At 54.5% G+C, this 108,950-nt stretch overlaps 5 protein-coding genes across 7 annotated transcripts; 2 read left to right on the plus strand and 3 right to left on the minus strand.

Annotated features, from left to right (window-relative positions):
- Positions 1–6,945: 6,945 nt before the first annotated feature.
- On the minus strand, positions 6,946–22,619 carry Fgd2 (FYVE, RhoGEF and PH domain containing 2). Its single transcript, XM_048347844.1, has 16 exons — positions 22,471–22,619; positions 17,926–18,145; positions 16,916–16,996; positions 15,974–16,122; positions 13,925–14,081; positions 13,700–13,838; positions 13,390–13,448; positions 13,150–13,296; positions 12,703–12,795; positions 10,787–10,866; positions 10,651–10,681; positions 10,215–10,307; positions 9,397–9,522; positions 7,634–7,777; positions 7,323–7,469; positions 6,946–7,229 (listed from the first exon to the last, which is right to left on the minus strand). The coding sequence occupies exons 1-16, from the start codon at positions 22,536–22,538 to the stop codon at positions 7,014–7,016; spliced, it is 1,950 nt and encodes a 649-aa protein (XP_048203801.1). The 5' UTR covers positions 22,539–22,619; the 3' UTR covers positions 6,946–7,013.
- Positions 22,620–29,891: 7,272 nt separating this feature from the next.
- Mtch1 (mitochondrial carrier 1) lies at positions 29,892–46,256 on the plus strand. Its single transcript, XM_048347845.1, is given in 13 exon segments — positions 29,892–30,004; positions 30,006–30,224; positions 33,845–33,929; positions 36,371–36,477; positions 36,667–36,744; positions 37,056–37,113; positions 37,462–37,513; positions 38,684–38,743; positions 41,673–41,817; positions 43,367–43,414; positions 43,545–43,612; positions 43,703–43,778; positions 45,350–46,256. Coding segments are annotated over 13 exon segments (1,170 nt in total). The 5' UTR covers positions 29,892–29,902; the 3' UTR covers positions 45,422–46,256.
- Positions 46,257–46,933: 677 nt separating this feature from the next.
- Positions 46,934–55,276, minus strand: Pi16 (peptidase inhibitor 16). The gene is made up of 6 exons (XM_048347846.1): positions 54,889–55,276; positions 51,684–51,905; positions 49,401–49,510; positions 49,044–49,144; positions 47,918–48,577; positions 46,934–47,735 (listed from the first exon to the last, which is right to left on the minus strand). Exons 1-6 carry the CDS (start codon positions 55,045–55,047, stop codon positions 47,644–47,646), a joined length of 1,344 nt encoding a protein of 447 aa, XP_048203803.1. The 5' UTR covers positions 55,048–55,276; the 3' UTR covers positions 46,934–47,643.
- Positions 55,277–62,249: 6,973 nt separating this feature from the next.
- On the minus strand, positions 62,250–88,265 carry C6H6orf89 (chromosome 6 C6orf89 homolog). 3 transcript variants are annotated; one of them, XM_048347847.1, is made up of 9 exons: positions 88,144–88,265; positions 82,477–82,565; positions 78,878–79,085; positions 77,987–78,200; positions 71,996–72,156; positions 71,758–71,897; positions 70,029–70,158; positions 66,301–66,424; positions 62,250–62,975 (listed from the first exon to the last, which is right to left on the minus strand). In XM_048347847.1, the coding sequence occupies exons 3-9, from the start codon at positions 79,064–79,066 to the stop codon at positions 62,881–62,883; spliced, it is 1,053 nt and encodes a 350-aa protein (XP_048203804.1). In that variant the 5' UTR covers positions 79,067–79,085; positions 82,477–82,565; positions 88,144–88,265; the 3' UTR covers positions 62,250–62,880. The 3 variants fall into 3 exon arrangements, with proteins under 3 accessions (XP_048203804.1, XP_048203805.1, XP_048203806.1); XM_048347848.1 differs by lacking the exon at positions 88,144–88,265 and adding an exon at positions 87,761–87,946; XM_048347849.1 differs by lacking the exon at positions 88,144–88,265 and adding an exon at positions 87,315–87,715.
- A 2,887-nt stretch (positions 88,266–91,152) lies between these two features.
- Ppil1 (peptidylprolyl isomerase like 1) lies at positions 91,153–103,411 on the plus strand. The gene is made up of 4 exons (XM_048347853.1): positions 91,153–91,291; positions 94,053–94,207; positions 101,801–101,869; positions 102,390–103,411. The coding sequence occupies exons 1-4, from the start codon at positions 91,236–91,238 to the stop codon at positions 102,608–102,610; spliced, it is 501 nt and encodes a 166-aa protein (XP_048203810.1). The 5' UTR covers positions 91,153–91,235; the 3' UTR covers positions 102,611–103,411.
- The last annotated feature ends 5,539 nt before the right edge of the window (positions 103,412–108,950 follow it).

Genomic DNA, 108,950 nt, shown 5'->3' on the forward strand with positions numbered 1-108,950 from the left:
CAGGTGCCTCAGTGCCTCCCTGAGGGGCAGGCACGAGCTGGATGCCCAAGCCTGAAAGGGGGGCTCCATCCATTTGTTTGGGGGTTTGAACTCCGCACTGGGCACTGCCCCTGAGCCGCTTTGTGCCCGAGGCCAGCGCTGTACCAACTGAGCCACAGCTCCCCTTCCCGGCCATCCACTGGGGGTCTGGGTGCAGACTGGGTAGAGGGTTGGTGGGCATTGGCTGGAAATGCCAGGGGCAGGGGCTGATCCCCACAGAGGAGGCAGCAGCAGGAACGAGGAGCAGTGCCTGGTGTTAGGTTACCTAACACCTGGCAGCTTCCCAGTGACTCTGCCCAGGGCTTCCATGAAGCCTGTGACTTGGACAATGGTCGCCCCCCCCCCCCCCCCGCCCCTGCTGCGGTTTTCCCCAGCAGCGCCCTGGCAGGGGCTTCCGAGAAATCCCGCCTGACTTCCTGTCCGGGCAAGCCCCAGTTCCTCCTGGGGAGGAAGGGGAAGTGCTGGAGTTTCTCCTCAGGGCTTTCAGTTTCTTTCTAAGAAGCTAGAATGTCCCAATCCAGGGCCCTGGGCCAAGGAAGAGAAGTTCCATTCTGGGGGACCGGGAAAGGGGATCTAGCCCACGTCCAACTGAAGCTGATGCTGGGGTCTGGGATGGGCATTGCAGAAGAGGAAGGGAGCGGAACCCCCCACCCCACCCCCACCCCTCAGGCTCCTTCCCACCCTCTGCACCCCTCCACACGTGCAGGAAGCGTGGCCTGACCGCCCCCTGCCGGGGGCGCCCCCCCCACCTTCAAGTTCCTCTGAGTGCTTCTTCCTGGGGCTCCGCAGGCTCCGCGTCAAATTTCCACAAAGAACTCACAGGAGGCAATAGCTCAGGAAGATTCTGGAGCAGGTGCCACTGTCAGAGACCCAGATCTCCCCCGCCCCCCCCCCCCGCCTGCCCCCCAAAAAAGCATGGATGCCCGGAGGACGTGAAGCATTCTGGGTGCAGAGGACATGAACTCGTCCTCAGGACAAGAAGGGCTGGGTGCCAGGCCCTTCGTTGTTTGTTCTCTCTGAGGATCTTCATAGCGATCACAAGCAGGGGATCTGATCCTGACCCCCCGAGTGGGCCCCCTGCCCAGGGCCACCGGCCGGCCTGACCTTCGTCCTTCATCCTGCGAAGGAGGCTGCTCCCTGGGAGGAAGATCAGCTTCCAGCGCCCGGGGTTCCCAGGACCTGCGGCTGGGGGGCTGTTGGGCCCTCGGGCCGTGGGAAAGTTTGGTCTCCACAGTCCCGAAGTGGCTGGGGCTGCCCCAAGGCATTTTCAATTCGTGTCACCTTTTCTGTTTTCCTCCCATGACAGTGCTGTGGGTCTCTGCCGTCCCATCACGCATGTTTTGGGGACCGTGGGGGATTCCCCTGAACCATGATGCTATTCTGCTCAAAACTGTTTGCTTCAGAGTCCACGGGGCGTGACTCACGCGGCTGAGGTGGCAGGAAAACCACGGTTGGGGGTGGGGGGTGGGACCGAGTCAGGGGAGACCCGAGGAGAGGGGACACTCCCAGGGTGGCTTAGCTCTGAGCAAAGAACTGGATAAATGGGGGGACCTGGTGCTGTCTACCAGGCCTGGCGGCTGACGGCCCACGCGCCACAGGCCCAGGCATCCACGTGTGCACGTGTGTGACGCCGGCTGTGGCATTCCAGAGGGGGTGTGTGTGTGTGTGCATACACACGGACAAGGGTGTATTGCCACACCCAGCTGGCTTGTTGATCGAGGGGAGGGAGAGTTCTAGAGGCGGAAAAGGTCCCAGCAACCCCGTGTTGTGCTCCTGGCTGTGCAGTAACAACAGGAGTGGGGTGAGCTGGGGTCAAGAGGAGGCGCAGGAGAGGAAAGGGACTTCGCCCCCACTCCACCTTCACCCTGCAGACGCGGGCGGAGGCTGTCCCCCACTGGGCAAGGTTTCCCGGCCACCCTGAGGGGCCGGCGGGGCAGCGGGGAGCTCACTAGGCTGCCAGCCCGCCGGGGCCCAGGCTCCAGAGGGTGGCAGGCGCTGGCGTCCCGGCGTGTGGGTGGCGAACCAGGCAGGCGGCAGTGCCGTGGGGATCCGGGTCAGGGGGGGTTATTGGCCAATGCTGGGGTTTGCTCACTCCCGTGGTGTGACTGCTCCCACCGGGGCCAGTTTCAAAAGAAGCAGGTCCTGCCGGCCAGCCCGGCCTGGGGAGGGAGAGGCGGCCAGCGGCAGGGCAGAGGCGCAGGGCAGGGTCACGGCCCGGGGCAAAGCGAGCGGCAACGCGGTAGGACCTCAGCCCTGTTCTCTCCTCTCTGACCTCTGGTCACCTCTGCAGGAGAGGAAGGACACCTGCGGGGGGAGGCTGGGAGATGTGCAGTGAATCAGACCACACTGAACTGATAGAGAGAGAGAGAGAGAGAGAGAGAGAGAGAGAGAGAGAGAGAGAGAGAGAGAGAGTCAGCCTTGGGGCTCTAGAGCCATAGCTCTACTTGCAGCTCTCCGGTGGCTAATTGGAGATAAGAGTCTCATGCACTTTTCTGCCCCAGTTGGCTTCGAACTGCCATCCTCAGACCTCAGCCTCCTGTGTCGCTTGAACCACAGGTATAAGCCGCCAGTATCCAGCTCAGATGGACTTTTAAACACGATGCCTCTGGAGGATTGGGAGTCAGCCAGAGGAGAGAGTTTCAGCATTACAAGGAATTGGGAGTGAAGAACATGGACTAATTCATGTAATTAGGCAGTTCTCAGAAGAAGTGCAAATGTCTAATAGATACATAAAGCAGCATTCAACATCCTCAGCCATAAAGGAAATGCAAACCCGAATGACATCAAGATTTCATCTCAGTCCAGTCAGAATCACAGCTGTCAAGAAAGGAAGGATGGGGCTGGGGATATGGCCTAGTGGCAAGAGTGCTTGCCTCGTATACATGAGGCCCTGGGTTCAATTCCCCAGCACCACATATACAGAAAACAGCCAGAGGTGGCGCTGTGGCTCAAGTGGCAGAGTGCTAGCCTTGAGCAAAAAGAAGCCAGGGACAGTGCTCAGGCCCTGAGTCCAAGCTCCAGAACTGGCCAAAAAAAAAGGAAGGGAAGGAGGGAGGAAGGAAGGGAAGGAGGAAAGAAGGAAGAAAGGAAATAAGAAATGAAGGAAGGAAGGAAGAAAGGAAGGAAGAAAGAAGTGCTGGCAAGGATACGGGAAAAAATGAACACTAATACACTGTGGTGAGAATGTAAATTAGTGTAGTCACTATGGAAATCAGTTTAGAGGTTCCTCAAAAAATAAAACTAAAAATAAACTAAAAATAGGGAGACACATGACCGGCCGTCCCGCTGTGGGGCACGCAGCCAAAGTAATGTGAGGCAGTCTGTAGACATCTCCCGCCCTGCACACTGCACCGAGCTAGGGAGCCAGCCCAGGAGTCCAGCAACTGACCAACAGCAAGTACCACACACACACACACACCCTATAAAGCGATTATTCTCTTATAAAGAAGAACCAGGCATCAGCGGCTCACACTCGTAATCTTGAAGCCAGCTTGGTCAGACAAATCTGAGAGACTTTTTTTTTTTTTTTTTTGGTACCAATCCTGGCGCTTGAACTTGGGGTCTGAATCTATCCCTGAGCTTTTGTGCTCAAGGCTAGCGCTCGACCACTTGAGCCACAGCCTCTACTTCCAGCTGTTTGTTTTTTTTTCTTTTTAATGGAGATAAGAGTCTCACAGACTTTCCTGCTCCGGCTGGCTTTGAACTGTGATCCTCGGATCTCAGCCTCCCGAGTAGCTACGATCACAGGTGTGAGCAGCTCTGTACTGAAGAGAGGCTGGGGGAATGGCTCAAGTGGTAGAATGCCTGCCTAGCAAGTGGGAGGTTTAATCTCCAATACTACAAAACCATCCATCCATCCACCTACCTACCTACCTAATAAAACAATAAAAAGAATCGCACGTAGTGACCAGCAGGGGGCGCACGGTGGACAGCTAAGCTCTAACAATGACTTGTCAGCGGCGAGAGCAGCTCAGGGCCAGGCGGCAGTGAGCGTAAGTAGGGGGTGAGGTATGAGGGGGTGGGGGGTGGGCTCCCCGGAATATGGAATATGTGCGCGCCGGCATGGAAGGCACCGCCTCCCCCCTCCCCGGCTGGAAGGAGTTATCCCAGGAATGTAGGAATGCCGGAAAGTCCTGGCGAGACGCTCTTGAACTCTCCTGCTGGCGTGTGGGCTGTGTGGGCCGGGCCCTGGCCTGCATTGCCTTGTTTGGTCTCCACGCAGAGCCCTGTACGGAGGCTCTGCTGGGTCACTTTACCGGGAGCGGGAGTGGGGGGCGTGGGGAGGGGGTGCCCCAGCATGTCTGCTGCAGAGTGCACGGTGCACCCACCCTGGGAGCCCCACGGTCCTGGGGTGTGGGAAGTTTTAGGTACTAACACACAGGAGATGTGCCAGTGATTGCCATTTGCAGTAGGGTTAACTCTGAAAAGTTCTTTTTTCTTTATTGTTGTTGTTGGTGGTGGTGATCACGGGACTTGAACTCAGGGTCTGAGCACTGTCCCTGAGCTTCTTTTTGCTCAAGGCTAGCGCTCTACCACTTGAGCCACAGCGCTGCTTCCGGCTTTTTCTGTTGATGTGGTGCTGAGGAATCGAACCCAGGGCTTCATGCATGGTAGGCCACATTCCCAGCCCCTGTTGGCTGGTTTGTTTGGTTTTCTTTTTTGAGACCAGTCTCCCACATAACCCAGGCTAGCCTCAAACTCACACCCTTCTTCCTCGGAAGCTTTGTAGTTTTAAATAAAGGTAATCATGCATTCACTGTATAACCCGGTGACCCAATTCCATGAGAGAAGCACGCACCCACACACACCAGTAACATTTGTACCTCAAGCAGCATTATTCACACACATACCCCAAAGGATGTTACCCCCAAATCAGCCAGCACCCTTCAGCAGGCCTGTGGGGAGACATCCACGGGGCCCTGGGAGCCCCAGGGTCTCGGGGAGCACTGGAGGGGTGGGTGGGGGGAACTGTACCAGGCAGCCTGGCGCCAACCTGGCTCCATTCATAGACATCTGGAAAGACCAAATTAGAGTTGAGAAACCAGGTCAAAGGTTGCCGGAGGCAGGGGCGCGCCCGGACGGCCTTCTGTGGCCGCTGCCTCTGTCGGCCTCTGCCCAAAATGCAGACGGCAGAGGGTAGATTTCTTTTTGTAAATCTTCTTTTGGTGATATCGTGGTGTAAACGAAGGGCTTCACACTTGTGAGGCGGTGACTCTGCCCCTTGAGCCTCACCTCTCGCCTTCTATGCTCCGGTTCTTTTTGAGCCTGGCTTTTTACCTAGACCCTCAAACACTCCTATTGATGCTTCCTACCTAGTCAGAATGACAGCACGTGGCTGCGCTGTTCTGAGTGCTAGACACCTGTTCTTGGTCCTCCAGAAATCCTGAATCTTGCCAGTCCCCGCCTGGCTGGGCTGCTAACCACTGTGAGGTGCTGCCCCCTAGTGCCGGCAGGGGCCAATTGCAGGAGTCAGTGGGGCCTGGGTGCCCTCGGAGAGGCAAGGCAGTCCAGGGTGGAGGGGTGTTACTTAAGGGTACAGCATTGTCCAGCATGCACAGGGCCCCCTGAGCTTGGTCCCCAGAACCCCCACAAAAATGGGAGGAAGAGAAAAAGGGAGAAGGTTGACTGAGGAGGAAAGAGGGCGACAGGTGATCAGGGCAGAGCAAACGCTCACTTCACCGCGGACTGGTGGATTTGGGAAGAAAAAAGTGCCTGACCCTGAGGTTTTCTGCAGGAGCCTTGAGCACAGCCCAGCCACCCAGAGAGAAACCTCACCTCAAAAACAAACAAACAAGCCACTGGTAGCTCACGCCTGTCATCCTAGCTACTTAGGAGGCTGAGATCTGAGGATCGCGGTTCAAAGCCAGCCTGGGCAGGAAAGTCAGTGAGACTCTTATCACCAATAAACTACTCAGAAAAAAAGGCTGGAAGCGGCGCTGTGGCTCAAGTGGTAGAGCGCTAGCCTTGGGCAAAAAGCAGCTCAGAGGGGCTGGGGATATGGCCTAATGGCAAGAATGCTTCTTGCCTCATATACATGAAAGCCCTGGGTTCAATTCCCCTGCACCACATATATAGAAAACGGCTAGAAGTGGCGCTGTGGCTCAAGTGGTAGAGTGCTAGCCTTGAGCAAAAGGAAACAGGGACAGTGCTAATGGCCTGAGTCCAAGCCCCTGGACTGGCCAAAAAAAAGAAGCTCAGAGACAGCACCCAGGCCCTGAGTTCAAGCTCCATGACCACTACCACCAACAAAAAGACCCCCATCCCAGCACCTGGCTCAAAGTTCTCAGTACCAGAACTGGGCGGGGGGGGGGGCTCATCAAGGAGCGGGGGACCTTCCTGCTTTCTTCTCCATCTCACTCCAAAACAGAAAAAGAGCCTGTCCTGTAACAAGTAAATAAGAGAAATCGTGGCGGTGGACAGAGACATGGGCATGGATTAATTTCAAGCTTCATTTATGTGGAATTTGGAGGGGGGTACTGCGGAATCGAATCCAGGGCTTCATGAATGCTCCGTAAGCACCCCACCACCAAGCCACCTTCCCAGCCCATATGTGGAATTTTTTCACCAGTATTTTTTCCCCCAGTTTTCTGGAGTGATTGTAACCAGCAGTCCTGGCTTCCTGGGATCCCCGCCCTCCCACCCCCCAGGTTTAGCACTGACTGTCCCTGTGCCCCAGCAAGGGGACACTTGGCTGCACCCCAACCAAAGAAAGGACCACAACTTCCCTCCCTCCCTCCCTTCCTTCCTTTTTTGTGCAAGTATCCAGGTTCAAACTCAAGGTCTCCCACTCTTCTTGGCTTTTATCACTAGAGGCTGCAGCTCTCAGCCTCCTGAGCAGCTGGGATGACCCTCGGTGGGCCTCACACTGCCTAAGGCTGGGTGTTGTTCGAGTACAGCTGGGGCGGATGCCTGAGGCTGCAGGGTCAGATCGATCTCCGCGTGGAAGAGGTGGGGAGGGGGCCGCTAGCCGTGGCTCAGTCTGACAGGTCCCCGTCCTCGGGCTCCCCGGGGGTCCAGCCACTGGCCGCCCGCCCGATGGCCTCCACCCAGTGGCTCCTCAGCTCCTCCGTCTCGGCCCTGAAGGTGTAGAGTTGGCCCGACTGCTGCAGCTGGAAGCCGCGGGGGTCCCCGTGGGGCCCAGGAGTCACCTGGTAGCCCAGCAGGGGGATGGAGGTGTGGGCTCGCATGTCCTAGGGGAGGGGAGAGCAGTGGGCCGCGGTCCCCACCGCACCGTCCCGCGAGGAGGGCAGGGCCGGGCCAGGGCAGGGTGGCGGCGGCTTTACCTGCGGGGCGGCGTAGACGTAGAGAACCAGGGGGTCGTCCCGGGGGATCACACACCAGCCCCGGGGGCCGGGCCCCCTCCCCTTGTCCCTGCTCAGCTGCAGGAAGCCGCAGATCACGCTCTGCTCAGGCCCCGCCGAGGCCCCCTTCTAGAAGCAGGAAGAGGGGCGGTCAGGGGCCACCCACGAACCACCAGAAACCAGGAGCGGTGCTGCGGCTCAAAGCGGTAGCGCGCCGGCCTCGAGTGGAAGGAAGCTCGGGGACGCGGCGCCCAGGCCCTGGGTTCAAGCCCCAGGACCGGGGAGCCCCTGACCTCCAGGATGCCCGGCCTCCGCTCCTTGTCCGCGGGGAACACGCTTCCGGTGAGGACGGCGTAGCAGGAGGCGCACACCCGGTTGGGCCTGTTGCCGTCGTATTTCAGCTGGGCGCGGTAGTCGGAGCAGCGGGCACACACCACCTGCGAGCACGGGAGGGCGTGGCTGTGTGGGCCCGCGGGGGCCAGGACAGACCCCGCCCACAGAGAGACCCCGCCCCCTACAGAGACCCCGCCCCCACACTCCACCCACTCACAGACCCCGCCCATGCACAGACCCCGCCCCCACGCAGAGACACCGCCCACACAGACCCCGCCCACAGAGAGACCCCGCCCCCACACAGACCCCCGCCCATGCACACCGCCCCCACACAGACCCCGCCCATGCACAGACCACGCCCACCCACAGGCCCCGCCCCACAAGATACCCCGCCCACACAGGCCCGCCTGCACAGAGACCCAGAGGGGGCTGGGCTCCGGCACCCGCTCCATCACAACCCCAGAGCATCTGAGCAGCTAGGTGAGGGGCTGTTTTTTTTTGTTTTATTTAGTTTTTTTTTGCCAGTCCTGGGCCTTGGACTCAGGGCCTGAGCACTGTCCCTGGCTTCTTCCCGCTCAAGGCTAGCAGCTACCCTTCTGGCCGTTTTCCATTTTTGTGGTGCTGGGGAATCGAACCAAGAGCTTCATGTGTAGGAGGCAAGCAGTCTTGCTGTTTTTGCCAGAAAGACCTGCTGGAAGTGAGGGGGAGGTCCCAAGCCTGGGGGGGGGGCATGTTAGTGGATCCTGCTGGGGAGATGGTAAGCCATGGGGAGCCACAGAGGAGGAGGGGTGGAGGGGGAAGGGCTGGGAATGTGGATTAGCGGTAGAGTGCTTGCCTAGCATGCATGAAGCCCTGGGTTCGATTCCCCAGCACCACAGAACCAGAAAAAGCCGGAAGTGGCGCTGTGGCTCACGTGGCAGAGTGCTAGCCTTGAGCTAAAAGAAGCCAGGGACAGTGCTCAGGCCCTGAGTTTGAGCCCCAGGACTGGCAAAATAGAAAGAATGTGGGGTGCTGCAAGTTGTCACAGGTAGATGGGAAACACCCGAGAGGAGCGAGGCGTGGTCGAGTACCAAACCCAGGGACTCCGTGGCGTGCTGCCCTACCCTCACGCTGCCCGCCCCTGCCCCCCCATGCCCGCCACGCCCTCACCCTACCCTCCCAGGGCGAGGGCCTGTGGGTGGGGCCGACCGAAACTGGCCCCTGGGCGAATGAGGGTGAGTCACCCTCCCTCCCCAGCGCACCGACGCCGGGCGAGGCCGGCACCACCCCGACGACACCACCCGGAGACCTGCGGAGACGGTGGGGCTTGAACCCAGGGCCTGGCCGCTGGCCCTGAGCTTCGTGCTCAGGCTGCTCACTGCTCTGCACTTGAGCCGCAGCTCCACTTGGGCCATTTTTCTTTTGTTGGTAGTTAATTGGAGATAAGGGCCTCCCAGATGTTCCTGCCGGGCTGGCTTTGAACTAGGTACTTAGGATTCCAGGCACGAAGCACCAGCCCTCAGCGTATTGTTTTTTTATTAAGCAAGTTAATTGGTTTACTGTCATTCGTCAATATATTTTGGGGGGCTTGAACTCAGGGCATTGTGTTCCCACGGGGCTCCCCCTGACCACCATCTCCGGGCGCTAAGCGTGGGGTGTCCTGGGGGGGGCGTGGCGTGCGTGGGGGAAGGCCGCGGCCTGGGTGGGTCCCCGTGTCGTGGACAGTGCTGGGCTTGGTACTCACATAGCCGCAGGCCCGGCAGTGGTGGCGCCGGCGGGTCAGGGCGTTGAAGGGCTCCTGGCAGCGCATGCACATGGTGGCCATCTTGTCCCGGATCCACTGCGGGGCGCGCAGGCCCAGCTGCTCGCTCTGCAGCTGGAGAAGGGGCGGGTGGGCCTGGGGTGGGGGGTGGGCTGCCCGCCGCCCCTCAGGGAAGCCTGGGTGCTAATTTTTTTTTTTTAATTGTGATCATAAAGGTGAGTTGCAGAGTTCCTTCCTTCCTCTCACTTTTGGGGGTCCATCGTGGGGCTTGAACTCAGGGCCTGGCCACTGTCCCTGAGCTTTGTGGCTCAAGGCTAGTGCTCTACCACTTGAGCCACAGCCCCACCTCGGGGTTCGGGGTGGTTCAATGGAGCTGAGAGTCTCACAGGCTGGGCGGGCTTTCAGCGGCCATCCTCAGGCCCCCGCTAAGGTCCTTGTTTTAGAGTTAAGGAAGCAGATCCAGGCCCAGAGAGGTCAAGAAATGCAGCTAGGCTGCCCAGCAAGCCCCAATCCAGCTGAGACTTGAACTCAAATATCTGAACTCCAGCTGTTCTGCCCACCCCACCCCACAGCACACACACACACACCCCTTTCCAACCTCCCGGTCTCACCTCCGGGGCACCGTGCCAGGGGGCACTGTGTGGCCCCACAGCCCCCTCCCTGCTGCAGGGGGCATTGGAAGGAAAGGATCCTCCCCTTCCCCTCCTCCTGCTTGGGTGCTGCGGTTCTCGAGGGAACGTCCCTGCCCCCGCCCCGGGGCGCAGAGACCAGGCAGAACCAGCGTGCGGCTCCCTTCCTACCTCCCGCTCCTTTGCGTCTCCCTCCCAGCCCTGCGCCACGGCCTTGAAGCTTTCATTCCGCTTCTCAATCTGGTCGATGGCAGCCTGGCAGGCCTGGGTCAGAGGTTGGGGAAGGTGGGAGGGAGGGCTTCTTAGTGATGCTCCACGGACGTGCTACACACGCACACACACATGCGCACGCGCGCACACACGTCTCCCTCAGCCCAGGATTTCAGATGTCCAAGTTGGAGGCTCAGAGAGGTTGAGTCTCTGGCCCCAGGCCGCCCAGGTAGGCAGTTGATTTGAACCCAGGACAGATACCACACTCGCTGAGTGCAGGGAGCAGCTAGACACATCCAGGCGTGGGATGTCCACACCGAACCCACTCCCTCCCTCCCTCCCTCCCTCTCCTGCTCCAATCCCCCTGGGGTCCTGGAGTCCCCCCCCCCCCCAATACCTCAATCCAGAAAACCATCTCCTCCTGGGACCTGTAGGAAGCAATGCAACAGCAGGGCTAGGAGCTGCCCTTCCCCACCTGCCCGCCCACCCCCGGCTGCCCGCCCACCCCACCCGCCCCAGGTCCCTTGGCCCACCTGGCCTGCAGCTCCAGTGTGCGCTGCCTCCCCGACACCAGGAACGCGTGTGGGAACTCCGCGTCGCTCAGCTCCCGCACCTGCCGGGGAGGAAGGACGGGGGGCCCCCGCTTCAGCCCGCCCTGCCTGGCGCGCGGTGTCCGGCGCAGTGACCCTCGCTCCGGGGACAGGACCCAAGCTGTCCTCCACTTCCCCAGTCCCGTAGCTAGGTCAGCCCAGGGTGAGCCGACAGCCGGTTCCTGGCAAAAGCGTCCCTGGGAGGCCCAGTGCTGGTGCCACTCAGGACACTGAGACCCGAGGGTCGAGGTTCAAAGCCGGCCTGGGTGTGAAAGTCCGCGCAACTCTTATTTCCAATTCACCTCCAAAATGCCAAGAGTGGAGCCGTGGCTCAAGCACTAGCCTTGAGCAAAAAAAAAAAAAAGCTCAGGGTCAGCACTTAGGCCCTGCAGTCAAGCCCTGGGACCAGCACACAGAGAAAAAAGAAGAAGGGAAATCGGGAAAAGATCGGAAGTTGATCTCTAAGACTAAATTAGTATATTCAGATCGTGGTGTTATTTTTCTTGACTTTAAAGTGTCCATAATGGGCTGGGAATATGGCCTAGTGGCAAGAGCGCTTGCCTCGTATACATGAGGCCCTGGGTTCGATTCCTCAGCACCACATATACAGAAAATGGCCAGAAGTGGCGCTGTGGCTCAAGTGGCAGAGTGCTAGCCTTGAGCAAAAAAGAAGCCAGGGACAGTGCTCAGGCCCTGAGTTCATGGCCTAGGACTGGCCAAAAAAACAAAACAAAACAATAAAGTGTCCATAATAACAAGGTAATAATAGCTGGGCATGCTAGCGGATGCCTATAGTCTCAGCACTCAGGAGGCTGAGGCAGGAGAACCCCCAAATCTGAGACCAGCCTGCACTGCATACATACATACACACACACATACATACATACATACATACATACATACATACATGAGGCTGCGGGAGGCTCAGAGGGGGCTAGAGGCGTGCTGGAGGTCACTCAGCTTTTAAAAGGCGATGGAAACCCCGGGATTTCAGTCCCTAAGGCTAAGGCATAAGAAAGCTTTGAGTGGGGTCAGAGGTCACACGGAGACTCCCACGGCAGGAATGGCTGCAGAGACACGGGGCCAGGCCCAGCCCTGCCCGCGCCATGTCTGTGCTGTCCAGGAGAGGGCGCTGTGTGGCCGCTAGCTGAGAATCACAGCTCAAAGCCAGCCTGGCCAAGAGAGTCTGTGAGACTTATTCTCAACCACGGAAAAAGCGAGAAGGAGAGCTGTGTGTGGCTCACGTGGTAGAGCGCTAGCCCTGAGCAGAAAGCTCAGGGACAGCACCCAGGCCCTGAGGTCAAGCCCCGGGACTGGCAAGAAAGGAAAGAATAAAGAGGATCCTGAGGATCCTGAGTTCAAGGCCAGCCAGGGCTGTAGAGGGGGACAGTCTGGCTATCTGGGGTGAGGGTGGGCAGGCACTGGTGCTCACACCTGTAATCTTAGCTACTCGGGAGGCTGAGAGCTGAGGATCAGGGTTCGGAGTTAGCCAGGGCAGGTGGATCTGACAGGCTCTCCTCTCCAGTGAGCACAGCAAAAAAGCCAGAACTGGGACGCGTGGCTCAGGTGGCTGAGCGCCGGCCTGGTACACACGAGACCCTAATACAGCAGAGAAAACCCTAAGCCAGCTCCCGGCCCCTGTCTCCTGCAGGGCACAGAAGAGTAGCCCAGGCCGAGGGGAGCAAAAAGCCCCAGGGCACAGCTCCATCCGGAACTTTCCATCACCACCCTGCCTGGCCTGGCGGGGCTTCTGCTCTCCCATGGAGAACCTGCTCTGCCTCTCTTGCTATTGCCCACCCCTGCATTCCCACCCCCCCACACCGGGGTAGGGAAGCCCAGCGGACACCCGAGGACCTTACCTTCATGCCAGCCACATCGATGCGGGTTCGCACCTGGAAGTGGGCACCCACCTGGATGACCCTGGGCACACAGTACAGGAGCATGTTGTTGAACTGCAGGGGACACAGGTTGTGAGCGTGGAGCAGTGGCAGCCAGGATGGGGGTTGGAGGCCTCCCAGGCTGGGCTGGGGCTGGCCACCACTGTTGCCTTCCTCTCCAACCACATTCTGAACTTCTCTCACAGGGCCTCCCAGGGAATGGGGAAGGGGTGGGGGAGAGGCCGCCTGGCCCTCACCCCTGGCAAGGTGGGAGCTGAAGGGTCACCCTGCCTGCGGGCATCCAGGGACCAAAGTGAGCCTCCTCCGGAAAGCTCCGGGCTGGGTGGGAGGTGTAGACCTGCGGGTGAACTCCCAGTCCCTCCCTGTTGTTCTCCGCCCCCGAGGCTGGGGGTGGGGGGGGGGCCCTACCAGGAACAGGTAGCGCTCCATGGGGTCGCTGCGTCGGAAGGAGATCTTGAACACGGGGCCCTCGCGGAGCAGCGTGTTGGAGGGGTCCACGAGGCTGGCCTCGAGGCCCAGGCGCTGGTACACGTCCCACAGGTCCTGCAGCCGCTCCTGGGGGCGGGGTGGGGGGGTGGGGGGAGGGAGGCCTCAGCACCCGCCCGGCCCGCGCGGGAGGGAGGGCGGCCAGGGCCGGGCGCCGCTCACCATCTCCGTGATGGCCGCGTTCGAGTGCTGAGCGGCCGAGAAGATGAGCTCCAGGGCTTCTGTCCACGAGGCAGGGCCGGCGTGAGGCGGGGGGGGGGGGACGGGGGGGGCTGGCGCCAGGCCTCCGGGCGTGATCAGGCAGCCCCAGGGGCCCCTGGCTGGAGCTCCCTGGGCCCCACTCGTGTCCTGGGTGGCCCGTGGCCCCTAGCCACAGGCCGATGGTGGCCACGGACACTTGTGGAGGTGGTAAATGAAGTCACGGTGTGGCTCAGCCCCCCCCCCCGTCCCCCCCTCCGAGGGGCGTCCTCACTCTGGGCATCAGCCCGGTCTGGGGCCTGGGCCGGAAGCTTCTGGATGTATTCCCTGAGCAGCAGCTCGTAGCGGGGAATGCGCTGCACCGGCTCCAGCATGTGGTGCTGCAGGGTCAGGCTGCCCGAGGCCTCGCTGCTCTGGGGGGGGGGAACGGGAGAATGAGGGGGGCACTGGAGGGGTCCCCGACGGCCTGGGGAAGCGGGGCAGCGGAGCGGGGGCTCACCTGGACGCGGGCGATCACCTCCTGGAAGGGGGGACACTTGTCGGTCCAGGCGGCCAGCAGCTCCGCGGCCCGCGCGAAGTTCTTCACGTACTCGCTGTACATCTTCAGGAACGGGGCCAGCTTCTGGATCACGTCCCCGATGCGAGGCGTGGCCGCCCTGCGTGGGCCCCCCCGCGTGAGGCCGGCCCACCCCCGCCCCCGCCTGGCCTTTCCCGTCCTCTCGGGCGTGGGGCGGGGTGTGCGTCCAGCCTTACACCGGGAGCCCCGCACGCTGCCCTGTCCGCTGCCCGCCTCCCCCGCCGGGCCCAGCGCTGCCCGGCCACGGCCGGTGACAACCCGGTGCGGGACTCGGTGGCCATCACCAGGGCCGGAGCTGACCCAGCCAAGCCTTCTTCTGAGACACACCAGGTGCCTGAGCGGCGTGTCCTCCGCCAAGCCACTAGGCCTCTCTGGGCTCTGTTCATTGATTCCTGAGTCACGCTCTCTAGCTGGCCTGGAACTGGTGATCTTTCTGTCTCTGCCTCCCCCCAAAGGCTGGGGTCGCAAGCATCTACAACCCTACCCAGCCTGTGCCCCAATTTTCTACTTTGAAAAAAACTGGGAATGACAGGGCTGGGAATATGGCCTAGTGGTAAAGTCCTCGCCTTGTATACATGAAGCCCTGGGTTCGATTCCCCAGCACCACATATATAGAAAAAGCCAGACATGGTGCTCTGGCTCAAGAGGCAGAGTGCTAGCCTTGAGCAAAAAGAAGCCAGGGACAGTGATCAGGCCCTGAGTTCAAGCCCCAGGACTGGCAACAAAAAAAAAAAAAAATGGGAATGACAGTAGGTAATCTCAAATGACTCTTTCCCTCTTAAAAATAATTATGAAACATTTCAAGCAGTTATAAAAAAATAAAAATAAGATATCCGCGAACCGCTCTGTATCCTTCGTGTGTGTGTGTTTGTGTGTGTGTAGCAGTCAGGATTTGAACTCAGGGCTTTGCACTCTGACTGTGGGTCTGGCTTAGCTTTACTTGCTCAAGGCTGAGTGGTCTACCACTTGGACCATGCTTGCAGTCCAACTTTTAGCTGGCTAATTAGACACCAGAGTCTCTTGGATTTGTCTGCCAGGTCTGGCTTTGAACCTCAGTCCTCCGATCCCAGCCTCCTGAGTAGCTAGGATGACAGGCGTGAGCCACAGGCGCCCGGTCTACCACGAGCTCTAACAATAGCCGATGTTCTTCCTCGCCGCAGACTGCCAAGCACGCCTGCTCATAACGTGGCAGCTCATGCCAATGTGCAGAAAGCAAATCCTTCCATGGCTACCTGCTTCAGTGGTCACCTCTGCAAGCACAGGGAGGCCTGTGGGACCCCAGGTGTAACTGTGCACAGAGAGGTGCAAAGGTCAGGATCCTGGAAGGTCAGCGTTGGCACTTTCTGCTGCTTCTCAGGTCATTTGGTCTAGAAAGAACCTGGCCGCCTCCTCTTCTGAACAGACACCTGTCTCTCTGTCTCTCTGCCAAAAGGACCCATCTCCGAGGAGGAGCCTGTCATGGCTGGCAGGTTCTGTCCAGCAGATACCAGGGTGATGGATAAAGAAATGCTCAAGCCAGGCACTGATGGCTCATAATCCTTGCTACTCAGGAGGCTGAGATCTGAGGGTCACAGTTCTGAGGCAGCCCAGCGGGGAGAGTCCCTGAGACTCGTATCTCCAGTTAACCACCAGAAAACCGAAGTGGCACTATGGCTCACAAAGTGGTAGAGCACTAGCTATCTTTGTGTAAAAAAGCTCAGGGACAGTGCCTAGGCACGGGGAGTTCAAGACCCGTCACACACACACACACACGCACGCACACCCATGCAGTGACAGCTCATACACACTCAGCCTCACAGTCACTCAACCTGGGCTCTTCCTTTGGGGTCACACATCCTCCATGCACTCAGCCAGAGTTCCTGTGGGGCCCTAGGGCTCCATGATGGCCACGCACACAGCCCGGGCCGGGACCCACCGGGCGACCCCCGGCCCCAGGGCCGGCCCCCTGCCCTCAGCCAGGTCAGGCCTCACCAGCTGTCCAGGCGCCGCTGCAGCTCTGGGAGGAAGAACTGGGCATGGAACTGGTGGATGGAGGAGATGTTGGAGAAGACCAGCCTGACCACGTCCTCGGGGAAGGCCTTGCTGCTGCGGGCCTCGCTCAGGAGCTCCCGGAAGAACACCTGCGGCCGCCAGCGCGGGGTCACGCGCCGGCCCGGGGGAGACAGCACCGCCCCAGGAGCGGGGGGCCTCCTCACCCCCCCCCATCCTTGCAATCCCAGGGAGAGGCAGGCCAGGAAGACGGGGCGCCGGTGACGGGCAAGGCCCCAACACCGAGACTTGGCCAAAGGCTGACCGCTGAGCCGGCCATCCTGGCGCTGTGGAGGGTTTTGCTTTTGTCTGTTTGCCAGTCCTGGGGCTTGAACTCAGGGCCTGGGCACTGTTTCTGGGCTTTTATTGCTCAAGGTTAGCACTCTTATCACTCTGAGCCACAGATCCACTTCCGGTTTGGGGGTGGTCCATTAGAGATAAGAGTCTTGTGGACCTTCCTGCCCAGGCTGGCTTTGAACCCTGGTCCTCAAATCTCAGCCCCTTGAGTAGCTGGGATGACAGGCGTGAGCCGCCAGCGCCCAGCTCTGTGGAGCTTTTGAACTTCCCCAGCTGAAGGGTAATGCTGTAGCCCTCCAGCTTTAGGGCTCCTCAAATGAAGGGTTCAGGTGGCGGGGGGGAGAGGCCCAAAGGCCTGGCCGTGTACCTCCTGTGCCCATAGCTGAGGCTAGTCAAGCACCAGAGAGCCGGAGGGCTAAAGCCTCATTCCGCCTCAACTCCAGCCTCAGGATGGTGGCCTGAGGCTCTGGAGCCAAACTCAGGGGTCCTGGGCTCAGCGGCAGGAGGGCGGCAGAGCAGGGGGTGGGAGGAGCCGGGGGCGGGGCCGGGAGGGGGCGGGGCCGGGAGGGGGAGGGGCTGGCCACTGGCCTGGTCCAGCAGGTGCAGCCTTGCCACATAGGCCCGCTCCGTTTCCAGCAGCTCCTGGACGATCCTCTTCTCCTCGGGCTCCTGCGGGGGGGAGGAGGGGAGGGCAGAGGACAGCATTGGGCTCCTCTGGGGGGGACCCTGAACACCCGTGGATTCCCACCTTCCCCCAGAGTGTCTAGACTGGCCCGGGGGCAGAGCAAGGTTGGCCAGTTCTGAGGCTAAGTCTGGAAGCTTCTACCTGGGCTCTCTCAGGGGCTGGCCACCCTCCCTGGTGGAGGGCACCAGGTGCACAGCTGAAGTCTGCTCTGAGCTATGTATTATTTTTCTTTTTGCCAGTTCTGGGTCTTGGCTCTTGAGCTCAGGGCTTTGTGCTTTCCCTTATCCTTTCTTTTCTGGCCAGTCCCAGGGCTTGAACTCTGGGCCCGGGCCCTGTCTCTGAGCTCCTTTTACTCGAGTCTAGCACCCTATCACTTGAGTTGCAGCTCCACTTAATCACAGAAGAAGCGACTCGTTGGAGATAAAGAGTCTCACGGGCTTCCTGCCCAGGCTGGCTTTGAACCACAATCTTCACATCTCAGCCTCCTGAGTAGCGGGGTGTATAGATAGGAGCCACCAGCTGCTCAAGGCTGGTGCTCTACCACTTGAGCCACACCTCCACGTCTGGCTTTTTGTTGGCTAACTGGAGAGAAGAGTCTTACAGACTTTCCTGCCCTGGCAGTATCTCAGCCTCCTGAGTTGGCTAGGGTGACAGACATGAACCACTTGTGCCCGGCTCCCACTGTGTAGCTTTGAATACGTTCCAGAGGGTTCGGAAGGGTCCCCACGGTGAGGGAAATGATAGGGCTGACCAGGGTGACAGAGAATTCAAGAAACGCATCTCAAGGGGAAACTGTGCTTTGCTTCTAGCAGCCCGAGTGACCCCACGGGACCCCCCACATGGACGCCCCAGGTGCTGGCTTGGGGCGGGGGGGGGGGGGCGAAGAGGAGGGTGGAGAGGGCCCAGCTCCCACCTGCGCCCCTGGCCCGCGACACACAGCGGGCTGGCAGGACTTCCTCCAGGCCCCACTGGACAGCTTGTTCTTCAGGGAGCTCAGGTACTGCCTGCTGACCGTCCTGGGGCCTGGCCCCAGGGCCTCCCCCAGGTGGGGTGACCCCCATGGCCCCAGGGCCGGCTCAGGGGGGTGATATGTGTCCTCCGGTGTGTGGGCTTTGGCCGCTGCTCCCGGAGTCCTGGGAACAGAGCAGACCTGAAGGTCCCGCGCGGGTGTGCGGCAGGAGGGAGAAGTGGCATGGGGGAAGTGACTCCCGGCTGGGCCCACTGCCCCTACATTTCCATTTCTTCCCTCCACACCTTCCGCGAGGGGGCAGGGTTCAAAATGAGTCAGCGTGGACTACATTTCATCCACACGGAGGAACTGCAGACTTCCCTGTTTACAATGTTTCTTTTTATTAATATTTGAAATGTTAAAATACACTATGTTGGGGCTGGAAATGTGGCTTAGTGGTAGAGTGCTTGCCTAGCATGCATGAAGCCCTGGGTTCGATTCCTCAGCACCACATACACAGAATAAGCCAGAAGTGGCGCTGTGGCTCAAGTGGTAGAGTGCTAGCCTTGAGCCAAAGAAGCCAGGGACAGTGCTCAGGCCCTGAGTTCAAGCCCCAGGACTGGCAAAAAAATAAATAAATAAAATATACTATGTTGAAAATGATCTATGGAACTTGTGGGCAGGGATAGGAGGGGAAACTGGGTGGAGGGGTGGTGAAGGAAGAGGTAATAGTATCCAGAAAAAGAAATATACGCATTACCTGACTTATGAAATGATAACTGTCCTGTATAACAACTTAGTAACAATAAAATTATGTATCTGAAGAACAGAAAATGTAGCTGGGCACTGGTTGCTCACGCCTGTAATCCTAGCTATTCAGGAGACTGAGATCTGAGGATTGGGATTTGAAGCCAACCTGGGCAGAAAAGTCCCTGTGAGACACTTATGTCCAATTAACCACTCAAAAACCAGAAGTGGCGCTGTGGCTCAAGTGGCAGAGTGCTAGCCTTGAGCACCAAGAGGCTCAGGGACAATGCTCAGGCCCTGAGTTCAAGCCCCACAACCAACAAAAAGAACAGAACAGAAAAGAAAGAAAATGTTAAAATACCAAAAATTAAGTGGAAGCTGGGCATCAGTGGTTCATACCTGTAATTCTAGCTCCTCAGGAGACTGAAATCTGAGAATCACAGCTCAAAGCCAGCCAGGGCAGGAAAGCCCATAACATTTTATCTCAATTAATTACAAAAAAGCCAGAAATAGAGTGGTAACTCCAGTGATAGAGGACCAGCCTGAAGGGAAAAGCTCAGGGACAGCGCCCAGGATGTGAATCCCAGCTCCAAGGCCAGCGCCCACATGCACGTGCACACACACACACACACACAACCTTAAAATGAAAGATAAGCTGAGCACCAGAGGCTCATAGCTACATATCCCGGAGGCCGAGGTCTAGAAGACCAGGATTCAAAGCCAGTCTGTGTAGAAAAGCCTGCCAGATTCCATTTCCAAAATCACCAAGAAAAAGCTGGACTGGAGGCATGTTTCTTGTTTGTTTGTTTGTTTACCAGTCCTGGGGCTTGAACTCAGGGCCTAGCACTGTCCCTGAGCCTCTTTGCGCTCAAGGCTAGCACTCTGCCACTTGAGCCCCAGTGCCACGTCTGGCGTTTTGGGAGTGGTTTATTGGAGATAAGAGCCTCACAGACTTTCCTGCCCAGGCTGGCTTCCCACTGCACTCCTCAGATCTCAGCCTCCTAAGGAGCGAGGATGACAGGCGTGAGCCACCGGGGCCCAGCTGGACCCATCTTTTTAAAAGGCTGGGGGTGTGACTCAGGTGGTAGAGCATCAGCTGTGAGCAAGCCCAACAAGCATGAGGCCCTGACTTCAAACCCCAGCACCAGGAAATTATATATACATATATATACGATGCAGTCACCGGCAGGGAACCCCTCCATCTGAAGACTGAGGTCAAGCAAATGTCCCGAGCCGCACAGCTGGTTTGTGCTGCACCAAGCCCTGGGGCCCAGCTCCCATCTTCTATGGTGGGGCTGTCCCCAGCCCTGATAACCCAAATATGGTTCCTCGGCCCACACATCTGCAGCCCCTGGGGGGAGCTGAGTCTCTGCTTTCTGTTCTACATTTGGCTTCAGCTTCTGCAAATTTCCCCCCTGCTTCTGTTTCCTTAGTGGCCCTCGGTTTCACATCAGCGAAGGCACTGGAGCCTTCCAGAGCCCCACGCACGTGTGGGCTCCGTGCCAGGTGTGCGGGTGCCCCCCCCCCCCCGCGCCCCTCCCCTCCACCGTGGTGCAGGCAGGTGGCCGCAGGGAGCTGTCCGTGGTGCTGAATGGGAGAGGCACGGTAGCAACCCTGCCTTGCCCTATTGGCTGAGCACACAAGCTCACGCCTGTCATCCTAGCTACTCAGGAGGCTGAGATGTGAGGATCACAGTTCAAAGGCAGCCGGGAGGCCTGTGGGACTCTTATTACCAATGAGCCAGCACAAAGCCGGTAGAGGGGCTGTGTCCTGCCGAGTCTGTGTTCCAGCGGGGGCTGTGCTGGGCTGCTCCCAGGCACAGGTGCTGGCTGGCCTCCCCCAGAGCTGGATGGCCTGAGGAGCTGTCAGGCTATTGCCAGAGTCCTCCTTGGGGAACTGCTCTCTGTGGGAGAGCTGCCTTACCCAACTCTAACCATCTGTCCCTGAGGTGCAAACACCGGGCCTGGGAACCACTGGGTATAGCTGAACTGAATCCAGACCAGCACCCCCGGACACAAAGAGGCTCAGCTCCTCTGTTCCACCCGGCTTCTCTCTCCCACAAGCGTTCCCCATAAACCACCTGGGGCGCATCTCCACCTCAAAGGCCATTTCCAGAGCCTCCTCCCAGCGGGCCAGAACACCCTTTAACATATACCATATCCCAAGCCCAGCTTTTCCCTTCTTTGAATGCCCCCCTTTCCATCTTCTTACAGGAAAGGAATAGAAGACAACTGTAGTGGCTCACGCCTGTAATCCTACCACTCAGGAGGCAGATATGGGAGGATTGTGTTCTGAAACAGCCCAAACACAAAGTTTGTGACACACTCATCTCAAACTATACAAGCTGGGCATGACGGTGCAAACCTGTCATCCCAGCTAGGGGGGAAACATAGGTAGGAGGTTCATGAGCCAAACCAGCCTGGACAAAACTTGAGATCCTTCCTGGAAAACTAGCTGAAGTCAACAAGGGCTAACCTGGGCACCTGGAGAGAACTAAACCTACTAGAGCACCTGCCTAGCAAAGTACAAGATCCTGAGTTCAAACCTCAATAACACGGGAAAGGAAGGAAGGAAAGAAGGAGGGGGGAAGGGAGGGAAGGAAGAGAGAGCGAGGTGTATAAAATAAGGAATAAAAAGAACCCAGGACTTGTCTCTCCTCCATAAGTGACCACAGTCCTGCTTGGCCCAACAGAGACCCAGCTTTACCTATGCACCCCGATTTATTTTATTATTTACTTTGGGGGGGGTTATGGGGCTTGGGCAATGTCCCTGAGCTCTTTTGATCAAGGCTAGCACACTACCACTTTGAGCCGCAGTGTCACTTTGGGTTTTCTGGTGATTAATTGGATATAAGAGTCTCATGAAGTTTCCTGCCCAGGCTGGTTTTGAACCCCAATGCTCAGCTCTCAGCCTCTTGAGTAGCTAGGATTACAGGCATGAACCACTGACACCTGGCTCCCATTTTATTGTAATGACATCTGCTTTAGGCTCTGACCGTGTCAGGGTGTGACCGATAAAATCACACATTTCTCCGACTTAAGGGTTGGATGCTCTCTGGGTGTCATTTCTGCTCAGTGTTGGGGAAGTCCTGCACCCCACCCTGCTTTCCCCCCCACCCCTGCCCACCCAAACCACACCACTGGGCCACAGCACCTCTCCTCCTCCTCTCTCACCCTGCCAAAGTTTGCACCTCAGCCCCCCGTGCTCCATGGAGCCCGCCATGCAGGGATGTGGGAATTGTCCAGCGGGAGAAGGTACCTGTTAGGTCCACCCAGGAAAACATGGGCCCTTCCCCACTGTTCTTCCTGGGTGCGCACGTGGCCCCTTCCCCAGAAGCCTCTGCCCAGCTTCTGTAAGCCAGGTAACTGGTGCACCTGGGGGCAGTGGGTGGTTCCTCCAGGCTCCGAGGCCGTGGACACGCCTCCTCCCTGCCTCCTCCCCATATACCAGCTTCCATCATTAGTTCTGCCCCGTTTTTTGCCCCTGGCCTCCTAGAAGCTTTTCCCTTCCCCCTAGCCTCCCCCCTTTCCCTTCCCCTGCATCCCCTCCATCTTGTGCAGGCCAGCCCTATGCTCTGCCCTCCGTAAATTCTTTTCTGCCTGGGCCATGTGGCCAGCTCCTTTCAGCTGAACCTTACAGCACCCAGTTCAGGACCCAGAGAACGCTGCGCTCGACGGGGAGCCCTAGGAGTTCTGGGGTCTCAGCCTAGGGGAACAGGTGGCAGAGGGGCTGGGTGACCATTCCCGCCCAGCTGCCCCATACCTGCAGTTCTCAAACACAGCCACCAGGCTGCTCACAGAGGCCAGGGGCTCCTCAGGTGTCGGCTCCATCCTGCAGGGCTGCCGGGGGCTCTCACTGCCCCTGAAGCCAGGAGGGAGGCGGCCAGCCAGCACCCAGACACCTGGGCTCGGAAGACCCACTCTTTGCTGCAGAGAGAAGAAAGAGGAAGCAGTCCCAGGGGCCAGTCCCCCACCCCACCCCCGTGGGTGGAACTTGCACAGCCACGCCCACCAGCGTGAGGCTGTTCCTGGAGACCCCCCTCCCCCCACCCACTTCCAATAGCTACCTGTCTGGACCAAGAGTCTGGAGCAGAAACCTTGACTGGTGGAAAGCTAGAAACCCTCTCAGGGCCCAGGGCGTCTTTAAGGTCCTTTTTCTGGCATCTTCCCTCCTGGATTTGGTCCTGCTCACTGCTGAAAGGAAACAATTTCTTTTATTAAAAATGATCATGAAGGGCTGGGAATATGGCCTAGTGGCAAGAGTGTTTTCCTCGTATACATGAAGCCCTGGGTTCGATTCCCCAGCACCACATGTATAGAAAAAGCCAGAAGTGGTGCTGTGGCTCAAGTGGCAGAGTGCTAGCCTTGAGCAAAAACAAGCCGGAGACAGTGCTCAGGCCCTGAGTCCAAGGCCCAGGACTGGCAAAAAAAAAGTCATGAAGCCAGGTGATGGTGGCTTCTAATCCTAATCCTAGCTACTCAGAAGGCTGAGATTTGAGGGGCATGGCTCAAAGCCAACCAGGGCAGGAAAATCCAGGAGACTCTTGTCTCCAATTAACCATCACAAAACTGGAAGTGCAGCTATGGCTCAAAGTGGTAGAGCCCTAGTCTTGAGTAAAAGAGCTCAAGGATAGCGCCCAGGCCTTGAGTTCAAGCCCCACCACCAAGAAATCAATCAATCAAACAATCAATCATGGACCCCTGAAAGTCCAACAGCGGGAGGCACTGTGACCACTACCTCATCTGGTGCCCTTATCCAAGTGGTTGCTGCCTTGACCTCCCATCCACAGAGGGCCACTTCCTCTCAGGAGTGGAGGCCACAGCCAAAGCACACACCGTGTCCTGCATTTAGGAGTTCTTTCTTGCTTCCTGCCCATTTATCACAAGAGGAAACTGGGGGTCAGAGCGGTGAAGTAACTGCTGCTGGTACCTAGGCTTGAACTCAGGTGATTTACTGCTCACAGCTGGCCCTCTGACCACCTGCACCATGACTCCAGCCCAACTCTTTCTGGTTATTTTCAGGACATAGTCTCATGGACGTTCCTGTCCAGCTGGCTTCGCATGGCGCTCCTCAGATCTCAGCTTCCCGCGTAGCTAGGACTCCAGGCGTGAGCCACTGGAGCAGGCTCACTTCGTTCTTTTTGTTTTGTCTTTCCCATCCTGTGGCTGATGAGGACGGGGTTCCTGGTGCCCTGGGTTCCATGGCCCACACTGTGTGCATTGCAGTGCCGTCCATGATGATGAGATCCAAAGCTGGACCGAGTCACCCTGAAGGGCTCTTCTTCCCAGATGCCCCGGGATGTCTGGAGGAGCCCCCTCCCTCCCCCTTGCTTCCCCTCTCCACTCGTCTGTGTCCCACCAGCCTGGTCCCTGGGCACTTGTCTTTCCTGCCTTTGCCCCTGACCCCATTCCGGGCCTCAGCCTAGAACTCTGCACCCATGCTGAGGGCTTCCTGGCTGGTAACAGGCAGACCTGTGAGGAGCGACCCTTGCAGAGGCGTGGCTCTAGGAAGACCCGCCCCCACCTGAATGAAACCTGCAATCCACACCGCCCCCTCCACCTCACCCATCTTTGGGAGGCTCTGGTGAGGGGTGCTATCTGGGTGGTCATGTGCTGGGCAGAGGATCTGTGGCGGGGGTGGGGGTGGGGAGTAGATACTGCCACTCCCTGGCTTTCAGGAGGAAGCTATGGGGCAAGCCAGCCTTTCTGAGATGGTCTTGCCTGTCCCTACCCCCAAGCAGCCAGAATTTGTCTTCTCTGTCCCTCCTCCAGAAAACGTTGGGGTTTCCATCTGGGAGGGTTTTGAGCTACTGGCCTGCCCTACTGCTATGAGACCCTGCCGTGTGTGTGTGTGTGTGTGTGTGTGTGTGTGTGTGTGTGCGTGCGTGCGTGCTCATGTGCACTGGTCCTAGGGCTTGAACTCAGGGCCTGGGCACAGTCCCTTAATTTTTCCATTCAAGGCAGGTGCTCTACCACTTGAGCCACAGCTTCATTTGGCTTGGTTAATTGGAGATGAAGAGTCACATGTACTTTCCTGCCCGGGCTGTTTTTGAACCTCCATCCTTAGCTCTCAGCCTCCTGAGCTAGGGTTACAGGTATGAGCCACAGGCACCAGCCAACCCTCGCTCTTTGTGGCCTGCACAGTCCTATATTTTCTTACCAGTCAAGGGGTGTCCTTATTCAGAGATGGTTAGCACTATGAAGATTCTAGGGTACCTGTCCCCACTCAGGGCACCCATCCTGTTGCCCAGGTGTGCTTGCTCTGAGGCCACAAAGATGGCACGAAGCCAGACCACAAGTGTGTGGCCATTCTGATGTGGGCAGCTGGATGACATCAGTGACAGCCTTTCCCTTCAGCGTGTGAACTCTCTGGTTCCCCAGCCGGCACTGGCAGGGACTGGGCCGGGCAGGGCCAGCCTCGAAACCCTCCCCTGGGTCAGAAGAGACTCAAGGTCACCAGAGGCAGCGATTGGCAGGGACACCAGGAAAGAAACAGCAACAGGGCCAGGCCTGGCACAATACGCAGCCCCAGGGGCACCGCCTCCGCCCGGCCTGAGGCACAAGAAGGGAGACTAGGAGGCCTGGGAGGTGCCAGGCTGTGCGTGGAAAGGTTCCAGAGCTAGAGTGCACAGCCAGCACGTGGGACGGGGCCCTTCCAGCCCTGGGCAGGATCCTTTCGTTTCCCAGTGCAGCTCCAGGAGAAACTTGAGCAGCATGAAGAGCGGCGCCAGGCTTTTAAGTGGACAAAGGGAACAAACTGTTCCCGCAGGCCCGTGCCCTGCCTGCTGTTGACCTGAGCTGCCCGCCACCTGCCTTTGCATACAATAGCTCTGTCTCCCTAGTTAGCTCTGGGCAGTACGGCCATAGCCTCCCCCTTTGTGTGGGAAAGGTGTTGCTACTGGGATTTGAACTCGGGGCCTTGCATTTGCTACTTTCTTACTCCTAGCCTGCACTCTACCCTCCAATTATGCTTCCAACCCTGCTTTCCTGCTGGTTTATTTGGAGATGAACTCTCATGGATGTTTCTGCCCAGGCTGGCCTCAAACCATCATCCTTTAGATCTCAGCCTCCTGAGTGGCTAGGATTACAGGTGTCAGCCACTGACACCGGGCTAAGGTCCCCTTTTTGTTACCAAGTCGTTCCTTCGCAGTCTTCAGGGAGAGCAGTTACATAAGCAGGGACACTGACCCTGCCAGATGACCTGGCTGAAGGGGACAGGAAGTGGGTGAGGAAGGGGCTGGGTTCTCTTTCTCCCACTTCCTGCTCCAACCTTGTCTTTCACCTTCAAGGTCCCAGCCAGCTTCTTTCTTCTCCCCAGCCAGGTGGCCTCTCCCTCAGGGCTTGCAAATGCTCCTGTTTTCGCCCCATTTCAGTGACCTGTGCTCCCCTGTCATACAGTCCCTTGGAGGGCAGAGGGGGACTAGAGCTATCCTCTACCTTGCCTCAGTTTCCCTTTCAAGGGTCTCAGCTCCTGATATGTCAAGGACATGCCATAGCCAATGGCCTACAGGGCCCAGGTCCTTCACCTCACTTGCCTACTTTCTCTCTCTCTCTCTCTCTCTCTCACTGATCTCTTCTGTCTTTGCCCTCTTACCTACCCAACTCCTATTTCAGGGCCTTCACACTGATTACTCCAATCTAGAATTTTCTTCTTCCAAATATCTGCATGGTTTCCCCTCATCCTATCCCTCCTTCATGGTTGATTAAACCTCACCTTGTCACCAAAATCTTTCTTTATGTCCCAGACCTCCCAGTGACCACAGCATCATCCACATCCAGGGTTCTCAGCACTAAAACAGAGCCCCACGAGGGCTGCACTTCCGCATGGCTATTGCTATGTCCCCAGCATCGACGGGGGTACCTGGTGGCCAAAGGTGCTTAGGAAACACTAATGCAAGGAAGTGGGGATTTCTGCTTCCTGTTCCACCTGAGTGCCCCTTCCCCGCCCTCCCAAGGCACAAGTTCTAAAACTTCAGCTTTATTTAAAGCTGAGAATTGTTCTTCTGCTTCTGGCCCCTGCTGGGATCCCAGGCCTGAGTCTCCTAGACAAGGTGTAGCTTCCGGTCACCTAGTACCAAGAAGGTTTGAGTCCTAGCTTGGCCTGAGGGAGGGAAGACAAATTTCAAAATGGCTGCTAGCTGGACATGGTAGCTCATGCCTGTAATCTCAGCACTCAGGAAACAAAAGCAGGAAGATTTTGAGTTTGAGACCAGCCTAGGGAAAGTTAGTGAGATCCTCTCCCAGAAATAAGAAATAAATAAAGGGGCTAGAAGTATAGCTCGAATGGCAGAGTGTGTGTCTATTTAAGCACAGGGCCCTGGGTTCAAGCCCCAGGACTGCTGATTTCTTTTTGAAAGCAGTAAAATTCAGGCCAGTCTCTTGCTGTCCTGCTCTGAGCACTACCTCTCCAGCTGGGCCAAGGGTTCTCCACCTGTCTACCCTAACCACCACCTGCAGGGATTCTGTAGAACATTCTGTCTCTAGGTCCCACCCTAGAGGTTCCCAGTCAATTCTGTAGATAAAGGGTAGAGCTTTAAGTTGTTGTTTTCCTGTGTGTGTTGGTTTTGGGGCTTGAACTCAGGGCCTTGAGCTCTTGATTACAGCTGGTGCTCTACCATTTGAGCCATGCGTCCACTTCTGGCTTTTTGCCTATTAATTGGATATCAGGGTTTCCTGGATTTGTCTGCCTGACTCCTAGCCACAATCCTCAGATCTCAGCCTCTAGAGTAGCTAGGATCACACCTGCAAGAATCTGAGAATCCACAGGGGGAAGCTTTTAGTCTGGACCAAGAGAAATTGTCCCCAAGATAAGTTCATAAAACAACCATTTCCAGTGTTATATACGGTGTGTTCATGGCTTGCTGAGCCCAGTTACACAGTTACGGTCCTCAAGGCTGGGCCCTCTCACAGTGGGTCCTATACCCTAGCATCTCTGTAGGGTGGGTCAGTTTGTAGGCATATACTACCTAAGAGCTGCTCCCCTAGGGCTGCCCCCGAACCTCTGAGACCCAATCCTTCCCAGCCCAGGCAAGCTGGTGGGCAGCAAGCAGCAAAGAGAAGGTTTTTCACAGAGCTGTGAGCAGTCTCACATGGGAGGCCTGAACTGCCTGACCCATACCACAATCAGATTCCCTCTGACCTTAGTCCAAGGGCAACTTAGTTGCAACGGTGAACACTTATTATTTTTCTTCTTTTCTCATTGCAACATTGCTCTCCTACAGAATGCAAGGGACCTAAGATGCTCTGAATAGACTTTCAGTTCCCAAGGCCTTGTTCATTTTCTTTCTTTCTTTTTTTTTTTTTTTTTTTTGCCAGTCCTGGGGCTTGGACTCAGGACCTGAGCACTGTCGCTGGCTTCTTTTTTTTTTTTTTTGGCCAGTCCTGGGGCTTGGACTCAGGGCCTGAGCACTGTCCCTGGCTTCTCTTTGCTCAAGGCTAGCACTCTGCCACTTGAGCCACAGCGCCACTTCTGGCCGTTTTCTGTATATGTGGTGCTGGGGAATTGAACCCAGGGCCTCATGTACACGAGGCAAGCACTCTTGCCACTAGGCCATATCCCCAGCCCCTACGCTGGCTTCTTTTTGCTCAAGGCTAGCACTCTACCACGTGAGCCACAGAACCACTTCTGGCTGTTTTCTACATATGTGGTGCTGGGGAATCAAACCCAGGGCTTTATGTATACAAGGCAAGCACTCTTGCCACTAGGCCATATTCCCAGCCGCCTTGTTCATTTTCTGCTGTTTGTTTTTCTTTACCTGCTTCAGGCCTGTAGGGGGTCTTCCTAACGGAAGTGATGATTCATAAGTAACTTTATTATTATTATTTATTACTTTACTAGGGTTTGAAATGGTTTCTTGTTTTGTAGACAGGTATTCTATTGCGTGAAGTACATTTCCGGTATATATTGTAAAAGTGTGTGTGTGTGTGTGTGTGTGTGTGTGTGTGTGTGTGTGCTGGTACTGGGGCTTGAACTCGAGGCCTGGGCATTGATCCTGAGCTTTGTTTCTTCAAGGCTAGCATGCTACCACTTGAGCCACAGCTCCATTTTCAGCTTTTTGGTGGTTAATTGGAGGTAAGGGTCTCACAGCCTTTTGTTTTGCCCCAGAGGGCTTTGAACCTCAGATCTCAGGCCTCCCGAGTAGCTAGGATAACAGGTATGAGCCACCGGCGCCTGGCTTGAGGCTGCCACGTTTTAAACATGGAAATGTGTAGTGTCTGTTGTCAGGCATGGCTAGGAGAGACTGGCTAGGAAGGGGTAAGGAAGATGGAGTCTTCTGGGACTGGATCCCCCAGTGCTGCCATTGCAGACTCCAGGGTCCATGGAACAGAAACGATTGCTGTGGGCCTCCTGTCTACCTGACAGGTGTTGTGGGTGCTGCAGGGGGTGTAGGGCACTGGCGGGAGTATTTCCCTTGCCGGGTTCTGGTGAGGAGTGTATCAGACATATAGTAAATGCAATGTGAGGACAAGGTCCTCATTTGCTTTTTGCATTAGCGAGGAGCCCTCCCACGGGGCCTGCCTGCGGCTCTTCCACGGAAAGATGAGTAAAGTCTTCCCGTTCCAGAGGCAGATGCACCACTTCAGGGCAAAGGCATTTCCCACGCCGGGCTTCGGTGCCCAGGCTCCGCCGGGGAGCGCGGGCCCCGGGGGCGCTGCCCGTCACGGAGGGAGCTCGAGGCGGGCCCTTGGAAGGGAGGCCCCGGCTTCGCAGCCGCAGCAGGCCCGGGATCGCGCGGGGTGACCCGGATCTGGGCCGCAAAGGGGCGGGCCCAGAGCTGCTGCGGAGAAAGCCGAAGCGCCGAGGGGCCCAGAGCTGCTGCGGAGAAAGCCGAAGCGCCGAGGGGCCCCGGACGCCCCGGACCAGCCAGGGAGCGTCTGGCTGCCAGGGCTGCCGAGCCCCGCCCCCGCCGCTCTCTGGGGCTCCCCGGAGGGGGAGCCTGCGGGCCTGCGACGCCTCCCGCAGCCCGGGGTCCCGCGACCCCGGCCGTCCACGACCACGGACTGGCCCTGTCCTGAGTCCTATATTCCACTGGGCTCCGTCCCGCCCGCAGGCCACGTCCGGCGTGTCCGGCCGCCGCGCCGCGCTCCCGTGCTCCCCCGCGGCTGGGAATGGTACAGCCCGGCCCCGCCTCCTGACGCGCGCGGGGGGCGTGGCCGCGGCCACGTGACGGGGAGTGACCTCGCCGCCGGGCGCCATGGGGGCTTCGGACCCGGAAGTGGCGCCCTGGGCTCCCGGCGGTGCCGCGGGGATGGCGGGAGCCGGAGCAGGAGCCGGAGCTCGCGGCGGCGCGGCGGCGGGGGGTCGAGGCCCGGGCTCGCGATCCGCCGCCCGCGCATCGCGCACACCCGCGCCACCCTCGGCCTGCAGCGCAGCCCTCGGCCCGCAGGATGGACGGCGGGTCGGGGGGCCTGGGCGCGGGGGACAACGCCCCGACCACCGAGGCCCTCTTCGTGGCGCTGGGCGCGGGCGTGACGGCGCTCAGCCACCCGCTGCTCTACGTGAAGCTGCTCATCCAGGTGCGGGCCCGGGGCGCCTCGGGGGGCCGCCGGGGAGGGGGGCGCCTCGGGGGGGGGACGCTGCCGGGGAGGGGGGCGCCTCGTGGGGGGGACGCCGCCGGGGAGGGGGGGCCGGGGAGGGGGAGGTCCGGCGGGGGGGGGGGGACGCCGGGGAGCGGACGGGCCCCGGACGAGGCCTGCGTGCAGCAGCCGCACTGGGGCCCCGGAGCCGGCGGGACGGATTCGGGGGGAGAGGAGGGGACGACGTGGCGGCGTAGGGTTTGGGGGTGCAGGAGAGCGCGCGAAGGGGCCTGAGTGACAGGTTGGGGAACGAAGCTCGGGATTTGCGGGGGGGTGCGCCGGAAATGGGGTTGGCAGGCTTGGGAGATAAAGGAAATGGAGGCGGTGGGCCGGGGGTTGGGTTCGGAGCGAGAACTTGGGGAGGGGCTGGAAGTCGGGGCGGCCGGCTCGAGTGGAGGGTGGGCGTCCGGGCGGCGTCTGGAAGGCGGGGAGCGGGGCTTTGGAACGCTAGGGATGGAGTTAAAGGCAGCCTGCGGGGACAAAGGGGTGGGCGCCAGGGGCAGAAATTCAGGGGAGAAAGAAAAGGCCTGGGGTGGGGGTTCAGGGCGAAGGCCGGGGATTCATCCCGGGAGAGCTATCGGTTTACCCGAGAGGGGGGCTCTGGATTTCATGCTGACGACAGACTTGGGTGGGAGGAGGGGGTGAGGGGAGGGAAACCTGGAGGCTCCGGGAGGAAGGAGATGACGCACTTGGAGGAGAAAATGGAGGTGCAGCTCTTGCGTCTGGGGGGCGGGGGTCTTGGGATCGGGCAGAAGGGGCAGTGGTGACACGACGTGCCGGGTGAAAAGTTGAGAGCCACGTCCGGATGCCTCTGGGTTCCACGGACACTGGCTTGGGCACCTGACACATTTGGTGAAGTGGAGGTGAGGTGTAGTGATCGGAGTAGAGGCTGGGCTGGAAGGGGCGCTTGTGGAGGTGCACTCCGGCCCCGTGAGGGGGGCGTGGCGGAGGTACGACCCGTTCTGATAGGCATGGTTCTGGACAGGCCAGGCCGATACCTGAAGACAGATGTAGGCTAGCATTTTCCAGTTCAGCAGAGTGGAGAGGGGTGTGTGAAAATTGGAGATGGAGACCCAGTGGATTTGAGGTTTGAGTGGAGTTAAGGGAAGTGGGTGTCAGATTGTTGCTGTCTTTGTAATTGAGCTGGGGGGGGGGGAATGCCAGGTAGGTTTGGAACAAGGGCTTTAACAAGAGAAGTAATTCAAATCGGGGGTGTGAGGGATGGGGGTAATATGACAGGGGATGAGAAGATGCCATGTGGTATTGAGGTGTCTGGCTAGAATCTCACAGTGGTTGAAAATTGGAAATGGTTCGTCAGGGAAGACTGACACTTGGTTGGGGTTTGGGGCAGAATTAGCATTTACAGCTGCAATAGAGAATAGCTTTTGGAGATGCCTGAGTTGAGAAATTAGGGTGCTGGGAGCTGATGGGATGTGACTAGATGAGGCCAGACTTTTATGAGTGACAGGTGGAGGAGTTGAGAGGCTGCTAGAGAACTAGGGGAGGTGGGCTCCACAGGAAGATGATGTAAAAAGTGGCTTCATTGCTGGGTTTTCAGGCTTGGAGAAAAAATAAAAAAGAAATAAAAATGTTTTGGGAGCTGGGCGCCTGTAATCCTAGCTGCTCAGGAGGCTGAGATCTGAGGATTGCAGCTCAAAGCCAACCTGGGCAGAAAAGTCCCCATGATACTCTCATCTCCAATACACTATGCAAAAAAAAAAAAAGTTTTAGAAAAGGAACCTGGGAATGAGGGAGCCCCAAGATTGAGGGGACCTGGATGGCAAGCAAGTAAGGACAAGTGAGCCAAGACTGGGGAGGGGGTCTGAGGCCAGCATCCTGCAGGGTGCAGCTCGGGAGTCACAGTGACATCATTCAAAAAGGCAGGTTACCATTTGGGGGAGCAGGAGGGAGTGCCGGGCTGAGGGTGCTCTACGTTGAGTAAGATCCTAGAGCCTTGGATCTGGGCCCATAGGTGTTAGGATTGGACAGTAGAGCTTTGAAGATGGTGGGTTGGCTCTGCCAGTATCTGCCACATAGTGGCTATGGTCAGGACTGGGTTAAAAGATTTAAGGGTGCAATTAGTGACCACGACTTGGCAACAAAGAGTTAAAACTGGGAGGTGAGAAAAATGGGGACCAATGTTCCTTTGAAGACCTCACACATTTGGAAGCTCTGAGGATGTGGGGTGGAGGGAATCCCCAGCCCTGGTGACTGGATTGGTGAGGCTGTGGAAGAGCAGAAGCCAAAGCTGAGAGGTGGGGCTTAGGAAGAATGCCACCTTTATTAGAGAGGACACAGGCTCAGCTCTAAGCCCAGAAGGGGAAAGGCTTGGAAGGGAGGGCTAGCCACCTGACGCTTGTTCCTGCTCAGCTCCCGAGGCAGGGAAGTAGTTTTTTAAAGACAGTCCTAGTAATTCAGCAATAGGTAGTTAAATTTACAGTCAAAAGTACATTGTATGGGCTGGGAATATAGCCTAGTGGTAAGAGTGCTCGCCTCGTATACATGAAGCCCTTGGTTCGATTCCTCAGCACCACATAAACAGAAAAAGCCAGAAGTGGCGCTGTGGCTCAAGTGGCAGAGTGCTAGCCTTGAGCAAAAAGAAGCCAGGGACAGTGCTCAGACCCTGGGTCCAAGGCCCAGGACTGGCAAAAGAATACATTGTATATCAGAATCACATCCACATAGGGCAGCTTGGTTTTCAAAAGGTAGTCAATTGTCCTAACGCAAAGAAAAACAAAGAACTTGAGCCAGAAAGATGCTCCGAGCCTAGCTAATGCACTTTGCAAGGTGGGACTCCCCAACCTGTGGTTTGCAGGCTTTGTCTCCTGCCACCTCTGGGGGCTGGCATGCCCTGAGGGCACATGGTTGGCACCTAGATCCCCTGCCAAGGGAGGTGGGTCTTCCCATACTCTGCCTGGACCCTGGTCTCCCACCTGGCACCAGAGAATCTCCCCTCTAATTGGCTCTGTCCTTCACCCACCTGTGGGTTTGACACATTCGGTATGCCTGTATTCTCCATCACCCCTGCTGTGGGGTGATGAAGATTAGAACATAGTTGAGCGCATGTTTGAGGAGCAAGTAGATTTGTGGGAACAGTCAAGACGCCTGGGACTGAGAGGTCTGAGTGGGGAGGTGTCTGCCGTAGGCTCCGCAAGACATTGGAGAGCGGGTGACTTAGCAGAGGACTGAGACCTGACTGTGGTCTGCGTTGGCATTGCTGCACCTGGCATGAGGTTGCCGTGACGTCTGCACTGGGGATGAGAATGCACAGATGTGTTCTGGGAGGAGAGTGGAGTTTGGAGTACTTGGGAGTAGGCGTTGGGGCCTGGGACTTGGGGTGAGGGCTCTGGAGAGGCTGTGGCCGGGAGCTGGGACCGGACCTCGCCGTTCCTAGGGAGAGCAGGCTGCCGACTCGGGTGGTCACCACCCTGGGGGCTGGAAGAGGGAGCAGAGCAGCCTTCAGATCGGAGGGAGAAGAGTTCTAAGAGAGAAGGGGGAGAGAAGGACTCGGCCACTGCGTGACCAGCGGACCCTTCCTTTTGTCTCTGTTCATCCTGAAGGTGGGTCATGAGCCGATGCCCCCCACCCTTGGGACCAATGTACTGGGAAGGAAGGTCCTCTATCTGCCGAGCTTCTTCACCTACGGTGAGTGTGCTCCCAGGCGGAAAGCCCGTCCCCACCCGCCTCGGAAGGGTGAGCCTGGGAGGGAAACAGATGGGTCAGAGGTGGTAGGGTGGCAGGTGGGAATAGGCGAACCTGATAGCTGTGGTCCAGTGTCTCTGCCTGCAAGCTGCCAGCCACCAACCCAGCCAGCAAGGGACAGGTGTCAGACAGGTGTCTGAGAGAGAAGTCAGTCCAGGCCGCTGGTCCCCACCATCCCTTCCACCCCCAGTTCTCCCTTCTTTTATGTTAACTAGCAGGAGGTCTAGCAGGCCCCGCAGGCAGGCATCTTGCTTTCATGCCCATGGCTGTCCTGTTCCCCTGTGTTCCCCAGGCTAGACACCTTCCATGCCCGTCAGGGAGCTGTGCGAGAGTCCCAGCCTGGCCGCTGTGTCCTTGTCTGGAGGCGCAAGCTTGGGTGGGCCGGCAGATCCCTGTCTGCAAAGGAATGTCAACTGCCCTCCAAGTGCCCAGCGTAGCGCTTGCCCCGCTGGGGCGTCTGGCCGCCTCACTGCTCTTCCCTGGCACGTAGCTACCAGCTGGCCCTTGTAGCTGCCCCTCTCCTTGCCCCCATCCTCGTCAGGTGACCGAGATGGGGCCTTCTTTGAAAGTACTATCTTTCTCATGTTCACAGCTAGAGCTCCCTTGTGGATGTCACCTCGTGTTTTCCTGCCTCGGCTCTTACCACCCATTTGGCCAGTCCAGAATGTTTTCTGGCATGCCTGTCACCTTTTCACTGTACACACTGTTTGTTGGCAGAATCAATGTCTTTTGAGCTCCCCAATGGTTGAGGGCAGAGTTGGGCCAGGCAAAAGGTGCCATTTCCTGGAGAAATATGCCTTTGCTTGTTGGACCCCTGTAGAGTGAAGCTGTTACACAAAGATAAACACTAGGCATGGGGTGTGGGCCGGGGTGCCCACCTGCACAGACTGTGGTTGATGGAGACTTGGGGTTGGGCCCCTGATTATTTGTATTCAGGTCACAGCCCTTCCAGAGGCCTCCAAATGGCTCCCCTTTACCCAGATGAGCCGGGTTTACATGCCCCTCCCCCCACACAGGTTTATGTAGACGTCATTGCAGTCTGGACGTGGTAGGCAGATGTCCACTGGGCACTTGTAGACACCGCACCTGCTCAGGGAGACGGGGCCGGGTGTCTGGGAGGCTAGACAGTCTGGCTGTCTGGATTGCTCGCTCCTCCCCCGCGCCCTGGTGAAGCCCCACAGCTGTCGTGTCATTCTGTGGTGAGAGAGCAAGACTTCCTTCGTGGGTATCCAGGTTCTTCAGGACTGGGGAGCGACGGGGCCCCGCACCCCTCCCCAGCTCCCCTGTCCATAAACTCTGTGAAACCAGACAAGTAGGGGTCCTTGCTCCGCGGGGGTGGTTTGTCCAAGAGCACTTACCGTGTCTCGTGGCTCGGTGGTCACGTGGCCCGGCATCCCCTCCCCTCTCCTCCCCTCTCAGGAAGCCACGTGTGCAGGTAGCAGGTGTGCCTGGGCCGCCCTGCGGAAGGAAGCCCTTGCTGGGCTGGCAGGCATGTTGCCAGGAGAAAAGGGCGCGTTTGCCTGTGGCTGCCTCTGTGGGGTGCTAGAGAGCTAATGACACCTGAAAGGGGTGGGGGAGCACCTGGCCTAAGAGAATGCGCTGTTAGCCTCCAGATATGCATTTATAACAATCCATCGCCTTTTCCAGCTTGATGCAGTGTGCCGAACACCTTTTTCTTTTTCTTTTTTTTTTTTTTTTTTTTGGCCAGTCCTGGGCCTTGGACTCAGGGCCTGAGCACTGTCCCTGGCTTCTTCCCGCTCAAGGCTAGCACTCCGCCACTTGAGCCACAGCGCCGCTTCTGGCCGTTTTCTGTATATGTGGTGCTGGGGAATTGAACCTAGGGCCTCGTGTATCCGAGGCAGGCACTCTTGCCACTAGGCTATATCCCCAGCCTTTTTTCTTTACTGCCACATGCCAGGTGGTGGCCTGGGTGTGGCTGTCCTGGCTGTGTGGTGGGGGCAGTCTCAGAGCCCCCCCTCGTCTGCTCCCCCCCCCCCCCCGGATCGCAGAGGTCATCATGTCCGGGCCATTTTCCCTTTTTCCTTTTCTGGGAGAAAAGACTTCCTAAGCTACAGAGACTGGCTTTGAGGTTTTGGGTTGAGAACGCATAGCTCAGCCTGCCAAGTAGAGTTTCCAGAAAAAGGGAAGGGAAAGATAGGAGCTTGTGTGTCAGAGGAGACGTTTTGAAGGTTTTTCAGAAAGCAGCAGGGCAGGTGACACTCGGGTGGGACTGGAACGCGAGCACTTCCCGGTCGCGTTAGATGTTTCCTCTGAGCTAGTCAGCAGCAGCAGGAGGAGGAGGGATGCACTGCGGCTGATCTGACCCAGCAGGGGGCGTCCCTGCCTCAGGTGGGGGTGACACCGCCACGTCTGCTTTCTTACAGCCAAGTACATTGTGCAGGTGGATGGGAAGATAGGGCTGTTCCGGGGCCTGAGCCCCCGCCTGATGTCCAATGCCCTCTCCACTGTGACCCGGGGCAGCATGAAGAAGGTGAGCCCCCCGACACTGCCAGCGGTGGCCTGGCCCTGCCTCCCCGTGTGCCCAGGCTCCAGACCCCGGTAGCCAGTCCCCTGCTCTGGTGCCCGGGAGGAGCTCCAGGCTGGGAGGCACGCGAGCTTGCCCAGGGAACGGCCGTCGCAGGCTCCGGGGCGCTTCCTGACTACCGGGCTTGGTCTGCAGGTGTTCCCTCCGGATGAGATCGAGCAGGTGTCCAACAAGGACGACATGAAGACGTCACTGAAGAAAGTCGTGAAGGAGGTGGGTGTGTTAGAGCGGCAGCGGCCCTTGGGTGGGGTGTGATTAGTTCTCATTTTAGTGGGGTGTCCCCCATGCTCGCCTAGCTGGGCCCTGTGTGGGAGGAGCCCCAGAGGGACACTGGCGGATCTGCCTGGTGCCCCAGTTCCGGGCCTGGCTGGGACCAGCAGCACGCCCGGGAACAAGAGGGGTGAGGGGTGGGCTGCCTCCTGGGTAGACTGGCTCCCCAGGCCCCCCATGAGGCTTGCTCTTCCCACGAGTGACAGTTCTGAGACAGGCCTGATGGCGTGTCCCCTCCCCGTGCTCTCTTGCAGACGTCCTACGAGATGATGATGCAGTGCGTGTCCCGCATGCTCGCGCACCCGCTGCACGGTGAGCCCCCCGCCTCCGGGACCCCACGCCCAGTGTGGGCCGCCGGGCCCCGGGGCGGCCCTCGCAGGCTGTGGAGACACTGTGGTTGAACCACGGGTTGGTGGCTGGGGGGTGTGGGCTCCCACGGGAGCCCCGCAGGGGAAAGACTCGCCAGCAGACGCAGTCTTCCGTTCCTCAAAGCAGCCGGCATTCTTCACGGGAGAGGCGGGAGGCAGCGGGAGGCTGAGTGCCACCTCTGTCGCACATTTATTCAGGCCAGCGTGCCGTGGTCACTCCGCCTAGGACAGCCATGGCCAGGGTCATGACTTGGTGTCACCAAGTCGCCTCTGTGTTTTTTCCCCCCCGCAGTCATCTCAATGCGCTGCATGGTCCAGTTTGTGGGACGGGAGGCCAAGTACAGGTGGGTAATTCTTGGGACTGGCCAAGGACATGCAGGGCTCCACTGTGACGGCTTGGTCCTCACTTGAGAGCACTGTGGGAGAGGTGTCGTGTCTGCACCCAGGGACGTTTCCGGGCTGCCCTAGGGGGGCCGGATGCTTACAGAGGGCCACTGGAGCCTCCATGCCAAGCACCGATGGGGACGGAGTCTGTTGGATTAGACGTTCAAGTTCCAGAGCTGACTCTGTCGTTTATGACTAAACCGGGATCTTATGTCCTGATCGTTCTTCTGAGCTCTCAGATGTTGGCTCTCCGTTCTTTTCCTCCTCTGCTAAGAAGCTGTCCACCCTGTGGGCTCGGGTCTCAGCTCGGCTGTGTGGCCGGCTCCGGGCAGGACAGGAGGCAGGTCTACAAGTCACATGACACACCTAGCCCCTCCCTCCTCTCTTTCATTTCCTGGGGTCAGTGTTGGCAGCTGTCTGGGGCTCCTCACTCCAGGAAGCCCAGCAGCTGTGGCCCCTCATTGTGGGCTCACTCGTGGGAAATGGCCCGTTCCCCAAGCCCAAAGTGTGGGGCTGGCAAGTGGCACCACGGGGAATAATTTGGCTGGTGCCACCGTGGTGGTGTGAGTAGTGGGGGGGGGGGGGCGAGTGCCCCAGGACCCCACTAGCCAGGGCGCAGGCTCTCGTAGCCTTCCCCTCTGCTGGGCCTCGCCAGCTGTCCTTCCCAGCCACGAGCCATGGTTACTGAGTCTCCCTTTTGTGTCCCATGTGACACTACACCCTGTCCCCTCATCTCTCCGGGGCTGCAGCGGCAGGGTGCTACTCCTCAAGCCCGAAGCTAGGGAGGCCCAGATGCCCTCTCCCAGTTGATCCAGGGGTCTCCGCCGCAGGGCCCCTTCCCAGCCATAGATAAGCCCCGGGGCCTTAGGCAGCTGCATGGGAGTCCACGTGGATGAACGCTGCTAACTGCCGAGTCCCACGGTTCCCAGTGGCGGCAGAGGGCTGGCTGCCAGATCATTGGGTTTCCAGTCTCTATGAACTGTGTAAGTTTTCCTCTCCCTTTGGGGTCTTTGTGGCCGCAGGTTGTCACCCTGCTCCTGGCTGGGACTGGCCGGGTCTGAGGGGCTGTGGGTGGGCTTCCGCCGAGTGACCCGGGGATCTATAGCGCCATCCTCTTGCCTTCCTCGCAGCGGCGTGCTCAGCTCCATCGGGAAGATTTTCAAGGAGGAAGGGCTCTTGGGATTCTTCGTGTACGTGAGTTTACCCACCACCCCATAACCAGCCCTGGCCAGCGGTACTAACAGGCACGTTCTCCAGCTCCCGGTCAGGGAGAGCCTTCAGACAGAGCCTGAAGAGCTGTGCGGAGCCCAGCCCCGTGTTGCTTCATAGCCTGTCTGCTTATCAGGACCACACTGCTGATGCCCTGCAAGCCATGGCTTCTGTAGAAATGGAAACCATCAGCCGGGGGCTGGTGGCTCATGCCCAGCTACTCAGGAGGCTGAGATCTGAGGATCGCGGTCAAAGCCAGCCAGGGCAGGAAAGTCCATGAGACTCTTACCTTTAATTAAACATCAGATAAACCGTGAGCTGAAGAGCTCAGGGACAGCGCCTAGGCCCAGAGTTCAAGCCCCATGACCTACCAAAAAAACAAATGGAAGTGATCAGAGGGTGTGACTCAGAGTACAGGCGCGTTCAGTATACCCAAAACCCTGGGTTTCACCCCAGCACCACACACCCAAAAATGAACTGTCCTACTCACTGGGCACACAGATGGACCCACCCATCCCTTGCCTCGGGGCTCCAGGTGGTGGTGGAGTCTGGTCTTCAGGAATGGGGCACTCCTGAGTTACCACCTCACTGCCCCAAATCACAGAAACCGGCTGGGTACTGGTGGCTCACCCCTGTTATCCTAGCTACTCAACAGGCTGAGGTTGTGAGACTCCAATTAACCAGCAAAAAAAAAAAAGCCAAGCTAGAGCATGTGGCCCTGAGCTCAAGCTCTAGTCCTGGCATAAACAGCAGACAAAATCACAGACATCAGTGACTGGCAAGCAAGGCTGACTCCCATGGTTTCTGTTCTAACAAATCAGTTAACATTTAACAGTTTCAGCGGGTGCCACTGGCTCACACCTATCATCCTAGCTACTCAAGAGCCTGAGATCTGAGGATCCTGGTTCAAAGCCAGCCTGGGCAGGAAAGCCCCTGAGACTCTTCTCCAATTAACCACTTGAAAACCGGAAATGACACTGTGGCTCAAGTGGCAGAGTGCTAGCGTTGAGCTGAAGAGCCCAGGGACAGTGCCCCGGCCCAGAGTTCAAGCCCCACAACCGACCAAAAAATTTTTTTAAAAATAAATCTCTATTTGTTGCTTCTGAGGAGAAGTCAGAACATTTGGGCTGGCAGAGCAGCTGGTAGCTGAGCCCAGGGTGTGGCATCTGAGGCGGGACACTTGGGGTCCCTGCCCTCTGTGCGGCCGCATGCTCAGCACCCCTCAGCTGTGAGGAGCACTCATACTGAAGACCCCGCAGAGAGAGGAAGCCACAGACAGAACCCGGAAGTCTTTGGAAGGTCACTAGTAGGACGTGGCTGGGCGTGGGTTCTGTTGGCAGCTCTGTGTTGTGCTTTCCCAGTGTGCCCAGTGGTGGGACTTAACCATCCTGCTTTAACCAAAAGATGACGGTGAGCGGAGGGGGCGTGTATGCATGCGTGCTGCTTGTGTGCCAGTGGGTGAGCACGTGTGTGCCAGTATGAGCAAGCACAGCGTGTGTGTGTGTGTGTGTGTGTGTTCACGTCTCCACGGAAGGTGGTGTCGCTCCCCAGGGAACACTGCCCATGTGTGGGGCAGTTTGTGGTTTTAGTCACCAGAGTCCAGGGACACTGCTAAACATCTGCCACAGAAGACGGCTCACACAAAGAATTACTCAGCTCCCGGTGTCCATAGCTGCCCCTGCCCCCTGGTGCTGGAGAGATGGTGCGTGCACGGGTTTATCACTAGCCCTCACGACACGGTTTATATATATGCAATGTGTATGTGGCATGTATATTCATGGAGCTTTCAGATACTTACTTCATAGTAAGATTTTTTTTTTTTTTTTTTTTTTTTTTTGGCCAGTCCTGGGGCTTGGACTCAGGGCCTGAGCACTGTCCCTGGCTTCTTTTTGCTCAAGGCTAGCACCCTACCACTTGAGCCACAGCGCCACTTCTGGCCATTTTCTATATATGTGGTGCTGGGGAATTGAACCCAGGGCCTCATGTATACGAGACAAGCACTCTTTCCACTAGGCCATATCCCCAGCCCAAGATTTTTTTTTAATACTACTAAAGCAGTTATTCAGTCAGATGCTGGTGGCTCACACCTTAATCCTAGATACTCAGGAGGCTGAGATCTGAGGATCAAGGCTCAAAGCCAGCCCAGGCAGGAAAACCATTGAGACTTTTTAATTTCCATTTAACTACTTGGAAAAATCCAGAAGTGGCGCTGTTGCTCAGAGTGGTAGAGCGGCTAGCCTTGAGCAAAAGAAGCTCAGGGACAGTGCTCAGGCTCTGAGTTCAAGTCCCAGGACTGGCAAAAAAAAAAAAGTTGTGCTTCCCTTGCAGAGGGGCAGCGAGGGGGGCCGCCTGGGGCTTTGTGTACCTGCAGGGCACATGCATCCTGGGGGAGCCCAGGAACTCACCGCGGGCACGGGCTGTGGCCCCAGCTCCGTTTCGGGGGACTTTGCCACAGGCCGCAGGCTGTCCCTTCAAGGTGGCTCGCCTTGCAAACACCGTTCAAGAGTGGAAGAGAACAGGTGTGCTGAGCAGAGCTTCAGAGGCTTGGTGAGAGCAGAGACAGTGCTGCTGACGCCAACACTTCTGTAGGGTCTAGATGGACGGTGTGGTGGGGCACACCTGTGATCCTAGCACCTGGGAGACAGGTAGGATTGTGAGTTTGGGGCCAGCCTAGGCTACATAGTAAGGTCGAGACCCTGTCTCAAAGGAGAAAGCTAATATGGAAATCACACCACATTGGCGTCGTGATGTGGGACTTGGCTGTTTAAGGCTCGTGACGTTGCTAACTGACCCGACATCTTCCCGAGGCTGGGCATCGGGCTTGGAGCAGCCCTCCCTCCGGCTTCCTGAGCGGGGCGCCAGGAGCGGCTCCCCTCCGCCCCGCTCATCTCTGCTCACCTTGTTTTTTAGCGGCTTAATCCCTCACCTCCTGGGCGATGTGGTTTTCTTGTGGGGCTGTAACCTGCTGGCCCACTTCATCAATGCCTACCTGGTGGACGACAGCGTGAGTGACACCCCAGGGGGGCTGGGGAACGACCAGAATCCAGGTTCCCAGGTTGGTTGGAACAAGGACTTACCCTTCTTTCCGTGCTCTCCTGACGCCCAGGGGATGGGACAGGCTGGAGGACTCGGGGGCACTCGTGCCCATGTGTCTCTGCAGCCATTGGTAGAGATGAGGTTACACTGAACCCTAACGTGGGAGGAAATGATGCAGTGCTTGCCTCTGGCAGCTATAGAAACGCCCAGGACTGGGAAGGGGGCTTAGTGGAAGAGTGCTTGCTTAGCATGCACCAAGCCCGAGGTTCAATTCCTCAGTACCACATAAGTAGAGAAAGCCGGTAATGGCGCTGTGGCTCAAGTGGTAGAGTGGTAGCCTTGAGCAAAAGAAGCTCAGGGACAGTGCCCAGGCCCTGAGTTCAAGCCCAGGGCTGAAAAAAGAAAAAGACAATGTCCCAGTTTACCTGGGATATCTTGAGGCAGAGGCCCAACTAGGACTCGGGAAATCAGCTGATAATCATTGTCCTTTAACCTTCACTTCATATTTTATGCTTTTAACACCTGTATGTGGCCGGGTGTGGTGGGGTACACCTGTAATCTCAGCACCTAGGGTATTGAGGTAGGAGACATGGGAACTCAAGGCCAGCCTGGGATACATAGCAAGACCCAGACTCCAAAACCTTAAAGAAGGGAGGCAGGCAGGCAGGCAAGCACTGACATCTGTGTGAACAGCACACCCCTGATCTTACCAGCACTGATGGCTGGGGACAGGACAGGACAGGACCAGCAGAGCGTCCTGCTTGTGGATAATGGGAATCAGGGCCGGGAGATGGAATGGGCCTCCAGAATCGCTGCTCCCGTCGGCGGGGTGGGGACCAGGTCTTTCCCTGTGTCAGGCTGAGGCCTGCCGCTTGGGTTTTCCTCGCTGAGCTGGCTCAGTGTGTGTGGGCCGCAGAGGTCTGCGCAGTGTGCAGTGTGCAGCCCAGGGACAGCAGAGGTGGGCGTTAGGGGCAGGTGAGGGCCCTGGGGCCCCGTCTGCCAGCATCCCCTGGGGGTCCTCATGCCCCCACCCCACGAGGCCTCTGTACTGGAGGTGGCAGCCCCGGGACTGGGTAGGTGGGTCTTAGTTGGTCCGTCAGTGTCCACAAATTAAGATGGCCTCCTAGAGATGCCTTCCCATCCGCAGTTAACGCGGCCCGTGTCTGCAGCTTGCCCCGCCCCGCCTTGTGGAAGGGGGACCTGTAGTCACCAGGGTGTCTTGGTGTGCTCGGGTCCAAGTGGCAGCCCCTCGTCGGGACCCGCTGCCCGGCCACCTCACCAACCCCGAGGCTGAGCTGCCCTCAGGGCCCCACCATCGCCTTGCCTTGCTAGGGGCCACTGGCTGAGCAGAGTTGGGGGGCCCGGAGTATTCATCCATTCAGGAATCCCCCACTAAGCCATGGCCGCACCGAGCCACGGTGGTCAGGTGCCCCCCAGCTCTCCTGGGCGTGACCGAGCCCACGGGAGCCGGAGCGGGGGGGGGGGGGGAGAGGGAGAGGGGGAGGGGAGGCGAGGGCTGCGGAGCCGTGCTCCTGGGGTGCTCAGTCTTGCCGCCTTTGTCTCCCCAGTTCAGCCAGGCCCTGGCCATCCGGAGCTACACCAAGTTCGTGATGGGGGTGAGTCAGCCCCGCGGCCCCGCCCTGGGGGCCGGGGTGGGCTTGGGAGGCCGTCCCTGTGGGGGTGGGACGTGTCCGTGCCTGCATTGGGGTGCAGTGGGGGGGTTGGCACTCAGGCTGTGTCTTTTAGATTGCAGTGAGCATGCTGACCTACCCCTTCCTGCTGGTTGGAGACCTCATGGCTGTGAACAACTGCGGGTACGTGCGCACCCCTCCATTTCGTGCTGCTCGGCTGGGAGCCAGGGCCCCGCGCCCCTGCCCCGCGGCTCACACAGACTTCTCCCACAGGCTGCAGGCTGGGCTCCCCCCGTACTCCCCGGTGTTCAAATCCTGGATCCACTGCTGGAAGTACCTGAGCACACAGGTGAGCAAGCTCGGCACAGGGAGCTCGCGCTGTTCCTTGCCTGTGGGTGGGATCAGCTGATGGGGGGGACTCTGCTGCGGGGCTTAGGGTGAGGGCTGCGAGGCCCTGGGGAGCAAGTCAGGCTGATGACGAGAGCACACATAGTTGGTTTGAAGCATTTCACTGTCCATTTGCCAGATTTCTTTTTGCTTTTTTCTTTGTCAGTCCTGGGGCTTGAACTCAGGGCCTGGGCTCTGTCTCTGGCTTCTTTCTGCCCAAGGCTAGCACTCTACCTCTTGAGCCACAGCGCCACTTCTGGCTTCTTCCGTGTATGTGGTGTTGAGGAGTCGAACCCACAGCTTCATGCATGCTAGGCAAGCGCTCTGCCGCTAAGCCACATTCAACAACAGTAGAGGTGTTTAAAGTCAAGAGGCTTGAACTCAGAGCCCAGGCCCTGACCCTGAGCTTCGCTCAAGGCTAGTGCTTTGACACTTTGAGCTGCAGCTCCACTTTCAGTTTTCCGGTCGTGATAAAAGTCTCACGAGCTGTCCTGCCCGGGCTGGCTTCAAACCGCAGTCCTTAGGTCTCAGTCTTCTGGGTGGCTAAGATTACAGGCACGAGCCACCAGTGCCTCGCCACTTGCCACGTATCTGAAGGAGTTGAAGTGGCACAGTCTGGACTTCCTTAAAAATGACCAGTCAGACTCAGTTCCTGACACTGAAAAAAGAAATCTCCACCGAGAGGTGCAGTGGTGCCCACCTGCAGTCCCAGCTACTCCAGAGGGGACGCGGGGAGGACCACGTGTGCCAGGAGCTCGGGGCCGGCCTGAGCCCTTTATTAATACAGTGATAAGCCAAAATTAGATATGAGACAAGGCTCCCTTTCTTACTTAGTAAGGTGGGCTTTGAAACCATCCTGCTGCGGTCCCGAGTTGTCAGGATGGCACTGGGACCTTCTGTAGGGTCCCCTGAGCCCCACACGCCTGGATTTTGCCAGGCGAGGTGGGGAACCTGAACTAGAGCTGCCTAACGTCCTGGGGTCTGCTGGCTCTCCTGCTTCTTTTTTTTTGGGGGGGGGGGTGCCAGAACTTGGGCTTGAACTCAGGGCCAGGCTATTCTCCCTTACCTTCTTCCACTCAAGGGTGGTGCTCTACCACTAGAGCCACAGCTCCACTTCGGGCTTTTTGCTGATTAACTGGAGGTCAGCGTTTCACAGACTTCCCTTCCCTGGCTGGCTTTGAGCCTCCGTCCTCAGATCTTAGCTTCTGAGTAGCTAGGATGACCCGAGTGAGCTGCCAGTGCCCCGCGTGGCCTGAAGGTCTTGGGCCCGGTGGTCAGGAGCCAGGCTTCTGGTCCCTCCCTTATTCCTTGCCTTGGCTTGTGCCGAGTGGCCCCTGGGTGAGGAGGAGGATAGATGGGAGAAGGAAGTCAAGGAAGACGGGGACCAAGGTCTCCCCAGCACCTCTGGTCAGGTGACTTGCGTCTCGTCTTTTCTCGGGACCCGGCAGCCAGCCAGCCGTGCTCGCCCACGCACACGGGTGCTCCCCGCGCTTCACCCTGCCCCTCCTTGCTCCTCTCCCTGGTCCCGTCCAGGGCCAGCTCTTCCGCGGCTCCAGCCTGCTGTTCCGCCGGGTGTCATCGGGATCGTGCTTCGCCCTGGAGTAGCCCGCGTCACGGCGCCTGGCCCGATTCCCAGCATCCCCGGCCCCGGGGGAAGCTCCGCTCATCTCGGCTGCCCGCAGGGCGCCGCCAACCCAGCCACACCGTCACGTGCTCCAGCCCGGCCGGGCCTCAGTTTCCATATCGCCATGTGTCTGTCCAGGTGTGGGGGCGGGGTGGGGGGCTGCGCTCAGTAGAGGGGTCACCAGGTAGCCCTGGGAAGGTGGAGGGGGGCTGGTTTATATTTGTAGCGCTGGGATAGACGGATAGCAGAACCCAGGGCCGTGCACATGCCCGGAAAGTGCTCTGCCACCAAGTGACGCCCCCTAACCCTGGGGGTGGAGAATTGGGGTGCAGTCCGCTTCCCAGGTTTGCTGAGTCTCCCTGTGCAAGGCCCTGGGAGTGAGGACCAGCTGTTGGGGTCAGGTCCACCCCCCCCCCACCCCCCGGCTGCCCACCCAGCCCTCATCTGTGGCTTGGCTGGGAGTCGCTCCTCCTGCTTTGTAAATAGGGCGCGCTCCCCCACCAGAGGCCGCCTTCCGATCTAGAAAGCCCACCCCGGGCTCTGCCTGGTGTTCTCAACACTACTTTCTGATGCGGGGGGGGGGGGGGGGGGGGGGGCGTAGCTAGCTCCGACTGGCAATCATGTGACTCCCCCGAACGTGACCCCTCCCGCCTGTCTGTTTAACGGTGACGCTGCATGGGCGGGGTCCGGTCTCCTGCACACTTGTGAATCGCAGAAGTTAGGCAGATCGGTGTCTCTCCGTCCTCCCCATTCTAAAGCCCGTGGTAAGATTGGACCTCATCTCCCTCGAATAAATGTACTGGTGGTGATTTGGAATTTCATGGGGAGTCTCATCTTTGTGGGGTCTTGGTCACCCCCTCATGTGGGTGTGGCTGGGTCAGAAGGCAGCTGGACCTTGAGCCGAGCATTTGGGGGTGGGGAGGGAACGGGACATCGCGGGGGGCAAGGCCCCATGTCACAGAGTCATGCCGGTGCTTGGGCCTTTCTCAGGGCCGCAGGCCGTCCAGCCTGCCCTTCCCCCCCCCGCCCCTGCCACCCCTTCACCTACGTGCTCCCCCATCTCCCAACACACTTGGCCTTTGCTGGCCCCCAGCGCTGCTCGCCCCTGCTCTGCCCTCGCCCCTGCTCTGCCCTGGGGGGGCGTCTGGGGCCCCGGGCCTTGCTCGGGACTCCTCCCAGCCCAGGCGCCGGCGGGGCCCTCTGCGAGGCATGTTTCTCCTCTGTGTCCTGGATGAGCCTGGGCGGCGGCTCCCCTGCACAACGCCGGCAGTCGCGCCTTGAGCGGGAGCCCGAGGCCGCCCTGCTGGCTCCTGGGGCCGAGCGAGCCAGCCGTGCCCCGGCGTCCCCGTGCCCCCTCCCCTGCCGCCACAGCCCCCGGTGGCTTGGGTAGAGGGGGGCGGCACCAGAAGAGAGTGCTTTCGGGGAGGGAGTGCGGGTGCGGTGGGGGGCCCTGGCCCCCAGCAAGCATGGAGACTCGGCTCTGGGTAGGCTTTATTCGGGAGGTCATTCAGGGAGCCCCAGCCCCCATCTCTACTCTCCACTCGTGGAACCCCACTGGGTGGCTTGTTCCTCCTCCGTCCCTTGCGGCCCCTCCTGGCTGAGCGCAGGCTCTGACGCTGCCCCAGCAGAGCGCCCAGGGCGAGCCTGTGCAGTCCCGGGCGGGGGGGGGGGGGCGTGGAGGGGCAGGGGGCGCCCCGTCACGGCAGCGGCCCCTGGCTGGCAGCCAGCAGGTGCCACGAGGGACACCGCGCGTGGGAGTCTTGTCCTTCCAGAGGCTGATAGCCAGGACATGCCTCACGCAGGGGCTAGGATCAACACGGGGGTACGTGGCAGTTGGGCAGCTGATCCCGTGGCCCCAGGAGGGCAGGAGGCCCTCGGGGACAGCCCTGCTGGGCGCAGGTAGCTGAAAGAAGAGGCCGGGAGCTCCTGGCGAGCCCGAGATCGTCCAGCCCCGGGAGAGCCGCGGGGGCCACGCACGGCGCTGCAGGTGACAACAGGTGGCCGTGCCAGAGGCGCCCTGCGGAAGCCCCTAAGGGGACAGGCGTGCTGGCCTGGAATCTGTCCAGAAGATCGGGTGAGGGGGGGCTGCTGGGCCACAGAGCAGGACCTGCCTAGGAAGCTGCGGCCTGTCATTCGGAGGACGGCGATCCGGAGCGGCGGCGAGGCCCTGTTCCTCTGCCAGGCGTTGCCTCCAGTGTCCCGTTCAGAAGACGGAAGCCAACAGCAGGGGAAGCAGCAGCAGCACCAGGAGAGGGCCCGGGCTGTGGCTGGAGTTCCCACTCGGGTCCTCTGTCCCTGCGGGAAGGAAGGAGCCAGGCCTCAGCCCGGGGACAGCCTGGCCTCTCGCACGCGCGGCTCACCATGCAAGGGGGCGGCAGCAGCCAGGGAGGAAGCGTCTTCTCAGAGGGAGCATGCGCCGCCTGTGCTGGGACCGGTGCCGCCATTCTGGAGCCGGGAGGGAACATCACGGGCCTTACCTGGCAGGGATGACTGCAGGGCCAGGGTCCGCCCGCCCACGGCATTAGCCAGGGCCGAGGCGTTGGGGGGCTTGGGCAGGGACTTGGAGGAGTTGGGCCCCGGGTGGTCCACTGTGACCTGCAGTTCACCTGGGTTGTCCTGGGCTGGAAACACTGAGGCCAGGACCTCACCGGAAGGAGGCAGCTCAGCCTGGGCCTCCTTGGGGGAGGGAGGGAGGGGCGCTCCTGCCCCTGGAGGGAACATCTCGGGGTACAGAGACATCTTTGGGCTCGTGGAGGGTACGCTTGTCTGGCCGGTTCCTTTGTCCACAGATGTGGGGACAGGAACCTGGGTGGACTGGGGGAAGATAACTAGTCTCTCGTCGGAGGAAAGCGGTCTCTGGGTGGCAAAAACAGCCGGGACCTCAGGGGCCTGGGACGGCTGACCCTCTGTTGCCATGGAGAATGGCTCCGATGTTGCTAAGGAAGATGTTGCTAAAGCAGATGGGACTTCAGATGCTGGGGAGCCTGAGACGTCTGTCACCGAGAAGGATGGAATCTCTGTGGCTACTGTTGTAATACCGGGTTTCTTAGAGCCTGAGACTTCTGTTGCCAGAGTGGACCGAGCCTCAGTTTCCAGGTGAGGCAAGTCCTTCTTCTCTTCTGGACCCTTCGTGGGTTCTAATAGGCAAGGCCTGGCATTAGTGCTGCAAACGGAACCCCCCCCCCCATTCTTCATCCCGCCCTGACCTAGACAAGGCAACTAATGTCTTCTGGCGGGTCTGTGATGGCAACTGTTACTTCTTAATGGATCCAACTGCTCTGCTTCCGGCTTCCCAGGAGCTTCTCTGTACCTGCTCCCTTAGGCCTTTTCTGCTTCAAGCGGGCAGGACACGCCCACTGTGCCGCAGGCCCCGCCCAATGGCAGCAGACCACGCCCATTTGCAGGGCACCCCTTGGTGCTCCAGAGCTCAGCAACTGCTCCATATTGGCAACAGGTTGAAATCTGGTAGCTTGCGATGACAAGGAGTGTGGAAGAAGCCTCTGAGGGCCCCCTAATACATGCACAGTGGGGGGGGGGGGTCCAGAGAACCCCAGACCTCCCAGTCGGCCTCGCACCGCCCAACCCCAGCACCCGAGCTCTCACCAGCCAAGTTCATGCAGAGCGAGTTCTTGCAGTCATAGCCAGCGGGGCACTGGGAGCACGGAGTCCCCTCCTCATAGGGCCTCTGCCCTTTCACGTTCCCCCTGCATGGGTGGGGGGGTGAGGCGTCAGTCCCTTTCAACCCGGTCCCCAGTCCCAGGCACCTGAACAGACCCCAGGTCTGCTCCCTCCCGCTCATAACTTGTTGGGCCGCCCTGGGGCCCTGGCTAGTGAGATCAGACCCCCGGCCAGTACCCTCACAGCTCACTAGAGGGTACAGACCCCAGATCACCCCATCCACACACATACACCCCTGCTTAAACGGTGTCCAGTCCTGCCCTCCCCCCCCCCAGCACTTACGGGGGCACATAGTTGCACACCAGTAAATGGATGTTAGTCTCCTCCACTCCCTGGAGTGTCTCACAGAAGTGGGAACCACAGCCGATCCTCTCTGTCTTGCTCCAGACCACCTGAGGGAGGGCAAACCCAGGGGCTGGAGCCAGAGCTGGTGGCTCCCCGCTTTCCAGGCTTCCCATCCCACCAGGCCTGTGATAAACCTCCAGGACTTTCCTGCGGGCTTGTCCTGCAGGCCTTGCATTTTAAACAAGGGGCATATGCGACGCAATAAACCGCAAATGGTAGAATCTTAAACATAAACTGAAGGACAAGTCCAAGAAAGCCAGCAAAGGAAGTTAGTTAGAAAATGAAATCTACTCGATACCACAAGTCTGCCTGTTTCTAGGTATGGGTCTCCTAGCTGCTAAAATAAACACTTAAGAATCAAAGTCAGGGCTGGGATGTGGCTTCGTGGTACAGTGCTTGCCTAGCATGTATGAAGCCTTGGGTTCAATTCCTCAGTACCACATAACAGAAAAAGCTGGAAGGGGCGCTGTGACTCAAGAGGTAGAACCCTGGGTTCAAGCCCCACGATTAGCAAAAAGAAACTCAAACCTTTATGTACTGCCAGCCTCCCATCACTGTTTCCAGGCAGAGTTTGCCCAGGAGTCGTGCTATTGAAATCAGTGGACTACCTCTGACCCTACCATACACAATGGACTTGTCCCTTGAATAGCTGGGGACAGGCCCTTCTGATGGAGCTATACTGGCAGGGACAGAGGGCAGGGTGGGGGGGGGGCAGGGGGGGAGAGGGAGGAGAGGGAGGAGATCCCAGTAGGAAGTGGGTAGGGAGGGTGCTGTAAGATTAGCACTAAAAATACCAACCAGAAAAGCTTGGAAAAGTGGAATGAGGCTGTGAAGTGGCAAAGTGATCGCTTTCTTTTTGTTGTGTTAATGTTTGCACAATTAGGAAGAGGGGGGAAAAATCAATTGGCACAGTTAACTGATCTACACACACACACACACACACACACACACACACAGAGTTTTAAAATGCAGCGAGAACCCAGAGAAAAGCCAAAGGCACTGAGACAGGAAATGCTATCCAAAGACCCCCAAAACATTAATTTGGTGACAAATCATTGTTCACTTACCCATCACTTTTTATTAAGCCATTAAGTGGGTATGGGTAGCCCGTGCCTGTGATATTAGCTACTCGGGAGGCTGAGATCTGAGGATTGAAGTTTAAAGCTAGCTCAGGCAGGAAAGTCTGTGAGTCTTGTCTCTAGTGAATCACCCAAAGGCCAGAACTGAAGCTGTGGCTCAAGTGGTAGATTACCGGCCTTACGTGAAAAAGCTGAGCTCAAGCCCCAGTACAGACACAAAACAAAAACCTCACGAGATCTGCTTGCGTTATCAGTCCCAGATTAGGAGCAACAAATTAGACTGGGCATGGCGGTACACTCCTGGTACAGCCAGCGGCAGTGCGGGAGGCATGGGTACTAGGATCTAGTCTGAGGCCAGCCAGGCAAAAATGCAAGACTCTACCTGAAAAACGGCTGGGGACGTGGCTCAAGCGACAGAATACCTGCCTAGCGTGGCAAGAGTCGCTCTCAAATCCTAACCTCCCGAAACCCCGAAGCAGCAAATTGGACCTCGTGATAAGTATCGAAAGAGCATCTGTGAGAAGACAAAGTACAGACAGCCGCTGGTGAGCCACTGGCGTGGAAAACAGGTGTGTGTGTGGGGGGGGTGGGGTGGTCAGGACTGCGTGCAGCCCCTGCGGTGTGTCTAGCATGGTAACAAGGCTCCAGCGGCCTCCTCAGCATCCGAAGGCCGAGGGGGAGGGTTAGGTTTTCTAAAGCTGGTCCTTTGCTTTCTTCCTTCAGAGTGATGCGAATGCAGACCTCCTGGAGGTCTTGTGCTACCTAACACTCGTTTCATGTGTGCGCGCCTGTAATCCTAGCTGCTCCAGAGGCTGACATCTGAAGTTCAAAGCCAGCCTGGGCAGGAAAGTCCATGAGACGCTGATCTCCATTTAACCACCGAAAAGCCGGACGTGGCGCCGGGGCTCACGTGGTAGAGCACTGGAGCCTTGAGCAGAATAAGTTCAAGAACAGCATTCGGGCTGGGAACTGGAGCGCATGCGCGCGTGCACACACACACACGTGCACACGCACACACACACACAGTTTCATAAAGGATATAAGCAGGCAGGCTGAGGAGCACAGACCCCCCCCCCCCCACCGCTTCGGGAAGCTGGGGCGTGCTGAGGGCCGCCCCCGCCCCCTCCCGCCCCCTCCGCACCTGCGTGTAGTGGCCGCACACCTGGCCCGGCTCGCAGGCGGCGGCGCTGAGGTTGTAGTGCTGGCGCTCCTGGTGCCACTCCTCCACGGCCAGCGGCACGTCCAGGCCCTCGTCGGTGATGGCGAACAGGTTCTCCCCGCGCCGCCCGCGCTCCTTGTTGTGGCCCCAGATGCATTTCTGCGCGTAGGCCTTGGCGAAGGCGGCTAGCTCCTCGTCCCATCTCTGCGGGGCGGGGGGCGGGGTGTGAGTAGAAGCGCCCACCATCTGTGGGGGGTCAGAGTGGAAGGCCCAGGGGACCCCGGCCTCCCGGCAGCCCTGGAGGAGGGGACTCCTGGCCACACCGGGTCTCTTGCGCCCCGAGGGCACCAGCCCAGGCCAAGGAGTTTGTCAACCCCAGCAAGGCACTGGGAAGGCTGTGTGCGTTATTAACACGACGGAAACCGGGGGTGATGATGCACCTCACACTCCCCAGTGACATAGGCAAGTCCGGGGTGGTTTATTCAGTCCGTTTCCCTCCTCCTACCAGCAGTCTAACTTGGGGCTCGCACCCACCGCCCCTGCCTGGCGGTTGTCCTTCCTAAGTGCTCTTAGGTTGTCTGTCCCACAACCCCATTCCCAAGAAAACGGATTGGCCAGGTGCTAGTGGCTCCTGCCTGTAATCCCGCCACTTAAGACTGAGCTCTGACTGCCTACCACCTGGGCAGAAAAGTCGCTGAGGTTCTCATCTCCAGTTAACGACCATTCAGCCGGAAGTGAGAGTATGGCTCAAATGGTGGAGGGCCAACCTTGAGGGAAAATAGCACGTAAGAGTGTGAAGCCCTGAGTTCAAAAAAGGAAAAAAAAGCATTTGGTAAAAATAGAAATGACAGCAGAGGGCTGGGAATAGGGCCTAGTGGTAAGATGCTTGGCTCATATACATGAAGCCCTGGGTTTGATTCCTCAGCACCACATATATCGAAAAAGCCAGAAGTGGCGCTGTGGCTCACATGGTAGAGTGCTAGCCTTGAGCAAAAAGAAGCCAGGGACAGTGCTCAGGCCCTGAGTCCAAGGCCCAGGACTGGCAAAAAAAAAAAGAAAGAAAGAAATGACAGCAGAGAAAACCTAGGAAACGAAGTAGTCTCTGCGTGTGACATTTAACTTGCTGCCTGTGATCGGGGAGTCTTGGTAACCCGACGCTGTCAAGCCGCCCATGGCGATTTCCCTGGGGCCCGCAGATGGGACCCTGGGAGGGAGCATGTTGTGTTCGAGGGCCTCTGAGGCTCTGTGTCCCTGGCGGGGAGACAGACAGACAGACAGACCAAGTGTGGGTGGGAAGACAATGAATGAGGCATCTGACCCGAAGGACTGAGGCGAGGCCTGGATCCCATTAAACCTTGTCTTTGGCCTCTCCTGGAATGGCTGCCGCACAGCCCTCGCCCCACCCTGTGGCTCCGAGAGCCAGACGGGCCGTCAAGCAGCGGGTTTGGATGACCCTGGGGGAGGGGGAGGGTGCAGCCACACCCACCCGTGGTTCTCGGGGACAGCTGCGGGAGCACTGGGCTCCGACAGCCCCCGCTGGGGCCTCACAAGCCCCTTCCCTCCGGGCATTCGTGTCCCCCGCCACTGGAGGAAGGCAGGTGGGAGGGCGGAGGGGGCTGGGGTTGAGGATGGGACAGGGAGGGCGGCCTGCAGGGCTCCAGGCTAGCCTGTAAACTCCTCGGAGGCGGGGAGGAATGGGTGCCTGACATTTGTCAAATCCCCAATGACCGAGACAAGCCCCTGCTTCCCCGCGGCCTTCCTGTCGTAATTTCTCTTCTCCCCGGAGGCTTGGCGTCCGCTATTCCTCCTGGCGTGTTCGCGCGCTCCTCCGTGGGTGGTCCAGGGCCACGGACCCACGCTGGCCACACGGTCACCATCTGGAGGGAAGCCCAGCTGGGCTCCGTGGCGAGTGCAGGACTGAGGGGCACGGGGGAGGAGGAGCCCCTGAACCAGGGTTAGAGGCTGAGCCAGTAGCCGGACAGAGGTAGGACCAAGCCGAAAGCACCCACGGCCAAAGGCACGGGCGGGAGGGCAGCAGGGACCGGCAGGTAGGGAAACTGAGGCCCCGCCGTCTGTCCCAGGCCTCCGTGATGGAGCTGGTGGCGGCGCTCCTAGCAGCACCCAGGTCTCCTGATTTGTCATCGGCAGTTGCTGGTTGCCAGGACCAGCGGGGGGGGGTGCGGGGGGGGGCTGAGTGCCCCGCCCGTCACCCTGTTTGGCCCACTGGGCAGGAGGGGTTGAGCCCAACTTGCAGTCTAGACGCAGAGCTCCTGGGAAGACCAGGGGCCCGGCCGGGGTCACAGAGCCACAGAGCTGAGCTTCGAACTGGGGGCCTCATGCTGTCTCCCCGGCGGGACGCTGCTGTGACAGGTTCCTGGGCCACTGCCCCCCAACCTCTCGGGCCCCCCCTGAGGAGTGGCTGGGGGCAGGGGCCACTCATACCCACGGGACGACAGGCAGGGAGGGAAGCCTCACTTTATCTCCGTTACTTCCGAGCTCAGACATCCTGCCTCGACCCGAGCATCAAGTAGCAATCTCTTCCTGGCAGACGCCCCCCTCCGCCCTGCCTCCTGTCCTCTGCATGAGCGGGGGGGGGGGGGGCGGGGGGGGGCGGGGGGCGTCTCGCCCGCTGAGAAATAGCACATCTGTACTCCTGTCTTGAGGTCTCATCAGCCCTGCACACTATTAGGTGTGCAAGAGTGAACTGGAGCTGATGCACAGGAAGCCTTCCCCATTCTGCACGGGAGCAGCTGAGTCCGCAGCGTGGCAGGACGAACCCCCAGACCACTGGCCTCACCGGTCATGGAGGCAGAAGTGGAATTGCGGGGGTCCAGAGCCCTCTCTGCTTCTGATTCGGGCTCTCCCCCACCCCATCCATCGCCCCTCTTTCTCTCTCATCTTGGGGGGGGGGGAACCCTCGGAAAGGCCATCTTCACACACTCCCGCCCTTCCCAGGCCCCCCTGTGTTTCAGGACGTGCGGGTGTCCTTAGAAAGAATCCTGTGCCGGCTCGTGAGCTTGCGTGAGTCCGTCTGGGCCTCAGTTTCCTCATCTGGGTAATGGGGCTGCTTACAGAGCCCTGCGAATCACCACCTGTCGCTGGCCAGACACGGGGGTCTGCGGGAGCATGGGCATGGAGGAGTGGGGGGAGGCTGGGGTGGCCCTGCCCAGCCCCCCAGCCCACTCACCATCAGCCGCATGTTGGAGGCGGGCGGGGCCACCTGGGCGCGGTAGAGGTTGTGCAGCTCCACCATGGCCAGCTTCTCGTCGTCCCTCAGGGCCACAGTGGCCCCCAGCAGCAGCAGCAGCAGCGGCGGCAGGGCCCGGAGGCTGCCGGAGGCGAGCATGGCGGCCAGCCCTCTCTGCCTCTCCTGTCAGGGGGTCTGGCAGCAGGATTTAAACGCCTTCCCCCACAAGCGCCACCCTGGCTGGGGTGGGGTGCAGGGGCCGAGTCTGGAGGCCCTGCCCGGTTCACACAATGTCTCAGGGCGGGCTGGGTGCCTTGGGTCCCGACCAGAGCTGAATCCACCCGCCTGGAGCCCTTGGCAACGGCCGCCGTTCTCTCAGGAAGAGGGGTTCAGGCCAAGAGCTGTGCGCGCCCCCGGTCCCTCGGGGCTGTGCAGAGACTCGGGGGCAGGATGACAGGCGTCTGGGGAGCCGGGGCCGGGGCTGGCACCTGCGAGCAATGAGCGCAGGAAAGGCAGCGGCAGATGAGGGAGCGCTTGGTGGTTTCCGAATGACAGGAAGACCCGGTGGCTTTGGCTGAAAGTTGGACCAGGTCTGAAGCCCGGCGCTGCCTGCGGCTGCCCGGGTTTCTGGGGGAACCAAGTCAGTGGTGGTGACAGACCCCACCCACCTCATGGGGCCCCCCAGGGAGGGCATAGATCTCCCCTGACGGCGCCTTGTGAACACACTCGCTCCAGGCATTCATGGGAAGTGGGGTGCTCTGAATATGCTATCTTCGTCCCCCCTCCCTCTCCTCTCGCAGCAGGGCAGCTTTGAACTTGAGATCCTCCTGCCTCTGCTTCCCCAGGGCTGGGATTACAAGTGTGAATCACAGCACTACCCCCCGGGGGACTGAAGGCTTTGTCTTGAGGACTCCATGTGTGGATTTGAAGGCACCGACTGCAAGCACTGTCCCCGGCTCCTTTTTGCTCAAGGCTAGCACTCTGCCACTTGAGCCACAGCGCCACTTCTGGCTTTTTCCTGTGTATGTGGTGCTGAGGAATCAAACCCAGGGCTTCATGCCTGCAAGGCAAGCGCTCTACCACTAAGCCACCTTCCTAGCCCCCCAACACTTCTTGTGAGCCCGCTGAACACAGGAGGTGACAGGTGATCTGGGAAACACTTTCTGCCCTGCCACCGCACTGCGGGGGAGGGGGGCATTTCTGGCAAGGGTGCGTGCCACGGTGAGGGGGTGCAAAAGACAGAAATACCAAAAACCGCAAAATATTGCCAAAAAGAAACGAGACACAAACATCTAAGAAGACCCCCTTCCCGGCTGGGCAGATCGTTCGCCATGTGCAAAATCTGAGTTGTTGGGGTGAGCCAATAAGCCAGTGTCCCAGGACCCGATAAGTGGTCGCTGATTTGAACAGGGGGTGTCCAGCCCATCAGAGAAGATAGAATGGGGTCTGCTGCCCTTCGGGTTTGGGGTTCGTGGCTCCTGAATAAGATGGCGGATGGACTCTGGGGACAGAGCACCAAGGGATGCCTCCCAAGGAAAGCCGAGCCCTCAGGAGCCCCTGGGTCTTCAAGCGAGGGTGCGTGGAGGGTCCTCCCTTTGCCAGATTCAGCCACAGCCGCAGCGGGGCTGGCAGGAGCCCAGCCCGGGCAGCGCGTGTGACTCTCCTGGCTTCACAGTCGCCTGTCAGCCTGGGTGGGAAGCGGTGTCCACCAAGACAGTGACGGGGGTCGGCCGAGGGGCAGGGCGCGGAGGGTCAGCGTTCCCAGCAGGCCCTCTTCCCGTCTCCCAGACAAGAGGGACGCTGGGCCTTCTGTGTTTATTCTTGTGAGGGTGCGTGCATGGATACTGTCTGTACTGTTTTTTTATTTTGTCAGTCGTGGGGCTTGAACTCCAGGCCTAAGTGCTGTCCCTGAGCTCTTTTGCTCAAGGCTAGCGCTCTATCACTTTGAGCCACAGCACCACTTGCAGTTTTCTTGTTTTTAAATGGAGATAAGAGTCTCACAGGGTTTTTTTCTGCCCGGGCTGGCACTGAACTGAGATCCTCAGATCTCAGCTTCCTGAGTAGCTAGGATGACAGGCGTGAAGCACTAGCACCTGGCTAGGATTTGTTTTGTTTTTGTTGCCAGCCCTGGGGTGTGGACTCAGGGCCTGAGCACTGTCCCTGGCTTCTTTTTGCTCGAGGGCTTGTACTCCACCTCTTGAGCCACAGCACCACTTCCGGCTTTTATCTATATATGTGGTGCTGGGGAATCGAACTCAGGGCTTCATGTATACGAGGTGAGCACTTTACCACTAGGCCATATTCCCAGCCCAGGATCTATTTATCTATTTATTTATTTATTTATTTTGGCCAGTCCTGGGGCTTTGACTCAGGGCCTGAGCACTGTCCCTGGCTTCTTTTTGCTCAAGGCTAGCACTCTGCCACATGAGCCACAGTGCCACTTCTGGCCATTTTCTGTATATGTGGTGCTGGGGAATCGAACCCAGGGCCTCATGTATATGAAGCAGGCACTCTTGCCACTAGGCCATATCCCCAGCCCCCAGGATTTTTTTTTTTTTTGCCAGTCCTGGGCCTTGGACTCAGGGCCTGAGCACTGTCCCTGGCTTCCCGCTCAAGGCTAGCACTCTGCCGCTTGAGCCACAGCACCACTTCTGGCGGTTTTCTGTATATGTGGTGCTGGGGAATCGAACCTAGGGCCTCGTGTATCCGAGGCAGGCACTCTTGCCACTAGGCCATATCCCCAGCCCAAGGATTTTTTTTTTTAAAGAAGATAAAAAATAGGGCTGGGAATATGGCCTAGTGGCAAGAGTGCTTGCCTCATATACATGAGGCCCTGGGTTCGATTCCTCAGCACCACATATACAGAAAACGGCCAGAAGTGGCGCTGTGGCTCAAGTGGCAGAGTGATAGCCTTGAGCAAAAAAGAAGCCAGAGACAGTGCTCAGGCCCTGAGTTCACGGCCTAGGACTGGCAAAAAAAAAAAAAAAAAAAGATAAAAAATAGGAAGTTCTGAAAACACTAGTTCTTGAGTAGGATGGGTGGAGGGTGTGCAAACTCAAGGTCAGATGGGGGAGGAGAGACCTCATTGATGACCACACAAATGATGTGAGCCAGGCACTGGTAGTTTAGGCCTGTAATCAGGAGGCTGAGATCTGCGGATCACAGTTCAAGGCCAGTGGAGGCAGGAAAGTCTGTGAGACTTTTATCTCTAATTAACCACCAGAAACCAGGAAGTGGCACTGTGGCTCAAAGTGGTAGAGTGCTAGCCTTGATAGAAAGAGCTCAGGGACAGCTCCCAAGCCCTGAGTTCAAGCCCTAGGACAGGCAAAAAAAAAAGGCAAATAGGAAACAATCCCACTTACATAGTTATATAAAACTGTGAGTATATGTAAAAGAAACTGTAAAGAATAACTATGAGGGACTGGGAATGTGGCTTAGTGGTAGAGTGTTTGCTTAGCATGCATGAGGCCCTGGGTTCCATTCCTTGGTACCACATAAACAAAAAAATTAAAAAAAAAACTATGAACATACAAAAAATGACTTCGCTCAAGTCCACGTTGGTTAAATGGCCTGTGGTTGGGTGGCATCTGTAGGGGAGGCACCCGGGGCCTGCAGTTCTCCACCGGGCCTGGGGGGGCGCCACGCTGAGGGCCAGCTGATGAGAAGGACGAAGGAATCCCGGGTCTCTGAATTCTGGGCTCAGTGTATGGCTGGGCTGGGTGTTAGCAGGAGGACTGAGATTTGGGAACTGGTGGGAAGAAGAGGTGAACACAGTCAGAGGCAGGCTGTCCCGGGTGCGAGGTGGGCGGCAGAGCCTGGGCTCTTGGCGAGCGGGGCCCGTGAGCAGCTTGCCTTACGAGAGGGAAAGAGGGCGCCGGCGGCTCGCGCCCGTCATCGTCGCCACTCAGGAGGCTGAGACCTGAGAATCCCAGTTCCGAGTCCGCCTGGCCACCCTGAATACAGACGCCTGCCCAGCCCAGCCCGTGCCCAGCTCTGCGGCTTGAAGCGCAGTCCCAGCTGGGGTCCGTCCACTGCACGGGGCCGGCCGCTGGGACCCGACGGAGAGCCCGGCCACGGATGCCGGCCCCCGCTGGTTATATAACAGTGCTTTGTCTGAAAAAAGTCTGGACATTTCCTGGTCTCCAGAGAGGGGGGATGACAGATGGATTTAGTTCTAATGCTTAAATTATGCAGGGCAGGGAAGCCAGACACAGGGGGGGCTGGACGGCAGACAAGCTGGCCGGAGGGTTCCCCCGCAGGCCAACCGACGCCACACAGCGCCCGGGAGAGCAGCCATCCATCGTGCTTTGGTGGAAGACGCCGTGGCGATCTGGAGGCCGGAGGGAGGAGGACGGGGATGCAAGGCTGCTGGAGGCTCGACACATTCCCAGAGCTCGCCTCTTCCCGTGGGCTTGTCTCCACGGGCGTCCTCACCTCCCTCATCTCCCTACCTGACCCGGGTCGGCTCCCAAGTCCCGAGCACAGGGACCATGGCGGCCTGCGGGCCGCTGGGGAAGCACACCGCAGCCTCTCGCTCCCCTCCGCCGGTCTGGCTCACCCGCGTGGAGCTCGCACTCCGCCACCACAGGAGCTTACAAGTCTAACACGCAGCCAGGCGCGGTGGCTCACGCCTGTCATCCTAGCTACCCAAGAGGCTGAGATCTGAGGATGGCGGTTCAAAGCCAGCCCAGGCAGGAAGGTTGGGAGGCGCCTATCTGCAACGAACCGGAAGTGGGGCTGTGGCTCACTGTGGTAGAGCGCTAGCCTTGTGTGAAGGAGCTCAGGGACAGCGCCCAGGCCGAGTTCAGCCCCCTCCCCAAATCTAAAATGCCCCTTTATTGATGGCGTGCCTCCCCCCAACCCCAGGGAGATAAAATCAGCCCTCCCTCCCTACACGCACAAGTGCGGGGTCCCCCCCAGCCCCTGCAGCCCGGCAGCCCCTCTGGCCACGAAGCTTTAGGATTCGTGCATTCATCATGGAAGTGACGGGGGAATGAGCTAACTCATTCCAGACGGCATTAAAATGACTGAGGTCAGCACCTGTGGTGAAGGAATTCCAGATCTGATTGTAAAATAATTGTTCCTACGCTGAGGCCTATGCTGGAGTTTTTGGAAGAAGGGAACAGAAAACTTGAGAACTGAAAAACAAGTGATGTAACTCCAAGGGGACTCACCACTGGAATTGGGCAGAGCCCCTCCCTGGTCACACATCTGGAGCGGCGGCGACGGGACGGTGGTGGGGCACAGTTGTGTCCCACTCCCACTCATCAAGTCTTCAGATGGGGAGGGGTCAAGGGAGGGGATTTTTATGAAAATCATATGGCTAAGACTCCTCTCCATTTCTGTCCGGGGAGGTTTGAAAACAAACCCCACAAAGCTCCTCGCTGTGGCCCCCAGCCCTAGGCTCCCCACCCCCCTTGCCCCCCCCCCCGCCATGCCGTTCGCGGCTCTGCTCCTGGGCCTGCTTGCCTACCATTTGAGTTACTTGCTCTACACTTCAGCTTCCTGGAGACCTGCATCTATACTGGGGAAGGCAGAGGGGACCCCGATTGGGGGGCTCTGGGAGCTAAAGTGGAGTGGGGCCAACTTGCCACCAAGATGACCAGCCGGAACCTGCCCATTTCACAGATGGCCTGGCATTGCACACAAGAGCTGCATTTCTGTTCTCCAAATGCCTAGCTTGGGCCTTCCTTTCCTACGGAAATCGAGGGCGGGGTAGGGACACACTGCCTTTCCATACAGCAGGGCGGGTGTGTCACACATCTGACACTTGCACACACCTGCCTCCCCAGGAGCGCATCTGGGGACACAGGGCTTTGTGCTCCTGGCCTCAAGGTGGCCTAAGCCACGTGTGGGCCACCATGCCACCCCGAGTCACTTCACCAACTTGGGAATGGGCCCCGAGGCTGGCACGCGGGGCGGGGCGGTGGGGGTTGGGTAGGTGGTCCTGCCATCTCTCCCACTGCCCTCCTTCCTCGCCTGGGCATTCAGGCCTTTAGCTGCTTCTGTGTCCAGATCAAATGCTGGCTCTCCTGACGCGAAGGCAAAGGCTAACAAGGAAGGCACTGGCTGGCAGCCCTGGCCATCCTACAGGACCAGTGGCCAGGAGATTCTGCCCAGCGGAACCGCCATGGGAAAAGGTGGGGTTACGTCTAGACATCGGGTCATTAAGAGCAGAAGCCCTCGGCGTGGAGAATTTCTCTTTAACACCAGTCTGCGTTCACAAAAGCCTCAGCGAGGACCCTCCAAGGCTACCACACGCAGGGGTCCCCCGTGCTCCTGACTGCCATGTGGAGATGTCTGAGGCAGAAGTAAATGGGGGAGGACACCAGGCGTTTCACAGGTCCCGAGAACGGCTGCCTGGCCCCCGCTTCTGTTCGCAGGACCTCCCGCAGCTGAGCACGGAACCTGCCGGTGTACAGATGTTGAGGTCGCACACCGCTGGCCTCGAAGGGATCCTCCGACTTAAAACCTCTTCAATCATGACCGCTCAGCGGTGTGACTTTTATATGTACACGTTTTGTTTTTCCCTACTGAGCCGCACAAGGGGCTGATTCTTTGAAGGAAAGATTCCCTCAGGTACAGTCGTCTGAGTTTCGTGTAAGCCCACAGAGGAAGGAGGCTGAGTATTTCCGCTCTGAGCCGTGGCCTCTGCTGTCCCCGACAAAGCCACACACAGGCCATTCAGGGGTCCAACAGCCCCCAACCGCGTCCAGAGACACCCAGGGAGAGAGGGCCGCGAGGAGGGCGCGCGCGGGGCACAGCTCCCTTTGTCACCAGTGGCTGCCTTGGGTTCTCACCTTGCGTGCACACGTGCACATACACACACGCACACCTACCTTTGCAGTCAGAGGCCACAATGTGGCTTATTTTCTCCTCTTTTTGCAGGGATGGCCACTAGCGGTGTCAATAAAGGGACAGTAAGGGTGGAAGGAAACTCATTAGTAAGCGTCATTAACACACCATTAACACGTGGCACTTGGGGGAGACAATGAGAGCAGCAGGTATCCAATCGGAGCACAGCTTTATGTCACTACAAAAGTAACACCTCACTTTGTCCCCCAGGACCAAGGGGAAGAAGCATTTTAGGACGGAGGATCACAGATGACAGTGGACACAGCCTCGCTGGGTCTGGAGCTCTTCCCCCAGCCACATTACAACGCAAAACAGCCTCCCTCACAGTCAGACCCAACACCCAAGCCGGGGAGGCCCCGACCCCCGGCCAGTGCGAGCTTGCCCCCTCTGGAGACCTGGGGTAGAAGTAGGATGGGGGCCGCTGCCCCAGCAGCGAGGGCCGCCCAGCCAAGGGAGGGGACTGAGCTGAGGTTCTGGGAGTGGGGTTATAAACCTGGAGAGAAATGTCAGCTTAACAATTATATTAAAGTTATAATCACACTCCAGCCTGGCACTGCCGACTCCCAGAGCTATGGGCATGAGGAAAGAGGGTTTTTAGAACTTTTGTTTTGCACTCTGCCGTGCTGGGTGGGACCCAGGGCCTCACACATTTAACTGCAATGCAACTGATTTGGTCTTTTATCCATTCGGCTCTGCTGGACAAAGTGCTGCGACTCCTTTTGTTGCTGGCCGTGCGTTTCCAATGGGGTGGAGGGTGAGCCGCAGGGAGCAGGTCCATCCGCTACGGGGCGGGTGGCTGCCACGCAGGACCCGCTGGCTGCCACCTGCATGGCCAGGGAGCCGGCGGAGGGGCCCACGGCCTCTCGGGTGGAGGAGGGCACCCGGTGGATTTCCAGCCGCGGTGCCCAGAGGCTGGATGGGCCCTGTCTCTCCCAGACGGGTGCTGCCCAAGTCCCGGTGAAGCAGCCGGGCCGCCATCCTTCCGGAGCCTTCTGGGGGAGGAGCGGCTGGCTGGCACATGCATGCCAAGGGCGGGTGACTAAGGAACCAGCCCCTCAACGTGGTTCATCCTTTTTATTTCTTCCCTTTCAACTTGGTGGTCAGCTCGCCAAGCTGTTCCTTACGTAGTTCTGTTTCCTATGGTTCTGAGAGAGTGGTTCCATCACAGACGACCAAAGGCTGGGTCCCTCTGGCTACAATGTAGGCCTTCCAGTGGGGGGGGCTGGCGTAGCCTTGAAGGGAAACAGCAACAGGAGGCAGGTAAGTGTTGGGCGGGGCAGGCAGAGCCCTGGGCAGAGCTTACTCTGGGGATGTAAGTATCCCTCCTTACGCCCGGTGCTGTCCAACCTGACATCCAACAGGCCCAGCAGGCTCTACTCTGAACCCAAGGCCCCCGCCCCCAGCCCTGGGCAGCTGTCACTCGCTACCAGTCTCAAAGATCGGCTCTGGCTGCAGTTCTCAGGCTGATCTCCAGCTCATGCGTGTGCGTGTGTGTACGCATGCGCAGGTGCATGCACATGCACCTACACATGTATTTTGAGACAGGGTCTGCATAGCCCCCAGGCTGGCCTCAAACTTGGAATCCTCCTGCCTCACCACCTTAAGCACTGGGGTTACTGTGCACCCCCACGCCTGGCTTAATCTCAAGCTTTTTGTGTTTTTGTTTTTGTTGGATGGACAGTTCCGAGGGGGAGCAGGATCCCTGAGCCAATTCTTCTGAGGTTATCTACTCTATAGTTTCATTAGCACATCTAGATTAACCCAAACCAGCATTTCCCAAACTGGGTGCTGCCAGCAATAATGTTCTGTAAGATGCCACAAAGAAAAGAGGTTCCATGGTCCAGGAAGTTTGCGGCACATGAGGTTTCTCCAAGGCTGTCTGGGGTGGCTGACACACTGTCCGTGGTGCCAGCACTTTCAAAGTCCCCGTATGCAAGAGCCTCCTGTTCCCACCCGCGGGGCCATGAAACACAGCCCTGGATCCCCTGAGTGGCTAACAAGGGGGACTTAACTTTCACGCTTTCATAATCAGATGCTGCTGGGCCTCACTGGGCTCTAGGGCAACAATACTGTTACACACTTAAATGTTCTGCTAGATCACCAAGGTGTGGTGAGGCAGGAGGATCCTGTGTTCAAGGCTAGCCTCAACTACATAGAGAGTTCCAGGCCAGTCTGAGTTACAAAGTGAGACTCCATCTCCAAAATAAAATACAATAAAATTATATATATATATGAATAAAAAGAGTTTAATATCAGGTCATTTCTCTCTCTCACGCCAGTCTTGGGGCCCTGAGCACTGTCCCTGAGCTTCTTTTGCCCAAGGCCAACGCTCTACCACTTGAGCCACAGCACCACTTCTGACTTTTTCTGTGTATGTGGTGCTGAGGAATCGAAGCCAGGGCCTCGTGCATGCTAGGCAAGCAGTCTACCACTAGGCTATATTCCCATCCCCTCAAGTTTTTCTTTTAATCACAACACAACCATAGTTAAAAAAACCCCAATAACTCAGGGCTGGGAATGCGGCTTAGTAGTTGGATCACAGCTCGGGCCACCACCCCTGGCTTTCCCATCCATCTTCACAATGAGAGCAGCAAACAGCATTTAACCTTTACTTGGTAGTTCAAGGTCACCGCAAGCACTGTCTGTACAGTAGTGGTGGCAGATGCTGTATCCTGCTGTATCCGGCCTGTGCCATCCTTACAAACATGGTAACCAATCCCTCCCTTCCCCCTCTGCTGGACTGGCTTGGCACTGTCACCACCCTGAGCCACTGAGCAGTTGTTCACTGTCAGGGTCTAACCCCTCTCCTCCTGTCCAGTCACTTCTGATCCTCCTAGGGCTTTGGGCACCCACTGCAATCTCCTCAATCTTCCCAGGCCTGCTCTCCTCTCCTCACCTCTCCCCTCCTCTCCTCTCTGGCCTCCCATCCCTTCTCTATGCCCCTGTCCTGGCTGGTCTTAAGATGCTGCCAACCACAGGACTCCTTTCCTTCTGCTCAGCAAACCAGACAGTGACATTTGAGGCAGGCCTATGCCAGCGTCTGAGGCTCAAAGTTTCTTCAATCACTGCCAGACATCCTCATATTCTTTTAAAATTTACAGATGCCATTCTGGATGCGCGTGGGAGTGGGGAATCTGGAATGTGAGTAAGCTGTGTCTCTACAGTTGTCTGCACTACTAGACAGAGCCTGTGCAACAAGCAACCACAGCCCTGAACCCCAACGAGCATAGACGTCTGCAGTGGTCATCCTCAAGTGCACGGGCCACTCCGCTGCAGGAAAGCACTTCAGCTCGATTTTGATTCAAGAATCTTCTTTTTCATAGGCATTGCCTAAGGGCCAGGCCAGCTGTGCTCCATTATTAGTTAATGCTTAATTGGTACATTGTTTTTATTTTCCATTTCTGAATTGAAATCGAGGTTATATAACTTGGATTCAAATTTAGCACAGCCAGGCGCCGATGGCTCACGCCTGTGATCCTAGCTACTCAGGAGGCTGAGATCTGAGGGCTGCAGTTTGAACTGGCCTGGGCAGGAAAGTCCCATGAGACTCTTATCTCCAGTTACCCACCAGAAAACGGGAAGTGGTTCTGTGACTCAACTGGTAGAGTGTTAGCCTTGAACACAAAGAGGCTGGGGACAATGCCCAGGCCTCGAGTTCAAGCTCCACAACTGACAAAACAAAGCAAAAAAACTTCGCACAGTTTGCAGTCTGTTCCACACATGCCCCTAAATGAGCTGAGAGGATTCAGGACTCTGGGGTCTTCTGAATGAGCCCCCCAGGGGCCTCACCGGGGTGGTGGGGCAGGAAACAGAGCGGCCAGTTGTGACGCTGCGGGTACACCTGCTTCTGCCAGGAACACTGCTGTCAAAGCGATCGCTACTGACAGTGGTTAACGCAAACCGGCCTGCCCTCTGGAGTCATCTTTTAAGAAATGAGGCACAGGATGATTTTCAGCCGGGAAAACATGCAGGCAGAATCAAGAGTGAGTCATGCCTGTGGAGTCAGGCGGGAGGGAACAGTGCCCTGTGTAACCCTTGCCCCGACACAACACATTTAACTCATTAATCTGCAAAATCCTTTTGTTGTGGCAGCACTGGGGCTTGAATTCAGGGCTTCGTACTCTTGCATGGCTTTTTCACTCAAGGCGGGTGCTCTACTATTTGAGCCACACCTCCCATTTGTGGCATTTTGTTGGTTAACTAGAGATGGGGAGGGAGGTCTCACAGAATTTCTTGCCTGGGTTGGCTTTGAACCACAGTCCTCTGTGTCTCAGCTATCCAAATAGTTAGAATTACCAGCACTTAGCTTCTAACTTGAAGTTTCTATGACCAATAAAATAAGTGTACATGCTGTCTGTAGGGGCCATTTCTCTCTGCCTCAGTAGCGTTCCTAAGCATATATATATATATATACTGTCCCCATTAATAAAAGAATGATGTTCTTTATTCTACTTAATAGAACCATGGTGAAAGTAGATTTGGTACTTAGGGATACTTCCCGAGTTGGAAATGAGAGGGAGGCCTCAGCTGACCCTGTGCTGCCGGGAGCCGACATACCGATGTCTCCGGACTCTATGGGCATGGCCACCGTCTGACAGTGCGTTCGGCACTGGAAGGGAGGGATGAGCTGCAACATGGCCTCGCCACTGCCAAGGGTAAATAGGTCATGCATCTTATGCATCTGGAAGAAAGAACAAGGGGAAGGGGAGGGAAGGAAAAGAAGACAAATAAAACGTGGGCAACCAGGAGACAAAAATCCTGACACACAGCTTCAGTTTCCTCACAGTCTCAACAAAGAAAAACTGAACCATAACAAAATTCATAATTAGGCCCAAAAGACAAAACAAACTAGTCTTTCTGAAACATGGCATCTCCCGGTACTGAGACTAGGGTAAACATCTCTTCTACGTACTGCTTTTTTTTTTTTTTTTTGCCAGTCCTAGGGCCTCAGGGCCTGGGCACTGTCCCTGAGGGTCTTTGTGCTCAAGGCTAGCCTTCTGCCACTTGAGCCACCGTGCCACTTCTGGCCTTTTCTATTTGTGGTGCTAAGGAATCGAACCCAGGGCTTCATGCTAGGCAAGCACTCTACCACTAAGCCACATTCCCAGCCCTATTCTATGTATTTCTCTAAAGAGATGCTAAATCATTTACTGGGCGATGTTAGCAATGAAAACCCGAAAGCAGATGCTGATGAACTCTGTCATTCATAACTGTTTTGAGGCAGTTTTGCAGCTGGCCCTGGAGAAGGCCACTGTGATTTCCTCTTTACCTGTTCCACCTTTAGCTATCCCCCCAACTCCTCTCACTGAATTTGACCGAGTGCTAAGTCCTGGCAGGGCCAACACGTGGTGGGTCAAGCATACAATCTTCCCAGCATTTGGTTTGACCCAGAATTTTAGATAAACAGTTGGTCTGCATACCTGCTGGGCACTCTCCATAGGATATCATTTCTCACTCCTATGGCTCTGTGTTACATGGCAGCAAGCTCAAGGCTTCACCCTGGCATATCGGAGCCATCTTACTAAAGCAAATCAGTCCCAGTAGGTGTGGCCTCTGATGCTGAGGTCCACAATGACAGGCAGGCAGGATGTGGGCCTGCACAGGGGAATGCCGCCAGCAGCTGAGAGCGGGACAAAGGGAGAGAGGGGCCTTGCTCAGGCCTTTTCCCCAACTCCAAGCAAGAAAACCCCTAGGGCCTCCTTCCCCTCTATACCTCCTCACTCCTGACTCAGGAAACCTGGCCCTACAAAGCAGAGGTCACAGGCTTTGGCTTCCTGGGCTGAGTTCAGCTTTTTCCTCTCTACTCTAGTCCTTCAAGACTTAGGTTTTGGCTTCATCTTCCCCTGTGCCCAACACTGGCAATACCTGTGGCAATAGTGAGCGTCATTTCACTGGCTACCATGATGACAGGAGGTGACCTGGACCCTTGAGCTGGCCTGTGGCTGGCTGATGCTAGTACTGGCAGAATCCCTGGTGGCAACAGTCCTGAGAAAAATCCCAGAAGACCAAGACCAAGTGCTGTGTCCTCTTTTGGAGGCCAGAGGGGCACAGGGCCACACTCTCCCATCCAGGGTGCAAAAAACAGGACGAGGTGCAGGCCGGCCCTCGGCAGCACTGGGCCCTTCCCCCAGTGCCTTTTAATGAGAGAAGACCCACCTCATCTTCTACCACCAGGCTGCCCCATGGTTCTGGGACCACACACTTGACACAAGGGCCTAGCGATGGGGCTGTGGACAGCAGTATGGAGAAAGGAGAGCACAGGCCGGGGTGGGGAACAGCTGCTCTTAGAAACCAGACTCTCAGGATTGTGTCTTTGGAGCCACTCCCCTTCTCAAAACATCCTTAAGAACCATAACAAGATGACCTTGGTAAGCACTTCAGTCGCTGCTTTAGCTCCCTTGGCTTGGTTCCCTGGTGTTGAGCAGGCTGGTGACTTTAACTTCAATATTCACGAGGGAAAACTGAGATAAAGATGAAGGCCCTCGCCCAGAATTATATCATAATTATGAAGATGAAATCACATCGGGGCCCTGAGTTCTAGCCGAAGACGTCCAGAGCCTGCACCTCCCGACTGCTGGCAGACAGGCGATCTTACTCCTAGACAAAGTGATTGTTTTTATAAGCTTTGAAATCCTCCAACACGATTCAGCAGATTTGAAGCCAAATAACAGCATCAGGAGGTCGAAGACACAACCCAGAGTTAGCAGAAGATCACAGATTGGGAAATTCAATTTTTTTTTGTACAAAGAAAATCCAATTCTTTCAAACCATCCAAGGTTCAAAAACCTCCCTCAGAAATGGGAACCAACAAAGGAACAATGAGAGAAAAGAAAACAGACAGTAAAAAAGCAGATACAGAAGAGCTTCTCTGAGTCCACTGGCCTGAAACCCGTGATGGGAACTGGGGGTGGGGGTGGGGGTGCACCTCAGCGGGGCTGCCCCCCTCCCTCTGCACCTCAGCGGGGCTGCCCCCCTCCCTCTGCACCTCAGCGGGGCTGCCCCCCTCCCTCTGCACCTCAGCCGGGCAGCCCCCTCCCTCTGCACCTCAGCGGGGCTGCCCCCCTCCCTCTGCACCTCAGCGGGGCTGCCCCCCTCCCTCTGCACCTCAGCGGGGCTGCCCCCCTCCCTCTGCACCTCAGCCGGGCAGCCCCCTCCCTCTGTACCTCAGCGGGGCAGCCCCCTCCCTCTGTACCTCAGCGGGGCTGCCCCCCTCCCTCTGTACCTCAGCGGGGCAGCCCCCTCCCTCTGTACCTCAGCGGGGCAGCCCCCTCCCTCTGCACCTCAGCGGGGCAGCCCCCTCCCTCTGCACCTCAGCGGGGCTGCCCCCCTCCCTCTGCACCTCAGCCGGGCAGCCCCCTCCCTCTGCACCTCAGCGGGGCAGCCCCCTCCCTCTGTACCAGCAAGTCCTCCATGCCCGCAAGCCTTTGACTTCCAAGCCTTCTATTGAAGGGGGGCTGGGGATTCCTATTAACACCACTCTGTGTCCTTGGGGAGATCATTTCATCTCTCTAGGGTTCCATTTCCCTACCTACAAAGTGAGAAAGTTGGAGGGAATCTGGAGGAAAGCAAAGTGAGAGGTGACATTGTCCTAAAATGAAATGTACTCATTACCTGGCTTATGCAAAGGTAAGCCCCCTGTACAATACCTTAATAACAATAAAATTGTATCTATTTGTTGTTGGTGGTGGTGGGCCTAGGTGCTGTCTCTCAGCTCTTTTGCTCAGGTCTAGTGCTCTGCCACTTGGAGCCATAGACAGCTCCACTTCCTTTTTTCCTGGTGGTTAATTGGAGGAAAGGATCTCACAGATTTTCCATCTTGACTGGCTTTCAACTGTGATCCACAGATCTCAGCTTCCCGAGTAGCTAGGATTCTAGGTGTGAGCCACCGGCGCCCGGCTGAAATTGTATTTTAAAGAATGAAGAAGTGGGACTATTCAGTTACGTACTACCTCTTGGGGCCAGTCTAGTTTTCAATCTGAGATGGAGAAGTAAGGCTAACTGCCACTCAAGCCCGCTCATCTTGTCGGATTCCACTCCCTTGGCTAGGGAAGAGTGGCTCGTCCTAGGTGTTATAGGCAGGACAGGAAACAGGTCTGTAAGGTAAGGAGACTTTCTGGGAAGCTGCCTCCATAACTTGGCACTAAGGCTCCTGGTGACCAGCAGGAGGGGGGAACTTTTCGGCTCACTTTCTAAGTTGATTTGCAAGGAAGGCCTTGATTACAACATCAATCCAGGTCCCCGAGGAGGAAAATCCTAGGTCCAGGTCATCTAAAAAGAAGTCCTACCTTACTTCCCACAACAGGTTCTGGGTGGAGATGGAAGCACTTTTTTAAGGATGCATCTTTTGGAAACGGCAGGTGGTTAAAAACAGGAAAGAGTTCCTGTAAAATTTGTGATCTGTTCAGAGGTCTTCTCCTGTAAAGGTTGAGCAGAGAAAAAGACACTAGTCGGGGTCAGCCAGCCTTTGTGCAGGACAAACAGAGCTGAGCAGCGGTGGAGCACACAGAGGAGAGCAAAACAGCAAGCAGCGTGATGTCCTGAGTGTCAGGGGCACAAAGAACAGTGTGTGCAGCAGATGGGTGATAAATGAGCACACGCACAAGGACACACGTGTGCTCTACTGTCATCATTTGTATGTGTGGGTGGAGTATTTACAAAATCCAGCTAAAACAACATAGAAGGGGAGGAAAGAATCTACTCTTTCTGTCTTGGGAAAGAGGCTTAAGGGCAAGGAAAGGGAAGAGAGAAGAGAGGCTGGAGGAGATAAAAAGCAAAATACTTTGTGGGGGGCAAAGTGGGGCAGGGGGGGCCCAATCAGCTTATTAACTTAGACATTCTACCACACAAATAAGTGGCAAGTTTGAAGGAAGGTGGAGGACCAGGGGTCTGTGGCTCATGCCTGTAATCGTAGCTACCAAGGCTGCAATCTTAGGATGGTGGTTGGAAGCTAACCTGGGTAGGAAAGTCTATGAGACATTTATTTCCAATTAACCACCAAAAATGCCAGAAATGGAACAGTGGCTCAAGTGATAGAGCACTACTAGCCTTGATCAAAAAAAGCTTAGGGATAGCACCCAGGCCCAGAGTTCAAGCCCCAGGACCAGGACAAAAGAATGAACAAACAAACAAATGGAGCAAGGATGAATGGTGGAGGCCTTAAGATATTATCTGAAGAAGCAATTTCAGTGCTCTGAAAGGATTCTACATGGAAGTGGGCTTTCCTTTTCTTGTCAGAGGGCAGCCTTCACTCCAAGGAATGGACCATGTGTCGTAGACACAGTGAGGAACAGGAAACAGGGTCCAATGCTGCCTCAGTAAGCTGCGGGTGAAGGACTCTTTTTTTTTGTTTGTTTTTGCCAGTTCTGGAGCTTGAACTCAGAGCCTGAGCACTGTCCCTGGCTTCCTTTTGCTCAAGGCTAGCACTCTGCCACTTGAGCCACAGCGCCACTTCTAGCCGTTTTCTATGTATGTGGTGCTGGGGAATCAAACCCAGGGCTTCGTGTATACTAGGCAAGCACTCTTTCCACTAGGCCATATTCCCAGCCCGTGAAGGACTCTTAATTCCTGCTTTTTGGTCTGAAAAATAACAAGGATAATTTGTTTCCTGAACTCTGCCGAGCATCACTGAGGAACAACAGACCTGAGCAGCAGGACGCACTGGCCTGCAGAGTCAGGTGCCAGGAAAGGCCGTCCTCCTCCATGCTTCCTCTCTCTCCAGCCCCCCGTGTCCAGGACCCATGCTCCAGAAACAGAAGTGCTAAACACATGCCTGGAAACACACCGCAAACTTGCTAGGCCATCAGGTGCTTCCCATGGTGCACCCCTTCTTTTTGCACACCCGTTTCCCTTCATGTCACAGCTGCTTTGTCTATGAGCTCCTCTCTCGTGACGGGAAGCTGGGAGATGCCTACTGGGTGCTGGCAGGTGCCTCACCCACGGGACTTGGTGGCTCTTGCTGCTTGGACAGGTGGCCTGCGCCTTTTCTACACACAAACATAGTGCGTTCATACTCACCACGGGTAAGGGAATGGGAACCACCGCTCAGGGAAGCAGCGCCACCACTTGGTGAAAACCCCTTCTGTGAAGCCTTCTGTCACCTCGGGGTACTGGCACAGGAAGTGCTGCATGTCCTCGGATGTCAGAGGCTGGCCCGTCTTGGCAAGGAGGAAGGGAAACAAGAACAAGTTTATGTTGGTCAATTTTGGGAGGCCTGGAGTGGGAGCCAGTCCTGCAGAGAAGCAGCTCTGCTCACCTTGATCACCAGAGGATGGAGGCTGTCCAAGTTCTTCGGGGCGTCCTCCACAAGCACCACCTTGAGCGGCAGCTTCTGAGCACAGCTGGTACAGTTGGCAGGGATGGTCTCCGACCGGTTCTGTTCACAGTTGTTGGACCAAAGCTGAGAGAAGTCAAAATCTAAGGGGGAGAGGGGGACAGGTGGAGGAAGCATTCAGCAACTCAGTCCAAGAGTTTTCAAATCTGGGGTCAGGCGTCTGGAATGTCTAGAGCACACCAGGAGTGGCAGTCCTGGTGGTCCCACATCACCAACATGCTCTGACACTTGTTGCCTTGAACACTCTGGTTTACACACCCACTGGTGGGGGCCAGGACAACTCTCAGAAGGTGTGAGGAAAGGGTTGGGGGAGCTAGAGTCTGCTGTTCATGGCATCTTTGATGTATAGCGAATGGCCTATGCCCAGACGACAGTGTCCAGAAGGGGTGGGACTACTACTAATCACTGCCCTGAACTCCATTAACTGATCAATGACTCGGAAGGCTGATTAGAAGGAAGACCCGCTCCCACTTTTGATACAGTACTAGCCAGTTAGCTGCCTGACACTGTCTGAGTGCCTGGGGATCTTGTTTTCACAGCTTTCCCCAGTTTCTCTCGGTTCCTATCCCGTCTGTATCCTGTTCAGAAAGCTATTCATTATTTCTTGTTTACTTTCTGATCCGCTTTGGATTTCAGCTGTGTTCTTCAAGAGCTGTGTTTGTTTTAAACTCTTAAGTTGAATCCAAAATGTTTCACAAGATGGTTCTGATTAAAACCTAGTAGAAACCAATCAGGGGAGCGCCTAAAACAAAAGGCAACAGACAACCCAACAGGGCCAAAACACCACAATCGATTTTTAACATTAATAAACACACTTGGGAATTATCTGTTAATCACAAAACTTTCCAGTCAGCGACAGTGAACATTTTGTTTTCTTTTCCCCCCATGTTTTTTATTTGGCATCAATTAGTTGCCCAGGGTTTTAAAATTTTTTAACCTTTCCATGTGTGCATACAATGAACCTTGATTAGAGTCACCACCTCTGTCCCTCCCTTCACTGGCTTCCGGCTTCCCAGACCGATCTCCAAAGGCTTCACCGTGTCAGTGTTCCTGCGGAGCACTGGTATCATATTCACCCTGCACCTTTGCCATTTGCCTACCTCTTCTCATCAGTACCCATGCCTGAGACAGGGACTGTCTTCAATTCTTGGTATACTTTTCTTAAATTATGTTAACTGTTCAAAGGGGTCTCACCTGGGTATTTCATACATGGGTATACAATACTTCAATCAGACAGTCCCCGTTACTTCTTTTCTTTAAGGCAGGGAAATTCTCCTGGGGAAGGGCTGTGATTGTTCTCTGGGGTCTCCTGCCCACAGCCTCCGGGTTTCCTGGAGGCGGCGGCCCCTTCTCAGCCAGTCCAGGTGGATTTCCACCTGTGTGGCACTCCTCTTGGGCTCCTCTCCCAATGGGCTCCCCAGGGGCCTCCAAGGCCAGCCAAAACTATGCCACTTCTTTACTACATTGGCACTGTAATTTTTTTTTCCCTTCTCGAATATTTTCAAATGTTCCTTATGAGGGGTCAAATATAAATCCTTGCAAAATACAAGGACTCTGGGTAATGGACACCCAACGTGTTTGAAAAGCAGAGAAACTGCATGGGAGAGCCATGGCTCATGTTCCCAATCCTCACACTGATTTGGAATCATTTCAGTTTGAAATGTCAAAAAACAGTTCTTCAGCCCAAACCTAGCCTTGCCTGGAAGTCTTGGTGGTGTAACCTCTCACTCCTCCCCACGAGTTGGGTACAATGCCGAAAAGTGGGTGGGCAGAGAGCTGACTTTCTAGAGGCTTCCTGATAACAGAGAGTTTACAAAGAGTTACTCAGAGGGCTCACTATGCACAGCAGGGCACACTCTGAAATTCCCCGTGGGGAGGACCCGTTCACAGATTATTAACCTGAAAACATTGTTTTAAAAGATTTCTTTCTAAGACAAAAACTCCAGTCTGTAAAAAGAATAGGGAAGAAAGAATGGTGGTGGAGGGAAGTGGAGTTGTGGTTTACGTGGTAGAGCTCAAGCCTGGAGCAAAAAGCATAGTGAGAGTGTGCATGAGGCCCTAAGTTCAAGCCCCCATACCAGCATAAAAGGAAGGAAGGAAGGAAGGAAGGAAAGGGGGAGGAGAGGGAAGAGAGAGAGCAGGACATAGCTAGTTCAACAAGAACAAAGGGTGGTCTGTGTTTGTTGTTCAATGCTTGTGGAGAACAGTGCCTGGTAGGTCTCACCAAGAAGAAATGATGTGGAATCTCCCCGGACTTTTTGGAATCTTTAGCAATAGGACTAAGTGAATGGGAAGAAAAACTAGATAGATGGGCAGCATGAATTCACAGGAATCTCAAAATAAAGCTGAAGTGAATGATCCCTCCTTTTAGGTTAGGGCGCCCATAGAAACCTGCAAAGCTCCCAGCAAAGGTCCCCTGCTTGCACTGGCATGTGCTCTTTAATCAGACCCCTCCTCCAGGCTTGTGTCCCACAGCACTTCTTCTAACATCCTGGCCTTTGCCAGGTCCCCTGTATGGGGGGCAAAGTGCCCAGTGCCCTTTCAAACACACAGGAGCAGAGGAGCTCAAGAAAAAGAAGTCATTTCACCAGCAATCATGCTTCCAGGAACCTCCCAACGCGCACAGTCCTGTCTTCCTGAGTCCTCACTGGTAAAATTTTTTCCCTCCAAATGCCATGCAAAGCAGATTCCCACAAAGGAAAACAGGGCGCACTCAGACCCACGTTTACAAGAAAATGGCGCTGTGCTGAACCACCATTGGAGAGCTAAAACCACACCATGTTCCCCGTAAGACTGAGCACCAGGACTCACTCACTTCCATCTGAAGGCAAAATATTGTTTTCTTTGGTTTTGGGTTTTTTGTGTTGTTTTTTTTTGCCAGTCCTGGGGCTTAAACTCAGGGCCTGAGCACTGTCCCTGGCTTCTTTTTGCTCAAGGCTAGCACTCTGCCACTTGAGCCACAATGCCACTTCCAGCTTTTTCTATATACATGGGGCTGAGGAATCGAACCCAGGGCTTCATGTATACGAGATGAGCACTTTACCATTAGGCCACATTCCCAGCCCCTGAAGGCAAAATATATATATATATATATATATATATATATAATTTTTTTTTTTTTGCCAGTCCTGGGCCTTGAACTCAGGGTCTGAGCACTGTCCCTGACTCTTTTTTGCTCAAGGCTAGCACTCTGCCACTTGAGCCACAGCGCCACTTCTGGCCGTTTTCTGTATATGTGGTGCTGGGGAATTGAACCCAAGGCTTCATGTATATGAGGCAAACACTCTTGCCACTAGGCCATATTCCCAGCCCATGAAGGCAGAATATTAACTCAAAGCAGACTGAGTTATCCAGATTACTGATGAGACATTCGAGTTTCTTACACTTTAAAAGATGACCTAAAGCAGGAGCAATCACAGTCCCTTGATGATTCTAAATTTTTTCACTACAGAGCTCATGGAACAAAGTAAATGCCATCAGCTGGCTCCTGCAGGTTTCATCCCTGGGACAAAGAGCGGAAGCTGCTGAGGGCAGGGAAGACAGCCAGGAAGGGCTGGAATAGACAGCACAGCTGGCCTCACTGATAAGGCTCTCTGGCTCTTTTTTCCAGATGCCCTAAACTTGGCTGCCGGAAATGTCACTTTTTTTTTTTTTTTTTGCCAGTCCTGGGGCTTGGACTCAGGGCCTGAGCACTGTCTCTGGCTTCTCTTTGCTCAAAACTAGCACTCTGCCACTTGAGCCACAGCGCCACTTCCAGCCTTTTCTATATATGTGGTGCTGAGGAATTGAACCCAGGGCTTCATGTATGTGAGGCAAGCACTCTACCACTAGGCCATATTCCCAGCCCCATGTTACTGTTTTTGATTGTACAGGGGAATGAACTAGGGGCCTTTCACTTGCTTGCCTTGTTTGCTCTGCTGGTGCTCTACCATTTGAGCCATGAGTGCCTCCAATTTTGCTGTTTGTTGGTTATTTTGGAGATGGAAGCTAGTGGAGTTTTCTGCCTGAGGTGGTTTCAAACTGTGATTCTCCAGGTCTCAGCCTCCTGAATGCTAGGATGACAGGTGTGAGCCACTGGTAGCTAGCTGGACACTTCATTTTTTTTTAAGCTCTGCTGACATTTCACAATCTCCTAATAAATACAGGAACATTCCATCTGAAATTAAGACTAAATATATGAGCTGTTGGTTCATTAAAACTAAAAACCTCATTGACTTTGGGTTCTTATTGTACAATGTTCCCTTCTTCTTGGTTTTAATATAATTCTGGAAATCTTTTCACGACTTCCTTAAGTGTACAAAAACAGCTTGCAGGGGTTGGAGGTATGGTTCACTTGGTAGAGTACTAGTCAATAGGAAGGCATCAGGCACCAAGTTTGAGTTCTGGTCTCGGACCTAAAAGGAAAAAGTAACTTTCAAAGGAGACCCATTCCAAGACATGGTCTCTATGACTGATAAAACCTTGCTTAAAGAATGATGTTATGGACTGGGAAGGTGGCCTAGTGGTAGAGTGCTTGCCTAGCATGCATGAAGCCCTGGTTTGATTCCTCAGTACCACATAAACAGAAAAAGCCAGCAGTGGTGCTGTGGCTCAAGAGGTAGAGTGCTAGCCTTGAGCAAAGAGAAGCCAGGGACAGTGCTCAGGCCCTGAGTCCAAGCCCCAGGACTGGCAAAAAAAAGAATGATGTTGGGCTGGGAATATGGCCTAGTGGCAAGAGTGCTCACCTTGTGCTCACCAGTGCTCAGGCCCTGAGTTTAAGGCCTAGGACTGCCCCCACCTCCAAAAAAAAAAAAGAAAAAGAATGATGTTATGACTACAAGAGCCTAGCTGAAACTAGTCCTTTTGTTTTCTCCTGAAAACATACTTTCTAAGTTATCATGGATCCAAAAGGTTCCAGAATAGGGTTACGCAAAATAATTCTATAATTCATTTGTGACATGAATGTATATGTCCCTCCACGTGAATAAAACTAATGCCACCAAAGGTGCTGGTGGGCACTTCCCTAGGATACAGCAGGCTCAGGGATCAATCCTCAGCACCAAAACAAGAAAAGTGAAGAACTTTCCTTCAAGTTCCCCAAACAATGTCTCTATTCTTTCTGAAAAAGTAAATCTCAAGTCTTATCATGTTATTCTCAAAAGGAAAGGAACTGTCAAATTAGGAACTCCCTGACATTGACGTACGGTTGCTAAATTTAAATGTTTCTTAAATGTAACTTCCTGGCAAAACTGATATACTTTGGAGCACTAAATTAAGTCAACTGTGGTAGAAAGAGCAAGCTGAAAGTATAGGAGACACCTAAACAAAAAACTCATAGGGTAAGTTCAGGACTGCCAGAGGACCTGGCTAAAAACAGGTGCTTTCAGCACACTGCTAGCTCTATTAACCACCCACCATGCACAGGGATCAAGGAGAGTCAAATCTATGCAAAGGACTTATATCCCTAATGTGTTCTTGAACAGGTTTGTATTTGGCTCCATCCAATGGGTTTTTCTGACATATGTCTTTATTTCCCTGGGCCTCAATTTCCCTATCTATAAAATATAGATAATAAAACCCAATCCCAAGGAGTTTTAATAAGAACTGAATTAAATAAAACAAAACAATACAAAGAATATGTAGCAATAAATGTTATTCCCCTGGGCTGGGAATGTAGTTTAGTGGTAGAGTGCTTGCCTAGCATGCATGAAGCCGTGGGTTTCATTCCTCAGTATTACATACACAGAAAAAGCTAGAAGTGGCACTGTGGCTCAAATGGTAGAGCACTAGCCCTGAGCATAGAGAGGTTCAGGGACAGTGCCCAGGCCCTGAGTTCAAGCCCCAGGACTGGCAAAAAAAAAAAAAATGTTATTCCCTTTCCCATCAAACACCGTGAAGAGAATGATCTCACAGGAAGAAAGTGCGGCACACTACCTGGAAAGGGTCTGTCTTGATTGGTGACTTGTGGAGGAGCCCCTTTATTTTCTGGCATATACTTCTTGGTAATGGGCAATGACATCAGCCGAATGTGATGGATGAGCGAGCGCCAGGTGTGAGCTCCCGAAAGCCCAGGTTCAGGCGCTAACGGGCTGAATGGCTGAATCACAAGATAGGCAGAGAGCAAAACGAAGCCCAGAGTTACAAGGACCTACCAGGAAAGACGGGGAATGGATTAGTAATTGTCCTAGGGAACAAAATACCTTCATGACAGGAAAAACAAAACAAAGCCAGACCTCTTCTATTCCCAGTGCCTTAAGAACTAACTTATTTTCAAAATTAAACCATTTATTTCCACTTCTAAAGGCATTCAAAGTTGAGAACTAAGGACTTCAAGGTTCACCAAGCTTCTGTTACACAATTGGAGGTTATGACACCACTTAAAACACACACAGCTGGGCACTGGTGGCTCACACCAGTAATCCTAGTTACTCAGGAGGCTGAGATCTGAGGATCATGGTTCGAAGCCAGCCCAGGCAGAAAAGTCTGTGAGACTCATCTCCAATTAACCACCACAAAACTGAAATAGAGCTGTGGCTCAATGTGGTAGAACACTAACTGTGAACAAAAGAGCTCAGGAACAGTACCCTGGCCCTGAGTTTAAGACCCAGAACCAACAAACACACACACACACATATTCACACATTCCAATTAATTCTAAACACACAGCTTTCACTTATGCTCTGCTTATCAACAACAGTCAGATTTCCTAGTAGCACATAGTAATAGGGCAAAGGCTGATTTATACACAGAAAACCCAGGTTCTGTGGTGGAATGTCAATAGTAACATGTAGAATGCTACTGGAGTTTGTGCTATAAGTGCTTTACCTTATACACAGCGATCAGAAGAGGATACTGGGGTGGTCCCCGCTGAGGCTCATTCTTTTCCAGTAGCTGTCTGATAAATTTTTCAATGGCTTTCTCAGACATACCACATTGATGGCCTGTCTGTCTCACCAAATCAACAGTCTCTGAAAGTTTGTCATAAATGCTGATTTCATTAGCAGCAAGATCCATGTCTTCCAACACACGATTCCTGAGAGAGAAGACAAATGAAAAGAGAAAGCTGATTTCTTTAGAGTACTTCCTCCCCAAAGCTACTTCCTTTATAGCAAGGTCTCTCTACCTCCTCAGGGAAGAATCAATTTTTGTTTTCCATAGTCCATTGCAAACCCAGTGGGTACATTGAGAGAATATAGAACTGCTATATGTACAGATTTATTATTATTATTATTATTATTTGTGTGGGGTTTTTTTTTTTTTTTGGCCAGTCCTGGGGCTTGGACTCAGGGCCTGAGCACTGTCCCTGGCTTCTTCTTGCTCAAGGCTAGCACTCTGCCACTTGAGCCACAGCGCCACTTCTGGCCATTTTCTGTATATGTGGTGCTGGGGAACTGAACCCAGGGCTTCATGTATAGGAGGCAAGCACTCTTGCCACTAGGCCATATCCCCAGCCCTATTATTATTATTATTATTGTGTGTGTGTGTATGTGTGTGTGTGTAGTTGAGATGGTGTTTCATTATGTTGTCCAGAATGATCTCAACCTCCAGAGCTTAAATAATCCTCCTGCCTCAGCCTCCAGAGCAGGTGGGACTACAAGAATGCACCACCATGCCCAACTTATGTATACATTTTTAAATGTTACTAAACAGTGTATTAGAAGCAGGTTACACATGGGCACTGGCCCATGTGTAACACTTTGAGGAGCTCTAGTCTGGTGCATAATAAATGCCTGAGATTCTGAAGCACTAATGGCATCCCCAAAGCTTTCTAATGCCAATAAGAGGAGATCTGCTATTGGTCCTTTACTAAAGGAAAAATGAATGAACTGTAGATAATGATACTGACCAATTAATTCTTTGCAATTAGACCAGATATCTTTCAGTTACACAGAAAGAAAAACTGATCAGGGAAGGTAAGATTTACTGTGAGGAACACGCCAGAAGCTTTGCTTCTGGCCAGAGCAAGGACTTCAGACAATGCAAAGCTCTTCACGTGGACCTTGAAGCTTGTAGCCCTAGCACCTTTCCACAATTTTAGACAATAAAGGGCACTTCATTTGTATTTAAAGGAGCCAAGATCTACATTAATCTCATTATTCAATTTGTGAAATGAAATATTTTTTTTAGTTAATGAAGACTGATTCTCAGTGGCCTCAGATAAAAGGATTAAACTTAAGTAGCAAAGTAGAGTTCTCCCAGTATCATTTGTACAATGAAATTAGATAATGATTTTTTTCATGAGGAGAAATGGTTCTTCCTGAGGAGGAAGAAATAAGCCTAGCTTGGTGCTGGTGGCTCAGGCCTGTAAGCCTAGTGACTCAGGAGACTGAGATCCAAGGATTGTAGTTTGAAGCCAGCTGAGGTAGGAAAATCCAGGAAATTCTTTTTTTTTTTTTTTTTTTTTCCCCAGAGCTGGGGACCGAACTCGGGACCTTGCGCTTGCCAGGGAAGCACTTTTTCACTGAGCCAGATCCCCAGCCCTCAGGAAATTCTTATCTCCAATTAACTACCAAACAGCTGGAAGTGGATCTTTGGCTCAAGTGGTAGAGTGCTAACCTAGAGCAAAAAATTTCAGTCCCAAGGCCTTGAGTGCAAGCCCAGGCCCTGCACAAGAAAACAAAACAAAACAAAACATACGGTTGACATTGTCCTCTACTGGACCGTTTTGTTTATTTGCCCTGGTGGTACTGGGGGTTGAAGTCTAGCCCTTCTCTTTGTTTTCCCTCTCTTCCTGAAGGTCCTCTTATATATACTTCATTCCAAAAGTGCTTCTAAACCTTCCTAAGCACTAAGTGGTAGCTGGGTGTTCTTTCAGTAAGATGCTGCCACCTGTAGGGTAGAGATGACAATCGTGTGGCTCCGGCAGAAAAAAGGAAGCCCCAAGCTGTCACACACAGGAGCAGGCCTCATGTCCCAGCAAATCACTCTCCAAACTCCTTTTGCTCTTACTTAAGAGTGTTTTGTTGTTGTTACTGTTGTTTTTTAAGTCTGCATGGTCCTCATTTCAGAGTTCAAATAAAATTTGGAACCTTCATTTCAGGTTCAGAATGTGGTGAAAATTCCCTTAAAAAAATATGTATCCTAGGTTAAGGGTACAGTTCAGTGGTAGAGCTCTTGCCTAGCATGTACAAGGTCCTGGGTTCAACCCCCAGTATAGGAAGGAAGGAAGGGAGGGAGGGAGGGAGAGAGTGAGGGAGGGAGGGAGAGAGTGAGGGAGGGAGGGAGGGAGGGAGGAAGGAGAGAAAGAGAAAGAAAGGAAGAAAAGAGGAAAGGAAAAAGAAAAAAGGTAAAATGACAGACATAGAATGGGAGAAAATATTTGCATAGATCTTATAAGGGAAATATTCAGAATATGAAAATAATTCTTAGATAACCCAATGCAACTCAATACTGCCTGTTGGTCTACCATTAAAAACAGCAATTCTGAAAACTGGTGTGGGCAGGTGTAAACATTCATTAAAGGCTCTCTAGGTGACTAATGTGCAGCTGAGTCAAGAACCAGTGACCTGTTTATAGAGACATAAAGAGGAGCAAAAATCTCACAATCTTTCTTTTTTTTCCATCCTTCCTTCCTTCCTTTCTTTCCTTCCTTCCTTCCTTCCTTCCTTCCTCCCTCCCTCCCTCCCCTCTTTCTCTCTTTCTTTCTCCATACTGGGGCTTAAACTCAGGGTCCCATGCATTCACTAGGCAATACTGGCTCACAGCTGGCACTCTACTACTTGAGTCATGCCTCCACTTTCAGCTTTCTGCTGGTTAATTGGAGATTAGAGTCTCATGAACTTTTCTGCTTTGAACCACAAGGCATGAGCCACCGGTGCGCAGTCCGTGGTCTGAAGGACCATCGCTGGATGCAAACGCAGTCAGATGTGCAGCAATGGATGTCCATGGTGCACCGTGCTATGCCCCTAAGTGATTCCAGCAAGAAGGGCAGAATGAGAACTTGTGACAATAATTCTCACAAAGCAGGGTGCCAGTGGCTCACGCCTATAATCCTAGCTACTCAGGAGGCTGAAATCTGAGGACCATGGTTCAAAGCTAGCCCAGGCAAGAAAGTCTTATCTCCAGTGTGCTGTGGTTCAAAGTAGTAGAACACTAGCCTTGAGTGCAAAAGCTCAGTAACAGTGCCCAGACCCTGATTTCAAGTACCAGCAACAACAAAAATAAAATAAACAAATAAAAATCTCACAAACTGCTTTTGCAATCAGAGACTCCAGAGACAGCATTTTCCTGTGGAAACTGGAGAACTTTTTAGGATAGAGGAAATCTACTGGCATGATACTACAAACTGAATGCAATGCTAATTAAATAACCAAAACAAAAAAGCTTGCCCCTTAAAAAAAAAAATCAACCATAAAGTCATGGCTAAGCGTCAAGCATAAGGGGACTAAGGAGGACCATCTGAGTCTTGATGGTGATCCACTTACCTCCAAAAAGAAGGTCCAACTCGGGAAGACGTCAGCTTAGTCACAGGAAACTCTGAACAGTAAGCACGACTCTTAATGGTAGTTTAAACCTGCAAAGGCACAAGCAAGATTATCAGTGCAGTTATTAAATTCAAGGTACCATGCACCAGCCTGGACATCCAAGCATTCCCCCCCACATCCATGGGGTATAAACCTCAAGACCCCCAGTGGATGCTGAAACCACAGTTAGTACTGAACTTAAGTGTGCCATGCTTTTTATAAACACCCATAGCTCAGATAAAATGGAATCCTAAATTAAGCACGGTAACAGTATACTATGAACAGTATGAACAGAAAAAGCTGTGTGGATCTAGCCATCCATTCCTTTCCCCATGGTGGTGTGAGATGTTAAGTGCCCATGTAAGATGCTGTGGGGTGAATGATGGACATGAGCATTGTAGTATTGTGACAATCCCTAATATAGATGGCTACTAAGTGTCAAATGGGTTGGTAATGTTATAAATACACTCCCAGAATCACTGGAGTCACAATCATAGACACCCAAATAAAGGTTGTCTCAGTAAGACAAACTACTTCTGCAGAAGGGTATGCCATCAGCCAAAACTCTGGCAAGCAAGCATATACAGCAGGCAGGCTGCTCCCTTATTTATCCCTAACACAGCAGGTCCTGCTCCTCTGCTCCGAATGGTGGAGCAGCTCAGGTTTACAACCTGCTAATTGGCTAGTTTGAAGAGGATAAACTGTATTTACATAGGGCGACTTAGAAATGCAATTACCAGTACACAAGTAATCTCAACATATACCTGCATCCCCTGCTATTTCTTGAACAATCTGAGGTATGTCTTAAGTCCATCTTAAGGAAACCGGTTTAAAACAAATCCTCACTTTTCAAAAGATCCTTCCTTATCCTAAATTTTCCTCTTTTCCTTACCAAGAGCCAAGCCAGGAGGCCAAAGAAGAAACTTTTAAGAAATACATTTTGGTAAAAAAAAAAGAAAGAAAGAAAAAGACAGTTTTTCTCACAGTAGCCTGAGCTATACACAGCTGGACACACTGAACAAGGATGGTGCATGTCACCAGCAGGTCAGCCTGAGATTTGGTCATGCAACTCAAAATGGCACTGGACACTCACTGCTGAAAAGCATGCTCCGTCGATGAGACACTGCTTTAGAACGCTACTTCCCAATGACATGTCACTTTGCTTTTCAGGAGCATCCGGTGATGTCTAAAGGTACTTTTGACTGGTAATTAGAGGAGCCCTGGCAGCTAGTGGGCAAAGAATGAACATGCAGAAGGCAGCCCTCACAACAAAGAACTGTCTTGCTCAAAATGTTTAAGGAGCTGAGGTGGAGAAAGCTAGATTTTAGGAGAGGCCTATGGGAGGTGAGCCAGGGAGCTGATTCACCTCTGAAGGAGTACTTCCAGGAATGAGGACTGGCAGCTCCCCAAGTCCTTCTCAGTCTGTCTACAGGGAACAGGGTAGGATGGTGCTAACACCATGAACCCTGAAATGTTTGTCTAAAGGCAGGCACCAATGTCTCACATCTGTAATTCTAGTTAATCAGGAGGCTCAGATGTGAGGATCATGGTTCAAAGCCAGAGAAGAAAGTCTGAGAGACTATTACCTCCAATTAGCCACTAAAAAACTGGAAGTGGACCTGCAGCTTAAGTGTTAGAGCACTAGCTTTGAGTACAAAAGCTCAGGGACACTGCCCAGGCCTTGAGTTCAAGCCCTAGAACCGGCACCAAAAAACACAATATTTTTTTTCACTTAATTATCATTTAAATCAAATGGTCCTCTTTCTAGACACATTTGCCTATAAGACTTTGAGGACCTCCATCACTGTCTGAAAATATGCCCCTTCCTAATTCAAACTTATACAAAACCAGTAAGTATGATGGACATCTAATGCATCCTTCACTTCAAGTGTTGATTGACATTTGTATCTGCTTTCTGTTTTTATCAAAATCACTCAAAAGTTAGTTGCAACACATCATGAAATCACTTCTAAATATTTCAGCATACATTTCCTATTAAGGACATTTCTATTAATTATGAGCATTATTACTGTCATTAAAATAACTCTATTTCCTAATATTCAGCCCATAGTCAAAATTTCCATTATATATGTGAGTATATGCACACATACAAACACACACAAAATATGCATTTTTGGGCTGGGAATGTGGCTTAGTGGTACAGTGTTTGCCTGGAATACATGAAGCCCTGGGTTCAATTTCTCAGCACCACATATATAGAAAAAGCCAGAAGTGGCGCTGTGGCTCAAGTGGTAGAGTGCTAGCCTTGAGCAAAAAGAAGCCAGGGACAGTGATCAGGCCCTGAGTTCATGCCCCAGGACTGAACAACAACAACAAAACCCCACATTTTTAAAAATCAAAGATCTACAAAAGTACAATAAATGCATGTTTCAAAATACTACAACGAAACCCCTCACAGTGTACCGTTAATACGCACTAACAAAAATGTGAGGGGGGAAAAAAACTCCAAGATTTAACTACTAACCATATATTGCATTTAACTATTGTCTCTTTCATCTACTCGATATGGATGTCCTGGCTTTATTTCCTCTTTTTATTTTTGCCAGTCCTGGGGCAAGAATTCAGTGCTTCAAGCATGCTAGGCAAGCATTCTACCACTAAGCCACATTCCCAGCCCAGGACACTTCACTTTTTACCCTATCTGATCCCTCTGCAACAGCTGCCTATCTTCTCCAAGTGTTCTCAAACCCTGGCAGGTCTGTCCTGTTCTCCAGTCAAGAGACTAGCTTTTGGCATAGTTGTCCTTGACCTTCTCATTTCCTCTACATTTTAACCACAGGCTGTTAATGATTTCCAAATCTCTTCAGTCTAGAGGTCTCTTGGTTTTTTATTTGTTTTTTTGCCAGTCCTGGGGCTTGGGACTCAGGGCCTGAGCACTGCCCCGGCTTCTTTTTGCTCAAGGCTAGCACTCTGCAACTTGAGCCACAGCGCCACTTCTGGCTTTTTCTGTTTATGTGGTGCTGAGGAATTAAACCCATGGCTTTTTGCATGCTAGGCAAGCACTCCACCACTGAGTCACATTCCCAGCCCTAGCATTCTCTTAAGGGCCTGAAATCCATCTACTTATTTAGACCCAACGTTCCCATAGTTTCTTTTCTATTTATAAAATGCTCATAATTAAACTATCCCCCCTTCAATCCATTTCTTTTATAGTCTTTAAGAAGAGAAAAGGAGTCAGCTGCTGTGGCTCACACCTGTAATCCTAGTAAAGAAGGCTGAGAGCTGAGGATCATGGTTCCATGCCAGCCCAAGCAGGGAAGTCTATGGACTCTGTTCCCCAATTAACTACCAAACAAAAGCTGAAAGTGGAGTTGTGGCTCAAGTGGTAGAGTACTAGCCTTGAGGAAAAAAACAACTCAGCCAAATCGGGAGGTGATGGCTCGCGCCTGTACTCCTAGCTGCTCAGAAGGCTGAGATCTGATGATCGCGGTTCAAAGCCATCCCAGGCAGGAAAGTCCTTGAGACTCTCATCTCTAATTAACTACCAGGAAATCGGAAGTGGTGCTGTGGCTCAAGTGGTAGAGCGCTAGCCTTGTGCTGAAGAGCTCAGGGACAGCACCCAGGCTGAGTTCAAGCCCCAGGACCAAAGAATAAAAAAATAAAAAATAAAAAAAGCTCAGAACCAGTGCCTAGGCCCTGAGTTCAAGGCCTAGGACCTGCACAGGCACGCACGCGCACAAAGATATACAGCTACGGGTGTTTATTCACACATGTATGGTCACTGCCTACCTGTTCAGTCGCATCCTCTTTCATTCCTGCCTCATCTTCTACATGTTTGCTCATCGTTCTGCTTTTATTTAAATAATTTCCTCTGCCTACAATGCCAAGCCTCCCATGCTCTGTCCAATAAGTGAGCTCTTGTAAGAGCTTGGATTTTGACCTTGGAACCTCATTCAACTCTACCACCTTACTATTTTTTCTCTCTTCCTCCCCCCCTTTCCTTCTCCTCCCTCATCCTCTTTTCTCTCTATTCCCCCCCTCCCTCCCTGTTGTTTTTAAGATAGGGTCTCATTCATTAGGTAGCCCAGGTGAGTGCTAGGATTACCAGGGTGTGCCACCAAGCCCAGTAAAATGATGAGTTCCTTGAAAGCAGACATAAATGGAGAAAATAACACAAGAAACTAACAGTGGACATAGAAATTCACTTCACATATGGAACCTATTCAATGTTGAACAATTTTATGGAAAGGACCTAACTACTGATCAATCATTTTGTTACCTAGCAATTGGTCCACATTCAGCATTGCCCAAGGGTCCCTACTCTGCTCCGATCACCTCAGCCTGATGAGAGTTTAGGTGAGCAGGTTAGGAACAAGTTGTTTTTGTTTTGTACAGTAAGTGTGGAGGAAAGAGCAACTGTGTCTTGAAAACTCAGTACAGGACAGAAAAAAAATCTGAGAGGGCAAGTTGTACATTTCAGTCAAAATTGCAGATTGACAAAGGTGAACTTAATTTTTGTTTTCTTTTAGGTGGAAGAGGAAGGGATTCATGTGTTTCCTAAAGGGAAATTGTGACAACTCAAATTCAAGTACACAAATCTATCACAGGAGAGATGTGCATACTAAGGGAGAAATCAAGGGAGGAAATTCACCATGAAAACTACAAATGAGCCATCAGAAAGGTTAGAATAGTAAGTACATAGGAGACTGATGACTAATTTGTAATCACATTCCCCTTTGGCCAGGGGATGGTGGCTCATGCCTGTAATCCTAGCTTCACAGATATGGAGGATTGATGCTCCAATTTAGCCTAGGCAGAAATGTCTCATGATATCCCACCTCCAATTAGCCAGCAAACTGCTGGAGATGTAGCTCAAGTGAGTAGAGTACTAGCTCTGAATGAAAATGCTGAGTGACAGCTCCGGGCCGAGGTCAAGCCCAATACTGACACACATGCACACTATCAGTACAAATCTATGCAGATTTGGACCAGGGGAAAAAAAAAGTGAAATCTGCAGGGCTAAGTCTTAAAGTACTATAGAAGAGTAGGCAGGAGGAATTTCCTTGTGGCAAGGCATTCTTTTCTGAAATCTAAGTCAGGAGGCTCACGCTCTGCTTTCGCGATGCAGAGCTGAGCTTCGAACTGGGGGCCTGGCGCTGTAAGGCAGGTGCTCTTAACACTTGACCCATGCTTCCAGTCATTCACAAGCCCGTCACTTTTAAATAAACATTTTCCCCTTTAGTAAATAACTAGGAAAAAAAAAAAAAAAAGAAAGCCACAGCACCTGTTTCGGCTGGGGGGGGGGGGGGAACTGGATTTTCTATATCCCGGGGCGTCTACCGAAAGGCGCTGTGGAAGGGCGGTGGGAGGCCGTGGCCGGCGCCATGGCTCGGGGTTGGGGCGGGGGGGGGGCTCTGCTGGGACGCCCGCGGACCCCACTCTAGCGGGTGACCTCGTCCTCCCCTCCCCGGCACGAGCCCGGGAGAGAGAGGGAGCTGGGGGTGGGGGGGAGAGGGTGTCAGGAGCTCCAGAAACGCTCGGCGGGGGTCAAGATGCGGCGCTGCGCTGGCGGGGGGGGGTGTCCGGGGCCCGCACGGCGGCGAGGCTGCCCGGCAGCCTCCTCCTCTCCCCCACCCCCCGCTCCCGGCTCGGGTCCCACTCACTCACATGCAGGCCCGCGCCCCCCCGGGCTCCTCCCGCCTCGGCGACCCCAGCCGCCCACGGGAGAGGGCTGGGCTGACAACTTCCGGCTTCCGGAAGCGCAACCCCGGAAGTAGCTCCGGGACCCACAGCCCAGGCCTCGCGCCCAGTGGTAGCTCCGCCTTCCCGCCATGCGCTTCCGGCCAAAACAGAACGCACGCGAGGTCGTGGCGCGCTGGGTGAGGAACTCTCGCGATATCTGAGGAGCTGGGGTGTCTGGCTCCCCCTGGTGTCCCATCAAGAGAGACTTTTTTTTTTTCTCCCCAATTCTGCTAAATTCTCTGTAATTCTTGCAAGGCCTCATCTTTTCTATCCGCACGGACACAGATTATGTGGCAGGAGCACACCCCACAGGAAGCAGCGAGCCCTGCAGCCTATCTTCAGGACGAAGAGGTGAAGTGTAGCTCTGCATAGAGGAAAACTGAGGTGGGGAGGGGTATCAGAATGTGGCCTGGTTCTGAGAAGGGCTCTGAGGGAGGGTAACACCTTCTCACTCCCTGTCATCACGTGTGGGGAGTGACTATTCTGTGAGTCTTCCCATGAACTGATTTCTCTTGCTCCAGGGTGCAGCCTCACCATTATACACACGTTCATATGCATATAGATAGATAGATATACATATGTGTATATATATATATGTATGTAATTGTACTTATTTACAAGGCTCTGCTGATCGCTTCCTTGTGGATAGTTTCATTTCTCATTATAAAGATGTTATTGACCAGTCCTGTCCTATCTGGAACCCAAAGGGATTTCGGAGGAGACACATGCAAAATGGAGGCAGGAATGCCAAGCTTTTAGCTCACTCCAATACTTGGTAGAGGGTAACGGCACATGTCTATAATCCTAGCACCCAGGATGCTAAAGCACAGAGACCACAAGTTCCAGGACAGCTGAAGCTTCATAGTGAGACCTTGAATAGAACAAAAACAAAAGCATACGTGAGGCACACTTGTTAGAGGCACAATTTAAAAACACCCCAAGGGGCTGAGGATATGGCCTAGTGGCAAGAGTGCTTGCCTCCTATACATGAAACCTTGGGTTCAATTCCCCAGCACCACATATACAGAAAACGGCCAGAAGTGGCGCTGTGGCTCAAGTGGCAGAGTGCTAGCCTTGAGCAAAAAGAAGCCAGGGACAGTGCTCAGGCCCTGAGTCCAAGCCCAGGACTGGCAAAAACAAACAAACAAACAAACAAAAACACCCCAAGGGCTGGGAATGTGGCTTAGTGGTAGAGTGCTTGCCTAGTATGGACAAAGCTCTGGGTTCAATTCCTCAGCACCACATAAACAGAAAAAGCTGGAAATGGCGCTGTGGCTCAAGAGGTAGAGTGGTAGCCATGAGCAAAAAGAAGACAGGGCAAAAAAAAAAAATCACAAAAATCCATTAATAGAATGTGTTCAAATTGCAGTGTTTTCAAGTAGCAGAATACAATGATGCACAGAAAAATTAAAAATGTCCATTAGGTATAGTAACTATGCATATATTTAATGAGTATAATGTTAGGTAAGAGAATGCAAAATACCTTATGACTTTATGTAAAATTCAACCAGGAAATCAACCTATGATATTAGAAGGTAGAAAGTGATTACCTTTGGAAAGGCTAGTGCAAGTGTTTGAGGACCTGGAAATTTACTTATCTTTGTACCAGTACTAGGGCTTGACCTCAGGACCTTGAGCTCTTGCTTAGCTTTTATTTTCATACAGAGTAGATGCTTTATCACTTAAACCACACCTCCACCCTCTGCTGCTGGCTTTTGCTGGTTAACCAAAGATAGCAGTCTCTCCAATTTGTCTGCCTTAACTGGCTTTGAACTGAGATTTCAGGTATAAGCCACCTGCTTGACATTTTATTTCTTGATTTGATGCCTGCTACACAGCTGGGTTTATTGTGCAAAAGTTAATTGAACCAGTATACTTAGGATCTGTGCACTTTTCTAAATGTCCATCATACGTCAATTTAACTTTTATTACAGAGGATCCAGATGAAGAATAGGGCTAGGTCGATTAGTAAGCAGTCTACCACTGCTCCCACATACTCTTGGGGCGTGAGGGAAGAGTTGTGGAGGATTCATTACATAGATATGATTGACTAAATCATTGACCCCTGCTGACAAATGTGACCTTCAGCCTCTTACTCTTCCTTTAAAGTTGCTGTTGGGAATCCCAACCCTCTATCACACCTGGGTTGTTGTATTACCAGTCCTCGGCCTGAAGCTACCCCAGATCTGTAAGCCATCAATCACTGGTATAGCTGGTGGTCCAAGCCTGTAACTCTAGCTACTAGGGAGGCTGAGATTTGAGGATCAAGGTTCCAAGCCCAACCCAGGCAGGAATGTCCTGGAGACTAATCTCCAATTAACCTGAAAGAACTGAAAGTGGAGGTGTGGCTCAGGTGATAGAGTGCTAGCTTTGAGTAAAAAAGCAAAGGGAGACAGCGCCTAAGTCCTGAGTTCAAGCCCCAGGACCAGCACCTGGCACCCACACTCATCCACACCCACCCCTTACTGCCCCCGACAGTCCAAGAACTTTAGTTGTATGCAGGAGACAGAGGGAAGGGAGGGGACTGTTTGCAGAGGTGAAGAGAAGTTTTTTTTTTTTTTCTAAAGAAACTGGGGTAAAGGAAAGAATGGCCTTTCTAGTATTCCTGGCACTTCCATTCCAACACAAAGTGTGGGGCTCAATTCAATTGGCCCTCCCTCCAATCAGAATGAAGATTTGGTGGCTGGTCCCGCCTCCTTCCCTTAAACGAACCAATCATATCGCTCGGGACTTGGCGCCGAAACCCCTCTCCGAGATCGGACGCTTTTCACGGTCCGAGGGCCGAGTTGCTTCTAGTCTCGCACCCCACTTCCCGGCCTTAGAGGAAAGGTCCTTCCACTTCCTAGCCTACTTCCTCCCCCTGCTCCCCTCTTCTCCCCCCACCCTACCCCCGCCAATCCTGAAATCCGAAGGGCTGAAAGGCGGACGGCGGGGACCGGAAGTGTGCGCTGCGGAGGCGGGTCCCCAGCGAGCCGGCGCCGGAAGTGGCCGGTGGCTGACGGAGCTGCGGCCTGGTCATGGCGGCGGTTCCCCCCGACACCTGGCAGCCGCCCACCGTGTACTTGGAGACCAGGTGAGCGGGGGTCGGGCTTCGGGCAGAGCCAGCGGAGCGATGCGGAGCCTGGGCCTCGCCGCGGGCCGGGCTCCCCCGCGCGCTACGGGCCTGCACGTGGAGGGGCGCGGGCGGCGGTCGAGGAGACCCCACGGCCCGCATCCTTCCTCCATTCATTCATTCGTTCGTTCACTCGCCCCGCAGGCGGGTATGGAGTCCGTACGTAGTCCGGCTGTGTGAACCAGCTACTGTGCAGATAGAGGACGAGCCGGGCGCCGGCGGCTCACGCCTGTAATCCCAGCTACTCAAAAGAGACTGAGATCTGACGATCGCGGTTCGAAGCCAGCGGGGCAGGAAAGTCCCTGAGACCCTTATTTCCCATCTAGCCAATAAATAAACCTCCCTCTGGTTTTAGCAGAAGTGTCACATTGTAAGGATTAACCGCCTGACCCAGGCTACACGGCCCGGTTTAAGGGGAGGGAACTCTGTTTGGAGTCGCCTCTGCCTGACGCACGTGCTGTGACTTTAGCCTCGTCCATTCCCTTGCTCCTTCGAAAGAAGCCCAAAGTGATCCTTCTCGAAGAAAGGCCAAGGGATCCCGTTCAAAAAGCCTTAATAATTTCTTGGTGCTATACACAGAATAAAGTTTGTAGGCTGACTAGTGATTGCCCCCCAACTTGGCCCTTGCTGTTACCCCCATCTGCCGCCAGGGGCCAGCCAAGGCCTCTGCCTGGTTTTCTCTTCTTGATCTTTATGCTTTTAACCTGAGGCCTAGTTCCCCAGTCCTGTCTTTAGTTGCTCCTGTTCTTGCTCCTGGGCTTCCTTAGCAAGAGTCTACTTTAGACTCCAACTTTGAATTCCTTCATTTTTTCTTGAATTCCAAAACAAATTGGAAGTTAAATCAAGGCAGAAGTACATAGTGTGGGAAAGCCCTTCTCCCTGAAAACATTCGAATGACTTATTGATGACTGGCCACATTTTTCTTCCTTGTACATGTAAATAAATATCTCTCTTTGATTTCTTGCGTTTTATCTCTTAGCTAAATTGAGATCACAGGGTATATACTTTTCTGTGATTTGCCTCCACACAAGTAATTTGTTGCATCCTGTAATACAGGTAGTTTGTATTCTAATTTCCTAATTTTTTTTCTTGGTCCAAGACCAGAATTTGAACTTGGTACTTGCTTTTTGCTCATTTGGCTAGCACTCTATTAACTGAGCCACACCTTTTTTCTTTTTCAAGGACATATAAATTGCTTCTGGTTTTTCTTTTAATTTTTAAATTTTTATTGTCAAACTGATGTACAGAGAGGTTACAGTTTCATATGGTAGGCATTGGATACATTTCTTGTACTGTTTGTTACTGCCTCCCTCATTCCCCCCTACCCCTCCCGCTTCTGGTTTTTTCGCCTTAACAAATACTAGAATGAATACTGTGGCATACACGTGTTATGTCTTAAAGTGTGTATGTACCAGTCCTAGGGCTTGAACTCAGGGCCTGGGTGTTGTCCCTTAGCTTTTTTGCTCAAAACTAGTGCCCTGTCACTTGAGCACAGCTCCACTTCTGGCTTTTTGTTGCCTAGGCTGGCTTCGATGTGATCTTCAAATCTCAGCCTCCTGAGTAGCTAGGGTTACAAGCACAAGCCACCAGCATCCGGCTCTTTAAGCACTTTTTAAAGAGTTCTTACATACTTCAAAGTTGAAACTGCTCAGGTGTTCACATTTCAGAATTATATGTGTACTTGCTGATTGTCATTACAAAGGGTTATTTTCTATATATTTAATGTATTTCCTATATATTAAATATATATGTATTTCTGTATATCAAATATATATATATTCAATATGTTTTTTAAAAATACCCACCAGAATGCAAAAAGCACCTTGATTCAAGCTTCATACTGAGTAATGATTAACCTAGGAGAAATGATTGCAGAGTGGAGGAAGCATTGCAGCTAGAAAGGCTTGTAGGAAGTTTGGCACTAGTGGCTCACACCTGTAATTCCACTTGTTAGAAGACAGAGATTGGGAAGATTGTGGTAAGGTTATGCCAGGCCAAAAAAAAAAGTAAGACCCATCTTAACAAATAAACTAGTTTGCATCTTTAATTCCAGGTCCACAGGAAGTGTAATTAGGTAGGGTCACAGTCTAAGGCCCTGGGCAAAATATGTGAGACCCTACCCAAAAAATAATAAAGCAAAAAACAAATGAAAAGAAAAAGCTGGAGAGCTGGGAATGTGGCTCAGTTGTAGAGTGTTTGCCTAGCATGCATGAAGCTCTGAGTTCGATTCCTCGGTACCACAAAAGCTGGAAGTGGCGCTGTGGCTCAAGTGGTAGAGTGCTAACCCTGAGTACAGAGAGGCTCAGGACAGAGCCCAGGCCCTGAGTTCAAGCCCCAAGACTGGCAAAAAAAAAAAAAAGCTCAAAGTGTGGGTGGAGTGGTAGAGTCCCTGCCTAGCAAAGGAGAGGCTCTGAGTTCAAAACTATACCAACAAGAAAAAATATATTAACAAGTAAAAATCAAGTGTAGGAACCTTTTCCCTAGTGTAGCGATTGGTTCAAGTAATCAGTGATGTATATATAAGGTATTCGAGTTTTGTGTTGTCCAGTTACTCTGATTAGAAGAAGTACCAGAACTGTGTGGTTTGAGTTTGAAATACAGTGTTTCTTACAATCTCATGACTTGTAAGGTCAAGAGTCATGAGTCCTAGAGCAGTCGCATTGTGTTCCTGTCCATCATCTTGCTCTTGACCTCTTGCCCTCCTGCTGTCCCGCCCCTGCAGCATGGGGATCATTGTGCTGGAACTCTACTGGAAACACGCCCCGAAGACCTGCAAGAACTTTGCCGAGCTGGCGCGCCGAGGCTACTACAATGGCACCAAGTTCCACAGAATCATCAAGGACTTCATGATCCAGGGAGGGGACCCAACAGGGACAGGTACAGTTGAGCAGGACCGAGATTTCCGAAGTCCCACTTGGCACTCCTGGGTGATCCCTGTCACCTAACCAGCACGGTTGGGGGATTCTGCGACAGTTCCTGCCTTCCTCAAACACCTGGAGTTCACCATTTGCTAATCCTCCTTCCTCTAGTTTCCCATAGCTTTCATGCTACTCAGCACGAGCAAGCTATTTCCCTGACCTGTAGTGATGCGGAGTGATCTGAACAACCAGAAGTAAAAAGGCATCTTAAGGATAAATAAGTGGGTCCCTTTATCAGCTTGCCCACTGAGCAGCGTCGAACACCAACTTTGGGTCAGCTACTTTTCTAATCTGTAGGGTTTTACCTGTGAACAAGGAAATAATTCCTGCTTGATAAAGCAGGGAAACGGTGGGCATGTGGAGCAGAGATGTGAATGCGGAAAGAAAATGAGCCTTGAAACTGGGGGAAGCCTTCAGGACGATGGACTGGAGAGCAAACACAGGGCCCGGAGGCTGGAGTAGGCATGGACCCAGCCCTGTGCAGCAGAGAAGGGCGTGCTTATTCTCAGTTGAGACAGCCACTGGAGGGAGTTGGTAACGGAGTGAGTGGTGTGCTCTATCTTGGTTTTAGAGCAATCACTGGCAGTTTGGAGAATCCATGTGTAGGCCGATGTGCTCAGGCAGGGCTGCTGTAGAGAAGAAGGTGCTGCAGGTGACCGGATGCAGGTTCTCGTTGGGACTTGCTGGTAGATTGGATGGGTGTTCTAAAGTAGGCTGGGCAAGGATGCGTCTAAGTTCCTGATGCTGGGCAGATCAGGAATTTGATGTGGGACATGTTATATTTGAAATACCTGATCTTGGGCTGGGGATATGGCCTAGTGGCAAGAGTGCCTGCCTCATATACATGAGGCCCTGGGTTCGATTCCCCAGCACCACATATACAGAAAATGGCCAGAAGTGGCACTGTGGCTCAAGTGGCAGAGTGCTAGCCTTGAGCAAAAAAGAAGCCAAGGACAGTGCTCAGGCCCTGAGTCCAAGCCCCAGGACTGGCCAAAAAAAACCCTGATCTTTACGCAGATAGGTGAGGTAATTGGTTGGGAGTATGGAATCCAGGAAAGATCTGGCGTGGAGACATGAATTTGGAGGGACTGGCAGTTAGTGAAACTATTAGAATGTTGCTTCTTCCAAGAACCCTCACCTTTCACTTTGCCCTTTCTCTGCTCAGTCCTGCTCTTTCACCTTTAAAATAAGCTTGGTTTTTCTCTGTGGCAGAACCTTGGGTTCTTTGACATTCTCAATTGTTCTTGATGACCAGAAGCATTCAATTTTGTGTTTTTCTAATACAGGAATATTTTAGAACACTAAGCATACAGTAAAGTATATAAAGAGGGTTGTAAAGATGTCTAGCCTCCATCCCCCCATATCCTGCCTCAAAAATGAGCAGTGTTGTTGTTGTTGTTGTTTTTTTGCCAGTCCTGGGCCTTGGACTCAGGGCCTGAGCACTGTCCCTGGCTTCTTCCCGCTCAAGGCTAGCACTCTGCCACTTGAGCCACAGCGCCGCTTCTGGCCGTTTTCTGTATATGTGGTGCTGGGGAATCGAACCTAGGGCCTCGTGTATCCGAGGCAGGCACTCTTGCCACTAGGCTATATCCCCAGCCCAAAAATGAGCAGTGTTAACTTTTTGGTTGCCATCGTTCCACACATTCTTCTTTCCACATATCTAGTCAAAGGACGGATAGCTAGCTAAATGGAAGTGATTTCAAAAGAATAATGTAAGATGTATATGCTTTTTATTTTAAAGACAAAAAGTATTATATTTGACTGGTTTTGTTTGTTTGTTTGTTTTTGTTGATTGTGGGACTTGAACTCTGGGCCTGGGCACTGTCCCTGAGCTCTTCAGCTCAAGGCTAGCACTCTACCACTTGAGCCATAGCACCACTTCTGGCTTTTTCTACATATGTGGTGCTGAGGAATCAAATCCAGGGCTTCATGTATGCGAGGCAAGCACTCTACCACTAGTCCATATTCCCAGCCCTTGACTGTGTATTTTTGTTGTTGTTTGTTTTGTTTTGGCCAGTCCTGGGGCTTGGACTCAGGGCCTGAGCACTGTCCCTGGCTTCTTTTTGCTCAAAGCTAGCACCCTACCACTTGAGCCACAGCGCCACTTCCGGCTTTTTCTATATATATGTGGTGCTGAGGAATCAAACCCAGGGTTTCATGTATACAAGGTGAGCACTTTACCACTAGGCCATATTCCCAGCCCCTTGACTGCATATTTTTAACAGAAAAACTGACTGCTATGAAACATATCATTATTTTTCTACCTGTTCTTATTCCCCAACTCTTTTGTTAATTTTATTGCTTAAAAATACTATCTTTAAGTAGTTTAGAGGAATTTTCATTCAAGGAAGTAGTTTTATTGCTTTGTGCTCTAGGCCTAGAACCCAGCTCCACTTGAGGGTCTGCTTTCCCCGGGTTAGTTGCTCACCGTGTGCTGACCTTCAGGGCAGGGCTTCTCATCTGTTGGTCTTATTGCAAAGGCTGGAGGGTGTTTTATCTCCTTATTTGTTCCTGTCGCTTTTGTGTTGGAAAGAGCCTGGCTGGCTATCAGTGTTCTTGGCCACCTTCCTTCCTTCATATCTGTCACCCTCTGGCTTTGAATATGGTTCAAAGCCTTTGTAAGGTGCTGAGGCAGATTGACTGGATCCTTCTTCAATTGAGAGAAGTTTTTGAAATTTTCTGTTTCTGAGTATTTTGTCCAGTGATACTTATTGAATTTCTATTTCAGGAAAATAGAAAATGCTGTTTGGTGACCTGTGATGTCCATACCTATCATATTTCCTTTGATTGAGTGAAGTGATTTTTGCTTTCCCTGCCTCCACTGAGTCTCTTCACTCTGCCTTGTTCGATTTTCAGTTGTGTTTCCTGTTCTTTTCTGCCTTAATTTCTTCATTGTCTCTTTATTGCTGTCATTTGGACTTCAATTTGTGTCCTTAGCTCTGTGATCTCTCACCTTATTCTGTGATTTCTTATCCGGTCTTTGAGCTTTGTTTTATGAGAGCCTCACTTCCACTGAGGCCCCCCCCCTCCCCGTTTTGTCTGTCATGGGGCTAGAACTCAGGGCCTGGGCACTGTCCCTGAGTTCTTTTGCTTAAGGCTAGCGCTCTACCGCTTTGAGTCACAACTCTACTTCCTGTTGTTGAGTGGTTAATTGTAGATCATATCTGTCCGGGCTGACTTGGAACAGTGATCCTCCTATTTCAGCCTCGGTGAGTAGCTAGGATTAATGGTATGAGCTACCGGTGCTGTGCCGTCTCTGTCTTGACAGCCACAGAAGCCCTGTCCTGGGTTGTGCCATGCAGGCCCTCTCCCAGCTGTTCCTTGTTGTTTGTAGTTGGTTTGCAGTCCTTCCTAATGTTACTTTTTCGTGGTATACTTTAATGAAATTGAGGCACCAGATTTCAGTCTTGAGTGAATGCTTGGGCAGCTGGCTGGCGGGACTGTGCAGACGGCAAACAAGGGGCAGGAGCTCCTGGGTCCCTAGGGGATGCCTCTCCCTGACCCGGTGGCCTAGTTTTTGCTGGACAGCTGAGGTGGGCAGGTGTAGGCCCTGGGTTCTTTGAAGTTGGTGAACCATTCTCCCCGTGTTGTCCTCTGATGTGTCTGCCAGATGCTTTCTCCACTCAGGTTCCTTCCACTTCCTGCCTCACTTCCATCTCCCCTGTGAAAGCCCCTCGGCGTCAGCTTTCCCTCGCTCTCCGTGTGCTTTTTCTCTGTTCCCGTGGGCCTCTTCCTCCTCCCAGTATCCTCTACTCCCAATGTCTAGGGTGTCAGTTCTTCCTGCAGGTCTTCCGAATGCTCTGTGCCTGGCCCCACACCCCAGGGCTCCCCAGCTGCTGGGATCTGATGATTAATCAAAGCTGATTATTCCACTTGTCACTCTTGCTCTGATTTCATTTCTCTTCTTGGTAGCCCCAGGAGCACCTGAAATTTGTTGTGATGAACACAATCTCCTTGTTAATTGTATTCATTTTATGCGTCTTCGCCGCGGGTCTGCTGGGTATCTGCCTCGTCCAAGGCCTATGAGGGGGACTTGGCAATAGAAGTCTGGGCGGTGGTTTCCTTTGCAGCGCTCCCAGCCTTGCGGGAAGCAGGCTGTTCACTAGAAGAGAGAACTGAGAGTGGCAGTGTGCGGGCAGTGTGCGTACAGTGTGCAGGTGTCTGCTGGCACGGCATGGGTTGTGGGGGGACGGGTTGCAGTATTCATCATCAGGGACCAGTGCAGAGGAGAGGCTGGAATGGCAAGGAGGAGCACCGTGTAGTGGGCCTGGGGGGACCTGAAGAGTTCTGACTCCTGGGCAGTGGAAGGAAGGGCATTTGGGACGTAGAAAGATGAGTGAGTGCTGGGTGTCATTGCTTAGGCCTATGATCTGAGCTACTCAGGACCCAGCCCAGGTAGCAAAGACCAGGAGACACTGATCTCTTTAACAAGATTTGGAAGATGTAGTGGTGCTGAGGCCCCCACGGAGCCCTGAGGAGCTCTGGCCTCCCAAGAGCTGTTGTGCTCCTGTCAGGGGACAGCAGCGTGGTTGTTGCAGCACCTTGACAGTCGCAGGCAGGAGTGTTACCCGGTGCCTGTGTCCAGCACAAAAAAAAATGGGAAGACTACTGCCCAGGCCAGCCAGAGACAGACTAGACAGAGCTCACCAACAGGGAGCTAGAAAGCTAACAGCGCAAGGACGAATAAAATGCAAACTGTTATATAAAGTTAAAGCATTCAGGAGAGCAAAGCAGATTGTTTAAGGATCTAAGCGTGCGCAGGGAAATGACGAACTCCTACTGAGAATAGTTGTCAAGGTCAGCTTTCGAGAAGGGAGGGGAGGGGTGGAATGCATTCGATGTGGGTGTGGTCTTAACTGCATTTGCCCTACTTTATTTCTCAGTGAAGACGTTATTCTTTGTGTATTGTATTTTATGTCCAACATGATATTGGATAGATGTGGGGTTCTTTCTTTATCTTTTTTTTTTTTCCTTTTAAATGAGTTAATCTCAAGATGATACAGAATGGACGAGTAGAGCAGAGAGCAGACTCTGGCAGGAATTAAGGCTGGGGTTACTTTAAATACAGCTGAGGCCCTGCCGAAGCTTGGGGCTGCACTTGGCTCCCTTAATGGTGAAACGTGGTCCCATGTGGTAATAAAGACGCTTTGCCCTAAAAATAAATACATACATACATACATACAGCTGAGGGTGCTGGGAATGTGGCCTAGTGGTAAGAGAGCTTGCTTCACATACATGAAACCCTGGGTTCAATTCCCCAGCACCACATATACAGAAAACGGCCAGAAGTGGCACTGTGGCTCAAGTGGCAGAGTGCTAGCCTTGAGCAAAAAGAAGCCAGGGACAGTGCTCAGGCCCTGAGGCCAAGTCCCAGGACTGGCAAAACAAAAAAGAAAGGAGAGAAAAAAATACAGCTGAGGTAGGAATAGCTGACACAATGACTGACAAACTAGAGACTGAGCCACTGTAGGATTTTTTTTTTTTTTTTTTTTTTTTTTTGGCCAGTCCTGGGGCTTGGACTCAGGGTCTGAGCACTGTCCCTGGCTTCTTTTTGCTCAAGGCTAGCACTCTGCCACTTGAGCCACAGCGCCACTTCTGGCCGTTTTCTGTATATGTGGTGCTGGGGAATCGAACCCAGGGCCTCATGTATACGAGGCAAGCTCTCTTGCCACTAGGCCATATCCCCAGCCCCAGGATTTTTTTTTTAAATAATACTTTTACTTATTTATTTATTATCAGTCATGGGGCTTAAACTCAGGACCCAAGCACTTTCCATGGCTTCTTTTTGCTCAAGGCTACTAGCATTCTACCACTTGAGCCACAGTGCCACTTCCTGCCTTTTCTGTATATGTGGTGCTGAGGAATTGAACCCAGGGTTTCATGCATAGGAGGCAAGCACTCTTTCCACTAGGCCATATTCCCAGCCCGGATTTTTTTTTTTTTTTTTAAAGGTTCTTAATGCTTAGAGTCCTAGGCAAAACTTCATTGTACCTATAGGTGGCAGAGATGTTACAATGCAGATGTTTAATGGGAATGGAGTCAAGGGTCACCATCATCTCAGGGAAAAGGAACAGCTTACTTTTTGCTAGATTTCTTAATTCCACCGTGGCCAGGGACCCTTCCTTGCAGCCTTGGCTTTCAGTTCCCCAAGTTTCTTCTGCTCCTCTTTCTGTGTCTGCTTGAAGGCCTTGTCCTCAACCATCTCCGTGGCCTGCTTTTTGTGATGCTTTAGGGGCTTCTTGCCACCTTTGCGGCCGGACACGATGCCAGCTACACCTTCTTCCAGATTCTTGTTATCTTTTTTGCTGGTCCTGGGGCTTGAACTCAGGGCCTGGGTATTTTTGTGCTCAAGGCTAGCGCTTTAGTACTTGAGGCACAGCCCTGCTCCTGGCTTTTTTGGTGGTTAATTAGAGATAATAGTTTCATGGATTTTCCTTCCCAAGCTGACTTTGAACTATGATCCTCAGATCTCAGCCTCCTAAGTAGCTAGGATTACAGGTGAAAGCTACTGGTTCCTGACTAGATCAATGTTTGAGGACTGACGAGAAGGAATGTGGAAATTAGGAGCTAGGAAGGCAGGTGTGTGCCAGGGTAGGTGTAGACCAGACAACTGTCTGGTCTAACGCCCAGATGCCCGGCTAGCAAAGCTGTAGGTTGTTGGCTTTCTGCTCACCATTGGTGTCTGTGCCGCAGGCCCTATGTATTCCTGCCCACCCCAGCCATCTCTGCCCTGCAACCCATGTCCGAAGGTATGTCCTCAGGGGAATTGTTTGCTGCTGGGTTGAATTGGCTTTGGGGAAAAGAATGTATCCTTATACAAGGTGCTGGCTGCAGGCCACACCAGCCCCTTTGGTCTTGTGATTGCTTGAAGTCCCCAGCCTCGTGTGGCTCCCTTCAATGCCTACATGTTTGTGGGGACGTTTGTGTGATGCTCTCCAGGTCCGAGAGGGCAGAGCCGGGCGGTCCATGCCCGCAGCTTGCTCCCTGAGGACCGCCGGGGGCCTCAGCCCTCTTGCTCTGGTCTGCTGTAGCACCAGGACTGCCGCAACCACAGGCATAAGCCCACTCCAGAGGCGGCCAGCGGGCAGTGGGCAGGGAGTGCCTCCTCTGCGCCCTTTACATCGGTGCCTAGAGCCCGGGGCCGGCGGGGGTGGGGCGGACGGGAGCCCAGCAGGGCAGCGCGCGCAACCGCTGTGGCCCTCCCGCTCCAGTGCACATAAACTGGAGCAGTCAAACATCTCCTAACATGTCAGATTGTGGATGGGTTTTCACAAGATGGTTAGACTGCAGGGGACTTGCGTGTCTTTTGATAATGTTCTGTGTTGTCTGCACTTTTGGCAGTGCACGCATATTGGCTTAATAAGCAGGGAAGCACTGTTATTTCGAAAAGACATGTTACCTGAGTGAAAGCAGTGATTTGCTTTTCTCCGTCGGTGTAGTGTCTCCAGCAGGCCCCACCTGCTCCCTGCTCGTCCTTTGACCCGGCCTGTGGACCTGGCCCTGCGCTGTGGGGCTGGCCACGTCATTTCACGCGTGTCTTCTCTTTGGACAGGCCGGGGAGGCGCATCTATCTACGGCAAACAGTTTGAGGATGAGCTCCACCCAGACCTGAAGTTCACCGGTAAGTGGGGTCGGCTGGCCGGGCGGCAGGGAGGGGGGATTTGAGAGCTCGCCCTTCTGGCTGTGAGTCAAGGCGAGCGCCCAACACCGTGGCACGATGCCAGGTAGCTGCCCTGCCATGGCGCCACCGAGAACCCTGGCAGACGGAGGACGCAGAGCCTCTGAAGAGCGCTCAGCAGCTCCAAGTGCCGGCATGAGTGCTCTACACCACTGCTTTTGAGTGGCAGAAACTAAAGAGCGTCGAAAGCTCACCAGAATCCCGAGGCCCTGCTGGGGCTCCTGGGGGGATCGGTCATAGCCAGCAGGGGCTGAAGCTGAGGAGTGAGTGGGAATGGGGGGCCAGGCCGTCAGAGCTGTGCTTGGTGGCCCCCGGACGAGGGCACCCTGAGGAAGAAGGGGTCTGGGGCGGCAGTGCTGACAGCAGCCAGAAGTGCCCTGGCCTCTTGCACCCTGGGGGCTGCGTCGTCACCCTGTGAGCACTGGCAGCATTCGTACTCATTCCTCGTTTTCCTTTCTCCCAGGAGCTGGAATTCTCGCCATGGCCAATGCAGGCCCAGATACCAATGGCAGCCAGTTCTTTGTGACCCTTGCCCCCACCCAGTGGCTCGATGGCAAACACACTATCTTTGGCCGAGTGTGCCAGGGTATAGGAATGGTGAATCGAGTGGGCATGGTGGAGACAAACTCCCAGGACCGGCCTGTGGACGACGTGAAGATCATTAAGGCCTACCCCTCCGGATAGCCTTGCGACTCCTTGTGGGCACCCCCAGAGCCACAAGGCGGCCCCAGCAGCCGCTTCCAGGGGCCCAGAGGACCTGTAACTCTGAACTCCGTTTTGGCCAGGCATCTGGAGCTATGCAAGCCTCGGGTTTGGGGTGAGTTAGTGAAGGAGGCGACTTTATGGCACACTTCCCTTCTCCGGGGGCTCTGGCTGACAGGACATTTGCAGAAATGCTGTGTTTATCCACTGCCTCCTGCTCGCCACTGCAGCCTCGCAGTTCTCCATCTCCTTCATCTTCCTGCCGCGTCTGCGCTGACACACTTGGAACAAAATGAAGCTGGCTGGGTCAGATTACAGTTCTCAACAAACTTGTTCCTGGGAGATTTATATTCTGGCCCGCACTGCAGTCTGGTGGCTGACTGCCGCCGAATTCCAAAGCAAGTTGTGTGTCAGGCTTCTGAACTGTGCACCCCTGTTTCAAGTCCCTTGTTGGTTTTCCCAGGGACCATGTGTTTCTTCCTAAGGCCCTACCAGCACTGCTGTTGTCCACACTCAAGCAGCCCACGCGACGCTACCCTGAAACATGGGAAGGTGTCAAGTGGGGGCGCTGACGTGTGGTGATGGGGATGGGTGAGAGGAAGTCTCTCCCTTCCCAAGGGAGGCACTGCTTAGGCGTTTTAACCAAGAGTGGGGAAATTGGAGGGTTTTATACATTACTTTTTATATCTATTTCTGGATTTAGGGACTATAGAAGTGAAGAAGTTAATGTCTATGTAATACATAGAAACTTCCAAAATAAAATGCCATTAATGATTGAAATTACTGCTGTCTAAATACTATATGATGAACCCTCTCCTCTCTCTTTTCTCTGTCCTCTCTTTCTCTGGCAGTCCTGGGGTTTGAACTTGCCTTTGCTTTCTACAAGTAGAATGGCAAGGTTTCACATTACTTTGTGGGTCTCCAGAAGAATCCCCCATTCAGGACCAAAGAAGTTTCCTGATGTCCCTCAGTGTTCATGAGGGAGAGGTGAGCAGAGAGAACCTGCGGTAGATGTGCTGTTGCCCTTGCTTCCATCCTGGTCACTGTCAGTTTGGGAAATGCTTGCTTTTTGAAATGACCAGTCGCTCAACACTCTACTGTACTCTCCTCAGCTTTGAACTTGGTGATGGTCCTAACCACATAGTGCCGTGGTCTCATCCCTGCCTATTCCAAAGGTGAGCGGCTGGCCTCTGCTCACCTCCGTCCCCCTGCTCTGACCTCCGGTGAGCTGTGTCTTCTGTGCGTCTTCCCTGCACCTGTGCAATGCTTTGAGCTCACTGCCAGATGCATAGAGTGCAATGCTCTATCTGTTGGCAGAACGAGCTGTATCCCAGGCCCGGGCTCTGGCTCTTCCACTCAGCCCTCTGGAAGGCCTCAGCTGCTTTATTTTTAAACTGTGTCCAGGATATGTCAAAATAGCTTTTCTAACACCAGACACCCAGATCCTCTAAGCCAGTCTGGCCCTCGCCAGGACTGGGTTTGGCTCTGCGCAGTACCCGGGAGAAGAGGTGCAGAAAGCACAGTTGTTCCTGTTGGGAGCCAGTTATCTGCAGAATGGGCTATTACTTTTATGTAAATAATGACAGAATGTTCAAGAAGCTAGACAGATAGGAGCAGAATGCATGGGAAGAAAATAGGGCAGGGTCTCCCTCTTAAGGTTGGCCGGGACCTGAGGAATTGTTCTGAACTGCTGAGTAATGTGAAAGCCCTGCCTGAAACAGGTGGCTAGCTGTTGGTGAAGTTTGTGCACTGAATGTGAGGCCTTGGTGTGACCCTGGGGAGTCATCTGACCTCTGAAATTTGGTGTCATTTGCCAAGCCAAGACTTGAGCCAAACCCTTTTAGCCCTAAGCCTGAATCTGGGTCAATCTGAGAAAGTTCCATTAGCTGCCAAATTCCCATTTCTCATGCTGTTTTGCACGTGTGCCACTAGAGGCCACTGCGAACACAGTTTAGCCTTGCAGCGTCTTCAGCAGGCACAGGCCTGCCAACGCCTTGCAGCGTTTTACTAAACCTTGCCTGCCGCCCCTTCGAACGGAAAGCCAGCGACTGCTCAGCTTGTGAGAGACTGGGATTGGGATGTTAGCCTGGCACAGAAGGAGCCTGTGGAAACTGGCGGCCTAGCTGAGTAACCCTGTTCTCTGTCTAGCAGACCAGGTGGAGGAGAAGCCCTCCGTGTGGTAAGGTTGGCAGAAACCTTGAGCCCAGGGCCTAGTTCCGCATCACGCCTTGTCCCAAGGAGCCAGCTTCCTCCTGAACACCTAACGCCCCTCCCTGTGGCTGAGCTCATTGGCTCAGTGGTAATTTGGAGCCTCCCTCGCAGCCAGCACTAGCTGCGCCAGAGGGACGCTTAGAAGAAAGCAGTCATTGTCCCTTTCGTATGGTCTAAGGATGCTCTTGTTTCTTGAAGTCGGCTGTAGGGCCTAAGCTTGGGGCCTGGTCGCTGTCGCTGAGCTCTTTTGCTCAAGGCTAGCACTCTCACTTTGAGCCACAGCTCCACTTCAGGTTTTTAATGATTAACTGGAGATAGGAGCCTCAAGGCCGTGGGCCTTTCTGCCTGTGCTGACTTCGAACTGAAATCCTCAGGTCTCAGCCTCCTGGGTAGGATTACAGGTGGGAACCACTGGCTCATTCCCCCTCATCAACCTCTGAGGCTGGTATTGTTAAGCGTGTTTCTGGGAATGACCAAGGGCAGGAAGGACCGAGTCTGGTAAGGATGAAGGCAAGGAGTTACAGTCTTGGGGCCTGCATGAGCAAGACTTGAACTTGATGATTTCTGGTCTTAAATCGAGCTGTTTCTCTGACATCCCCACCTTTGATACACAGAGGGAAGATGACAAAAAATAACCTGGTACATGTAGGGCGGGAGTTCGTGCCTTGGTGTGCCTGGTAGACTGGAGTGTCCACCCTGGCCGCCCTCCCAGGGGACCCTGGGGCAGTCTGGATGGGGCCTGGGAGGCCTAAGGGAGGAGCTGGCGGGGCGCCGGGGCCCTCCCTCCCTCATCAGCGTGTTTATTGAGTCCTAACTCTATTAGCCTCACCACTCAGCCCTGCCGGGAGCAATCCCTCCTCACTCTCCGCCACTCCATTAAGAGCTGCAGCTGGGGGACCCTGTTCTGGTGGAGCGGAATAGAACCACTCTCCGCTGCCTCTGACACTGACGTGGGCCCCTAAAGGAAGGGAACCCACGGTGGACAGGATGTGTTCCCAGCTGCCCCTCTCTCTGCCGGAGGTGGAGTAGGGCCGGGACTGGGGTTGGGGGACTTAACCTGGAGTGGGGCTGTGAGGGTCCCAGGTTCGAGTCCCAGCTCTGCAGCCCCAGGCGGGAGGGCTGGTGAAGTCCCTTGAGGGTTTCCTTGCCTTTCTCTGCAGGGCCTTGCTGATGTCCGAGCTGCCCTCTCTGCCCCCTGCTGGGGACGGCCACGCCTGGGTGGGTGGGTGGGTGGGGAAGCTGGAGAGCGTTCTGCCCTCTGTACTGGGCAAGCGTCCCGCCGCTCAGCTGCACCTCAGCCCTGCCGCCTTCGATGTCTAGGGGGACCTGCGGGGATAGCGGGCAGAGCACCCCTCCTTTGCCCCAGGCAGACAAGCTGCTGTCAGCAGCAGCTCCCCAGGAACCCAACACCCGAGCCTGGCCAGCAGGCTGATAGAATTATCTGAGAACTTGGAACAAACACTTCCCACAATCAGGCCAGCTGTTCTTAGCCAGAGGTGGAGGAGGCTGTGTGATGAACTCCTCTCCCAGGCTGGCCCAGAGCTAATAAAGCCAGGGAAATCACGGCAGGCTTCCGGAGCCGCGCATGCGTCCGGGGCCAGGGCCTCGGAGACCTTGGCTTCCGCACAACGCGGCCTCCTGGCATTTTGCGCACGTTTCTGTTACCTCCGCAGCCAGGCAAGCAAATACAGGCTGCTTGGCATGAAAATCAATTTAGAGTTAAAAGAAAAAGGGTATTTCATTCTTAGGGGATACAGCCGGGGGGATACCGAGGAGAAGGGGTACTGGGGATCAGGGCTGGGGTGGATCAATGGTCCCCTTTCCCTCCTACACGCCCACCTGCCGGAGGGAGGGAGGGAGGGAGGCCACAGGCCTTTCAGTAACTAGGTCAGGGGAGAGGGCGGGGCTCTAGGAATGGATTGGTGAAGGGGTCCCTGGGTGAAAATCTAGCTGCTATCCATGTTCCAGCCAGACAGGAAGGTGTGATGTAGGGGTGAGGGGCCGAGGGCAGTTCCTGGCAGGGCTGACTCTCCCCTTAAACTGATCAAATGGGAAGACTCATCGCCCATTTCCGAAGATGCTCAAACCAGGGGAAAACGGGCTTGTACGGAGCGGGGGCTGAGCGCAGCCTGGCTGCTTGCCGGGAGTGCGGGGTTACATGAAATGAACTTGGCGGCAGGGCCCTTGCCTAGTGTGTACAAACGTTCCATCCCCAGCCTGCAAACAGTGCGGGGGGTGGGGGACCCTGAAATCTGAGGACCTGAAGTTCGCAATTCACAGCCAGCCAGGGCAGGTAAATCTGTGAGACTCTTTAACCTCCAATTAACTAGAGAAAAAGCCAGAAGCGGAGCTGTGGCTCACGTGGCAGAATGCTAGCCTTGATCAGAAAAAACCAAGACACAATGTGAGGCTTGGAGTTTCAGCCCCAGTCCCAGCACGCCAAAAGAGAAGGAAGAAAGACAAGGGGAGGGAGGGAGGGTTAGGAGGTGCCCCTACGCAGATACCCGAGGGACCCGGGGTACCCGATTCCAGGCTTCAGGAAGGGCAGGCACCAAGGCCCAGCAGAGCAGTGGAGGGGAGAGGAAGAGGCGGGAGTGGGGTCACCCGGGCAGGCTGGGGACACGCAAGTAACAGGAAGTCTTGTTAGCACCTGGGGAGATGAGAGCCAGCGAGGGTTCGGCACTGAGGGACCCATCTAGACTGGCTGTAAGCAGACCCCGGGTCATGCTGAAGGGGGCTGGCCTGGGGGGCCCTAGGGGCCAGGGAAGGCTGCTGAGCTGCCAGGAGGGCCCTGGCTCCCCTCTGTCCCCCCACACCTGAACCCAGCCAGAGGTGTGTGTGTGTGTGTGTGTGTGTGTGTGTGTGTGTGTGCACACGCTGGGGCTTGAACTCACGTCCTCGTGCTTTTGCTGGACTCTTGCTCATGGCTGGTACTCTGTCATGTGGTCCACACCTCCCTTTTCTGGAGTGGCTGTGGCTAGTAGCTTCTTGCCTCTTCCCATACCCCAACATGGCGTCTCCCCTTGAGACTGGGCCTCACTGCTCCTGGGCATCTGACTTTGCTGGTACTAAGGCAGCTTCTCATGGAGGGGAACATTCAGGTGACCTTCATTTCCAGCCCCCCTCCCCCCCAGCTTTTCCATAAACCAAGAGCATCTGCCTAGCCAGTCTCGGGTCAGGCCCCCTCTGGTATTTCTGTTAATGGGTGGAATCAGACCCCGCGGTCTCCCCTCCCTCTTCACGGCTATGATGGTTTCCGGTTACTGTCCCCCCCTTTGGCCTCGGTGCTGCGTTCCACGTACAACGGTGCAGGGTGTTGACTGCATCAGAACACCCCGGTAAGGGGACGGTGGAGCCTCAGCTCCTCGCCACACTGCTTCCCAAGCCACATGCCCTGCCTGACTGCAGGGGGGTCGGAGGGGAGCTCTCCCTTCTACTCAGAGTGGACGCCTTTTTCTAGTTTGTTCTAGCGTGCGGTACGGGCAGCCCGTGCTCCTCTCCTGCTTCAACTCTCTTCCACACACCCCTTCCAGGGCGGACGCGAGGGCAGCGTTTCCTCCGCAGGGAGAGGAAGAGGAGGAAGGGGCGGGGCGGGGAGAGCAGCTGCTGCTTCTGTGAGGGAGCTGCCCCCGAGCCCCCGCGCCTTCCCTCTCCTTATCAATGCTGGGAGTCGCTTCTGGAAATTGCTCTGCTATCATTAACACCAAGGATTAGGTCAGATGGGAGCGCGTTTGCAGTCTTGGATGGTGGAGGCAGAGTGCTGACGCTGGTTATTTCCGGTCTTCCGAGCATGGCCCACTCCGTGCTCACAGTTGCTAATCAGAGGGACGAGTGGCGGTTACGTGGTGGGTGGGCCAAGGTGAAGGTTGGCTCTTATCTGGCTGCCAGGCCCAGACAGCCTGTCTGCAGCCCCTGCTGGGCCGCCCAGGGGCTTGCAGGTGACCCTGCAGTTGCTGGCACTCCCCTGTCAGACAGATAACTGACCTGAGGGCAGTGCCCAAGAGAGGGTGATGTGTGTGTGCGTGTGTGTGTGTGTGTGTGTGTGTGTGTGTGTGTGTACTGGTACTGGGGCTTGAACTCAGGGCCTGGGCACTGTCCCTGAGCTTTTATG

Source organism: Perognathus longimembris, chromosome 6, assembly GCF_023159225.1.
Source record: "Perognathus longimembris pacificus isolate PPM17 chromosome 6, ASM2315922v1, whole genome shotgun sequence".
NCBI classification, from domain to species: Eukaryota; Metazoa; Chordata; class Mammalia; order Rodentia; family Heteromyidae; genus Perognathus; species Perognathus longimembris.

Excerpts from the sequence above, each read along its gene's own strand:
- Fgd2 (XM_048347844.1), bottom strand. The coding sequence starts at position 22,538 with ATGGAGCCGACACCTGAGGAGCCCCTGGCCTCTGTGAGCAGCCTGGTG. Across the intron at positions 13,449-13,699 it reads AGACCGGGCTGATGCCCAGA|AAGCCCTGGAGCTCATCTTC; the intron begins GTGAGGACGCCC and ends CCTCGTGGACAG. Across the intron at positions 10,867-12,702 it reads TCGATGTGGCTGGCATGAAG|GTGCGGGAGCTGAGCGACGC; the intron begins GTAAGGTCCTCG and ends CCTCCCCGGCAG.
- Pi16 (XM_048347846.1), bottom strand. The coding sequence starts at position 55,047 with ATGCTCGCCTCCGGCAGCCTCCGGGCCCTGCCGCCGCTGCTGCTGCTG. Across the intron at positions 51,906-54,888 it reads CCTCCAACATGCGGCTGATG|AGATGGGACGAGGAGCTAGC; the intron begins GTGAGTGGGCTG and ends CCCGCCCCGCAG. Across the intron at positions 49,145-49,400 it reads GTGTGCAACTATGTGCCCCC|GGGGAACGTGAAAGGGCAGA; the intron begins GTAAGTGCTGGG and ends CCACCCATGCAG.
- C6H6orf89 (XM_048347847.1), bottom strand. The coding sequence starts at position 79,066 with ATGGATCTTGCTGCTAATGAAATCAGCATTTATGACAAACTTTCAGAG. Across the intron at positions 78,201-78,877 it reads TTCTGATCGCTGTGTATAAG|GTCCTTGTAACTCTGGGCTT; the intron begins GTAAAGCACTTA and ends CTTTCCTGGTAG. Across the intron at positions 72,157-77,986 it reads TCAAGACAGACCCTTTCCAG|ATTTTGACTTCTCTCAGCTT; the intron begins GTAGTGTGCCGC and ends TCTCCCCCTTAG.
- Ppil1 (XM_048347853.1), top strand. The coding sequence starts at position 91,236 with ATGGCGGCGGTTCCCCCCGACACCTGGCAGCCGCCCACCGTGTACTTG. Across the intron at positions 94,208-101,800 it reads AGGGGACCCAACAGGGACAG|GCCGGGGAGGCGCATCTATC; the intron begins GTACAGTTGAGC and ends CTCTTTGGACAG. Across the intron at positions 101,870-102,389 it reads CCCAGACCTGAAGTTCACCG|GAGCTGGAATTCTCGCCATG; the intron begins GTAAGTGGGGTC and ends CCTTTCTCCCAG.